The sequence below is a fragment of the Malaclemys terrapin genome, chromosome 8, assembly GCF_027887155.1.
Source record: "Malaclemys terrapin pileata isolate rMalTer1 chromosome 8, rMalTer1.hap1, whole genome shotgun sequence".
In the NCBI taxonomy this organism is placed as follows: Eukaryota; Metazoa; Chordata; order Testudines; family Emydidae; genus Malaclemys; species Malaclemys terrapin.
Window position 1 is genome coordinate 12,355,904 of NC_071512.1, and position 143,897 is coordinate 12,499,800.

The 143,897-nt window shown below is 42.1% G+C and overlaps 3 protein-coding genes across 5 annotated transcripts; 2 read left to right on the forward strand and 1 right to left on the reverse strand.

Moving 5' to 3' along the window:
• Positions 1-1,884: 1,884 nt before the first annotated feature.
• UBE2B (ubiquitin conjugating enzyme E2 B) lies at positions 1,885-12,519 on the reverse strand. Its single transcript, XM_054038665.1, has 6 exons — positions 12,333-12,519; positions 8,097-8,177; positions 7,231-7,256; positions 5,604-5,693; positions 3,627-3,715; positions 1,885-2,455 (listed from the first exon to the last, which is right to left on the reverse strand). Exons 1-6 carry the CDS (start codon positions 12,374-12,376, stop codon positions 2,327-2,329), a joined length of 459 nt encoding a protein of 152 aa, XP_053894640.1. The 5' UTR covers positions 12,377-12,519; the 3' UTR covers positions 1,885-2,326.
• A 4,976-nt stretch (positions 12,520-17,495) lies between these two features.
• On the forward strand, positions 17,496-101,569 carry LOC128841529 (serine/threonine-protein phosphatase 2A catalytic subunit alpha isoform). Of its 3 annotated transcripts, XM_054036594.1 has the most exons (19): positions 17,508-17,631; positions 18,367-18,510; positions 19,348-19,533; positions 21,847-22,041; positions 23,090-23,268; positions 24,259-24,371; positions 26,708-26,847; positions 30,889-30,977; positions 36,053-36,206; positions 39,230-39,576; positions 40,534-40,627; positions 41,581-41,743; positions 42,695-42,792; positions 95,487-95,696; positions 96,599-96,772; positions 96,992-97,081; positions 97,794-97,955; positions 99,163-99,281; positions 100,827-101,569. In XM_054036594.1, the coding sequence occupies exons 3-19, from the start codon at positions 19,369-19,371 to the stop codon at positions 100,897-100,899; spliced, it is 2,565 nt and encodes an 854-aa protein (XP_053892569.1). In that variant the 5' UTR covers positions 17,508-17,631; positions 18,367-18,510; positions 19,348-19,368; the 3' UTR covers positions 100,900-101,569. The 3 variants fall into 3 exon arrangements, with proteins under 3 accessions (XP_053892567.1, XP_053892569.1, XP_053892568.1); XM_054036592.1 differs by lacking the exons at positions 95,487-95,696; positions 96,599-96,772; positions 96,992-97,081; ... (1 more) ...; positions 99,163-99,281; positions 100,827-101,569 and adding exons at positions 45,421-45,515; positions 55,548-56,029 and having other exon boundaries at positions 17,496-17,631; positions 39,242-39,576; XM_054036593.1 differs by lacking the exons at positions 17,508-17,631; positions 18,367-18,510; positions 19,348-19,533; ... (8 more) ...; positions 41,581-41,743; positions 42,695-42,792 and adding an exon at positions 78,955-79,280.
• Positions 101,570-123,368: 21,799 nt separating this feature from the next.
• Positions 123,369-143,545, forward strand: SKP1 (S-phase kinase associated protein 1). The gene is made up of 6 exons (XM_054036778.1): positions 123,369-123,477; positions 127,791-127,887; positions 139,108-139,181; positions 140,494-140,637; positions 141,341-141,481; positions 143,266-143,545. Exons 2-6 carry the CDS (start codon positions 127,791-127,793, stop codon positions 143,299-143,301), a joined length of 492 nt encoding a protein of 163 aa, XP_053892753.1. The 5' UTR covers positions 123,369-123,477; the 3' UTR covers positions 143,302-143,545.
• Positions 143,546-143,897: the final 352 nt, after the last annotated feature.

The window sequence follows — 143,897 nt, forward strand, 5'->3', positions numbered from 1 at the left end:
GTTTTGAAATCTAATATCAATACATGCAAAAGTCAGTAAATAGTCCATGATGAATTATAATACAACTGTTTACTGCATCAGTGTATAAATAAAGGCAGAGCTTGCTTTTACCTGCCAGCATTTCATAGTCTTTTAGTTTCTAACTGAAGCCAAATTAAACTTCTGTTTTTTTCAAGAGGCTTATTGAGCAATACACTGGCATATATTTACATTGCTCCTTTTTTATTACTTATTCGTACAACATCTTACAAATGAGCCCTTAAAATGCAGTTTGGCAAAGTGATTAATATCAGCACCTTTGTTGCGTCGGTATCCCGTGTGTTTTCAATGTATGCCAAAGGCTTGTCTACATGGGAAAAAAGGCCATAGCAGCTGGTGCACACTAGCTATTCTGCACTAACTGCCCCAGTAGACACTCTTACTGCACACTAAAAAGGTCTTTGTGCACCGTAGCTTACTGCACTTTGGAAGTTGATTAAGCTAAATTACCCGCAGGCATTCAATGCACAATAAGTGTCCACACGGGTAGCTGGTAGGCAATAGCTAGTATGTTTTAAATTCACACCCTAGATTACTTCGCACTTACTTCCCTGTGTAGACAAGTCCTTAGTTTAATGATAAAAATAAGTTTGTGCTGGCTTGTACATCCTCAGCAAAATTGTTAACTAAGATAGAAATGCAGTTACTGTCATGCCTTATACTTGTACAAACCCCATAGAGATTGCACGGTTGTACACAGGTAATGGAAGATGAAATCTGAAGTCTAAGAGATGGTACGTGTATCGCTGGGGACAAAATAGGGCCTGTAAAATCTTTATTACAGATGATGTGATATTACAGGGACCCAACCTAACTTTCCGATTGCAGGGAGAAGTTATTAAAGTGGCAGTTATAAAACCCCACCTCACTTTAATTGTAAAGTGAACAAATTTGATCTCAAGTCTCAGAAACAGCCATGGAACTAGACAATATCACTTTTACAATCACATTTAAATGTAGTTCTCGGAAATCATTCTGTCTTGCAGGAGTTTGTTTTCTAGGTGGAATGGGTAAGAGACCCAACTGTTTGGCTACAATTAGAAAATAAACATCAACAATACATCTCAGTAACAGTATGTGATACATGATAGATTTAGGTAATGCTTTGCAATTAGATAAAATTCAGATTTCAGAGTAGCAGCCGGGTTAGTCTGTATCCGCAAAAACAGGAGTACTTGTGGCAACTTAGAGACTAACAAATTTAGAAAATCCCATACTCCCAATTTAAGGAAGAGTAAATATAATAATAAAAATAATATCCTATTATGTATCAACTTGCACAGTAAGACACAAAACCTCTTAATTTAGGAATTACGCAATTTTGGATGATCAGAGATCAAGTTATAGTAAACCTATTTCATATGTGTTAAAATGAGATGTGAAAGACCTGTTAAGTCATTAATACTTTCCCTGCATGTGACAAGCTATTAAGCATCTTATACATGTAAGAAACAGTGATACTAATAAAGCTTGTATTAGTGAGAAAAAGGATGGCCTATGGGCCAAAACACAGGACAGAGTCAGATGATATAGGTTCTATTTGCAGCTGTGCCACTGACTTGCAGTGTGACTTTAGACAAGTCACTTATCTGTGCCTCAGTTTCCCCATTTGTAAAATGGGGCAGATACTTCCCTACCACATATGAGCAAGAAGACTTTCAGGACCAAATTAAGCTCCAGTGTAGGTAGACATGTCTCCACTGAAGACTATTAATGAGTTACACATCACAGCAAGGTTTTCCTCATATTTGTAAAGTGCATAATATTAGCATTTATCAAGAGAAAAAAGATTCAACACTAAAACTAAGCCCTTTGAAAGAGATACAAAAGAAAGTAACAAAAGAATGTCTTGCACTGAGGTTATGTATTTAACAGTTTTACATGTAATATTTATATATAAAAACTTTAAGTGCTTTTCTCCAATTTAAAAATCTAAAGAATTCAAAAATAAGGCATTCAATATTTGAAAAAGTACAGATTTACAAAATGTGTATATTCTTTCATGAAAACTCCACATCAACATTATACACTTGGAAAAAAAATACAAACAGGATATATTACAAATTTATGTAGCAATAACTTAGTTCATACCATGCAATAAAAAGTACATTAATCAAGATACACAAGCTTTTAAAGTTTCTAAACTGAAGGGCTTAATTTTTTTGCAAACATGTTTGTATGCAAATCCTTAGAACTTGTGGCACTTAAAATTTCTGGTAGCCTTTCTACTGAGTGTTAAATTGTACACAATGATTATGAGGAGGAAGATTAACAAAGTAGTCATCTATTATGAATCGTTCCAGCTTTGCTCAACAATAGCTGAAACTCTTTTCTCATATTCACGTTTGTTTTCCTGATAAAGTTGTGCTGCCTGACTGTTTGCAGGACTGTTTGGATTAGGTTCATCAAGCAGAGACTGTGAGAGGACGGGGAAAGAAAAAAAAAAAGAGATACTTGGACCATTATGTTCTAGATAGTAATTTCATTTAAAAAAACCCACACACCATGGGAAACAACAAGATGTTGATTTTACAACTAGCTCAAGCCCTGTACTCCTGGGGTAATTCTGTGCCACAATGCAGAATTTCATGTCTCCCCCCGCCCCCCCGACAGAATTAGGGCTGCAGAGTTGCTGACTGCCACTAGGGGCCGCTGGACTCTGCAGAGCCATGCTCACAGTAAGTTTAACACCCAGCCTCCTCATTCTCCATGGGATGGAAGAGAGCCTGGGAGACCCACGTCTGGCGAAGAGTGAGGAAGAGCAGGGCTGCACCACACCATATACCCAGCCGGAACAGTAAAGAAGCTGAGGCGAGTAAAGGCTCTGGGGGGTGAGGATGTCTAGGTCAGGGGGTGCCACACCACTGGGGGGAGGAGGGTGTGGCTATCTCCGGGAGCCCCACACAGCGCCCTCCAAGACCCCCCAACTGGAACTAGGTTGTCATAGGGTTTCTTTAACTGTCTATTCCTGAGGAATCTCTTTTGTTGTTGTGTGTATTGTTGACACACTTAACAGGTATTTTGAAATAAATTACCAAAATAATTGAAAATGGAGTGATTACATTGTGTTATTTTGACAAATAAAATATGCAGATTTTTGCAGAATTTTTAAATATTGTGTGCATAATTTTTCATTTTTTGGTGCAGAATTCCCCCAGAAGTAGCCCTAACATAGGAAATAGTTCCATCCTAAATTAATGCAGCCCAAGTAGCTGGATTCCAGTAATACTGGCTCTTTAACGATTTGATAAGCATAACAAAACATAGGCTTCAAAATAAAAGAGTTAACATTTCTCAGACACCCTGGCCTTAAATACACAAACATTACCGTCACATCTGGAATAATAATGATCAGAAAAATGAATCCAAATAAATGTCCTCCTATAAGCATTCCCTGACGGGATTATTTTTATTGCTTAGAAATAAAGTGAATATATAGATCATCAACTAACTAGTCTTTAAAATCAGCTTAAAAGCTCTTGATTACTTTTCAGTACATTTCATTGGTGTTGATGCTGTTTATTTCACTGTGTCATCAGTTTTGTGAAAGAGGGTAATCATCATATACTTAGCTTGCTAAAAATTACCTGAATTGAAGTTAAAATAGATGAAACATCATACGTTGGACTCCAGCGATTCTGAAGGATGTCTAAACATATGCTACCATCCGCATAAACTGTAAACAGACCATAGAAATTATTTAAAACTCTGGCCATTTTTAATTTGTTGAGATTAAACACTGCGTGAATGGATGCACTATTTATATTGGAATGTGACTATTCAGTTTCTCTGAACATTTTAGGAAGATGATAAAGGGAAATAAAGTGTACTTCTGAGGAGAACATTTTTGTAAGAATCTGACACCAGTTTTATACCTTGTATTTAGGGGAAAATACTGAAAGCAAACAAAATAGGTAACATAAGAGAAGAGGAAGGATGGTCCAGGACTTAGGGCTCTAGCCTGGAATGTGCGAGCTCTGGCTTCAATTCCCTCCTCCATTTGTATGATCTTGGGCAAGTCACTTAGTCTCTCTGTGACTCAGTTTCCTATCTGTACACCAGAGATAACAGTATTTCCCTACCTCATAGAGGTGTTGTGAAGATAATTATGTTAAAAGATTGTGAGGAACTCAGATACTATGATAATAAGGGCCATATGAAGTACCTAAAAAGGAGATACTGGAATTCTTTATGTTTCACAGTGGGGAGAAAGAAATGAGTAGGCAGATTTGAATTTGGGTAGGGTATGCCTACATTTCTCATGGCCCATGTGACGGAAGAATCATCCCAGTGCTACATATGCCACAGTGCTGAATCAAACTGATATGATGCCAGTGATCTTCACTCAGTGTTTGCCCAACAGGAGCACTAGTATTCTAGAATAGCAGAGGTATAATTACACTCCTTTGCTGCTTCTTAGAGAAGGGGAAAAAATACAGCTTATCTACCCCTCACACCAAGTGTCTTGTGAAGTGTCTCTGGAGCATGACTAGAGAAGCACTAAGGACCCATCCTGCTCCCAGTGAAGTTAAGATTCCTGCTAACTTGAATTGGTGCAGGATCGTGACACATATGCATACATAAAGCAAGTAATCCTGATGAAAAAGGGGAACAGAGAAAAAAAAAAAAAAGAGCAAAGGACAAATGCACACAATGCTCCGGCGATCAATGTACCGGGGGTCGATTTAGCGGGTCTAGTGAAGACTTGGTAAATCGACGGCAGAGCGCTCTCCGGTCAACCCCAGTACTCCACAAGGAACAAGAAGAGTAAGGTAAGTCGATGGGAGAGTGTATCCTGTCAACCCAGCACAGTGTAGACACCGCAGTAAGTTGACCTAAGCTACATTGACTCCAGCTAAGTTATTCATGTAGACAACCTCAGGTAGCTAGTGACAGGTACCAGGGTCTGAATTCAGTCCCTTGCTGCTTAGGGCAGCAATATTTCAGAAGTAGTTCATTCAGTTTTTAAGAAGTAATTATATCATCATTCTAGCAGGCTGAAGGAGCAGCTTTGATAAGCTTTAAAATAAGAAGAAAAAAAAAAAAAAAAAAAAAACACCAAGGTCTCCTCTGCCAAACAGAAGATTGTCACTATTCAAGACAGGTAGTTGCAGTGGAACAAGGAAGTAAAAAGGATTATACAAAAGACCTTCCTAAAAAAGAAGGAGCAGAAGAAAAACAAAATAAGAGGGGAAAAAAATTAAGTGTTTGATTTTAGTGAGAGCAGGAGACAAGAGACCCAGCAATAAAGCATCTTGCTAAAATGGAAAGTTCTCAGAAACCTACACTGGTTATAAGAGAGTAGGATATTAATAGTCTTCCAAGATATTTCATTTCCTCACTGGCTAATATTTGCATTAGCTAACAAGACTACACAATGATTACAGAATGCAGAAGTAGCTTCTTCTAACTAAAACTTTCCTGGCATCAGGATTTTTACTGAACATGAGATATACTGTATATCTACTTTGAAAAAAAAATGTTAAACATTGCTGAGCTTCAGGCTGTGATATCACACTATCCTATTCTATATTTGTTTTGGCAAAATAAGTATGAATACTCACCATTCGGATGAAACATTTTTGATAAAAACCTAACAGTTGGAGGCTTATTTGGATATTCTTCTGAAAATTCTATTATTAGTTTAAAAGTACCTGTCCAAGAAAGCAAACACAAAAACATTATGTAACTATAATTGTATCAAAACATCTTTGTGAACACTTGACAACATGGTATTTATATTTCAAAAGCCAATAAAGCTGATACATATTGCTATGAACAAAAATAGCATCAGCATCTTTGTAAAATTTAGAGGAGCCTACTCAATACACAGAAAAGCAACTATTTAAATAGCCTACAACTTTAGTTATCTAAAAATTGTAACTGACACTTAGTTCAGACCACTGGAGGATTTTCTAGTTTATTACCAGATTCCGGGGAGGTGACACTGCATTTGGATAACAGGAAGTTTTGGACAACTGTATGTGACCAATAGTTTAAAAAAAAAAAAAAAAAAAAAGGAGAGAGCGCGCGCACTAATCTGCCATTTTGTTCAGCCAAAGTTTCCAAATGGTTCCTGTTTTGACAGTTTTGGGGATTCAGTGAATCAGAAGGTAAGTTTTCCTGCCTGGAAACACTTCTAAAGAAGAATTTTTTTTAAAGGAGAACTACTGAATTTCTGTTGACACCATTAATCAACAATGTAAAAATAATGACTATCACCACCCACTAGCTATTTTAGTGTCTCTTCAGTAGGCCTGACCTTCCAGTGCTTAGTCATTGAAATCTATGGGAGTTTGACCTAAAAATGGACTATGGCTGAGCCTAGTACATGAAAAGATGGATTTTTATAAGAAATGGCTTCAACCTTTAAAACTTGAGACTGATTTACTGAAAAATATTTATTAAGGACCAGTGAATATGTATGCCACTTACCACTAATTTCAACCAATTTCCATCCACTTTCACCTAACCTCTCTCTCCCTTCCCCCCTCTACACACCCACCCACCCACCAAGCTATTTTCTGACTTGCAAGGAAACTAGAAAGCCCCCTTCTTAATGACCATTCCTTGCAGAACTGAAACCACCCCCCCTTTCTGCATATACAGTAGATATTACTCTTATACAGTTCTTTCGTGTTTGTTTACAATTGATCTTTTTCATTAAAACAATTTTATACAGAGATCACGTCAAGATTATTTCCTCTTGCTCTTAATGAAATCTGATTCACCTTTGTGTTGTACCCTGTGCTAAAGACAAAGCCATACGTAACCAGAGACTGTGAAAATCTTTGTGATTAGGCATAAGACATATGAAACAGTCTGATGGTATTTTCCTTCAGATGTCCTACTGAACATTCCACTCTCCCTGTATATAAACACTTCTAGATATGGCCACTGCTTCACAGGTTTACAGTTACTCATCAACCACTGCAGAGACAAGACAATGCACTGGTACGAGTTTTGGTCAAAATACAGTAGTCTCTGTTAGACAGCAAGCCCTTACCAGCTCACATTGTTTGTTGGCTTGATTTTCCTAGTTCAAAATTAAGTTCTGTGTGTATTGTGGCTTAAAAAAAAAAAAACCCAACATACAACATTTTATATATACGAAATATAAAAATCCTTCTTAAAAGCAATGCTGGGACCATTTACAAAAGAAGAAGGGAATAAAAAAAATTAGCTACCTACCATCCTCAAAAGGGGTACCTTCTGGCCTAGAAATAAAAAATATAAATATAAATATGCTATCTATTTTTACACAGGCACCCACACCTCCCCCATCCCCTTCAAATTAGAAATAGGGGTGGGGTGGGGGGGAGTAAATAATTAAGATGTAACTCCTTGATATTTCCCAGGATACGCAAAGTACTCTCCTATTAAACTGGTAACTTTGTAAGAAATCCAATTTCTGGATTAAAAACTATTGATCCAGGACAATAACTGTATTTCATAAAATGGGGATGACCAGAATCAATGGGCAGATTCAGATTCCACTAAAACTGCAATAAGGTCACTAGCAAAGTACTAAGATTTATGATAAAAGACTGAATTGGTTCCCAATCCGTGAGATACCTAATGTAACTAGACAAGTTCTGCCCACAGAATTGTATTGTAAACCAATCTGGTCACTGCTAACACATCTAAATTTGTCTGCAAAGGGCATGGAATTCTTATGTGCTTCTCAGGGGGAACTCTGCCTTTTCTTGTTTTCCTACCCAATCTTCAACATAACAATCTCCTTGCTTTCACTATGAATTGATACAAAATTTAAAAAAAAGACAAGAAAATGGACATTATAAGGCTACAGCAGGACAAAAATGTAGCTGCTTTCCTTGTGTGCTCTACTATGCCTCAGTATTCAAGGCTATAGACCAAAGAAACCTATTTCCTCCTCAAAACATACTTACTAATTTTTGCCAGTTTGTCTCAAACTCAGCATTTTGACTTAGTACATGCACATAGTCTCAAGCATTTTCACAGAATCAGCCATTATCTACCTTATATTTAACCATTTAGCATTATCTTCTCTACAGTGAGCAAAAGTCTTCTCTTACCCAAATATAACTGCATTCCATTGCATAATGTTATTCTCAGATGGTGCACCACTGACACCCACAGGAGGGTCTTCTTGCAATCTAACAATTAAAAAAATAGAATATGAAAAGATATACATGTTAAATATATTACACACACACACACACACAAGCAAAACAGGATAATAGACAGAAACGTGTAAGCATATCCAGAGTTTGTACCCATTTCTCCTTCAGGACTAGAGAATTCAGGCTGTGGTTTGGAACACAGACTACATACTTCAGTGTTATATGCACATTAAATATTCCAGACACAGAAGCCCACCAAGGGATGCAGATCAGGATTTTCTCTTCAAATATTTTGTCAATATATAAAGACAGATCAGCACTAAATAAATAAGTGCAGCATATGTTTCCTCATGCATGGAACACAGCATCAAATACAAGAGCAGTTATGAAACATCTTGTACATCTGGTTTAAAACACCACATAGCAAAATGATGAAATGAGCATTCAGAACAACACCCGCTGGCTACAGCAGTGAAGAGAAAATGATGTATAACCACAAATTGACACATCTAAACTGTAACTATTGAGGAACCCAACCAATTATATTTGTGTGATGCACACATTGGAAACTAGTAGAAGGGAACACAGATCAGGTTTTTCTTATGTTTTTAATACTATATGGACCAAATTTAGCCAGGCCACACAGACCTATTTTGGCTAGTAACCTGTTCTCTCAGCATGCTCAGTTCAAACAAGTTAAATGTCAACAGCATGAGCTACCTACCACTTTGGCCAGGAAGAGAAGATAGCTTTGGCATTTAAATCAGGACAAAGTTTCACACACTGCACTGTGGGAAGGTCTTTAACTACAGAGAATTTGTGGTGTGGCCTGAACTGGAAGCTTAACTTGTTTGAACAGAGTCCAGAGATATTTAAGAGCTAGGAACAATATGGTATTTATAGCATTCACATTCCTTTTCTACAAGCAAAACTAAAAGCTGTAATTAAATTAATATTTCTCTGTAATTTTATTCAAAGGGAAGAAAAAAATCAGTATTTAGGTGTGTAATGTGTCAAATCCCTTTCTCATCACCACCTTGCTGGTCACTGTACAAAGTTTACATTCAAACAGTAATCAGAGTTCATAGCCGCACAGATAAGCTGCATGGTCCTGGCTGCTATGTCACTCTAAAAGAAACAGGAAACAAAAACAAACAATATTCCCCACTCACTTATGACAAGACTCTGACATTTTAAAGATATGTGATCTCAGTTTGCAGGCATAAGATGGATAGATTACATGCCTGATACATTAAAACATGGAATGGAATGTATTTATTTAGATGTACTTTCCCCTCACATGTAAAATCTCTACTTCACCTCCAATTTTAACAAAATAAAATAAAATAAAAATCACTGCTTCCAACAGCTATTCCTTTTCACGGGTATCATAATTACTTTCATTTTTACCCTCTACGAGACCCTCCACAAGCAAAAAGATTTAATATCCTATTTTCGTTTAACGGGAACTAAAAAATGTTATGCTCAAATAATGCAATATCCAGATGCAATGGGTGAGTTAAGTAGCGTCTAAAGCTCAATTCAGAGGTTCCCAGCTTTGTAGGTTCAAATCAGGCTTTTAATATTGTATTACAAGGCTATGTGAAGCTACAAATGCATATCATACACATATGACCGTGGTTTACGGATGTAATACTGTGGTACCTGCAAATACAACTATAGCTAAAAAGGAATACTATTAAAGTTGACTCATTTCCAATAATTTATCAGCCACGTTAATTCATATCATGTTGAAACAAAGCATACAATTTAAAGCCCATAACAATTAGCTTATAAAAGGCTTTTCTACGTGCATAATAGATGTTGTACATAACACATGTAATTAAATGATAAACTGGAACAGTTGTTCCAGAGTGTCTGTAGTTCAGCACTTACCATTTTTAAACAGAATATAATTACCGTACTTTTTTCACTAATGTATAGAAAAAGGTCCTTGTTTACAAACATTTTTAAACAATGTGTGACAAACTATCAACCAGAATAGCATATACATGAATCCAGAAGTGTTTAGTAGTTCTGTGTGCCCATCTTGAGACAAGCCAAGGTGCCAACAAGCTGATGCTTTTATTCACTTCAGCTGGAGTTGTCGATCTTCAGCAGTGGGAGGATGGGGGCAAGGAAGGTGGAAGACCAAACAAAGTACCTCAAGACAGGTACCCAAAAAATGAGGCAAACTCTGAAAATGTTAGCTTTATTGACTAAGCATTTCACTTCTAGGCTCACAAAAAAGTTACAAAAAACAACTAGAGAATGTTGATGTGTGATCTCCAGAGGTGGGTTTTTTTGTTTGTTTGTTTTTAAAAGATCTTAAGTCTTTGAATAATGAGAGTACATTTGAAACCTGCATAAATATTTACAGGCTCAATATTTCCTCCTCTGTCAAGTTCCAGCCTGAAGCAAAGTTTGACATCATGCAGCCAGTTCCCTTAAATTAGAGGGTTATTGCATCATGGAATCTCTGATATAATCAGAATGTACTGCTTTAAATGTTATAACTAAGTGTTTGGTCTATGAACAGTGGCTTTTAGGAATAATACAGGTTTCCTAACACCACCACAGGCATTACACCTCTACCCCGATATAATACGAATTCGGATATAACACAGTAAAGCAGCGCTCCGGGGGGACAGAGCTGCGCACTCTGGCAGATCAAAGCAAGTTCGATATAACGCGGTTTCACCTATAACGCGGTAAGATTTTTTGGCTCCCGAGGACAGCGTTATATTGGGGTAGAGGTGTATAACGAAAGGCTCTTTGGACATTTCTCATGCAAGCTGTTGACAGAGAAAGGAGAGTGGCCACTGTTTTAAAGACATAAGCAGCAACTTTTATCCATAGATGCCTCCAGATGTCAGCATACAATAAGAAGTAGAGAACTTTGGAGGAAGTAACCCTAAACAAAAACAAAAGCAGCCTCCTTTCTACAGAGGCAGAGATTCAACTAATCCCTTTAGTAGGGCAGGATATTTTAACTTTCTTATCAAGGGGTGTGTGTGTGTGTAGGAACAGCATTTACCATATAGACCCAAACTTGCTCAGCATCCCTGCCCCAAAGAGTACAGGGAGAAAAGACTGCTGGTCCGGTAGTCCTGACCCCAGTAACAGAGCTTTGACAAACCAGCGTTTTGCCCTCTTACCAGCATTAAGAGAGCTTTTTGCATTCCTTGAGAGCAGACAATCCAGAAAGTGAAAAGATTGTTTCTGTATTATTAAGTCTCCCTTTCAAAGAACAGTCCAGCATGGGGGAAGGGGAAAAGGGACAAAGATAAATAAAGCAGATTAAATCCTAAACATGGAGAAGCCCTATACTGGTGCACATACTTGATACATTGGAGAATTTAGGGATTCAGTGTAGTCCAGTGAATAGGGCTCTAGACTGTGGGAATCAGCAGACTGGATTCTATTCCTAGCTCTGTTACTGACTTTGGGCAAGTCACTTCACCTCTCCGGGCCTCAGTTTCCCCAAGTACCACACAGACAGCAATAGCTACCTGTCCTTTGAGCTTAGTGGCTGGAGAGGGCTGTATAAGAGCCAAGTGTCACTCCTGGTCTCCAGACCATGGCAGGCCGATCCGGAGGCGGATACCCGAGACACCTGAGGGGTCGGTCTGCCTGCCCCCTGCTTTACACCTGGGCAACGCCCGCACAGCTCGCCAGGCCCCGAGGCCTTGTGGATTTGTGTTGGCAGCTCCTGTGCGCCAGCCCCGGGGCCGCTCCCTAGGCCTGACTCACCCAGCTCACAGCGCCGACCCCAGCCCGGCAGCGGGGTGGAACAGGACAGGGGAACCCCCTGCGCTGCCCCCCCGCCCCCAAGCCAGGGAGCGCCCACAGCTGCTCCCGCCCCGCAGCAACAAGGGGCTAGCTGCCGGGTACCCCCCGAGCCCCACAGGTACACGGCCCTGTGGTGGGGGTGCCAGGGGGCTCCTACCCCTCTCCCCTCTGCAACGCAGCCCCCGGAGCTCGGAGCAGCGCCCGGGGCGAGCCAGGACCCCGCGGAGAGGCTCCTGCCTGGGCCAGGGGGGGCCTGCAACACGCAGGGCATGGCGGGACGCCAGGGAGCCCCACGGGGGGGCATGAGGGGAGCCCCTGTGCTCCCGCGGAAGGGCACGACCCCGGCACGCACCCCCCCGGGGAGGGCTGGGGAGCCGGCCAAGGCGAGACGCTCACCTCTTGAAGTCCCTCATGAGCCTCCGCCTGGCCGGAGTGGACATGATCCTCTCTGGGAAAAGAGTCCCTGTCCCCAGGAGCCTCAGCACCGCTCACAGCGCGGCGGTCTCCCTCCCCAGCCTGCAGCGGTGACGGCGGCACAAACAACCCTGCAATGGCGTCTCCCTCCGCCTGGGGGAGGGAAAGTCACAGGCCCTCTCTGCGACCGTACCACTACTTCTGGTGGGGAGAGTGTGTGCGCGTGTCCGCCCTCCGAACGTACCACTGCGCCGGCCGCGGGGGGAGGCAAGCCGCCGACGTTCTAACCTCAGGACCGGCCGCGGCCCGGAGTAGGGACGTGCGACGTCAGCGGATCTCTTCGCGAGCCCAGCCCGGCTGCCAGGCGACGGCCCTGGAGGCAGGAGAACGCTCTGGAGGCACAACTCGGTTCCCTGCGCTTTAGAAACGTATGAATCATGCACACAAACACGGGTGCTGGTGGGACTAGAGGTGCTGCCGCCCTGCTGGCTTGAAGTGGTTTCCAGGGTTTCCTGTTCGGTTCAATGGCTCTCAGAGCCCCCCCATTATACAAATTGTGCCAGCAGGACTGCACACAGAGAAATAGGCCCCTGCCCTAGGTACATCCTCAGCGGCCTTGGCAAATTCCTGCCTAGGTGGGCAGATGGGCCTGCCAGCTGCACAGCTCCATAGGGTGAGCAGAGGGCAAAGTGGGCTGCAGCTCCCTCCCCCTGCCTTTTCTGCTTTGGAAGTGGATTGAGTTCAACCAAAGACACTACACTTGGACCACAGCTCAAAGTTTTTATTCCAAAATAAGAACATCCACCCATGTGGAGCTATTTGGGAGTAGCTATTCTGCTTTAAATTCACACTCCATCTTATCCCAAAAGGCCTTTCGTTTAGGGTGACCAGATGTCCTGATTTTATTGGGACAGTCCCGATTTTTGGGTCTTTTTCTTATATAGGCTCCTGTTACCCCCATCCCCTGTCCCGATTTTTCACACTTGCTGTCTGGTCACCCTACTTTCGTTTCATGTGTAAACCAGCCCCCATAGGGGCTATCAGGCACAGGGCATAGTTAATGCTGCTTCCAGCACAGTCCTCAAGAAGCAGATGCTACTGAAGCCATGCCTACACTACAGTGACTATACTGGTATAGCAACATCGCCCCAGCATAACCCAGTAGTGAAGACACAGCCTACGCTGACAGAAGAGGTTTGTCCATCTGTGTAGAGGTTTTTCCATTTGTGTAAGAACACCACCTCCCTGAGTCGGATTGCCAACCCTCCAGGATTGGCCTGGAGTCTCCAGGAATTAAAGATTAATATTTAAGTAAAGATTATGGCATGTGATTAAATCTCCAACCAAAATTGGCAACCCTATCCTTGGACCCCACAGAAACCCGTTCACAATGAAATGGGCACTCTATGGCAATTAAAGTGTGGAGCAGAGAAGCAGCTACACTGAATCATAGTCTATATTTAAAATTTAGGTTGACGTAGCCACATCGCTCAGGGGTGTGAAAAATCCACACTCCTGTATGATGTAACCTAACCCTTAGTGTGGACGTTGACCTAACAACTGTCACTTGTTTCCTTACCTGCTTGCTTTTGCTTCCTGCTACCTATATACTTGAAGAGGAGCATCAGGCCCTTAATTATAATCCCTAATGCAGTATTTTAAAAACACCTGTGTTAGCTAATAATGGTGTTTTCTTATTACTAGATGAAGCAGATTCTAAACTAAAGCTGCTTTGTGTGCTTTATTCGGGGATCCCATTGTGCTAGGTGCCATGCAAACATATACAAAGAGATGGTCCCTGCCCCCAAAGAGTTTATAATGTAAGCCCCCCATCCTGTAAACACTTATTCACATGCTTAATTTTAATAATGTTTATATTTCCATTGTCACAAGACAATGGAACTGCTCACCTGCAAGTTAGGAATGTGCATACATGTAAGCAGGGTCAGGGCTTAATATAAAGAAACAAAAATCTTATAAAATCTTCCATTGTAATGGAAGACAGAAAGGATCTATTAAGTTAGCTAGTGCTAGTTCATACTTGTTAATGCAGAATTGTTTCCTACATCCAGGGCCAGCTCCAGGCACCAGCTTACCAAGCAGGTGCTTGGGGTGGCCATTTCGGAGAGGGGCGGCATGTCCAGCTGTTCGGCGGCAATTTGGCAGACGGTCTCTCACTCCTACTCGGAGCGAAGGACCTCCTGCCGAATTGTCGCCGCAGATCGCGATTGCGGCTTTTTTTTTTTGGCTGCTTGGGGCGGCCGAAACCCTGGAGCCAGCCCTGCCTACATCAATAGGAAATAATTCCCTCTGCCCATGTGCCAAGTGATCTCTCTTTCCTCTTTCAAAATTGCTCCCCTGACTTCCTTCACTTTTATTCTATTGCTGGTCATCTCTAATTCTCTTGCGTACCTGGCCTTCAAATTGTTTATATTGTGCAAATTAAATTATTAATTCTTCAGGGGAAGAACATTATCCAACTTTGCGTTTGTAAAAGCCATATGCATGTTTGGCCCTATATAGGTAATAGATAATAAAATAAATAACAACAACAATAATAAAAATAATAATAATGTTAGTTTAACAAAATTAATTGACTTCACTGTTGTTAATATACTGCGTACCCTTGCTACTGAGAACTCTGTGGTGGCAGTGGGGATACAATTCAGATCTCCTGTGCCAAAAGCATAGTTCCCTACTCCTTGAAGGAGACCTTCACTACATTAGCGATTGGCAGAGTACAGCCTATGACACATAGCTGAGCAGTTATGATTCCTTCCAGTAGAGGGCAGTGGTATCCATCCACACTGGCTAGTTCATTACAATATTGCATAGTGTTTTGTCCAAAATCAGATATAGTGTGACCATATCATATGGATTAATCTTAACTAATTAAGGGGATATTTTATTTTATCCTGAGATTAAAGATACATTTTAATTAATTTATTTTCTTAGAAAAATAAAAACAAAGATTTGTGCATTTTCTCTTTCAGGCAGTTATATGTAACACTATTATTTAGGTGGATTATGTGGAGGTTTTTTTTAATCAAATTAAATTCATTCTGGGTTGTATTTTAAGTTAAATCACAACTGCAATAGTCAAAGTATGCAGTTAATATGCATGTGATTTTTGGGTTTCTCTTATAATTCCCTTGCCATGAAGATTTACCGAATCTTGGTAACCGAATCTTCAGTAAATAACCAATTTTTGGTATTTACCGAAAACCTCACTGCAGGAGTCAGTCATTTTAGACATGTCTGCTGATATTGTTATCCTGCAGTACATTGTTAAATAGACTTTAACTTGTTATTGCAGTTACATCCTATTGTATTTCACTAAGGACATTTTAGTTAAAATATTACGTTCACTTTATCATGTACTATAACTCATCATGCAACACTGCATTACAATGATTCATTATAAAATATTTTCAAACTAGATTTTTTGTCTTACTTGGTCTCATATATTTAAAACATTATTGGGTTTTTTTCATTCGGGAATGTGCAGAATAACACTGTAGTGGCTAACACAATTGTCTGGTTTTAAGTCAGTTATTGATTCTTAATTATTTTTCCCTGAAAAGGGATAACATTTGATTATGGCAGAAATTTAATCAAAAGTGGCATATTTTCAGACAGTGACATTATTTTTGTTAAAATCTTGAACAGCTCAGATTATAAACAATACATGTTTATAACATCCTCAAACTGAAAATCCTTTTACATGCAGAAATAAAGGATTTCTGCCCTTTAATAAGCCTTAAGAATGTTAAGAAATGGCAATGAAACTGAACTGTTTACTTTTATATTTGTTATGGTATTTCAAACCCTTAAAAACTTCATTAAAAAAATTCAGGCTACTGGAGCCCTGTTCCTGCAATGTCCTTGTGGAGCTTATAGCAGGATCAGAGCCTCCGTGACAAGACCTATAATATAATCTACACACCCCAAGCACCTAAAATCAAGGAATTGAAAAATCAAAGGCATCTGTCATAAACTTTTTTTTTTCTTTTACAGTAGCATATATAGGCCCCAGCTGAGTTTGAGGCCCCATTCTGTTAGGTTTTCAATAAACACATAGTGAGGGACAGTCCCTGCTCCAAAAGTTTACGATATAAGGGACCAGAATGTGATCCATTCTGTGCTCTTCTGAAGGGGAATAACTGGATAGAAGGATCATGATTAGCAGCTTCTGCAAAGCCACTACTAGTAATGAATTTCAGAGTTGTAACCATGTTAGACTGTCTCACCAAAACCAACGAAGATGTGGATGTGTGGAGCACCAAGGAATGTATGTTGTACCAGCTGTAAGGCTGGATACCGCCCCAGAACCAGAGGGAGACAGGGAGCCAGATTGTGACCGACACACCGTTTTCCAGACGGCTTCTGAGGCAGCAAAACAAAGCAACGATTGAGCCCTAAATGGAGCAGGTAAAGGCTGAGAAAAGAAATATAACACGCTGCCTCCCAATATATTAATATAACCATAGCCCCGTTATTTTTACCAAGCCCAAAGAAGTAGGTATTTTATCACAACCTTAACTCTAACCTCTGGATTTTAAAAATGCATTTTTGTTATCTTGTTTTCTGTCTGTAATCATAAATATATTAAGAGAGCTGGTTCAGTAGGACAGGTTACTTCATATATGTATGGACACTATAGGAGTTCATAAGGTGCTCAGAACTGCTGTTTGTTTGTTGCATATGTAGATTAGCGGGAACAGTGCCTGGCATGACCTGTCCGCGGCAAACTCGCACATGACTGCCCCAGGCTGAGCCCGACTGATGTGCGAACAAATATAACGTTGACGTCACACGCGTCCTTTTGCCAAGGCTGGGGGAGAACAGGGCGCCCGTGTCTATCCCGTGCGTGGGCAGGGATGCTGACACGCATGACTGTGCTCCTGCCCACGCTCTGTGTTGCTTGTCAGTGACGTGACAGGCAGCTGCGTCGCTGTCGCTCCCGCCCCCACCCCCCCATCATTCCGCCAATCACCGGCAGCCACCCACCCCTCTCTCCCCCCCCATTGAATCCCACCCCCACCTCTGCTCCAGTCAGAGCCCCGTCCCCATTACCACCCCCAACAGCCCCGCCTTCTCCCCCTCTGCCGCCCAGGACCCCGCGCCTTGCCGTCACTTCCGGCTGGAACGCTGTGAGGTCACGGAAGCACCGCGGCCCGTGGGCGGATGCTGCGGGCGCTGTTGCTGTAGCTGGTGGTTGCTATGGTAACAGGGCCCGTGGGGGAGAGCCGTGCCCAGCATGGAAAGCGGGCTCGAGCAGGTCAGGTTAGCCCAGGGAGGCTGGGGCTTGGAGCTGCCCGGGCCAGGGGGAGAGCCGAGGGGCTGGCAGGGGAAGCGGCTGCGGCAGGGAGGCAGGGATGGCGGCTGGGGGAAGGGGCTGGTAGCTAGGCTGGGGGTTGAACTGGCTGAGTAGCTAGGGCTGGGGGAAGACTGTGCTGGGCAGGGGCTGGTGGCTGGGCCGGGCAGCAGGCGATGTTGCCGTGGCTGGGGAGCGGGGAGCTGGCGGGAGGCTGGGGGATTGTTGATTTCGAGCATGAGGAGCAAGGGCTCAAGTGAGGCGTTTTTCCAATGTCTCTCTGGGATTGCGAGGGCAGCTGTCATCCAGTCAGGGCCCTCCTCAGGTGTGTAATAAACCTGGCAAGGCGTGGAATGTAACTGTTCTCTCCCCATCTATAGCCCTAGTAGTAATTGGGAAGAAGTAATTGGGGCGGGGGGAGTTGGACTCTTCCTGAGGAATCATGTGCCCCCGTGTGGGGGAAGTACAGATACTGCACTAAGAAACTCCATATAAATTCCTAGACAGTTAGATCAGGGTTTCAGGGAGGATTTGGTTCTCTTTTTCAGGCATTGTGGGTGTGGGCAGTTCCTGGGAAGAGTTTCAGGTGAGAGACCCATGTGAAAGATTCTGGGCAAAGGGTAGCTAAGGTCTGTCTGGATTCTCAAGAAGCACCTGCCACCCATAAAATGACGGAGGTTATTTTTGAAACATTTCCAGATCACAGAGTTTGAGAGAGTGAATCACAGTGTTATTCTGGTTTGCTTTCACCACACCCCAATAAATGTAGTGATTTTGATCTCACTGACTAGTCAGTGAAGGAGTTGTGATTTTCTCATTCTTATGCCCCTTCCTCATTTGTAGGTAAGAGCAAATTTTGTGTATTCATGTAATCAGTGGTATAAACTATGCAGAGGTCAAATTATTCTTGTCTTGGTTAAACCCTTTATTTCTTGTAATATTTTGAACAACTATCTTATGCACCTATACTCTATGAAAAGAGGATGAACTTTTTAATAACTAAATCTGGTGAATAAATTTATCATGAAGTATGGCTAAATTAAAAACTTGTGGAGATATTCAGGAATTCCAAACGGAGATTATAAGGGAGGCCCTGGTCTCTGATCAAAGGAGTTTCCAGTGGGCTGATTTTGATCAACACTCTTTGGACTATGATGTTTATTTCACTGTTGGAGTGAACTTTCTAAAATATGTTAAATTTGACTTTATTTAGGTTGTTCAAAGGTCCTCTTGTTCATTTTTTGGCTTACTTTTAAATTTTTTAGACTTGTATAATGATATGAATATTATCGCACTAACTTTGCCTCTTATATTGTTCATGATTTCATTGTTCGTTCCTTTCCTTTTAATGAGCGTTAAATACAAGAAGTGTTTTAAATGTACTGTTATTTAAGAAGTTTCTAGATATTGTCTATAACACCAGTCCTGCAGTTGACCACTTGATTGAACTGGGAATGCACATTTGAGAAAGGGCCTGATCCTGCCGTCCAATCAGACTATTATTGTTGTTACTGGGATAAATTTCACACATAGAACCAAATATTTAAAATGTACAATGGAGTTATTGCTGTCTGTAGGAGTAATTCACCTTGCTAATGTTGTCTGCAAATTATAGTTTAAGAAAACTAAAAAATAGTGTATGCCTCAAACTAATTTTTAACATTTTCTCTTTCTATGAAGAAATAAAAATCAGACTGGAAGATGGAGATGTACGAGACCCTTGGCAAAGTGGGAGAGGGGAGTTATGGAACAGTAGTGAAGTGCAAACACAAGGAAACAGGACAGATAGTAGCCATTAAGATATTCTATGAGAAACCAGAAAAATCTGTCAACAAAATTGCTATGAGAGAAATAAAGTTTCTAAAGGTTTGCTTCTTTTGCTTTAATCATTTTGTAAATCAAAAGGAAAAGTGCTTAGAAATAAAATTTGCATCATTATTGGCGTATACCTGGACTATTAAACACATAAAATATACCAAGAAAAAGCGTGTTATTTGACTTGTTTTATTGCCCAGCCTTTTAAAAAATAAAGTGAATATAAAAAGTAAAGTGAAGATAAAACTTGTGACTATGATTTTAAAAGAAACTTGATAAGTTAAACACTCCATATTTATGAACATATTAACCTTGTCTCGCTAATATTTAAAACAGTAGAGAGCACGGATACGAATTTTGATGGGCTTTTAATTTGCCACAATTTTGCAGACCGTTAATCCACTGTGTAGTCTTATGGACTTCTGCACTGGCACAAAAGTCTGCTGGTGTCAGCTTTTGATGCAGTTGACATGGATAAATTTGTAATTTCTTTACCCCTTGTCCCCAAAAATTGTGTTTCAGTCTATTGCGATACATGGCAGCTTTGCTGAAGGTTCTCAACTGTAAGAGAAATATTAAACACATTAACTTCTTTCTACCAATCTACATACATATTTGACTTATAAAATTAAAACATTCCCCATTTTTAATATTGGGTTGGGAGTCACAGAGTCCCATGCTTGAGTCTGTCACCGATTTACCATTTGACTTCAGATAACTCATGTGCATTCTCTTTGGGACTAGATCCTCAGCTGCATCAGGAAACTGGGTAGGAAGAGCAAAAGTGGCTGCAAAGCCAGTTTTTGTGACTTTCCACTCTAAACTCCAGGTCTGCAGCTCTGAGTGGTGCCTAGATCCAGCAGCCCCGGGGAGGCCACTCTGGGAGCTGCACATCACCAGAATACAGCAGTACCCAGACACCACTTTCCCCAGGCCCTTTCTCCAGTACATTTCCTATAGCCTACACCATCACCACAGGGGTGTGATGTAGTCGTCATCCCAGTTCTGTGCCACCTAGAAACAGAGGAGGAATCTCTGGCTATTCCTTCCCAGAGATTCCCCAGCATCATTTTGTGGCAGTGAAGGGGTTTCCTACTCCCCTACCTCCCCCGAATGCAGTGGATTCAGGGGAGGTAAAAGCAGTGCATGTGGAGGATCCTGCAAGAAAGTTAATGCAGACATAATGTATTATGTTTTCTTGTTAAACACATTAGAGATGGTTTGGGACAGATTCCTGTTTGACCTGGCTTGCCCTCTTCTCTCTCAGCCAACCTAGTGTTTGCAAATTCAAAGCCTAAGATTTAAATTCATTTTTTACAGTTGAGTGACTGCGTCATAAAGTCTGACTCAGCACCAACCCCACTCATTGCCCTCACAGGACATTTATTTTTTAATTTGATCCTTATCAATTTTTAATTAAGACTTGGCAAAAGTACAAAAAAACAGATTCTGTGCCAAGGGCCTGATCCTCCAACTTGTATAGAAGTCAAGGGGAATAAAGGCTCTAGCTCTAAATCTAGACTAATTTCCATGTGCCTTAGTAGTATTAATCTGAATGGATGCCTCTATAACTGAGAATGTAACCCAAAATTATTCAAAATGGTTATAATTAAAAAGCTGAGACACATCATCTTTGTCGTCCATTAATAAACAACTTAATAAAACTTTAAAAATACTAAAACTAGAATATAAATAAAAATAAAATATGGAGCTTAATGGGAAATGGTGCACATTTTTAACAATACCAGTTTGACATGAGGCTTTGCATCTTTAATTGATCAATGCAAATAAAGTGCATGACAGCAGTTTTTGGTTCACTGTTAGTGAGCTCTGACAAAGGGGGGGGGGGGGAGTTCTAGCTTTTATACCACAGAAGAAGTTGATTTTCTGGGGACTTGAAAGTCTGTACAGCATGCATTTTTTTTAACTTTAATTAGGTCCAGTGGTTTTAGCAACTCACTAGAGTATATTAGCAAAAACAACGAGGAGTCCTTGTGGCACCTTAGAGACTAACAGATTTATTTGGGCAGAAGCTTTTGTGAGTTAAAACCCACTTCATCAGATGCATGGAGTGAAAAATACAGTAAACAGTATAAATATTACAGCACATGAAAAGATGGGAGTTGCCTTACCAAGTGGGGGGTCAGATTCAGCTTCATTTTGGCAAAATAGCTGAATAGCCTTGGTTTAAATGTTGGGGGAAGGCTGGAGTAGAGGGAATAAGAATTTCTGAATATTTACAAAATGAAGTGAATCTTTCATGTCTACCCTTGCAAGTGTGTCTTGGTCAAGGAGAAAAACTATCCTAATAGAAATAAATACTGAAAAGCTACAGTAGAATGTTTTATTTTCTCTCGCCAACAGCAATTTCGTCATGAGAACCTGGTCAACCTGATCGAAGTATTTAGACAGAAAAAAAAAATTCATTTGGTGTTTGAATTTATTGATCATACAGTTTTAGATGAGCTACAACATTACTGTCACGGCCTGGATAATAAAAGACTTAGAAGATACCTCTTCCAGATCCTTCGAGCAATTGAGTATCTCCACAGCAACAATGTAAGTACTTTATAGAAGCTACAAAATAAGGCTAAAACAAAGTGGTGTTATGTTTTCTGATTACATTTTTTTGATTTTACATAGTGTTTCATTTCCCAGAGTTTGAAAATGTTAATTCCATATTAAAATATTATAGTTTCATAATAATAGCCTAAATGCCTCCAACTGAATTTTGATTTTTAGAACTGAAACACTTGTGCAGTAAAAGATGAAATACATTAAAGGGTTAGCCATTAAAGGGTTAGGTACTGTTATTCTCAGGGGTGAGCTGTGTCCACACTGTTTTGATCCAGATCTAAACTTTGGTTCTGAGATGTTTGGAGCATGGGTTATGGTTCTTGTCCATTTCTGATTATTATAGCTTTCTTATTAACCTACTGCACCATTGTATCCCCCAGTTTCAGATTTTCAGGGCCGTTTGCTTACAGCCAGGAGCGGCGCCAGGGCTTTTGCAGCCCTAGGCGGCAGCACTCCTCCTCTAAGCATTCGGCGGGGGGGGGGTCCTTCCGCTCCACATCTTTGGGGCACTTCAGCAGCGGGTCCCGGAGTGAGTGAAGGACCCGCCGCCGAATTTCTGCCGAAGACCCGGAGCGGAAGGACCCCCCACCGCTGAATTTCTGCCGAGGGCGGCAAAATGCTGCCCCCCAAATCCTGCCGTCCTAGGCGACCGCCTAGGGTCGCCTAGTGGAAGCGCCAGCCCTGCTTACAGCACATAGCTCTTCACCCCAGCTCTCTTTGTCTTTTTGCAGTTTCTTCCCTTGTCTCCAGGGTGCCTATTTTTTCTGTTTCTTTATTTTGAGGGGTGCACTGTTACTTCTCTTTTTCTCTCCGCCCCATACACAGTAGGCTGTTGCCGTGCGTAGCAGTAGCAGACTATGGTCATCCCCTCTGCAGACAATTTTGAGAATTTAGGACACTGTATTGCTTATTGTGATCCTAAAGTGGCAAAATGTATATGTTTGCTTCAGTCCATGCTCTTTGAGAGTAATCTTTTTTGCAGAATCCCTTTTATTATTAAGGTAGATTTGACTTTCTTTCTTTTGTCCAGGTCATACATCGTGATATCAAACCTGAGAATATCTTAGTATCACAGACGGGAATTACTAAACTATGTGATTTTGGTTTTGCTCGGACATTAGCTGCCCCTGGTGATGTTTATACAGATTATGTGGCCACACGATGGTACAGGGCTCCAGAACTGGTATTAAAAGACACCACATATGGGAAGTATGTATTTTTATTTACATATCTTATTATTAAATTGGCATGGAGCAGCATTGTTAGAACTTACACTTTTTAGAGCAATATAATACTGTTGACAAAAAGCCAGAAATTAATTTGCTTGTAGGTGAAACAATTTTCATATAAAAATCATGTTAAACCAATCAAAGGATTTAAAATCACTTTGACAAATCAAATCTCTAGTACCTGGACATAGTAGGGGAACGTTTGATGCGCTCTGTCACATATTTTAAAGAGGAGAGTAAAATAATAACAAAATTCATTCCCAATACCCAACAAAATATCCACATATGTGGGGTCACATACATGCATTTAAGGCTTGATCTTGAGCCGATTGAAGTCAGTGACAACGCTTTTACAGACTTCAGTGGTACACGGTGTACCATTAAATAGAATACTCTAATTTTATAGACCATGGAGATTCTCAATATTTTTATATAGTTCCTAGACAGATGGTAATCCTTTAAGTGTTACAGCATCAAAAACATCATAATCTTTAATCAGATTAGGGCTATTGTCTGAGTCTCAAAAAGAAGATTAAGAGAAATGTCATGAAACAAGAAACAAAAATATCTGGCAATTTCATATGAGAATGCTAATTAAAGTTCTGCTGTTAAGTATGACTTTTGGAGAATAATGTGCCAAATTCACTCATAATACATGTTAATGCTACTACACAAGTTTAAGGACTGTCTTAGTTGTTTTGTAGCTATATTAATTATAAATCTTAATATACAGTTCCACAATCTAAAATATCTTCACAATTAATTACAAAATAATACTGCAGCATTTAACTGTGAAATTATTTTAAAGTGTGATTAATTATGTTTTATCCTTTTATATTGTCAAATATTCTGTTATTTTAGAGGTATTTAATTTTTAAAAATGTTCTTTTAAAATATCAGCTCTCTTTAAATATGTTTTATCTTAGCATCAGCATTATTGTTGAGCACTTTGTTCATTTCCTGATCTTAGACCTGTGGACATCTGGGCTTTAGGTTGCATGATCATTGAGATGGCCACTGGAAATCCTTATCTACCCAGCAGCTCTGACCTAGACCTGCTCCATAAAATTGTGACAAAAGTAGGTGAGTATTGCTGATGTGTAATGCAGACAGTATTTAAGAAAAACATTGACATGTTTTAACAATTGGATTGCTGTGCTATAGAATCATAGAATGTGAAGTGGAAGAGACCTTGAGAAGTCATCAACTCCAGCCCCCTGCACTGAGACAGGAACAAGTAAACCGCCTAGACCATCCCTGACAGGTGTTTTTACAGCCTGTTCTTAAAAACCTCCAATGATGGGAATTCCACAACCTCCCTTGGAATCCTATTCCGGAGCTTAACTACCCTTATAATTAGAAAGTTTTCCCTAATATCTAACCCAAATCTCCCTTGCTGCAGATTAAGCACATTACTTGGCTTACTTTCAGTGGACATGGATTACAATTGATCCCTGGCTTCTTTATAAGATCCTTTAACATATTTGAAGACTGTTTTCAGTTCCCTCCTCTGTATTCTTTTCTCAAGTTTAAACATGCCCACTTTTTTAAAACCCATCCTCACAAGTCAGGTTTTCTAAATCTTTTATATTTTTCTTTTTGCTCTCCTCTGGACTCTCTCCAATTTGTCCAGATCTTTCTTAAAGTGTGGCACCCAGAAATGGACACTGCACTCCAGTTGAGGCCTCAGCAGTGCCAAGTAGAGCAGGACAGTTACCTCCCAGGTGTCTTACATACAACACTTCTGCTAATACACCACAGAATTATATTAGTCTTTTTAGCAACTGCATCACATTGGTGATTCATATTGAAACTGTGATCCACTGTAACTCCCAGATCCTTTTCGGCAGTACTACTACCACTAGACAGTTATTCCCTATTTTGTAGTTGTGTATTTGATTTTTCCTTCTTAAGTGAAATACTTTGCATTTATCTTTATTGAATTTCATCTTGTTGAATTCAGACCAATTCTCTAATTTTTCAAAGTTGTTTTGAATTCTAACCCTGTCCTCCAAAGGGCTTGCAACCCCTCCCAACTTGGTGTCATCTACACATTTTATAAGCATACTCTCCTCTACATTATCCAAATCATTAATGAAAATACTGAATAGTACTGGACCAGGACTGGCCCCTGCAGGACCCCACTAGATACACCCACCCAGTTGGAAAGCAAACAGGGCCGGTGCAAGGAAGTTTCGCGCCCTAGGCAAAACTTCCACCTTGCCCCCCCCAGCCCTGCGGCAGCTCCCCGCCCCCCCCTCGCCCTGCGGCACCCCTCCCCACGGTAACTCCCCCCCTCCGGGGAGCCATGCAGCAGCTCCCCACCCCACCTCACCTCTGCTCCGACTCCTCCCCGAGCACACTGCCCCTGCTCTAATTCTCCTCCCCTCCCAGGCTTGTGGAGCCAAACAGCTGATTGGTGCCGCAAGCCTGGGAGGCAGGAGAAGTGGAGCAGCGACGGCGCGCTCGGGGAGGGGTCGTAGCAGAGGTGAGCTGGGGTGGGGAGCCCGGCGGCAGCTCCCCCCCCCCGCCCTGAGGCACCTCCGCGGCAGCTCTCCACCCCGCCCCCGCCCGTGGAGCCGTGCAGCAGCTCCCCACCCCAGCTCACCTCTGGTCCGCCGCCTCCTCCCCGAGCACGCCGTCCCCGCTCTAATTCTCCTCCCAGGCTTGCGGTGCCAAACAGCTGATTGGCGCCGCAAGCCTGGGAGGCGGGAGAAGTGGAGCGGCGGCCGCGCGCTCGGGGAGGAACGCTGTAAAAAAAAATTGGGGGCACCGCTTTTTGGCGCCCCCAAATCTTGGCGCCCTAGGCAACCGCCTAGTTCGCCTTAATGGTAGCACCGGCCCTGAAAGCAAACCATTCATAACTACTCTTTGAATACAGTCTTTTTTTTCTTTTGCACTGAGCTTCAGACTTGTAGCAACATCAGTCCTGTTTATTTTATTCTCCTAACAATATGAAACTGTAGGAAGGAGAATTCTAATTGTAAAGATGAGTAAAGATCATTTCATAGTCAATATCCTTATTCATGCTGCTGTAGTAGTTTGTTCTGATGACATGAACTGCAAAGATGGGGGTAAAGCCTCATCATCTGCAGGGCTATACATGTATAAACTACTTCATGCATCAAACTGCAAATATAATCTATAGTGCAGAACAAGTCTTTACTGCAGGGATCTGCTTTTTATGTAGCTTTCCTCTTTGGGAGGGGAAGTATAGAGGGAAATTTAGCAATCTAACATTGTTGAATATTTTTCAGCTTTACTTTGAAGCCTAAAGGCATTTTTGCTGAGAGATTTTTAATTAAGCTTAGCCATCCTCATGAATAGTAGAATAAGAGTATTGTGTATATATACTTAATTATATGTATTTGATTTATTGGCTGCTCACAGTGAATTTTGAAAACTATATTTTCTTTCAGGGAATTTGACACCTCATCTTCAGAGTATTTTTATAAGGAGTCCAGTTTTTTCAGGGGTGGTCCTTCCGGAAGTCCAGCACCCTAAAAATGCAAGGAAAAAGTATCCCAAGCTCTGTGCATTACTGGCAGATATTGTTCATGTATGTTAGAAGAGGTCTGAGTATCATGCTTGCTGATGATTATTATTTGTAGCCGTGCCTAATATATAATATCATGTTGTGACCAGGGTCCCAGTGGGGGCCAGCTGAGGTTACCCAATTAGGGTGAACTGGAAAGAATGGAGCAGACAAACCCCAAAAATGGTGGATAATTCAATACTTAGATTTACCAAGCCAACACTAAACAGCTTCTGTTATACCTTACTGATTACTCAGAAGTCCAAGCAACACAGTTCCCTTGAAGTAACCCTGCCTCAGGCCTCCATCCAGGTACCCAAGTCAAATATGATGAAGATTTCTGAAAATCTTATTTTATCATATAAAAGAAAAGGTTCTACCAATCCCAAAGGATCGGACACATTACCTCTGAGATTATTGAATATTCCAGATCTCACCCAAATACATGCTTATAGCCAATTCTTATTAACTAAACTAAAATTTATTAAAAAAGAAAAGAGAAAGAGTATGGTTAAAAGATCAGTATACATACAGACATGAGTTCAGTTCTTGAGGTTCAGATACATAGCAGAGATGATGAGCTTTGTAGTTGCAAAGATTTCTTTCAGAAATAGTTCATAGGTTATAGTCCCATGTTTATATTTCAGGGTGGTCCAATCAGAACTGAGATTGGATCTCAGTCCTTATGGCTTAGGCATCCCCTGCATGAAACCTCAAGCAGATCTGAGATAAACAGGATGAGGACTGAACGGTCTTTTATATAGTTTTCTAGCCTCCAGTGGACCATACAGTCCTGGGTAAACAATAGGCTTTTGATGTAACCTTCTGCTTTCTAAACATCACCAGTAATTCGTTACACACATTAACTAAGAACAATTTATTCATTAGGTAGTCTATCATAAACTTCAAAGAGACATATAGACAATGACATTACTTCACTCAAGATTCATTTAAATCAGGGGTCTCAAACTCAGTTTACTTTAGGGCCAGTGCCAGTCCTCAAAACCTATCAGCGGGCCAATAATGTAACTGAAGATGGTGTTCAGAAAAGAAAACATTTATATTGCATTTTTTATTTTGAATTTCTTAGAAATAATAAAACTGTCATATGACTTTATACAATTCTTCGCCTGCCAGAGAGTTTTTAGTGCTTGCCAGACACCTGGCAACGCTTCAGTTCTGTCAGTTTGTTGATGTTTGGCCTCAGTGACTGAGCAGTTGAAACCTTCAGGATTGCAGCAAGGTGTGCATCAGATAGTTGTGTTCAGTATTTTGACTTGTTTTTATAGTCATTGTGGAAAAAAGTGACGCTGCTGCCATGGCTGATTCTGCCTGGCAACAAATGATGCTGCCTCCATGGCTGACTCTGCCCGGTGACTAGTGAGGGTATCTATGTCCCTCTCCCCCAGCCAATGGGAGCTACGGGGGGCGGTGCCTGCAGCAGACATTACCAGCAGCGTGGCTGTATGCGTCTCTCATCCAGGGCTGCAGTGGGGAGGTTCTCGAGCTGCAGATGGCCTGTGGGCCAGGACTTTGAGACCCCTGATCTAAATGTTAATATTCCCTTTTGATCTCTGAATTAGTAGCTATAGGGACAGACAGGAACTGTCTGTTTACTTGGGTAGCATCTAAGATACACACAATTAGTATCACTTCTAACAATATAGGTTTGCATTTCAAGTTTTAGCCTACTTAGCCATAGACTGGCCCTAATTACTATTTCTAACATGTCTTTAAAGGTCAGCGTTGGGTTAGTTAGTCTGCAAGCTGTTTAACCCTTTCTGGCCATGAGTTATATTTTGTATAAGATTTGTTGCAATTATATAACAGTGGTAGCAATAATGATTTGCATGGTTATATTTTAATTAGACAACATCACACATGTACAAGCCAAAATTCCTCTAGCAAACCCTTAATGACCCAATCCATCCACGTTGGTCTGTTTAGAGCTGGCATTGAAAGTCAATGGGACTTATGCTCCTAAGTCACTTAGGTGATTTTTAAAAATTCTACCCAATGCTATACATATATGTACTGTTTAATTACTATATTCACTACTGTACAATTACAGAGAGTAATAGTGGAAAAAATGAATGCAATTTTTTGGAATACAGCAGTTCTTTCTTTGGCATTGGAAAATACTGCTTGTTTCAAGAAAATGAAGAATCTCATTCATTCAGTGAAAGGACCATAAGCCAAGTTTTCTTTAAGTGGATGAATTATAGCACTCACAAAATGAATGATTACACAGACTAAAGAGGGTATAGTGTTGCAGGATTATTCCATTCTTCTCTGCCTAGTACTGTTGCATTGTACACATACCTCACAATTTCAGTAGGAAATCTATTGTGAGAAGAAATTGCCAATAGTACTAATTATGGTGGTTTTGTGATACTGATATATTTTCAGAAGGGAATAGGTTGTGACCACCAAGCTCATTTCATTTGTGATCAAAGGCAGCATTGAACACAAGCCTCAGGGGAGGAAGTATAGTTTATATATTGCATCACTTCGACTGAACAAAGTTCTTTTTTTTTTTAAAGTTTAATCTACAAAACTTGAGAGAGCAAACAGGTGAATTTTTAGTGGATTTCTTTCAGCTCTCTGTGTGTCTTTACAGAGTCAGTATATAAGAATATTATTGAACAGACCCATCTCAGAACTACTCATCCTGATCATCTAGTTAGTTGGGGATGCAGGATATTCTCCATTAGTTAGGACCCATTTTCTAAGTTGATCACTCCAGAAAATGGAGTTACAGATGTGAGACATAGAAAGGCTGTGGTAATAGAAATATTGACAGAAGGATCTCTGACAACGATGTGAACTGTTTGGTGACTTCTCTACTGGGTGCAAAGGTGTTAAATCTCCCAAGACATCTAGAGACAACATGGAGTAAGTGGTGAGGATTGTGGTCATGGTAGAGACATTTAGATTACTGGGGAAAGATCTAGATTGGTAGCTTTTTCTGAAATGCTTCCCACTCCATGCTTGGGCAGCAAGACAGAAGAAGCTTCAGATTCTCAGTGCATAGATGAAAATAAGGTGTAAAGGAGAGGGATTTACATTTACTGGGCACCTAGGACCTCTGAGGAAGGAGGAACATATATAGAAATGATGGGCTTCACCATAATCAAAGTGCAGGCAAAGGAAGCTACCACACTTTTGGTATATTATTTAAATGAGGACCTGGGAGAAAATTAGCAGGTGCTGAGGAGAACTCTGATTGGACAAAGACATCTGGAAGACATGGATGTCAGTAATACAAAGATAACTCTGCATCCCGTAAAGGATAGGACATAAATTATAGATAGAGTAGAGGAAGGTCATGTTGAGACTAGTTAAGTAAGTTCCAGAATAGCAACAAGGTGTGAGAATAAGGAGTTAAATGAACATAGGCACACAATCAAAAATAAAAATGGAGGGGTCAGATGTTTGGCCACTTAGTGTTCTTTGATAGTGCAAAGTGGGAAAGCTGCCCTGAAGAGAAAGCAGAGGAGCCCTCCGGAGGGAGAGAATCCCTGGTTGACGTAAAGTTGCCAGAACCTGCTCTATGTAGGGGGCAGGAGGAATAGGCTGTGGAAATCTTTAGACATTAATGCAGTCCATAGGGGACCATTCCAGCCAGTATAATTTAGAGTAACCCGTGGGCTGTTGGCTAGCCTGAGGATCAGGAGGGCATAATGATGGCTTAGAGCCATCTTCCAACCAACCGACACTGAGCAAAGTTTGGCTACAGCTAGAGATCTGTTCCTAAAAATATCTTTACCAACATAAAAAGCTTTACAGTGAAAATAAATAAACTAGATAGTATAGCAGTAGAAGAGGACCTAGACATAATAGGCATTACTGAAAAATGGTGTAATGACAAAATAATCAATGAAATAATGTTATACAGGGCTTTCAACTGTACAGGAATTACAGATTAGAGCGTAGAGGCAGTGAGTAGTGTTATACCTGAAAGATGCTTTAGACTCTAAAGAGATATAATACACAACATTGCTTACATTATGCGGTATGTGATTTAAAAAGTCCTTCTAAAATAACCTCTCTAATATTTTGCAGGCTTGTTTACAAATGGATCCCACTGATAGGATCTCATCTACAGATCTGCTGCAGCATGACTATTTTACTAGAGATGGATTTATTGAAAAGTAAGTATTTTGTTGGCCAATAAAACATAAAAAGCCCTAGTTTCAGCTTATTATAATTTATATGATTTTGTAAGAGTTACGGTAAATAGGGAAGTACATGGTATACAAATATACAAGGGTAATAATTTAGAACAAGTGTATTTTTGTGAAGCTATAGGAACATTCAATGACTGACTGTTTTATTCCTAGGATCTAAAAGAATTCAACATCCTTGTAGGTAACAGATCATGATGAAAGTTGTGCTTCATTAAGTATTTGTGCCAACTCTGCCCAGTTGGTGGGTCTAGGGTAGTTGAGGACATAATTACAGCTGTTCTACCTGCCAACAGTAAACCAGAGATGGGAATAAGAATATGGCAGTGTCCCCAAAATTGAACATGAGGTTTTTAGGAAAACTGTTCTTTAAGATAAACTGAGAAATCTTAGCTATTATGTCCTCCCAAAAGGCTTTAATACAGGGGTGATTTCACAAATTCCAATCATGTCCCTACCACACTGGGCTGGATCCTCAGATGTTGTAAGTCATCATGATTGTGTTGACTTTAATGGTGCTATGATGACTTACACCAGCTGGAGGATCCAGCCCTTTGTCTGTCATAAAGGTATCTCTGCTAATTTTGTATAGGTCACAGAAAGTGAATTTTAACCCCTGTCTGACATATAATTGAATAGTCCTGAGCCTTTATATAACATAAAACAAGGGACATTTTACTTCTTTGTAATTTTTATTTGCTTATTTGTACAGCTGGTATATTTTATAAAAGTAAAAATAGCAAATTAAATGGAAGAAATCCTGTCATGCAAAGCACTGATATAATTACAGAAAATTAGAAAATACTGTCAAGAACAGAAATAGTAATGTATGAAGCTACACATCTAACTAGAAAAACTATAATTATACGCAGGGGTGGTAGTGCTGTCTATTATTAAGGTTGCCCAACACTTCTCATTATAAGACCTGGTTTTCAGTTGCTTATGACGTTGCCAAACTTTAACTGCTTGGGCTGCAATTTTACATGCCGGGTGTCTACCACTGGCTGAATTTTTCTCAAAAATTTCAGCAAAAATGGTTCAGTTGTTTCTGAGACTAAAGCAAGGGAAAATATGTTGTTTTGCCTGTGTCAAAAAAATCCTGGCAACTTTTTTCTTTGAGCAGCACTGACACACCCAGCCTTCGAGAGCAGGGACTTGAAATTTGTCTCAGGAATATGCTTTTTGCTATTGCAGTGAAAATCTATCCAAGTGTGAGCAAGTTATAAGCCTTTGCAAAATGGCAGTTTGTGCGTGCTTGAGACGTCTTTGATTTTAGTAGTTAAAATCTCCAAAAATTCCATCCTCACTGAGCATACTTCATCCACTCAGAGCTCCTAGTGCTGACCAGACTCTGCAGACTCAGAGCCACAGAGTCCCTGAGCATGTTCCCTCCTGCCCAAAGCTCAGCGGCAAAACTGGGCTTTCCCTGTAATGGCTCCCATCTGCTCAGGCACTGATACTGAGAGCAGGTAGCCTGTCTCTTCCCTGCCTTCAGTGACCACTGGTCTCCTTACTGGCACCCAAGCAGCATGGAGGAAGAAGCCATCTGAGTCAAATGCAGTGGGGACAGACAGAAGCTGGACCGTGGGGTGGGAAAAGAGTTAAAAGGGGCAAGGAGTCTGGTGAGACTGGGACTGGAGGAGGAGGGAGAGAAACTGGGACTGGCTGGTCAAGCAAACTGGGACTGGTAATTGTGGGGAAGGGATGCTGGGACTGGGAGAGAGGAAAGGCTGGAGCTGGAGAGGAGAGTCTGGGACTGGAACCTGGAATGGGGAGGGGGAGTGGAAGGCTGGGCAAGGAGATTAGGACTGGATGTGCAGATGGGGAGAACTAGGAGTGGCAAGGGGAGTTTGGAACTCAGAAAGCAATCCCAGAAGGGGAGAGTAGGACTAGGATGAGAAACCCATGGGAAAAATAGTGTGTGATCATGTTATTAAAGACTGTATCGTAAAAAAGGGGTCCGAATTAAGGTTGCCTTAATTCTGGCATTTCCTAACCTTTTAGAGCTTGACTTTGCAATCTTAAAAATGTTCATATGAATTTTTGTGTGTGTAATAAATATATGTGTAACACAATTGACTTAATATTGCTGTTGAAATCTTAAATTTTGCATTTCCTTATATTTATTGAATTTAATTGTGCTAAAATTACTTAAATAGGTGTTGCATTTAATTTTCTAGGTTTTTTTTTTAAACAAACAGGAGTGAAAAAAGCGATTGGCTATGCTTAACCGTGTTAGCATTTAAATGGTCATAATTAGATATCTTATAATTTGTTAGGAGTAGAAACAAAATCATTATACGCTTGGAAGGGGAAATTACCATCTTTCTGTTGAGACTCTTACTTTTAGCCCTAGCTAATTGCAAGATATTAGAGCTTAAAACTGTGACACTTTCATCTACAGAAAAGCTATTTTAGGCCACATTTAGATTTTTTGGGCTCTCTTTTGCCCTTGTATGTTGAACTCATGGTAACTAAGGCATCTGAATTCACAGGTGGATGAATACCAAAAATATTTCCAGTAGCATTTTAAAAACTCTCTAAAGCATTTTGGAAAATACATTTTCTCTGATTCATACAGAGGACATGATGGTGTGGGTAGAATAAAGGTTTTATCAACATTCTTTTGGGATAGCCTGTATAATTCACTCTTAGTTTCATCACTCATCAGTAATGCAGCCATTCCTAAAACTTTACGTTATCCACACTCCTTTATATTACGCCACCCTCGCCTGTTTTAGATAGTTAGCCAGTTATACCTATGTGACCTGGCCTGATGCCCACTGAAGTTGATCGGATTTCGTCCATTGTCTTCAGTAAGGCAACGTCTACACTATAGGCCTGAGCTTTTGGGCACACACATAGGTTTCTGAGGTTATGAGCTAGGGGTGCAATTCCAAGTTTGCATACACATTCTCTCACTAGCTCTCATTGAGCTAATGTGCTAAAAATAGTAGCATAACCATGGTAGCATGGGCAGTGGCAAGAGTTGGCCTGGGCTAGCCCCCCCCGAACATGTACCCACGGGTTCTGGGTGGGTTTGTACTCGAGGTGGCTAGCCCATGCTGCTGCTTGCCACTGTCCATGTTACTGCAGCTACACTTCTATATTTAGCATGCTAGCTCAAGGAGAGCTAGTGCGAGTATGTGTAGACAAGCAGGGGATCACACCCCTAGCTCCAAGTGTAGATGTAGCTTCAGTGTTGAGTTAGCCGTATAGAGAACAATAGAAAATGCACAAAGAGGTTCAAAGCTTAAAGGTCACCATTTCTATGAGGGGAAGGGCATAATGGGTGTGCCACTTTACAACCTCAGAACCCAGGGGTTTGCCCAAAATCTCTAATTGCACACACAAGTGCCCATTAATTTGTGGTATTACCTGTTTTGCCTGCATATACATGTTTGTTTTTTTTTCATTGCAAAAATGTACAGATTTTTCCCGATACACACCCCCTCAGTGAAGCAGGCAGAATGTATACACCTAACACACTACGGCAGCACAATTGTGCCGTTGCAGCTGCACTGCTGTAGCGCTTCACTGAGTATGTCTACACTTAAGACGCAACAGCTGTCTACACTGGGGGTTAGGTCACCTTAACTATGTCACTCAGGGGCATATTTTTCACACCCCCTTGAGTGACGTAGTGAAGCCTACTTAATTTTTTAGCGTAGACAAGGCCAGAGTAGACACTACCTATGCTAAAGGGAGGGCTTCTCTCATCACTGTACCTTATCCACCTCCCCGAGAAGCAGTAGCTAGATCAACGGAAGAATTCTTCCATCAGCCTAGTACTGTCTACACCAGGGGTCCCCAACGCGGTGCCCGTGGGCGCCATGGCACCCGCCGGGGCATCCATGTGCGCTCGCCTACTGGCTACCGGACAAGCAGCCGCCGAAATGCCACCAAGAAGTGGCAACATCAAGAAGCGCTACCGCCGAAATGCCGCCGAATTTCAGCGGCATTTCAGCGGCAATGCCTCTCGATGATACCTCTTGACGTTGCCGCTTCACGAATTTCGGCGGCGATGCCTCTTGACATTGCCGCTTCACGGCGGCATTTTGGCGGCTGCTTGTCTGGCAGCCACGGTCCTCGGTAGCTAGTCGTCCGGCGCCCGCCCCACGGAAAAGGTTGGGGACCACTGGTCTACTCTATGGGTTAGGTTGGTATAGCTATGTCTCTCAGGGGTGTGGATTTTTCACACCCTTGAGGGATGTACCTATATAGATGTAAGTTTCTAGTGTAGACCAGCCCTAAATGTTTAGTTCTTAAGAGCAGTTGTGTACAATAATTTAAATGTTTTAGTTTCTCTGTGTTGTAGTTTTGAGGAGGACTAGTGTCAGCCACCTTTCTCAAAACTGATTTATAGTGGCCAGAAAAAAAACAAAACAAAACATGAAATGGAATAAATGGTTTGGAATAACACTATACTTTTCAGTTTGGAAGTACAGTATAACTAACTGCTAATTGGTACAGTGGATGTAAATTAGACCTGATGCAAAACAATAGTGTGTGAATTAGATCAGTGTGAAATTTCCGTTTGCAGAATTAATTATGTTGGTGTCAAGTATTTAGCAAAAAAGAACTAAAGCATCTATTAAAAATGTTGCAAAGCTGGCTAGACATATGTTGAATCAGTCAGACCCCAAAGGGATTTTGTTAATGTGTGATGCCAAGAAGTTTTCTTGAACTTTAGAACAACAATAAATAGATTGGTATATAATTTGTCAACACTAAAATTGAACTCTCTAAACGTGAATAAATGTTGCCTTTTGAAAAAGACTTTATAAGGAACATAATGTATTTATTAGCAAATATTTTTTTTAAACTTTTGACTAAAGAGCCAAAATCAAACTTGTTAAAGATATGTCCTTTATTGAAATGCTTTATAGTTTTGCCAGATAGAGTTGCGTCATGCATAGATCTGCTCATGAGCTATTTGGCAAGTAAATTTGCTAATTAATGGGTTAGGCTAAGTATTGGCCATAAAATGTTAAGAGAAAAACTGTATGTATGAAAATAAAAAGAACATTTCACTTTATCAGATTCTTACCAGAACTGAAGGCTAAATTATTACAAGAAGCAAAGTTAAATTCTCTTTCAAAACTCAGAGAGAATAATAAAGAGATGGAACTAATAAAAGATGAAAAGAGAACTATTCATATTAATGCCTCTCAGAATGGTCCAGTGGTTGGGAAGGTGAGAATTATTTTTCTTAAAATATTTATTGCTGCATTAAATTGTCATCTTAAACTGTATACCTACAATATAGAGGTACAGTAGAACCTCAGAGTTACAAACACCTCGGGAATGGAGGCTGTTCGTAACTCTGAAATGTTTGTCTGAACAAAATGTTATAGTTGTTCTTTCAACCACTGAACGTTGACTTAATACAGCTTTGAAACTTTACTATGTAGAAGAAAAATGCTGCTTTCCCTCCTTTGTTTAGTAGTTTACATTTAACACAGTACTGCACTGTATTTGCTGCCTTTTTTTTTTTTTTTTTTGTCCTTGCTGCTGCCTGATTGTGTACTTCTGGTTCTAAATGAGGTATGTGGTTGACTGGTCAGTTCGTAACTCTGGTGTTCGTAACTCTGAGGTTCTATGTAATAGATATGGCTGTCTCTCTGAAGTCAGTGTAGTCACAGTAGGAATGAATTTGGTCCGTTACAATTTGAGAGACAAATATTATCAAAATGAAACAAAATTGTTAATCCATTATCTTATAATTTTATATATTCATTGGGACCCTGATTCAGCAGTCAGTCCTGATTCAGCAAAGCACTTTAGGGATAGACTTAAGCACATGCTTAAATACTTCGCTGAACTGGAGTCTAGATGTCTGTAGTTAGAGTAAATCTGATTAAAAGATGATGAAAGAAGCAAGGGTCTTATGTGACTTCATTTAGATACCTTTCTAATCTACCTGCTAGCTACCTGTATATATAACACTTTCTATTGCCATTTCTATCTTACAGATGTTTTGGGACAACAGTACCAAGGATTCTTCCAGTTGTAAAGTGGTCCTCAAACTAGGGAGCAAGGAACCTTTCTTGGTGATTTGCAAATTATTATTCACGTTGTGGTAGCACCAAAAATGTGCTAGGCACTTTCCAAAGACAGATGAAAACACATACCCTGCCTTCAAAGGAAAGTTTGAGACCACTTTATTAGTTGAGGAATCCATAATATTAGTGTTGTTCAGAAACATCAATAAGATACAACTAGCAACACTGGTACTGGAACAATTTGAGAACCAAGCAGTGAGGGGCTGAGAGAAGAGATGATCCATGAGAGGCTATTTTTGTTATGAAGTGGTCCCCATGATGAAAAGGTAGCAGAATCACAGTATTCCAGAAACAATTAGTACTATATTAAAGGAACATAATCAATCTAAAATCCAGTCAATTTCAAAACACGAATTAAAAGTACTTTTAAGTACTAAGTCTAAATTCACTGGCAAATTTTGTGGTTTTGTAATCACACTTCCCTATTTGTAAAAATGTTTTTTCTATTCTCTGTTGCTGTGTGAATGACCGACACAAACTAAATAAGAGATTGACTGGTTATAAAAAGTGGAATTGACTGTTTACCAAGTACTGTCAAATGATAAAAATAAACAAAAAATAGATTATTATTTTTCTCTAATTGCTTTTAGCTACAGTAAGTAATCTTGGGTGTTACTTGAAGTGTGATTTTTATGTTGACTGCATGTCCCTTTAAAGCTGGCTATAGCCTTTTCTTCCCCAGTTACATTTTGCAGGTATGGATAGGTCCTTTAATTCTGGACTCCATTTAGAGTATTAGAAAAATATATTAAAATCAGCAGTCTAAATGTAGTTCACATTTTGTTTTTCTCAGGCCACATCCTACTTCCTTGATGAAGGCATGTATTAAGGTTATTCTGCTGATGACATTCTGACCAGAAGCTAGTTGGCTACTATGTTAGGATACAGCAGCAGGTAAGTGATATTTTCCCCTCTCCTTCCCTTCTCTAGGTCTAGCGAGGGTAGACAGAGAGCAAGACCACAGTGCTAGGGCTTAGTTTGTGGGTGGGAAGCCAAGAATAGAAGTGACTCCTCAGCGGAAAAGAAGCCTCTGACAGGACAGATGGGTGCTTCTGCTTACACACACACACTCACTCTCTCTCTTTCTCCTGAGTAGCTCCTGCTCTGTTCTTTCCTCTGTTGGCAGCAAGCTTCCCTCACTAGCTGATCTACCACCTGCAGGAAAGAAATGTAGGGAATAGGAGATTAGCTGGTGAGTGGAGCAGGCTACTGCTGGTCCGGGGAAGGGAGGCTTAGGAAGGAGCTGGCTTCTGGCAGTAGACCCAGAACATTTCAGGGATAAAGGCTCTCCCACACCACTATGTATAGAAGTGGTTGTTTGGCCTGTCAGCAGCTTCCTTTTCTACATATGCTTGGTTCATTTGTCCCACCACCCTCCAATTAACCCTAGGACTGTAGTCCTCCTATAAGACATAGAGCAAGAGTCAAACCAAGGGAAATACGAGGTAAAACATAGTCCTAGTAGCTTGCTAGACCTTCATTTAAGAGATGGGGGAAATGTCACTTACCTGTTGTTGCAATGTCCCAGTATAGTTATTGGTACCCTATCTGCTCTGGCAAGTCACCATCAACAGAGTAACCTCAGCCCCTGAGCAGACAGGGCTGGGAAAAAGAAAATAAGATCTCACATTAAACTACTGACCTGAAACTTATTTGTTGTTGTTATTAATTTTAAGCTGTAGCTAGAGTTTTATTCTGACATGTGGCTGCCAGGTTAAATAGTCCTTTCATTAACACTTTCGTTTTTAAAAGTTTTCAGGTTATCAAATGGCAAAGGAGTTTGCCTGAAACAAACTTGGTGTTAGAAATGCAGTTTATGTTTTCCTCTACTGGGACAGCAATATAATAGTTTATTATTGTTTATTTTAAAATGATCTTGCCACCTTGGTACATTTGACGTCATCATTTCATGCCTGAATTTGAAAAACTGAATTTACAAGTTCTAAAAATTGATCTTTGATGGTCTGAAAAGAGCATTAGGACTTCCAAAGCATAAACAATGGTAGGGTCCAGTCCTGCGGGGCAATAAGCACTCTCCACTCTTACTGAACTCAATGGGAATTGAAAGACACTCAACACCTCGCCTGACCAGGACCTAGCAGACTAAATTAGGTGACATTTTATGTTTCACAGTGTATGTATATTTTGATGTAGTATCTGTTCCAGGATATTGAAAAGGACAGAAAATCAAAGGACTTAAAAGTAAAAGGTACAAAAGTGAAAGGAGGGAAACCAGAGATTCCAGAAATAAAGAAGATTGAACAAGAAGATGCAGTTAATCAGTGGGCTCCTTCCTCACAGAATCCTCCCAGTTTTCCTCAAGAGAGTAAACCTACAATCACTGATACAACCACCGCTGTAGCAGCTAGCAACGATCCCAGCGGTGTGAAGGAAGATCCTCCACTAATAGCAGTTGGTACAACAATGCCACCCATCAATCCAAATTGTGGGAACCTTACTGCTGCAAATTTCAATTCACCCTTCCCACACTCCAATACAAGGTTAGAGCCTATTGCTTATGTAATGAGGTAGTGTTCGAATAGACAGTTACTCTTTATTTAATTAAAGTATCTTTTGAAATGAATTACCACATTTATGTATCTAGTGATGGTTCGGTTACATGAACGATTCTTTCATTTGGTTAATATGCTGTATGACTAGGGCTAGCTAAAGGCCAGCTGTGGCTGTGACATTTCACAGTGCAGCCCACGTGGCTGCTTCATCTTAAGTACAGAGATGGAGCCCACAGAGATTATTTGTCCTGTCATGGATTGAGACAGATCAGGTCTGTTGGGTCAAAGATAGGACAAACCGAGATCAGTCATTTCTACAATCCACACTTCTATTAAAATAAGAACAAATGCTCTTTCAGAAGAAGAGGGTTCCTGTAATCTGCTTTTTTTTTTCCAAATAAGATGTAGTCTTTCAGCTTTTGACAAGTTGGAAAAGTGGTCCTCTGGCTGGAGGGTGAGCACTGTAAAAGTGGCTGCAGCGTGGTGGTGGGCATCTGTGAATATTATGGGAGATGGAGATAGATGCATGGTCAGAGGAAAGGTCTCAAGGCAGGAACTCCTGCATATGAATCCTTGCCCTGACAGTGACTCCCTCTATGACTTTAGATCAGTGACCTTAGCTTTTCTTTTGTCTGTTTCCCTTCTGTACATTGGGGATAATATTTCCTATCACTCTTATAAGAGTGTTGTAAAAATTAATTAGTTAATGTAGTTAAAATAATTAGAACATGAAATGTAGTGTTTAAATGCTAAATATTACTATTAAATGGCGGCCTCCAAAGCTGTGTTGAGATATGTCTGTTCTCAGATGCCAGACACCACCCTCACCAACAAAGCTAGTTTAGAATACATTTGTGAATGTGCATGTTTGTTTACATAATAAGAGCATATCGCACTTAACTGATAATTAATGTTGCATATTATAGTTGTATTTCTTTGTCATAGGCTACCTGAAAAAGCAAAGAAAAGGAGAAGCCCTTGGCAGTCAGTGGGACAAATAGGTCCAAACAACAGACAGGATGATGGGACTCTGGCTCAAGTATGTTTCCAAAACTGGTAGTTTAAAATTAAACCCTTTCTTCTCTCTTCCATAATATTCTGTATTTCGTGCTACTGTCTTATCTGTTTATACTTTTCCTGTTGACACATAATAAGACTTTCATGTTGTGAAACTCTTATTTAAGGACAGGCCTAGTGGTTTCTGGAGACTCCCAGCTGGTGGTGATGGGCAGGGGTTGAGGGTGGAGGAGCAGCTCCAGAAACTAGAGTAAAAGAAATTCAGACTCTGCATGAAATGTTGGACCTATCAATGGGTGTTTCACCATTGACTTCAGTGGATCCAGGATTTTGCCCTATATTCCTGAGACAGTTTTACACTTTCATGTACATCTCTCTCACTAGTGTTGGGTTTTCTCCATGATAATCCTTGACCAATTACCATAATCATATCTTCATCCTGAGAACCCCACTTTTTGACATTAACAAATACACTCGTTTCCCTGCAGAGCTCACTTCCTATCTTTTATTGTGAAAACCCTGGTGGGGCCAAAGAATAACACACATTTTTCTTTTGGTATGTCTCAGGTCAGCTGACCATTCCCACTTGAAAGGAGGTATGACAAAGTAATTGTATGCTTCTGTTCTTCATTTTTAAATTGGTAAGGTGGCAAACAATACACAGTGATGTAAGTGCCTATGTCCCTGAATACCGCCACCTGCAGGGGAGCCAGAGCTACATTATGATAGACCTTTTTGAAAGATAAAAATTCTAAATGTTCTCCTATCCCATAATGGTGATTCATAACTAGTAGTGATACATAGTTAGCTTCCTCTAGCATGTGAAGACCTTGGCTTTTGGAACACTATTGAAGTTTGAACTTTAAATATATTTTACTTTGTTTAGTTGGTGGCAACCTCTTGAAACATGCCAAGAAAGATATAGCCATACTCATATCACATACAGTTTTAAATATATTGTGATTTTCTGTTTAGACTCAGACAGAAAAAGTCACACTGTATGAACGAGCTGCTCAGATTGATCAAATGGCCAATATGAACCGAAAGAAACGCAGTATTTCAAAATCTGAGAAGAAAGACATCCATTTCCCAGAACTGCCAGTAACAGCACAACAAAAGGAGCTGAAAGGAATAGAAGGTATGAAATTGTAATTGGCTTTTGCTGTTTGCAAATCTACATCAAGTGCCAGTTGAAGAGAAGGGTTAATCTAATTAAGACTTAAAAACCAGTATGTGATTTTTGGTGAAAGGTGCTGAGAAAAAAAAATGCATCAAATTGGACAAAATCACTGTTGTGCACACATCCGAGTCTTTGGACTGGACAAGAGTCCTCATTTGCAAATTGAAGTTAGCACCATCTTTTAAAGAGGTCATTTATTTTTAACATATTAAGCAAACCTTAAAAATATAGTTTGGAATTTTTTGTCAGCTTGTTTTATTTTATTTGTATTTCCACGTATGTGAACTGCCAGACAAATGAGCTTCAATCAGGATTTCTAGGGAAATAAAAATATCTTCCATTGTTGTATGCAGTTATGTTGTAGCTGTGCTGGTCCCAGGTTATTAGAGAGACAAGCTCGGTGAGGTAATATCTTTTATTAGACCAGCTTCTGTTGGTGACAGAGACATGCTTTCGAGCTTACACAGAGCTCTTCTTTAGGACAGAAGAGCTCTGTGGAAGCTCAAAAGCTTGTCTTTCTCACCAACAGAAGCTGGTCCAAGAAAAGATATTACCTTACCTACCTTGTCTCTCTATAGAAAACAATGACATCTAGAGACTAGTTCAAGTAACAGCAGCTGTGCAGCCAAATGGACACCCTTAGTAGCGTATCAGTAACTTGGTTCTTATCATTAAAATGATCACAGTCTGAATTTAAATGGGAACTGTATCGCATATTCAGTCCTTCAGCATACAATAAGTGGTTGTCTTCTTCTGTAATCTCCATACTCAATTTTCAGTACGACCCTGGTTTTCTTGTTCAACACTATTTCAAAAGTAATCAATTAAACACAGAAGATGAAACTGAAGGACCATGTAGAAATGAAAAAATACAATATGCGGAAATAATAAGGTGTCTGTTTGTAAAAGTTAAACAGGTAAAAGTGCTGAAGAGGGAGTCAAAGAAATTGGAAGTATCTAAAATACCATCTTTACTAAATGTGGATCAGAATCAAGAAAAACAAGAGGTAAATTAATACTGTATGTTTGTTTAGTAGAGAAATCGTGTGGGTTGGTCTATTGACTCACTATGTGAACATGAGGGGAAATTACTCAGTCTTGTGTCTGAGTAAACCTAGCTGGAAATTAGATAAAAACTTAAAATCAAGAGCTCATTAAAAACTAGATATTGTATCTAATATAAGTTTCCCTTGTTCAGTAACTTACAAATAAGTATGTTGCATAATTAAATTTGTAAATAATAGATAGCAGTTATTAGCCATATTTCTAACACAGTAACCAAAAATATAACTCTATAACTGCTTCAGAATGTAATACATCATTAAGAATTGGAACTTTACTTAAGCTGAAGATAAATGACTACAACTGGCAAACAATTGATCTACTGTCAGAATCCAGGACTGCGGAGAATATGTTGAACTTAATACACAATAAACCAGTTCAGATCTGGTGTAACCAGGTGCCAATTTATTGACTTTACTGAGCTGGTCTTGATTTTGCTCACTATATCCCCAGATACTCCTGCAGAAACTCCTTGCTTTCCATTTTCTGACAATGCAATCAAAATAGGTTAAGAGTTAAATGCTACTGTTTGGAAGGCTCAGAAGCAGATCTGCCAATTTTCTGAGGATCTCTGCGCTCAAGCAGGGCATCAAAAATCAATCCAGATCTTTTCCTGCTTGTAAAGGGAAGAGGTTTCCAAATTTGCATTGCAACCAAACACATAGTAATTATTCACCCCAAAGCTAGACAAATCTGGGGGTGGATATAAGGATCAGAGTATGATGTTCTAGTTGCCAAACACAGAACAAGTTCCTTCGCTATTTCCCAGCCTAAATTTACACACAATTGTAATACTTAACATATCTGTAGCAGTTTATAATTTTGAAACATTGTACAAATATTAACTAATTAAACTTCAGAATATCTCTGTAAAGCAGCAAAGTAAGTATTATTTTCTCCGTTTTCTAGAAGGGGAAATTGAGACCCAGGGAAGTTAAGCACAGGTAGCTGTCCCAAAGAATCACTTTGAATCAGTGTTAGAGCTGGGATTAGAGTCAGGAGTTCCTGGCTCCCAGTTTCATTCTGTTCCACCAGGTCATGCTGCATCTCAATATCATAATTAGGCACTATATGAAGTCCATTTATGTGTGTGCAAGAAGACCAGGATTTCAATAGATAATGCATTGTTCCGTGATGGATCATTTTTAGCATAAACAACATTTAATAGAAGGGCAAGATCTTACACACTGTCACCAATAAAAAGAATAAAGGTCATGCATCTCCGGGGTGCTGGAACAATTTGTACAGTGGGGGTGCTGAGAGCCACTGAACCAAACTGTAAATCCTGTATATGATGGAAACCACTTCAAGCCGGGGGGTGCAGCACCCTTAGTTCCAGCATCTATGTGCATCTCTTGTGCTAGATACTCCATTAATTTATGTGTACTGTCACCAGCAGGTTAGGCTTTAAAAGTAGAAGGGGAAAGCACAAGGGTTGCAACATTTGTGGGCATGTCAGTGAATCAGATAGCATACCAAACTCTTCCTTTTTGGCTTTATCATGCTAGATCACATGTTTATTAAACTATATAAAATATTGTTTTACAGTAAGAAAGACTGAAAAAATAGATCTGCAATTCATTGTAAAGTGTATGATTATAAAGTCTGTAACTTAAATGTATTGCATACTTTGCAGTATAACCTTAAACTCTTTGTACCTCAGTTCCCTCATACCTAATCTTCATAAAGCACTTTGAACTCTGTTGAGGAAAAGTTCTGTATAAATGTCAGGTATTATTAAATAGGCCCTATCCTGAGGTTCTTACTCCATTTTTACTGAGGTCAGCTCCCATTAAAGCCGGTTACTACTTACCCGAGTAAGAACTGACTGAAAATTGAGTAAGGACCTAAGGATTTTTCCAATTATTATTTGATCATATTTTCCATAATTTTCAGATTTCATATATTTACATAGTGAGAACTGAACTGTGTCAGAAAGGAAAATCCATCCAGCTTCAATGATATAAAAAGCTTCATTGGTATCCTAGTTTCTGTGGATGTACACTGTGAAGAATTGTTGCACAACTGAGTCCTAACATCTTTGTGCACAAATATTACAAGCGTCAAGGAAAGAGTAAAGCTGAACACAACTATATGTTTTTATATCATAGAGTGTTATGGGACAATGTTATGTATTTGGAAAAATGTGACATTGAATTAAATGTTTGAGGATGACAGCTGAATGCTTCATAGGTAGTGCCTGCCCATGACACCAGTAGTTGATGCCAATTGTCTAATCTGGCTGGACAGATGAAAAACAAAAGACACCACTGTCTTGTCAGGGGCTTTAATCTTCATCATCAGATAGGATCCGATGGAGGAAATGAGAAATAAGAGAGTACACTGCTTAATTTCATCAAGCTTGGGTCTCCAGTAGCTATTCACACTAGTGAAGAGGAGTTTGGGGAATGGTTAAAGGCATCATTTTCCATTGATTCACAAATCTGAATGCTTTTAGCAATTAGTGCTGCGATGCAAAAACTGTTAGCGGAGAAACAATGTTAATATAAAACTAAATAGATGTAAGAACGAATAGCCAGTCAACTGATGTTCCTTATCAATTTATTTTTTAGAATACCGGAAATACACAAAGTGAAAATAAAACCAATCTGCGAGATGTAGAATAAGCAGTGTAGAAGCATGAAGCTTGAGAGACTGAAGAATCACAGTACAGTAAAATCTGTGCTTTTCTATTAACCTTTAATAAATGAAGATATTTGGAGAATTCTGCAGAAAATTTTATAGACTTCATGTAATATATGGTTATTCTCCAGGAAATTACTTTAGAATGCATTGGTCCTAAAATTGCTTATATAAATGAAGCTTACATTAAACTTTTATGAAATCTGAAACACACAAAACTTATTTTTGAAGGCTAAGTACCAACATTAGGCTCCTTCCAGTACTTATGTATAAAAATCTGTACACCTATCACTACTGGATGTCCAGCTGATCTAAGACTGGCTAAAGGTCATTAATTAGCCTGGCATTTCTATAAGAGTCTGTTACTCTTTTCTCTGATAGATGATGATTTAAGACTTCTGTAATAGTGTACCAGATAACAATGGATCATTCCATGTGTTCAGACGCTTTAGGGTTAGGGTAATGTGGGCCAAATTTTCTGGCTGTTTAATTTTAGCAACTATTTTTTCCAAACAATTTATTGTGACTGCATATGTGGTCGTGTATCCATTTTGCACATGCAGATTGGTCATTTTAATGGCCAGCTACCCCATTTATAGATTGTTTATGTATGCACTGTAGTATGTACAAAAGTGGGTACACAAAATTAGATGTCAGGGTTAAAAACCTGGCCCCTTGTGTTTTCTGGTTTATTATTTTGATCATTATTATTTGCATCTTTTGCTCATTAGGGTTCTACTTACTATTTTTGTTGTAGTTTCTGAAAATAAAATAAACTAAATCCAGACCATTGGGGCCGGTGGGAAGCCACGGCCAGCACATCCCTCGCCTGCGCCGCTTCCCGCCGCCCCCATTGGCCCTGGATGGCGAACCGCGGCCAGTGGGAGCCACGATCGGCTGAGCCTGCCACGTCAGCAGGTAAATAAACTGGCCCGGCCCGCCAGGGTGCTTACCCTGGCAAGCCGCATGCCAAAGGTTGCTGACCCCTGATCTAGACCATTCCTGACAGGTGTTTGTCCAACCTGCTCTTAAAAATCCCCAATGATGGAGATTCCATCACCTCTCTAGGCAATTTATTTCAGTGCTTAACCACTCTGACAGTTAGGAAGTTTTTCCTAACATCCAACCTAAACCTCCCTTGCTTCAGTTTAAGCCCATTGCTTGCGTTCTATCCTCAGAGGTTAAGAAAACCAATTTTTCTTACTCCTCCTTGTAACAACCTTTTACATACTTGAAAACTGTTATAATTTCCCTACCTCCCCCAGTCTTCTCTTCTCCAGACTAAACAAACCCAGTTTTTTCAATATTCCCTCATAGGTCATGTTTTCTAGACCTTTAATAATTTTTGTTGCTCTTCTCTGGGACTTTCTCCAATTTGTCCACATCTTTCCTGAAATGTGGCACCCAGAACTGGACACAATACTCCAGTTGAGTCCTAATCAGCGTGGAGTAGAGTGGAAGAATTACTTCTTGTGTCTTACTTTCAACACTCCTGCTAATACATTCCAGAATGATGTTCGCTATTTTTGCAGTGGTGTTACTCTATTGACTCATATTTAGCTTGTGATCCACTATGACTCCAGATCTCTTTCCGCAGTACTCCTTCCCAAGCAGTCATTCCCCATTTTGTATGTATGCAACTGATTGTTCCTTCCTAAGTGGAGTGCTTTGCATTTGTGGTTATTGAATTTCATCCTGTTTACTTCTGACCATTTCTCCAGTTTGTCCAGATCATTTTGAATTTTAATCCTATCCTCGAAAGCATTTGCAACCCCTCCCAGCTTGGTATCGTCCGCAAACTTTATAAGTGTACTCTGTATTCCATTATCTAAATCATTGATGAAGATACTGAACAGAACCAGATCCGGAACTGATCCCTGTGGGACCCCACTCGTTATGCCCTTCCAGCATGGCTGTGAACCAGTAATAACTACTCTCTGGGAACGATTTTCCAGTCAGTTATGCACCCATCTTATAGTAGCTCCATCTAGATTTATTTTCCTAGGTTGTTTATGAGAAGGTCATGCGAGACTATCAAAAGCCTTACTAAAGTCAAGATATACCACATCTACCACTTCCCCCTTATCCACAAGGCTTGTTACCCTGTCAAAGAAAGCTATCAGGTTGGTTTGACATGATTTGTTCTTGACAAATCCATGCTAACTGTTATTTATCACCTTATTAGCTTCTAGGTGTTTGCAAATTGATTGCTTAATTATTTGCTCCATTATCTTTCCTGGTACAGAAGTTAAGCTGACTGGTCTGTAATTCCCTGGGATGTCCTTATTTCCCTTTTTTATAGATGGGCACTATATTTGTCCTTTTCCAGTCTTCTGGAATGTCTCCCGTCTTCCATGACTTTTCAAAGATAATTGCTAATGGCTCAGATATCTCCTCAGTCAGCTCCTTGAGTATTCTAGGATGCATTTCATCAGGCCCTGGTGAATTGAAGACCTCTAACTTGTCTAAGTAATTTTTGACTTGTTCTTTCCCTACTTTAGACTCTGACCCTACCTCATTTTCACTGGCATTCACTATTTTAGACATCCAATCGCCACCAACCTTCTTGGTGAAAACCAAAACAAAGAAGTCATTGAGCACCTCTGCTATTTCCACATTTTCTGTTATTGTCTTTCCTCCCTCATTGACTAATGGGCTTACTCTGTCCTTGGTCTTCCTCTTGCTTCTAATGTATTTGTAGAATGTTTTCTTGTTTCCCTTTATGTCTCTAGCTAGTTAATCTTGTTTTGTGCCTTGGCTTTTCTAATTTTGTCCCTACATATTTGTGTTATTTGTTTATATTCATCCTTTGTAAGTTTCTGTAGAGATGCATAGCTCCCGAATCGCCAGTCCACAGGCGCGGCAAACTGCTCCCATGGCTACGAGGCAGGAGTGACCTTCAATCCAGCGTTTGTGTTTGGGAAACTTATTTGGCTGATTTGATTGTACTCTCGCAGCTGGTGTTCACGCGCTCAAGAGATGGGTTCGTTATCTTATGTGCATGTATACTGCCTGGCTCTTCTATGCGCAAGAATGTAACCACTAAGAAGAGTTGTAAACAAAGTAAGGAGAGAAATAAAAACCCCAGGAAAAGTTTTCCTGGGAGGCTTTTTGCAAGAGGCTTGTAAAGCTCTCTAGCTACCACAGACCTGGCGTTCTGTTTCCTTTCCTGCGTCGTCACCACAGCTGGTGACCCCGACGTGATACCCCTCTACTCACCGGCTGGATACGCCGAGCGCGCCCGCGGCTGTTTGCCGCCCCTTATTCGTGAGTATGGGGGGGAAACTTTCCAGTGCCCAGAAGGAGCACGCAAGAGAGTTACAAGAGATTATACGACAGCGATCATGTGTCGCTGTCCCGGTCGCTCATATTGAGGACCTCCTAAGGGAAATAGATCGCCAGTGCCCATGGTATCCAGACTGCGGGTCATTGCAGCTTTTTGATTGGATACAGATTGGGATCACCTTGTATAGTAAACCCCGTGCCCCAGTTCAGTGCCTGCTGCTCTGGCAGCGTTGTAAGGAGGCACTGGAGGGGATCGGCCCCAACAGCCCCAAGCCGGTCCCCCTTTTGCCCCCAGGTGATGGGCCACCCCCCTCCTGCCCACAGCTGACCCTCCCTGCGCCGCCGCCCGTGGTGGCGCCCCCCTGCCTACCGGTCGGGCAGGGGGGCGCTGTCGCCGCGGCGGTGCGGCAAGCGCGTGAGGCCGGTCTCTTGACCGATGAGGAATCCAAGTGTGGGTTCGAGGCGTTTCCCGTCTCTTGGCGGGATAATGGAAATGGGGGGCAGATAGTGGACTGGGAGGCTCTCCCCTACTCAGTTCTGCGCGAGCTCCGCAAGGCAGTTCGTGAGACCGGGGTGCGGTCCACTTTCACCCTGGGGATCTTGGAAGGTGTGTCAAACGGTTACTTCTTGCTCCCCCAAGATTGGAAAGACATGTGTCGCATGGTGCTGTCTCCCGCGCAATACGTTGTGTGGGATAGCGAGTACCAGCGAGAGGCGCTTGCAGCAGCAGCGCAAGGTGGGGGGGCTTATCTTGCTGAGCAGTTATATGGCACAGGGCAGTTTTCGAGCATCCCCGAGCAGGCGGCGGGCACGCCCCGGGTAGCTTTTCCCATCATTGGCCAGTGTGTCCGTCGCGCGTTCCGCAGGGTCCCCGCTGCAGGCGAGTCCTCTAAGTCCTTTGCGGTTACTCGGCAGGGTGCCACCGAACCATTCCACCAGTTTATTGACCGCCTCCAAGAGGCAGTCCAGAGGCAGATTGATAACCCGCAAGCCCAGACTGAACTAATGATAAAATTGGCTTACGAAAATGCCAATGCAGACTGCCGCCGTGCCATGCAGGCAGTGGTCGGGCGCCCCGGGTATACCCTGGCAGAATTGCTGCAGGCGTGTGCTGACGTAGGCACTCAGACCCATCAGATGGCCCTGCTGGCAGCTGCCCTGCACAAGGGGCAGAAGCCTCAGGGGAACTGCTTTAACTGCCAGAAGCCCGGACATTTTTGGCGGGAGTGTCGGGCCCCTGCGGGGGGCATGTGTAAAAACAAACCCAAGCCCCGGACAGACCAGAGGCCCCGCACGCTGTGTCCGAAATGCAAAAAGGGCTACCATTGGGCTGCGCAGTGTCGCTTGGCCGGGGGTGACAGCCGGGTCTTGGCTGCTAACCGAGACAACCCCCCGGGAAACTAGTAGGCGGGCCTGCGACCAGCCCGAGACCCAAGGCCGCGCCCCTCTCCGTGCACGACGCCCCCGCCGCCACAAGGGGCAGTGCGGGGATTGACCTTGTTAATCAGGAAAATATGGATATCACTCTCCCCGGGGAGGTCCTCCTCATGCCGTCCCAGATTCAGGGCCCGCTGCCGGAGGGCATGGTGGGCCTTGTCCTACCCCGCTCGTCCGCCAGCAAGCAGGGCCTGTTTGTGGTGCCTGGGGTGGTGGATTCGGACTATGGTGGAATTATCCATGTTCAACTGTGGAGTCATCTCCCGAAACGGCTGTTTCAGGGAGATGCCTGGGCGCAACTCATACTTGTGCCCTACTCCCTTCCGGCAGGGGGAAGAAACGTTCCCCGAACCGGAGGCTTCGGGTCCACCGACCAGCGCACTATTCACCCACAAGTGGCAGCAGTTGTTAAAGACATTGGAGCACCCCAACCCAAACGCATTTACTGCCTCAACGATCAGCCGTTCGAGGGTGTTATCGACTCTGGGGCAGACATTACCGTCATTGCCGCTGCGCAGTGGCCCGCCCATTGGCCCACAGAGCAGGCTCCGGCAGTTTGGGGTGTGGGCGGGGCACAGGACTCACAACGAAGTGCCCGATGGTTGGAGGTTAGGGCGCCCCAAGGCATCCGCCGCGCCCGTATCCGGCCTATCATTCTCCCCGTCCACCTCAACCTGTGGGGCCGTGATTTATTGACACAGTTCACTGCCACCATCCATATCAATGATTAGGCATACGGCCCTCCCCCTCCGTTGGCTCACTGACGAACCCGTATGGGTTGCGCAGTGGCCGCTTCCTTTAGAAAAGCTGGAGGCCCTCCAGCACTTGGTTAATGACCAGCTGAAGGCAGGACGTTTGGAGGAGTCCACTAGCCCCTTTAATACCCCCGTGTTTGTGATTAAAAAGAAATCTGGCAAGTGGCGCCTCCTGCAGGACCTTCGCGCCATTAACAAAATTATACAGCCTATGGGTCCCCTGCAGTGTGGTACCCCTAATCCCAACCTTATTCCCTGTGATTACCGGTTATTTGTAATAGATTTAAAGGATTGTTTTTTTACCATCCCCTTGCACCCTGAGGACCGGGTGCACTTTGCCTTCACTGTTCCGGTTTTGAATCACTCCCAGCCCACTCCACGCTATCAGTGGAATGTGCTCCCTCAAGGCATGTTGAATAGCCCCACCTTGTGTCAGCATTTTGTTGCGCAGGCCCTACGGCCCTTCCGCGCAGCACACCCAGATGCCTTAATTTACCACTACATGGATGACATCCTGGTGGCTCACCCCGTCCTCCCTGATGACTGGCTGGACGAACTGCGCCACCAGCTTGCGGCGTGTGGCCTGGTTGTGGCACCGGACAAGATCCAGCGTCAGCCACCCTTTTTGTATCTTGGTCACCGCATGCTCCAGTCATATGCCCGTCCAGTTTGTCCCGAGTTGGTATTGCCCAACCCTCTTACGTTTGTACAGCTTCAACAGTTATTGGGGTCCCTTAATTGGATTCGTCCTTTTTGCCCTCTGACTACCTCCATGCTGTCCCCTCTTTTTTCTGGCCTTCGGCAGGGCCGTCTCCCCGGAGATATCATTCCCGTTTCCCAGGAACAGCGCCAAGCGGTCACCCTCATTAACCAGACCCTGGCCCAGGTGTGGGTCGACCGCCGAGAAAGGGAACAGCCCCTTTTTGCCATTTTGCTTCCCACACTCTCACAACCGACAGCTGTCCTCGCCCAGGAGGGGGCGGCAGCGCGTCTTCGTTTAATTGAATGGATTTATTTGACCCACTCCCCTCCGCATACTATTCAGACACTCCCTCAACAGGCCGCAGAGCTGATTTTTAAAGTGCGAGAACGGTCCCGTACCCTCTTGGGTTGGGACCCCGTTGCCATTATTGTCCCCATCCCGGCTAAAGACTGGGAACGCACTGTCTCTTGCAGTGCCACCCTCCAATTGTCTCTTGCTGACTATGTTGGGGAAGTTAAATATCACATTCCCCCTGACCCCCGTCTTTCATTCCTACAACAACATTGCCTTCACCTCCGGCCGTCCTTGTCAACCGTCCCCATTAAGGATGCACTTACCCTTTTTACGGACGGCGGCCCAACACGAGGTGCGGTCAGCTGGCAGGTGCAAGGCACTTGGCAAGTCCGCTTTACCCTGCCTCAGCGCTCCCCACAGCGCGCAGAGTTGGCTGCTGTCATCCTGGCCTGCCGATGCTTCCAGGATGACCCTTTTAATTTGATTACTGACAGTCTTTATGTTACTAATGTTCTTAAGTCTCTTCCAGGTTCCTATGTGTCGCCCTCCTGTGATGACAATTTGTTGGCCCTTTTTCTTACCCTGCAACAGCTCCTTTCCTCCCGCTCTAGCCCACTGTTTGTGGCACACATTCGCAGTCACACCACACTACCGGGCCTATTAACAGAAGGCAACACGGTGGCCGACCAGGCGGTCAAATCGGTGGCCTCAATTTTTTCCTCCCCAATCGAAAGCCACGCCTTTTTTCATCAATCCGCCAAGGCCCTTGCCAAGCAGTTCACTCTCCCATTGTATCAGGCGCAGGCCATTGTTCGCCAGTGTGACCTTTGCGCTTCTCTCTCCAATAGCCCGGAGGTAGGGGTTAACCCTCGTGGAACCTCGGCCAACCAGCTCTGGCAAATGGATGTTACACATTTCCCTCCCTTTGCCCCCTGGCAGTATCTTCACGTGTGTGTAGATACCTTTTCCCATTATGTGTGGGTCACCCCCCAGAAGGGTGAGGCCTCTCGTCATGTTATTAATCACATGATTCGCGCTATGGCAATCATGGGTCACCCATCCCATCTTAAGACCGACAACGGCCCCGCCTACTGTAGCTCGGCCTTTGCCTCCTTCTGTACCACGTGGGACATTGTCCACACGTTTGGTATCCCGTATAACCCCACAGGCCAGGCCATTGTGGAACGAGCCAATTGTGCGCTCAAACAAGCCCTGGTCCGCCAAAAACAGAAAGGGGGGATTCCCGTAGGCCTTCCTCCCCGCCAGGAATGGCTGGCTGCAGTGCTTTTTACCCTGAATCATTTGAATTTGACTGACAACTACTCTGCAGCAGAATGTCATTTTCGCAGCTACCAGGCCTTGCCCCGCCCCTTTGTTAAATATCGCAAGGCCCCAGACCCTCAGTGGCATGGCCCAGTGCCCCTTATAACGTGGGGACGAGGGCATGCTGCCGTTTCTCTTCCTACAGGTCCGTTGTGGGTCCCGGCGCGTAACGTCCGCCCGTGGCACGGCGATGGCCTGGCACCAGGGACTATCGAACCCCATTCCACAGTTCAACCTACATCTGCAAGATCCCGAGCGTCCTCGCCAGCGCCCCCCGCGGGGGCCCCCGCAGCGCATAACCTGGGGACAGGTTAAAGCCCTTTCATTGCAGGCCGAGCAGCTGCGAGTGCAGCAGCAGCTAGAACCTACCGCAGAAAATTACCTTGTGACATTGTTAGCTTGCCTTAATGCTAATTCACTCCTTATTTTGTGTGTATTGGGGAGTTTCCTGTTGGCCCCTAGCTGCCAAGGCGAACCCCAGATGGAGCAGCGGCTGCAGTTTAACACCTGGGTCCACCTGGCAGAAGTATTAAATCAATCTGATTTCTGCCTGGCCGTTGCCCCGGAAATGCAAGGTCTGTTAAGTACCTGCCTTGTTCCTGTCTGTAAACCACCCAGCAACATCTGGGGTGTGAGACAGTGAAAGAAATGTGCTGTTTTAAGCTTGCTGATAATAGTTTTGTATGCAATAGCAAATTGATATGCTGAAATGCTATGCTTAAGTTATCCGCCAAGACGTTTTTCTTCCTTGGTAGGATTATATTTAGTTATAGCCACCCTTAGAGTGGATGAAGACCCTTTTATAGTATGGGGTCCTAGTTTTGATGTTTGACGTTTTACTTTGCTGCTTTGTTTAATGTATACCCAATCTAGTGGCATTGTGTATGCTACCCTGCGAGAGTGTTTTGTTTAAACACCGCATTTATAAAATAAAACAGGGGGAGATGTAGAGATGCATAGCTCCCGAATCGCCAGTCCACAGGCGCGGCAAACTGCTCCCATGGCTACGAGGCAGGAGTGACCTTCAATCCAGCGTTTGTGTTTGGGAAACTTATTTGGCTGATTTGATTGTACCCTCGCAGCTGGTGTTCACGCGCTCAAGAGATGGGTTCGTTATCTTATGTGCATGTATACTGCCTGGCTCTTCTATGCGCAAGAATGTAACCACTAAGAAGAGTTGTAAACAAAGTAAGGAGAGAAATAAAAACCCCAGGAAAAGTTTTCCTGGGAGGCTTTTTGCAAGAGGCTTGTAAAGCTCTCTAGCTACCACAGACCTGGCGTTCTGTTTCCTTTCCTGCGTCGTCACCACAAGTTTCCACTTTTTGTAGGACTCTTTTTTGAGTTTTAGATCATTGAAAATCTCCTGGTTAAGCAAAGGTGGTCTCTTGCCATACTTCTTATCTTTCCTACGCAGTTTCTTCCTATCTTTTCCTATGATAGTTTGCTCTTGTGCCCTTAATAATGTCTCTGAAAAACTGCCAACTGTCTTCAATTGTTTTTCCCCTTAGACTTGCTTCCCATGGGATTTTACCTACCAACTCCCTGAGTTTGTTAAAGGCTGCCTTCTTGAAATCCATTGTCTTTATTGTGCTAGTTACCATTCCTTAGAATCATGAACTCTACCATTTCATGATCACTTTCACCCAAGTTGCCTTCCACTTTCAAATTCTCAACCAGTTCTTCCCAACATGAATTGGCCTTTGTGGTATTTAAAACAACAAAAATATATCAGGCTTCTGATATTATAGTAATGTTTTAATTGTGTTTCTCTAAGCTGCATGTATGAATTAATTTAACACCTCTATGTATTAATGACCCATTAGAGGGATCAGTATGCTTCTGTAAGAGGAACCTGCATAGCACTGCAAGTTTAACAAACAATAGCATGCATCTGTGCAAGGGAACAAATGCATACTGGAAGAACAGAGAAAGATAACAGATCATTAATAGATATGTTGTATTCCTTATTGCTATCTCCTAAGTTACTAATCCTGCCTTGATTGAATATAGGCTATATTCAACAATGTAAGCAGTTACACATCATGTGTAAGTGTGTGTAAGAGGTGAAGTAGTGTAAATTTGAGTGATGTGGCATTCAGTGGGTATGCAAAATGAATGTAAATTATATGCAGAGGGGATGGAAGGATAGGTGGCATGTCAAGAATTAGGAAGCACATACCAGCTCTTCCTGTCCTAATTTTTCATTTTAATTATTACCTATTTTAATTTCTCTATTAACTGTATTTATTTTATTTTCCAGAAGGTCACTGGAGCAGCTGGAAAAGTTGTTAAATCGTCACTGACTGGATGACTCAGGATTTCCTTGGCTTTGTCTTTTCTCCCAAACTATTAGATCACAATAAACAGGAGGAGGTGAAGCTTCCTCATGCTAATACATACAAAGCTGTAGCATCAAAGTTTGACGTTTCTAAGTACTGTAACAACCGATTTAGCTAACTGCAGCATTGGTTTGTAGTGTATCCTCCACACTGCAAGGAGGGAGAAGAAGTACCTTATTATGAGGACCCTCGTTTTCCTTCTTGTCTTTATCCTTAGGAGACAAGGAAGAAAAATACTTGGTAATAAAATATGTAAAACTTTATAGTGAAAAGAAACCAAACAGGGAGAATTAAACATAACTTAAGGCTAGGTATTTGGGGCTAAGGAAAATCTAAAGAAAAGAGTGGAAAATTTAAGAAAGACCCAACGTATAAGCTTTATTAAAAGTATCTATTTCACTTTATGTCTATTTAACATGGTGGCTGTTTAAATCTAGCAATTAAAATATAGTATGGAAATACGACTAACATTTTTAAAAAGCAGATTTTATGGTAGCAAAGCAATCAAACAGAATCAAAATTAGGTTACTTGAGAACGGTTTAATTGCTTTTTATTTAATGTCTGAGGCATGCAAGATTAAACAGATATATAAATATACCAGGGTCCATACAACTTCGCTTTGCCATTTGCTGTAAGCCAGCTATGCAGCATTGACACTCTTTGACACTCTAGCTCTTCTTAAGTGTTGACAGGTTTAAATGGAAAGTATTTGACTGACAGGCACTAATTAGAATAAAAAACAGATGTTTTTGTGGGTTGTCTCAGCTATGAATGTGAATAAGCTGTACAGTCCCCTACACAACGCAGATTTGTTGTAGGCAAATGTGTAATGAGATCACTAGGGTGTAGCCAGCAGTTTGGAATTTCTGTTCTACGTGTGCTGGATGATCCTTTGTCGCCTCCTCACCAGCACTGAACCAATACTTTCCCAGAGTAGACCCACTGTTATACACAATGCTCACATAGTGGGAATATCTGAATTTAGAGATGAGAGACTATGCTGAGATTTGGAAGGGGTGGGTCTTATTACTTAGATGATAGATCTCTCAAATATCAGCATTTTCAAACCTCTCCCGCTGCAGCTCTATGGAACCATTTCTTATCTTAAATGTGTTTTGGGGGATGGGTGTACATGGTGTATAGTAGGCCCATTGTCACCCAGTCTGGAAAAGGCCTTCTTGGAGTTGGAGGTCAGATTTGGGAGGAAGAAGTGCGTTTACCACCCACCCAACCCCAATATAGAAGATGGGCGAGCATCCACCTAGTGTACTCTGAAGATCCTCAGAGGAAAAGGACTGCAGCTATGAGGCTCAAAGACATGGTGCTAGGGGGAGGCTGCAAGAACAAACAGTTAAAAAATTTTCAGTTACCATGGCCTATTGCATAGAGCACTGGATTGGGACTCAAGATATATAGGTTCTAATCCCAGTTGTGTCAAGGGCCTGCTGGCTAATCTTGGACAAGTCACTTGGCTGTGCCATGCTTCAGTTTCCCCATCTGTAAAATGGAGATAATGATACTGACATCCTTTGTAAATTGCCATGAGACTCTCTGATGAAAAGGGCTTATAAGAGCTAGGTATTATTAATTGAAAACAGTTTCCCCAAAGAGGGCCAATATTTGGACTCTTCTGAAAGTGCGTTTGCCCATCTTTGTTAGATACAGAATTTGACAGAGTGGTAAAAAAAAGTCCTGATGAGGAACTTAAACAACTTGCCAGTCTTTGCCTTAAGAAATTCTTCCCCCAGGAAAAATAGCATAGGACTACCTCCACCCTGTAGAGTTAACCAGTGTAACAACAATGCTATCAAATATGATGGATATAGGCAGGAACTTCCCTCAAGGCAAAAATGTACAACCAAGAATAGAACTGTGTATGTGAGTAATATGAAAGCAACCATTGTATTCAAAAGTATTTGTTACATTTATTGTTGCAGCTATGGGCATGTTTCTGCTCACAGGTTTACAGATCATGATTTGTCTTTGGAAGACTAACAAAAAGTTAGGGTTCTGATCCTAAAAGGTGAGAGAGATTTATTCCTCTCAGTTCCATTCTCTGAGTTTTTCTGTAGAAAGAGTAAACAAATAGGGTGTTAGTTAATATCTCTAAATATATGTTATTGCATAGTGCAGAACTAAACCATGATTGCTTTATTACAGGTAAATTATTTCCAAAACCAGCTTTGAGCCCAAATGCACTAGACAAACATTATTCTAACAGTAGCAATATCTTTCCTTTCAAATTGTTGTTTTCTTATCTTATTGCAAAACTTGTATTTTTCAATGTTGAGTGATCGTCTGCAGTTCCTGTCACAAGGGAAGAGTGAGTTGTAAAAATAGAGTAGCAACTCTTAACAAAATAAATTATAGTTTCTTTGGCTTGTTGGCTCAAAAAAATATGTGATGGTTGACTCTATTCTTTGTTGTGTTGACACAGAGCTTGTGCAGATTACGATAAGAAAAAAATTACATCAGAGGTACAAACATCCACTCAAAATTCAGAACTGGGAGCTTCCCTTGAGTCACTGATATACAGCTGCTAATTATCTGATAGAATGCTTTTTATTGCAATTTAAAGAGCCGCTGATGCCACATGAGAAACTCTATTAGGTAACAATGTTTATATTCTTTTTAATTACTGTGAACATTTACATGAAAAGAGAACTTTTGCTTTTTAAGGAGAGGACGCAGAAGCTAGTAGTTAAGGACTGGAAGTCAGGAAGTTTGGATTTTTTATTTGTATTAGAGTAGCACCTAGCGGTCTCAGTCAGGATGGGGGCCTCATTGTGCTATATGCGGTACAAACTTATAGTAAGAGCTTTGTCCTGGAGAGCTTACTGACTAAATAAAGATTGACAAAGGATGGAAGGGGAAACAGAGAGGTGAGGTGATTTGCCCTGCATCATACAGAAAATAAGTGGAAGAGCCAAGAACAGAACCTCATGGTCTCCTGACACCCAGTCCAGTGCCCTATCCACTAGACAACACAGCGTCTGTTCTCTGCCAGAGATGTACTGTGTGAACTCTGACAATTGTATAACCTCCTTGTGCTTCAGTTTCCTTTCACTATAGGAGTATGTGGAAATGTCTTTCATTAGTGTTTTTAAAGTGCTTGGAGATCCTTGGATAGATGATAAATAAGTCCATATTAAGACATGAGAAATAATTCTTCTGCTCTACTCCACACTGATAAGGCCTCAACTGGAGTTTTATGTCCAGTTCTGGGCATCACATTTCAGGAAAGAGGTGGACAAATTGGAGAAAGCACAGAGGAGAGCAACAAAAATGGTAAAAAATATAGAAAACATGACCTATGAGGAAAGATTGGAAAAAAATTGATTTGTTCAGGTCTTGAGAAGACTGAGGGGGGACATGATAATAGTTTTCAAGTTCATAAAAGTTTGTTACAAGGAGAAAAGCAAAAAATTGTTCTTGTTAACCTCTGAGGAGACAAGAAGCTTAAATTGCAGCAAGTGAGGTTTAGGTTGGACACTAGGAAAAACTTCCTGTCAGGAGAGTTAAGCACGGGAACAAATTGCCTAGGGAGGTTGCAGAATCTCTGTTATTGGAGGTTTTTAAGAACAGGTTAAACAAACACCTTGCAGGAATGGTCTAGTTATTACATTGTCCTGCCTTTGTTATGCTTATAAGAAGCACACGGGATCTTTTTCAGGGAAAAAGGCAATACGCCGCATTTATTGAGAATACAGCAGTTGGCATATGCTTTTCAGTCTCACACACACACATCATGCACACAGTTCTACCAGTTGATGTTTATAGGTACCAGTCCAGAGTCTGGATCAATCTAGTGGCCAGCCAGATTGGTCGCAGAGGGGAGCTGGGCTCTGTCGGTAGTGATCTGATGCTCCTGGAGTTGTGGCAAGATGAACCCAAAGTCCCAGGGCCAAGCACCCTGTTCTTATAGTCCTTTCCCTTCATTAAAGCCCATGGATTTTGCTGTGTCAGTTTATGACCGGTTACTCCTTAATTGGTGTTATCTTTTGATGTTAACATTCCAAAACACCTCCGAGAGGGTCATCCTGTCCTGATTTTGATTTAATCAATTGTCTTGTCTTTAGGGGTGCCAGCCTCCACCTCATCAATCTGCCCTTCCTCACTTATGGATGCGCGTTGATGGTTCTCTGATGTCGTTAAGTTTCTTCACTCCTCCTTCCTTGACCATCTGACTTTAACAATGGCCTTCACACCTTATCTTTTCCTGATGCATGCATTCCTCATTCACACAAACAGTCTTTTACAGAGACCTTCAAAGGTATACAGCAGTTTTTAGGTTGAGCAAGAAAGGCATTGTAAATTACACCTCACTAAATCTTGTAATCAAAACAGTTCACATTGTGGCCCAGGCCTTCAACATTCCTCTAATCTCCTTAACATAGACACAATACAAGATTCTGTCTCTTACTAAACCTTAAAACAAAGAAATGTATATTTAACTAGAGTGCCTAATTTATAACACATATAGGAAACCATAGTAGACATTATTACTTATCCTAAAACAAAAGGGTGACCATAATCAGTCATAAGGATTGTTCTGGTCTGTCCCTGCCTTAACATCAGTTCAGACATTGGCAGTCTGTCAGATGCGTTTCTACCAATGTCCCAGAGGATCAGTCCTTTCTGCTATTCAAAAAGGGTGGCTGGCAGGTTGCTCAAATCATACATTAATTCTTATAGTACAAATATAAAATCCTGCTCCTACATCTTGAGAGCAGGGGACTGGAATAGATGACCTCTCTAGGTTCCTTCCAGTCCTACACTGCTATGACTTTATTAATAGTATTTTTTTTATTATTACTCACATTAAATCATACAGGCAAACTCGGCGTTGTTGAAAATGCAAACAACTTTACCAATGGCAATATAGTTGCACCCACTTATGCCAGAGGTTGGTTTGTGTCATTATCCTCAGTGACTTCAAAGCCATTTCCACAGAACACAATAGTAATTTTACAGATTGAGTTAAAAGAAAATACAGTTTAAAGCTGTAGAGCAGGGGTCGGTAACCTTTCAGAAGTGGTGTGCCGAGTCTTCATTTATTCACTCTAATTTAAGGTTTCACGTGCCAGTCATACATTTTAACATTTTTAGAAGGTCTCTTTCTATAAGTCTATAATATACAGTATAACTAAACTATTGTTGTGGTGTAAAGTAAATAAGGTTTTTAAAATGTTTAAGAAGCTTCATTTTAAATTAAATTAAAATGCAGAGCTCCCCGGACCGGTGGCCAGGACCCGGGCAGCATGAGTGCCACTGAAAATCAGCTCGCGTGCTGCCTTTGGCACGCGTTCCATAGGTTGCCTACCCCTGCTAAATAGGGTGTGTGGCAGTCCCTTTAATTTTTCTCATCATTAATCATTGGACCAGATTAATTCGTTGTGTAACTTCCATTGCAATAAGAGTTATGGCAGGGACTAATTTAACCCATTGTGGGTCTTTTGTGTTCAATCTCATGCCATTTTTCATAAGGATTTCATCCTTGCCCCAACACCTGCATATTGGAGGAGTTTCCTTTGTGTGTAGAATACCTTACTGATCAATACTATACCAGTTGTAGGTGAGTTCCTTGGGAGATGAGCATTATACCAGTCACAGCTGTAGCTGGGTGAAATGTATTGTGAAACATTTGCTGAAACCTCACTCTAGCTCAAGAATTTTTCAATAGCATCTAGTGCCCCCAAAAAAACTTATCACAGAGGAATTCCTCATTTAATGAAAACATTACCTGACATCTAAGAGAACCTAGCACAGTTCCACTACTACTTGTGAAATTCATGGCTTTATTTTCAGAAACTTCCTCCTCTGTTAGCCATAGAACTTGAAAACCCCACCTCATTTGCATTTGAGATACACATAAGGCAGCTGCAATGAGCATTCAGGATTGGTAGCCATCCAACAGTAGCATCTAGAAACATGGAGAAGCCCTATTTGGATATTATTGGTGAACAACCTTCTCCCATACCATCTTCTTGGGGTGTTATGATGACATGATTTCAGCTATGGGCCAGTCTGGCTCTTGGAAGAGATTCCATCTTTCTCCTAAGTCCTTTTCTTTCTATCAAGGAGAACTCTGTGCTTCTGATTAAAGTTTGAACATTCTTAAATATGGCTGAGTCCTTTTAAAGTTATCTTCATTAGTAAACATTAAAAGAGATAGTTTGTTAATATCTGCCTGATTTGTTTTAATATGCAGTTAGGATACATTTCTTTGTTCTATATGATAACTGCAGGTATATAGTGGAAGTTGAATGCAGCTTAGGCTAGCATGAACATACAGGTGAAATATATTGGCATGAAGAAACACCATTCTTTATACTGAACTGGTCATATGATTGGTATTTGACACTGACATGGTATTTGGAGCCTGACTTGCTGAAATACAATGAACTCCTTTAACTGTGAAGCTCTTCATAAAGTAAACATCTCCCAAGGTCTAGTTTCTTTCCAGTACTGTTTCACTGCAGCAAAAGCTCCATTATACTGTTATACTCCATTATACTCATGTGGAAACATAGCATAGGTTAATTTAATGGACGCAATACTTAATTTAAAGTCTTCACCATCTGTTCCACCTTTAATTACAAATACTCAATTCACCATTGTGTCATAAAAACTAGACTAGAAGTGATTTAGATCCACAGATATGTTTTATATTCCAGACTGCAAGCATCTGCTATAGAAAGGGTTTTACCTGACTAGAAGCCATTGCTATGTAGTACCATCCCTACTCAAAAAAAAAATATTTCCTGGGAGTTTCAGTTGGTTAAATAGGTAATCACTCCCTCCCCTAGAAACAGGGCCAGCGCAACCTATTAGGCGACTTAGGCGGTCGCCTAGGACGCTAACATTTAGGGCACATTTCAGAGGTGGGACCTTCCGCCGCCTCTGTCGGGGGCGGCATTTTGGGGGCAGGACCTTCCGCCGCTTAGGGCGGCAAAAAAGCTGGCGGCGCTCCTGCCTAGAAATTGTGTTCTCTGGTGTTGTTGCTCTGTTTCTGCCTGAGAGGCAGCTGCTTTTTGGGGTGGGTAATGCAGTCCATAGAGGGCCTTAGGACCCTTTTGGACAAAAGGTGCCACAGAAATGTAATAAGCAAAGGCCAAAGACACATTTGGGCAGTATTTTCCAAACCAAACTACCCTCTTCAGAAGTAATAAATGACCCTATTTTTCTTAGACTTAATTAGCAGTATGATTTTTTTTTTATTTGACTTTCACAATCTTTCTTGTCTCTGATTCACCTTCTTGGACACATCTTTAATTATAAAAAAACTACCATGTTACTTTGTTTACGGCAGCAAATCAGCTAACATCAGTATTTTCCTTAAAAATGCAAGAAAATACATAGTGAGGAATCTTGAACAGAAAATTCAGGTTTGTCTGAACACAGTTTATCAGTCAACCAAACTGAAACTAATTTGGTTACTAAAATGTAGCCTCAGGCTTGATTAAAATAATTTTAAAAAATCTGTCTGGAGCGGGCTCCTGGCTCATCCTCTTTAACATCTGTCCATACCCTTCCTCTTCTTCCCAATGCCAACTATCTATCCCCTGGGCATCTTTCTGATCATTTATGGCATGTGATGGGTTCCAAGTGGTGTGAGGAGTGATAAGTAAACTGGTAAAGGTTGGGTGACATGGGAAGAGCATTTACATTTACAAGCAGAGGAATGGAAAACAAGTATTTCCACTTGGCCAAAATGTCATTGTCATCCTGTTGCCCTCTGTCAAAAACTGAAGTAGGGAGAGGGCTGTTTGTTCACCCAATCATTAGAGAAACACAGTTTTCTTTTTAAAGAAGCTTTGTATTTTTCAGGAATCATATCTCCGTCAACGATATCTGCCGCTTCTAGCTATCTTAGGTATTTACGTGGCCCTCCATGACTGTGGTATTTATTCTCATAACACAACTGAGAGGTAGGGAAGTGCTACTATACCCATTTTACAGATGGAATAGTGAGGCACAGAGAGTAAATGACTCACCCAAGTACACACAGGAAGCCAGTGGTGGAGCAAGGGATTTGAACTCAGAATTAATGGAAATCTCAGGCTAGTGTTTTGACAAAAGGGCCATCTTGAAACATTTCCTCTTTCAATACAATTGAAATTGCTTGGGTTATAGCATTTTTTCGTCATATACTGTAGTATATGTATCGGGGCAGACAGTGTTGCCCAAGAGATGGGGTACTGGATTAGAATAAAGAAGATGGATTGCATTCCTACTGCCACTGGTTTCCTATATTACTTTAGGCAAATAACTTCAGTTCTCTCTGCTTCCCTATCAGAAAAATTGGATAATAATACGTATCTATCTTTGAACAGACTTTCAGATGTAGAGGTGGAAAATGTTTTTTATTATTGTTATTAGGTATTTTATTACATTAATAACACTACTTTGAACTTACATAACTCCTTTCATCTGCATATCTCAAGCACTTTACAGGGTGGATAAGTAGTAGTATGCCATTTTACAAATGGGGAAATAGGCTTGGAAAGGGGAAGTGACACTCAAATTCAGACAGCGAGTGATTGTCTCCTACTCTGCACCAGTAAACAGATCATGCTGCCTCCCACTGCAATGTAATATGGCAGTTTCCGAAGAACAAGATTTATCTTTCCTGAACACTAGCGTATGTTAAATAGTCACATGAAACCAGCAGAACTTGTTTTGGAAAAAGCCACCCCTGCCTCAGGGTTACAGTAATGTACACACCTTTATTTTTTAAAAGCTTACACTTTGGGGGGGGGGGGGGGGGGGCTTGGTACATCTGTGTGAATTTGGGAGTCTCACCTGCTGGATCTCCATTATCCCAGTTTTGTCTGACCCTGCCTCTTTCTGGAGTTGCACACCCTGCAGTGTAAAAAACCAAAGTGAACCTACCTTAGCCCTTGTCTGCACTGGAAAGTTTTTTCAGCACAATCTAAGGTGTGAATATAAATCAATAAACCACTGTACATCACAGTGGCTTTTAACAGAGGGGACATGTTATTCAATATAAAGTCATGTGAACCATAAAAAGTTGCAGTTGGGCTTGTTTCAGCTAAGGCTCCAGAAGTTCAGCTGCTTATTCCAGAACAATCCACATCTCTTCTATCTGCAAATTTGGGCCAGAAAGCTCACAAAATAAGCATTCTTGTGAGATTTCTGCTATTTCCTGCCATTGCCAGATATATGACAATGCTCACTCTTGTGGTGCTTTCTGCTCCTCATTCAGTAAAACCTATATTCTAGTCTGCCACAGAATTCAGCACCAGCCTGTCATAAGTCCACAGGTCTTGCAGCAGAGTTTCAGTCCAGTTTACCACAGTGTATATCAGCCAAATGGTGTGTTAGTTTCTTTACAGACATACATGACAACAAGCCCCCTCTCCAAAAGACTTACAGTCTTAAGGCCATGATCCTGCACTTAGATTCACGGGAAGTCCAAGCAGATCCAGCTGCAGGAGCAAGATTTAATTAGACAAGAGGGACAGATGAAGAGGAGAAGAAAAAGAGATATATTTAAAGAAAAAAAAGTATTGTATGTCCTTAAATTTATTCTCTTTGTAAAAGGCTACATGCACCAATGACGCACCATACAAATGTTCACTATAGTCCCAACCCTGTGAAGATTTACACACATGCTTAACTTTACTCATGTGAGTAGTCCCACAGAAGGATTTCTCATAAGAATAAAGTTAAGCACCTACTCCTCACTTCTGCAAAGATTTATTGAACAATGTTACAATAGGATCCAAAATACTAACTACTACTTTTAGTACATTGTTACTGCTGTGCTGGTCTGAACTTTGAAATTCAGTACTAATAATGTACTTCAAATAATCAATATTTTTCTGGTTAAATGGTGGGAATATCACCGAGGAAGTACTGCCCTCTAGATGTTCATTCTGGCCCTTCAAAAGAAATCTATAAGAAATAAATAGGATGTGAAGTCTTAAGCAGATTTTATACAAAGCCTCAATTATTCTTACATTACAACAAATTGCACACTTTAATGCTGCAAGATTATCCCTTGACACTGCAGAATTAATGGAAGTTAGAAACCAACTTTTTCCTATTTAAATAATGTAAATAGTAACATGTCCACATTATTAAATCCCTTTAGGGATCATTTTTAAAATACATTTTTACATTTATAATGAGATTTTACACCAACAAGATATTTGTTGCAAATACTCTAAATCTGATAATTACCTTGAAAGTCTTGTTGAGTCATTCCTATTATAATTAAAGTGATCAATACATACATTATATTGTGGGATTGAAGTTACGAAGAACATCTGCTGCTGCTAAACTAAGGGCCATGTTATTGGAGCAAGAATAGTTTCTAACAATAGCTCTATGAATATACAGAGAAAACAATACCGCAGCAGAGCACTAGGGAGATTACTGTCTTTCAGATGGAAAATAAAATCAAAGTCCTGACCCACCACATAGTAAACTGCATGGTAGTCTGTTTGTTTACATCAGAAGGATAAAGGGTTGACTTGATACAGCTGGTATTTGAATCTGTTCAGTGGAGATTAGGTATTCTACCTATGCTTCATTACTAAGCTATCCTTTCCAGCCAGTTGTTATTAGGGACCACATGTCTTTAATCTGCTTCTCACACAACACAGCACCTGGAAGTGCCTTGGCTTTCTACAAAGAAGAGAACAAAGTTTTGAAATAAAGGCAAGTCTCTATTTCAAATGTAAAGAAAACATCTCTCTAGTGGTGGTACAGTGAGGGACTAAAGAGAAACTGTTTCTTAATGACACAGGTATTGGCAACCAAATAAACTCTTCAGAAACCTATATACATAGCACTGCTTCTGAAAAGACCTTCTTATAAGGATTCACCATCTAAACAACCAACCCCTTGCTGAGTCCACAACTCAAAATGCCCAGACAAATAGCTACTAACTAATCTCTCATTCCATGCTTTAGTAGCAAAACACCAGAATAGTTCCTTAGGTGAACAATGTTTCTTGTTCTGAGATCAAGCCTTCAGCGTATTGTAAAATCAAAAACACCTGCTTGTTACCAGCAACCTTGTGTTTGTTCCACTGTGAGGTAAATTGGGCAATGCAACCCCAATTCACTCATATTTCCCTGTATTTGGGGCCCCTGTATAGGCTATAACAAATTATTACAAACATATCACTCTTTTTGTTTACCTCTATTAATAATAATTTGACTAAAACCATACGACAAGGACAAAGTACTATACTTAGGAAGAAAAAAAAATCAAATGCACAATTACAAAATGGGGAATAACTAGCTATGCAGTATTACTGCTGAAAAGGATCTGGGGGTTATAGTGGATCACAAATTGAATATAAGTCACCAATGTGATGTAGTTGTATAAAAGTCTGATACTCCGGGGGGACATTAACAAGAGTATTATAGGAAAGATCTGAGAGGTAATTGGCCTGCTCTACTAAGCAGTGGAGAGGCCTCAAATGGTGTAGTTCTGGGAGCCACACTTCAAGAAAGATTGGATAAATTGGAGAGAGTCCAGAGGAGAACAAATGATAATAGGTTTAGAAAACCTGTGACTATGAGGAAAGATTTAAAAATTGGACATACTGAGTCTTGAGAATGGAAGATTGACCAGAGACCTGATAACAGTCTTCAAGAGGTTAAGAGGTGTTATAAAGAGAACAGGGATCAATTGTTCTCTACGTCCACTGAAAGTAAGACAAAAAGTAATAGGCTTAAAGATATTAGGAAAATCTTTCTAATTGTAAGCGTAGTTAAGCACTGGAATAGGCTTCCAAGAGAGGTTGTGGAATCCTCATTATTTGAGGATTTTAAGAACAGGTTAAATAAACACCTGTCAGGGATGGTCTAGGTTTACGGGGTCCTGCCTCAGCACAAGGGGCTGGACCAGATAATGTCTTGAGGTCCCTTCCAGCCTTATTTCTATTATTCTACGATTATACTACTTCTAGTTTTCAAATAAACCATAGAATTACCAGTACCAGCCAGGAGAAGTAACCATGGCATCATTTGTGGATAGATATAAACACAGGAACCCAATTAAGATTATACCCAAGACAGTATTTGTTATTATGCTAAAGAAAAATGGCAAAGCCATTTTTACAACAAAATAGCAACTCCTTAAATTCTCACTCCTGCAAACACTTTATACAAATGCTTAAGTTTAATCACACTCAGTGTGGATGGAGTGAATTGTGCCTACAGACCAGTAGATCTAACACTACTTGGTTGTCAAGACTGGGAATTTCTGCCACAGCTATTAGAGAGTGCTCTTGAATGTGCCTTTTCTGGACCAAACAAATACATTCTTCCTAGGCAATGCAGTCAGTTTTTAGTGAGACCATTTTATAAAGTAAAACAAGAATTACAACTCACAGAGCTAAAATTTCTATTCAATATCCCATTAATTCTCAAGGCCTGACAACAAGGCTTCTGTGTAATAGAAAAACACCTGTGTGCTGTTGGCAAACTGCTGCCTCCCCCCACTATGAAGCTAATTGGGCAATGAAGAGAGAGCTAAAATACTGCTGCAATGGACCCCCATATCTCCTTTTCACTCATAAAATCCCCTAATAAATTTAAACTAATTACAGGACTGAAAATTTGGCAGACAGCTCAGATTGCCTAGGGTAATGATAACTTTCTGAAACTCATTCCTCCTCCAGACAAAGCATCTGATATCCTTAGATAATTCCTGAATTTCAGCTGGTGAAAGCAACGCTTATCATTTGGAAGGACCATTTTCATTATCTTTTCAGTTTGCATTCTGAGAAGGAGAAACCATTCTGTTGAATCATCCCAGTCAGATACAGTACAAGCAAAGGCACCAGATTAATATTATGCAAGATCTGGCTACATGAGACACCACCTCCATATCCCATCAAGTAAGAGCAGCACCAGTTAAGATAATGGCCTTTTGAAGGGGTGTACCAGGCTTTCACAGCCCCCTGCTGGAGACCCTACTGCTCTCCTAGATCATCTCCACCCCTGGGAGCAAGCAGAAGGGAGGAAAAGAATAGCAAAGATTAGTTCTCTGAGCCTGCCTAGAGAGACCTTACTATAATAGACATTTTGGAAGCTAAAGAAAGCTGGTCCTCCAAGATGTAGAGGGCTAGCAGCAGCCAATCAGGGCCCTGCTGGCCCAGATAAAAGGAGCTGCGCTGGCCTAGGGAAGGAAGGGTGTGCTTCCCTAGCTCATAGACTTTAAGGTCAGAAGGGACCATTATGATCTTTTTAGTCTGACCTCCTGCACAACGCAGGCCACAGAATCTCACCCACCCACTCCTGTAACAAACCCCTGACCTATGTCTGAGCAATTGAAGTCCTCAACTTGTGGTTTAAAGACTTCAAGGTGCAGAGAATCCTCCAGCAAGTGACCTATGCCCCATGCTGCAGAGGAAGGTGAACCCCCCCCCCCCCCCCCAGGACCTCTGCCAATCTGCCCTGGAGAAAAATTCCTTCCTGACCCCAAATATGGCGATCAGCTAAACCAGGGGTCAGCAACCTTTCAGAAGTCTTGTGCCGAGTCTTCATTTATTCACTCTAATATAAGGTTTTGCGTGCCAGTAATACATGTTAACGTTTTTAGACGGTCTCTTTCTATAAATCTATAATATATAACTAAACTATTGTATGTAAAGTAAATAAGGTTTTTAAAATGTTTAAGAAGCTTCATTTAAAATTAAATTAAAATGCAGAGCCCCTTGGACTGGTGGCCAGGACCCAGGCAGTGTGAGTGCCACTGAAATTCAGCTCATGTGCCGCCTTTGGCACGCGTGCCATAGGTTGCCTACCCCTGAGCTAAACCCTGAGCATGTGGGCAAGACTCACCAGCCAGACACCCAGGGAAGAATTCTCTGTAGTAACTCAGATCCCACCCTATCTAGTGTCCCATCACAGGCCATTGGACATATTTACTGCTAATAGTCAAAGATCAATTAATTGCCAAAATTAGGCTATCCCATTATACCATCCAGGGCGGGCTCCAGGTAACAGCCTGGCAAGCAGGTGCTTGGGGCGGCCACTCCGGAGAGGAGCGGCACATCCAGCTATTCGGCGGCAATTCGGCGGACGGTCCCTCACTCCCACTCGGAGCGAAGGACCTTCCGCCGAATTGCCGCCGCAGATCGCGATCGCGGCTTTTTTTTTTTTTTTTGGCTGCTTGGGGCGGCCAAAACCCTGGAGCCGGCCCTGATACCATCCCTTCCATAAACTTATCAAGCTTAGTCTTGAAGCCAGATATGTCTTTTGCCTCCACTGCTCCCCTTGGCTAGAGGAGCTAGAGTTTGTTTTCTGGATGTATTTTATATAGCTAGGTTTTCAAGATCTAAGAACCTTAACCCTGAGATAAGGGTGAAGATAAAGACGCTAGGTGGGAAGAGACACAGGGAAGAAGTGGTGACAAACTGAATCAATCAGTATGTGGCTGCTGTTTATAGGGTCCCTGGGTTGAAACCTGGTGTAAGAGCTGGGCCCAGGTTCCCTGTGTGGGACCAAGTAAAGTGGCATAAACTCCCAGAAGAGTTAGAGCTTATTTGGGAGCCTGAACAAGGGGCTAAATTTAAAGGATCCAGAATCAGGGCTGAAGATCCTAGTAAGGGCAGAGAGGCTGTTTATATACTGGACTCTTTAATACCCCAGAAGGGGTTCATTTGGACTTTGTGAATGGGCTGGAGGGCTGTCACTGAAGACCTACTGAGGTTAGCTTGCAGAAGGCACTGGGGTGAGAGAAAGATTGCAATACCTCCCCCAGCCATAAGGAAGCACTCATGGTGATAGGGATTTGAGGACTTCCATAACTCAGAGAAAGGTTATGAGTCTATTAGAGGAGTGGGTGGATGAGGTTCTATAGCCTGTGATAAGGAAGAAGTCAGATTGATGGCCCGTTCTGGCCTTGAAGTCTGAGCCTCAGAAAAAAAAAGGGGTAGAGGAGGCAGGGCAAAATGGGGAGGAGCTTGGAGTGCTGGGAGAATGATGCTGGTAGCATAAATTCTTTGATGGGTAAGGGAGGTTACAGCAAACACTCAGCAGAGGAAAAAAAATATCCATAATTAGGGCTGTCAAGCGATTAAAAAATTAATTGTGATTAATCGTGCAATTAATTGCACTGTAAAACAATAATAGAATACCATTTAAATATTTTTGGATGTTTTCTACATTTTCAAATGTAGAATACATTTGATGTACATATATTTCAATTACAATACAGAATACAAAGTGTACAGTGCTCACTTTATATTTTTGAAGTATTTGCACTGTAAAAAAAACAAAAGAAATAGTATTTTTCAATTCACCTAATACAAGTACTACAGTCCAGTCTCTTTATCATGAAAGTTGAACTTCCAAATGTAGAATTATGTAAAAAGAAAACTTCATTCAAAAATAAAACAATGTAACATTTTAGAGCTTGCAAGTCCACTCAGTCCTACTTCTTGTTCAACCAATTGCTCAAACAAGTTTGTTTACATTTGTAGGAGATAATGCTGCCGGCTTCTTGTTTACAATGTCACCTGAAAGTGAGAACAGGCATTCGCATGGCACTGTTGTAGCTGGCATCACTGTTGTGCCAGATGAGCTAAAGATTCATATGCCCCTTCATGCTTCAACCACCATTCCAGGGGACATGCATTCATGCCGATGGGTTCTGCTCGATAGCAATCCAAAGCAGTGCGGACCGACACATGTTCATTTTCATCATCTGAGTCAGATGCCGCCAGCAGAAGGTTGATTTTCTTTTTTGGTGGTTCGGGTTCTGTAGTTTACGCATCGGAGTGTTGGTCTTTTAAGACTTCTGAAAGCATGCTCCACACCTCGTCCCTCTCAGATTTTGGAAGGCACTTCAGATTCTTAAACCTTGGGTCAAGTGCTATAGCTATCTTTACAAATCTCATGTTGGTACCTTCTTCGCATTTTTGAAATCTCCAGTGAAAGTGTTCTTAAAATGAACAACATGTGCTGGGTCATCATCCGAGACTGCTATAACATGAAATATATGGCAGAATGCAGGTAAAACAGAGCAGGGGACATGCAATTCTCCCCCCGCCCCCAAAAGAGTTCAGTCACAAATTTAATTAACGCATTATTATTTTAACATGCGTCATCAGCATGGAAGCATGTCCTCTGGAATGGTGGCTGAAGCATGAGCGGGCATATGAATGTTTAGCATATCTGGCATGTAAATACCTTGCAATACCGGCTACAAAAGTGCCATGCAAATGCCTGTTCTCACTTTCTGGTGACATTGTAAATAAGAAGAGGGTAGCATTATCTCCTGTAAATGTAAACAAACTTGTTTGTCTTAGCGATTGGCTGAACAAGAAGTAGGACTGAGTGGACGTGTAGGCTCTGAAGTTTTACATTGTTTTGCTTTTGAGTGCAGTTATATCACAAAAAAAATCTACATTTGTAATTTGCACTTTCACGACAGAGACTGCACTACAGTACTTGTATGAGGTGAACTGAAAAATATTATTTCTTTTATTTATCATTTTTACAGTGCAAATATTTGATTTCAATTACAACACAATGCAATACATATGAAAATGTAGAAAAACATCCAAAATATTTAATATATTTCAATTGGTATTCTATTAACAGTGCGATTAAAACTGCAATTATTTTTTTTTAGGTAATCGCATTAGTTAACTGCGATTCATTGACAGCCCTATCCATAATTCAAGTAGGAGAAGGCAGGTCTGATGTCATTCTGGGCATCTAGAGAATTGGGAAGGTGGTTGCTGCTGGGTTTGGGATGACCTAGGTTCCTGAGTTGACTCCCTTCTCTCTTCCCCTCCCAATGCTTTTCATTCTCTGACAGCCACATGGAATGGGGAAGGATGTCCCAGCTGCTTCAGATCTGAGAGGGTGCGGGGACAAGGGAAACCTAGCTGGGTTTCAGCTCTTGCCTTGCTCCTGGCTGCTACTGGTGGGGGAGTTCCCTAGTTCCTGGGGATTGGCTTCACTCCACAGGAATGTTCTTCCTCCTTGTGATTGAGAATTATGGTTTATTTTTGTCTGATTTATTATTACACTAATTTAAGTTATGCCTGACAGTCTCTGCTCTGATGATGCCTGGGTGGAGTGGCAGGTGTGGTTGCAGGTCAAGATTAAGGTGCACTAACAGCAGCACCTGATGGCATAATGCCAGACTTGAGTCAGTCCTGTTAGCCCACTTGCATAAGCATTAAACTTGCTTCCAAACTTTCCTCAAGCCAAAAAGGTGTATTCACTGTAGATGCTGTATAAAGTGAACTGTGATACATCAATAATTTCAGGGTGCTGCAGCATGTTCTTCTACTCCACCCTTATAATAGGGATTTTGGTTAGAACATTCTGTTATGTAAGATGTAAACTACATTCAGAACCATAATAATTATCTTAACTGCATCACTATCTATTTATAACAGCCAAGATGTGAGGCACAGAAATTCAGTAAAGTATTGTCTAGAGAACAAAATGTAACAAGGTGGATCTGTTCATTAAATTGAAATCTGATTACGTATTTGTTTAAAAAGGAGATTCCTTATTAGTATTAATAATGGATAAATAATAACCTAATGCATTTATCAGTCACATTGAAACAAAATTAAAATTCTGATCTAAGAATAGCTTTTCTGTGCAGTGCCTGTTACATTCACAGGCCCTTTCTCATTTTATCCGGTTTCTTTGTACTTGAGCATGAATATGGAGTCTCAAATGGAATTTTTTCTCCCTCCTGAACACTTTGCCCTACATATAGGAAAAGGTCAGAATTTATTTGAACTCTGAACTGTTTACAAATGTGGAGTTGCCTCCTAGTCAAGTCAACAGGAATTGCAAGTGCTCAGCATTTCTCAGAATTAGGTCCCTGAGCTGAAGATGAACTGGATAAAAGGCACTGGTTAGCATTTGCGTTAGGAGTTATATTAGGGTGACCAGATAGTAAGTGTAAAAAATTGGGACAGGGGATGGAGGGTAATAGGTGCCTATATAAGAAAAAGCCCCCAAAATTGGGACTGTCCCTATAAAATCAGGACATCTGGTCACCCTAAGTTATATTTTGGATGTGAACGTAAATATAAGTGAATCTGCCCTGGGGCAAAATTCTCTGTCTTCCCCTTCCCTAGTTGTAATATCACCAAACCAAAACCAATATTAGCCACAGCTCTGGATTATCAATCACACTGGCTTGGTGACCCTGTGGTTAAACTTTTCATTACCATTTGAATAACATGGGTGTGATTCCCATAATCTGTACTCTTGCTTCCTGAGCGGCAAGGTGCTGAGTGCACTGTGGAGGCAGTATGCATGTGTCCTGAAGGGGCTTTTCCCAGCAGTGATCTCTCTGGCCAATCTAGGAATAGCTCTGATAGACTCTCATCCTCCATCTGGGCAAAGAGGGCTGGTCATTATTACAGGGGCTTTGTGAGATGAAGTGTTAATTGGAGACGGGGACTCTGAAAACCCCTTGTTATAATCAGCAAAAAATGCCTACTCTGCTTATGTCAGCACAGTTCAGCATTCTCAAGCTGGGGAACTGCTATTCCTTACTTGGGTTCAAGAAAGGGAAAAGGAGTTACAGCTCACAAATAGAAGTAAAATCATGTATTCACTTGGCTAAATTGTGTCTTACTCCTCTCTGTTGCCCTTGGAGCTGGGCTATAGACGCATAGCTGCAGAAGAATGGTGCTTTGGGTCTGTGAAGAGCAGATCCAGGTAGAAGGCCTGTGGGACTACGGGGGAAGGGCAGTGCTTTGCATTCTTTATATTTGCTGATGAAAGGTGCAGCATATGCTCGTCCTGGGCTTATAAGAAGGTAGGGGGAGGGAATCCTGGTCTCTTTGCCAACTTAGCTGGCTCCTTAGGACTATGAAGCATGCCTGAGTGCATTAGCCAGCTGCCCTCTACGTGGGTAGGAATCACTGATGTCTGTGTTTTGCCACAGCCCTGTTCACTGGGATAAGAAAAGAAGATACTTTCTGCTCCTGCACAGGTCTAGCTAGAATTTAGACCTTACATTTTGTTTGAGGTTGACTTTAAAGGAAGTGAAGACTGCAGTCACTTAGCTACAATATTAGATACATTTAAATCCTACATAATTTGGATTTCTGAAGTTGGCTGTTTCAGTCAGAAACAGTTGTCATTCCTTTATGTGTGGGTAGGAAGAGCAGAGAAGAGATTCCATCCAGAGCACAAGAAAGATTAGGTGGGATTTATGTCTATACAATGCATGTCGGAGGTGCCAAGTGTATGTTCCTTGCAATAAAAACCTGTCACATATTACTTCCATGACAACTGCCTGTTTATGATCTGTTCCATGTTCCAAGAGTTTAAAAGAAGCTTCTGGAAATGATCATCAGGCAACAGGAACGCATTTCTGAATTAGTGGTGTGAAGTATGTTGATGTGAGCATGGCAGCAAACCTAAAGTGCTGTGGGACTGATTCAGCAGAACACTTAAGCATGATGTGCTTAAGTTTTTTGCTGAACTGGAGCCTCTAAACCCACCACTGTTGCTGACTCTCTCTGTGGCCTGCGGCAAGACACTTACAGAGGAGGAAACTGAGATAGAGAGGGTAACATAGGGAAGTAAGCATTATTACCCCATCTCAGAGTTGCTGCAAGATTAATGAGAGAATGTTTGTAAAGTGTTTTGAAGATTCAGAGTGTTAAGTAGATGCTATGATTATTATATTCAGACCCAGCTAAGTGTTCTGCAAATAATTAGGGGAACACGTTGAACACATGGCAGTTTTTCTTGTGATGAAATATAAAATATGGGGGGGTGAGGGAGTGCAACACTGAATAACAAAAGTGTGTGATTTGAGAGATTTCTTGTTGAAGGGACTAACTTCATTTGGAAGAAAATGTGGGTGCTATGTGCTTTTGAAACTCAGATCCATAGTTTCTTAGGTTGGGGACACAAAATTTGAAGTTGAAAATGTTGGGCTATGCTTTTGCCTAAGGGGTGGGATATATTTATACTTACTTTGTCCTGGGTTGTGTGTGTATGTGTGTGTGTGAGGGAGTTATATAGATTTTGTTCTATTTGATTTTATGTTTGGATGTGCACAAATACAAAGAAATTGTTGCATTTTTTAAAAATAAAGGAATAGGGCCACCCTCTCCTTGCTTTCTGGCCAGAATAACCAAAAAGCTCTTATTTAAAGTGTCCTAAACATACTGATATTTTCAGAGTAACATTTTTTTATAAAGTGTTTAGGTTCCTCACAAAAGGGTTTATACAGGAATGTAACATTAGCCAGACCAGATCTTGCCTCCTGCAGTAATCCATGCCTGATGCTTCAGAGTAAGGCAAACATCCCCTTTAATGCTCCCCGTTTGCTGCATGCAATCTTCTTTACAGTTTGATACTCTGTCATACTTTGCAGGCCCTTATTTCTGCTTACTGTTGGCTGGAAGGATTGGGTGGTAGCAGATTCATCACTTTTATCAACAGCTGTGGTTCTGAGGCCTAAAATCATTTTTACTATAACTCTATGGACTAAATGGATAGAGATATACCAGGGAAGAATTTGGCCTTGAATTCATAATGGGGGAGCCACACTGACATTGTCTCTTTTGGTATGCTCATCAGTGAGGATTTGCTGCTCTATTTTTTTTTGTTCTCTTCTCAGTCTAATACTTTTTTCCAAAGATGCTTATACCCTCATTATGGGGTGAATCAGATAGCTCATAAAGTTTGCAGTGCCCTGCTGGTGACCACAATGGCAACTTTTGTAACATTAATATGATGCATTTTTACAATACCACTGATGGAAACACTCTCTCCCAACTCTAATATTAGAGCCCTGGAGTGTCATGTGTTAATTAAGTTGAAAGATGGGTACTGTCACCCATTAGTGGAGCAGGTAATTTACACTTATAAATGCTACATTTATTTTATTTTTCCATGATAGACTTTGTTCCAGTATGAAGCAAACAACAAACCCCTCCCATGACCTGTTTAATAGAAAACGTGAATTTTCTTCCTAGGCAATATTAATGGGGGAAAAAACCCCAAACTCTCACAATTAATATCACCGTCCAAATAAGGCTGTTTATAACAATGGCAGTGGTGACTTGAGTGTGAGTAAAGCTATGTCCAGCAATCAGTTGGCTCACCTTGACTCAAATACTACAAACTAGGTGGGCCTAATTCAGTGTTGTCCTGAAACTTGTGAAGTCATTTAAATCAGTCTAAACTGAGTGTAAAATACAGTTATCACTGTAGGCTGCACAAATGTTAGCCTTTCTGTGGACATGTCATGCATCCTCAGCTAGAGAGTTATAGTAGTCCAATTCAGTGGCTCTTAAGCTTTCCAGGCTACTGTACTCCTTTCAGGAGTCTAATTTGTCTTGCGTACCCCCAAGTTACACCTCACTTCAAAACTACTTGCTTACAAAATCAGGTGTAAAAGTGTCACAGTACATTACTGAAAAACTGCTTATTTTCTTTTTTTTTTACCACAGAATTATAAAATAAATCAATTAGAATAAAAATATTGTACTTTTCAGTGTATAGTATATAGAGCCATATAAACAAGTAATTGTCTGTATGAAATTTTAGTTTGTATTGCCTTCGCTAGTGCTTTCTATGTAGCCTGTTGTAAAACTAGGCAGATATTTAGATGAGTTGATGTACCCCCTGGAAGACCTCTGCATACCCCCAGAGGTACACGTACCCCTGGTTGAGAACCACTGGTCTACTTCAGAGATGATGAAAGTTAAAGAACCACTCACATTGACTACATTCTCACCTAAGAGTAAGGGGCACAATTTTGTTGCCAAATTAAAATGCGGAAAACATCTTCATAACACTACTGTATATAATAGTACTAATGATTGAAGATGACTCAAAGGCTTCTCAGAATCTTTATTTCTATGGTCTTATTCCCCCTGATCATGGGTGAGGCTAAACTATTGGCAATTTCTTCTAAGTGGTTCCTACTAAGCCTAATCTTGGTTTACAGTTGGGCCACCAGCTCCTCGTCCATCTGCAGATAGTGAGACACCGTGCTGATGATGGAAGTTGCATCAGTGGAGATATACAGTTGGAATAATATTCTCATTAAGGGCACATGAATCTGTGTAATCTTACCTTGCAGTATTATAGACGTGGTAGGAGAAGGGATAGAGTATTGAGCCAGGTGGGTCTCTGTAAGAGTGACTTTGCTAACAAGTATCAGAGGGGTAGCCGTGTTAGTCTGAATCTGTAAAAAGCAACAGAGGGTCCTGTGGCACCTTAAAGACTAACAGAAGTATCGGGAGCACAAGCATTCGTGGGTAAGAACCTTGCATCTGAAGAAGTGAGGTTCTTACCCACGAAAGCTTATGCTCCCGATACTTCTGTTAGTCTTTAAGGTGTCACAGGACCCTCTGTTGCTTTTTGCTAACAAGGACCATGTGCCCATCACCGCTCTCTGTGACTTCTCTACTAGAAATGAGTGGATCCAGCAAAGGGCAGACCCATTCACTCCTGCAGGATCTCATACATGTCATTAACACTGAATGATCAACAGCATGAAATGCCTCAGCAAGGTTGAAGAGGATGGGCGCAGAGATGGGCTTTGTCTCCTAGGCCAGGAGCAGGTCACCTTAGTTCTAGCTTTCCTAGACAGAGCAATACTTTTCGCTACGTCTCACTGGGCATACTGACCTTTCCTTGTAAGCCGAAAGCTTCATACCACTTACAACTCATCAGCTACTTTACCTTTCTGTTGGGTCCTGGTGACTAATATCAGCTGCATTCTGATGCTACAGGTCACTCAGCACCACTAGGTGAGGAGCAGACACCAACACCTCTCCATGGAGAGCCGGCTCCGTGGAGTGGGTGTGGAGGGAGCACCCTGCCGGGGGAGTTGCCTAGAGGGAGGGGCAGCACCCTGACAGGAAGGGGGAGGGGGGCCTAACGCTGCTCTAGTCTAGAATCCAGACTCCGCGGTCGACTCCGACTACAACACCCCCCCAGCTGTACTGCGCATGCTCTGATCGTCTCCAGTCGCTCAGTCCTGGCACCTTCACCCGTCGCTTCGTTGTTAGTGCTACGCATGCGTCGCTGTCCAGCCGGTCTCCTCTTCCTTTTGCTCCAGCACTGCACATGCGTCTTTCCATTCGTCCGTCAATCACTGTGATCATTACGCATGCGCTAATCCTGACATCGCCACGGCGTTGAAGTAAGCATGCGCTGATAGTTCGGGCTTCCGCCCCTTGCTACGAACATTACGCATGCGCTGCCTCTCTTCGGCCGGCCCCGCCCTCTCATTGTCGGTATCACGCATGCGCCGCCTTCTCCTCCGCTTCTGTGCATGCGCCGTGTTACCCCTCCCCCTCCGAGGGGGAAGCAGAGGGGGTGACGTCAGGGCGCGGCGGCCATTACACGGAGGGGAGCGAAGAACGAGTGAACCGCTGCTAGGAGCCGGAATCTAGCCGGGGGAGCTGCTAGCGTCTACCGCCGCCACCGCGCCTCCCGTGTGTCCTGTGAGGCCGCGGCCGCTGCTTGGAGCGGATCGTAGGGGTGGTGTGGCAGAGCCGAGCGGCAGCGGCAGGAGCCGGTGAGGAGAGCGAGCGGGCGGTATGGAGGAGAAGGTCTTCACCAAGGAGCTCGACCAGTGGGTGGAGCAGCTCAACGAGTGCAAGCAGCTGTCCGAGGGGCAGGTGAAGAGCCTCTGCGAGAAGGTAAGCGGAGCTGGGGGCCTGGGAGGCAGGGACGAGCGCGCCTCTGCGGTGAGGCGAGACCTGGGGAGGGGAGTCTGGGCTGGGGGCGCGAAGCGGAGGGGTGGGCAACTGCCGCGCCTCTGACAGGGGGAGGAGAAGAAGGGGGCTGGGGAAGCGCTGGTGGGAGGGGAGCGGGGTTGGCCTCTCCGAGGGGCAGCGGAGCAGGGCCGAGTCGGGGAAGCGGCGATGGCCGGGGGGCTGTGGATGAATCTCCTGGGGCGGGGCCGATTGTTTTTTCTAGCGCCTGCAGCTCTGTCACCCCGCGGGGATAGCGGGTCCTAGAGCTGCGCGGCGGGGGTATCCTCCTCCCGGGCAGTTCGCCGCCCCCTGTCGCTCCGCTCCGAGACCGGCTCCTTCGGCTGCTTCTCGCTGCCTCCTAAAATGGCGCCTCTCGCAGGGATTCTGCGGGGCGAAGAGACCCTTGTGCACATCAGCCATCCTCGGCGCTCGGGCTATTTCGCTCGCGGTGTCCTCGCCTAGTTCCTCTTACTGGCTCCGTGCTCGCCGTACAAAGGCAAATCCGTAAAGCAACATTTGCACGGCGTCCAAACGCGCATCCTCGTCTCTCCAATGTCCCAGCCCCACTTGCCATTTAAAAAAAAGTGTTTGAAATATCTTTGGTATTGTTCAGTTGTATGAGCAGGAGAGGGGGGTGTTGTGGCCACAAATTTGTATCTTCTGTGTTATGATGCTGCTAATCTCCAACCTATTCTGTAATTGTTGCCATCTTGGAGCACCTGGGAACAAGATGCCAGTCCCCTTGGGACAGTGAATACATGTTTGTTTTTCTAGTAATAGTCCACCAAAATAGCAGGAATTACAATGGAAATGGAATTTTTTATTTTAAGGTGGGAATGTAGATGTTCCCATCCCCTCTTCTCCCCCCCCCCCCCCAAAAAAAAAGTAATTTGGATTTGGGATTTTCTGACTTTCATTGCATTCATTTTTTTTAATTTCAGGATGTGTTTGGAATGGCCTTTAAAATGTAGTTGGGAATTAGATTAATTTGAGGTATCGGTTTCTCTTTGTAGGAGTTTTTAAATTTTGTCTGAAGTAAACTTATTTAAGAAGTAACAAACTTACTTCATGTTATGCAACTATGTGGAGTTGTTATGGGTGTTGAGGATTGGACTTGTAATCTATTTTGTGGGTCATTCCTATGCTTACGGAGTTCATCGGTTTAGAGAAGCCCTGGAAAATTTATCTAGAGAACAATCATTTGATACTCCTAGTTTAAAAAAAAAAAAAAAACTCCAGTGGTTGGACAAGTACATTTTCATGACAATTTTGTAAAGCTGTTGCAGAAGATGTATAATCGCTTACCTTTTTATTTCCCTTTCAAAGTGTGGTTTAATGCCAGAAGGTGAAAAATTTATGCTAGAGCAGATTTTGTTTTTCTTAAACTAGTCTATTTGCAGTGCAGTGGCTTTCTGACATGTGACCAAGGTCTTATACGTGTGTGAATAGGTAACTCATTTTAGGTAAATGGAAATCTGCACCATGGTAAGATCACTTGGAGCAATGAATGATGTGGTATGCTCATTCCTGGGTTTTAGAAACTGTTTTTGTGTAGGTCACAATAGTCTCCTTTAATACCAACCTGTCGTTCACAAATGGCATTCTAATTTTGAATACTGATCAAGTTATGTTGACTTATAACTGAAAAGTTTTTATGGCTTAGTATAAGGGTGTACATATAATTCTAGTGTGGGGGAAATATTTGTGGAGTGTTTTGAGGGAATTCAGGTTGCAGAGTTTGAGACATCGCTGATATACGCCCACTGTAAATATTCTTTATCCCTAATATTGAAGAGCCTGATTTGGCATTGTCTGTCATCACTACAGTGTGTTGTTTGAATCTGCTTCTTTCCAGAGGGTTCTTTGTAATCTTGATAGTCACTGAAAAGTACTTTAATAGACAAGTGCACATTAATGTACTGAGTCCAAACTTTACAACTGTGAAGTATTCCAACACTTCAATTTTGTTCAAATTATGGTGCGCGTTTAATTCTCTAAATTGTAATGTTTCAAATAGGTAATAAGACATAAGTGCAAAAATTGTTTGTCATATGCTTGAACACAATATACTCATCTTTTTCTTAAATTACTCTTCCAAATGATATATAAAGTGGTATCCTAGTAAGCATGGTGATGCCTGTACATATGCCTTAATACTTGTTAAAATAATGCTTTACAAATACACAAGACTAGTTCCCTGCCACAATGAGCTTGCAATTAAATTAAACACAATGACAATTTACTACGGTTGGTGGGCATGCAGGGAATCTGAACACTGTTAGGAAGAATGGTTGGGAAAGGAGACTTAAAGAAAGCAGCTTGGTTGAGGCAAGGAGAGAAAACAAAGAATGGGAAGGGAATTGACTCAGTATTGCAGTTCCGGAGTTTAGACATCTTGCTACCAAATGGAATCCACATCCCCAAGTTAAATGCCCAGGCTTCCCTGTATGATGCATGGGGAGACCTAGGTGCCTAGAAATGGAATCCATAGAAACCAGCAAATTGAACATAGAAAATGCCATGGGGGTGTGTATGGCATGAGTCCCACTCCTCAAATGGAGTTAAGTGCCTAACTCCATTTGGGGTTCACAGCCATGAACACACTCCTCCCCCAAAAAAACACAGATTGAGGAGGAGATGGTAGTGCCCCCTTATAACCTTTAGCCCGGTGGTTAGCGCACTCACAATGTGGTAGACATGGGGTCAGATCTCCTCCCCATCTGATGTGGAGCAGAGATTTGAACCTGTCTCCCACCTCTCAGCAGAATGCTCTAGCCACTGGGCTAAGTGGCATTCTAGGGTTGGTATTTCAGTATCTCCTGTTGAAGCTGTTCCACTATATATAAATTAAATAGTAATTGGAATATGTGAAAATGACTATAGCCCAGTAGGTAGGCCATTCTCCTGTTGCGTGGGAGATGTGGGTTCAAATCCATGCTGCAAATCCAGAGGAATGAATTGAATCCAGATCTGCATCCTGGCAGATTGCTATAACCACTTATTTAAAGGTTATATGGGGTGGACACCATTATATTCCTGTGGGGTTCTGTATGGGGCCTGATCCAGTAGATGTGCTTTAAGGCTGATTCTAATAATGCCTACTGGATTGGGCCCTTCAGGGAAGGTGGTGGTGGGGGAACATCTCCTTTTAAGATCCTGCTGGGGCTTAGGCATGAGAGAGGCATCTGGAGTCAGGACTGAGGCAGTATTTCCATGATTGCTGGCAGATTTTTAGGTGCCGCTGGGACTTCATAAAAAGAAACTTGTGTACCTACGGCATTAGGTGGCAGCTGCTGAATGGACACTTTGAGGATCTGAATTTTGGACTTAGGTGGCTAAAGTGGCAGTTAGATGCATTACTTCCTTTGTGGATCTTTCCCGCAATGCTTATGTATAATGGTGATGAGCACTGCAGAAGTACCTCTTATACACCTGGTAGGAAAGATGACCTAAACTGAACCATTTTTGATAGAGAGAAGGGAAGTTGAAACTCCCATAAGGTGAGAGAACCAGTTTTAGCAGTAAGGATAGATTGAAGCAACGAGACCTTTTCAGCCACAGTGTAGAAGGAAATAAACATAAAGTGGTTCTGAGATTGTGAAGATGGGGGAATTGTCAGTGGGCAAGATGAGAGGTTGTAGAAGGAAAGAAGTTTGGCAAAAGAATGGTAGTCAGATTTCAAGGGTGAGATAACAGAAGTGAGAGTAGATAGGTAACAGGAGTGGCCAGAGAAGGGGATGTAGTTGAGCCTCTGGCATGGATCTGCTTCAACTTGTAAAAATATATCTACCCCCACTGAAACTGACAGTCCCTTGCACATCTACGAAATTAGCTTAACACACAAACTTTAACTAAATTGTCTTAAAGTCGCACCTTTTGTTGTTTAGGTGCAGCTCTGTGTGATTGCTTAATTTGGAATAAATATTTTGATCTAGCAGGAGTAATTTTTTGTACAGACTTAAGGCGTGTCTTCATAGTGAGGCAAAGTTTGGTTTAAGATCAGGTGGCATAAGGAATACATAATCTGCAATATCCTAGTACATGTTGATTTAGTCCCATTGGAAACAGTACTGTGTTAACATGCTCTGAGTCTTTTAGAGTGCATCAGCAGGGCCTACATGAGTCAGATAGTGCTAGGTGGAGGGAAGAATTCTATCTACATGGGGGCCCTTTGGTTGGCTTAACTATGTTGCTCAGTGGTGTGGATTTTCCCTATGTCTGAGTGACTTAGCTGGGTCTACCCAGCTTTTTAGTGTAGACCAGGCCTTACCGACTCAAAAGTTAGTTTCAGTGAGAGATTGGAGTGGAAATGAAGCTTCCTGGTGGTTCCAAGACATGAATAGAAGGCTGGAGAGGGAGGGAATAATTGAAAATTGAATGGGATTAAGGAAGGGTTTATTAACAAAATAGGATGCCTGAAAGTGGGAGTTGAATTAAATAGTTTAATTGTGTTCCTTTAAAGGGGAATGGCAGTATTGAGTATATATATTGTGTTTTACAGACTTATTTTAGTGCTGTGATAAGAAAAATCAGTTTATAATGGATTCTTGTATATTTTGTTCATAACTTTTATCTGATAAGGATTGTCATACCCTGAACTCTGCCATTTAAGAAGCTTGGGTTGTATGCATTGTAAATTGGAGCTAGTGGAATAGTAATACGCCTAAGGGTTCGGTTCTGTTTCCTCCTTCAGCTCTCCTGGTTAAGAATACACATCTGTTTGCATTATTCCATGCTGTAATATGACTCTAATCTAGTCGCTTCATTAATATACCACCTCGTTGTATTGTGCCTGGTCACATAGCTAATGGTGACTATGCTATAACTTGGCAAAATGTCCACTGGATGTATGAAAGAAATAATTCCTTGAAGTACTAGGTTTCTAAATTTTTATTTTTTCAAATTAAAAATAAAACTTCAGTCAGGAATGGTGATTAGATTTTTCAACAGTTGATATTTATTCTAAGATGAATGGCTTCTTAGTGTATAACTGACACGTCTTACAGGTGTTTTGCTTAAGTATTCCATTTATTAAAAATATAATAAAACTTGCGCATAGCTTGTTGCTATTTGGATGGCCATGATGCTAATGTTAATTTTGATAACATTGCGTTGTGTGAAGATTCCTTAATGAGTGTTTATAAATCAAGGGCAGTATAAATCCCCCATGATCAGGTTTAGACCAGCTCTTATGCGAGTATGAAAAGAAGGGGAAAGCAAGGCATAAATTAAGTTCTGGAACATGGGCTGCTTTTCATACTCCTTGGTGTCCACAGTGCGTTACTGGGAGAAGGGGCAATGGTCTAGTTGCCCCCTGGCCTGTCTGCAGACGAAGTATGCTGAAAAGAGATGTAGCAGGGGTGTGTTGTGTAGTTTCAAGGTAAGATGCAACCTTACAGATGCATTAAGGGCTGAATTATAATATCATAGTTTTTAGAAACTCCAGTCAGTGTCTTGTTTATACGACAACTAGCACAAAATAGATGTTGATACAGTCCCTGCTCCGGAGATCGTACAATCTATAATTTGGCCACTCTTTAGACTTGAACGTTTCCCCCCCCCTTAAAAAACATCACTGTGTAGGAAAATCTTTGCTTAAAGGGTAGCTGCAACTGCTTTGTTCTACTTCTGTATATCTGTTTCTAGCAAAATTAACTAGTAATGAATGGATGCAGTTAAACCAGTACTGAACGTGGATTAACTGCAGGTGTGGCAAGAGCAAACCGCATTCAGCACTCTTCCAGAAACTTTGGTCCAAACCTGCTCATACCATAATTTTGGAAACTGTGGGACACTCTGTCCTTGGCTACGCTTCTATTTAACCTATGTTCAGCACTTGTCCGCAATAGGTAACTTTCCTAGTGTAAACAGGTTTATAAAGCCATACAAACTCAATTGACATAATTTTGTAATTAATGGAATAATTTACTTGTTATTACAAACTTTTTCATTGAGTCAACTCTTCATAGCAATCTAAATTTGAAACCTAATTTGTACTTCTAATTTAGTTTCCGAGACTATTTACAATTGAGAACAAACTTAACAAGCAGGTAATTTAGGCCCATTGTAGACCTCTGAACTTGACTGTTCACTCAGCTTTAATTGAAGTGGTGGTGGTGTAGGTTGAAAGCATGATCTGTAGCAACAAAGCTTGCTTATGGATCCTGAGGGCTAATTCAATTCGATACAAAATGTGTGGCCTGGCATTCATGTATCTTATCTTCATGCAAAACTGCATAGTTCATAACATTGTCTGAGAGCTCTGTAAAAATGAGCTTGCTTTTGTTTGAACTTGTTGCAAACAGCTGGAAAGCTGCACTAAAGGGGCAGCCGGGGAGTCTTTGGTGTAATGCAGGGATGGGAAAACTTTTTGGCCCAAGGGCCACATCTGGGTATGGAAATTGTATGGCGGGCCATGGATGCTCATGAAATTGGGCGTTGGGATGCAGGAGGGGGTGAGGGCTCCGACTGGGGGTGCTGGCTCTGGGGTGGGGTTGGGGATGAGGGTTGTGGGTACAGGAGAGTGCTCTGGGCTGGGATTGAGGGGTTCAGAGGGTGGGAGGGGAATCAGGGCTGGGGCAGGGGGTTGGGTGGGGGGGGAGATCAGGGCTGGGGCAGGATCTGGGCATTGCTTACCTAAAGCAGCCTCCAGAAGCAGCAGCATATTCCCCCTCTAGCTCCTATATGGAGGTGCGACTAGGCAGCTCTGCGTGCTGCCCTGTCTGCAGGCACCTGCCCTGCAGCTCCCATTGGCCGAGAACCTGTTGGCGGGCGCGGCGCTTGGGGAGGGGGCAGCATGTGGAGTCCCTGGCTGCTCCTATTCATAGGAGCTGGAGGGGGGGACATGCTGCTGCTTCCGGGAGCCACGGCACCCACGGAGTGGGGCAAACCCATGACCTGGGCTAATTAAAACGTCTGAAGGACCGGATGTGGCCCCCGGACCGTAGTTTGCCCAACCGTAGTGTAGCGAGGCTCAGAGTTAGTGTAAGTGACATAGCCAGCTTCACATTCTTGCCCTTCTTGTGGGGTACACTACAAGAGCATACCTTGAGCTCTGGAAGCTTGGGGGAGTCTGTTTAGCCATTCCAAGAGAAATGGAAAAGGTGATTGAGCACCATCTTTGCCTCTGCACCCTTGAGCTTAGTGCAGCTGAGGACTGAGTCATTGATGTGGAGGGCATATTGTCACAGCTTGGACTTTTAAAGAATTGTTGATGCTTTGTGGAAAGCTTTTGATAACTTTCTAACTAAAAATTTCCTGCTCTGCTCTGCACTGGTGAGGTCTCAGATGGACTACAGTAACTCCCCATGTAATGTCCTCTCCTTAACGTTGTTTCGCTGTTACGTCTCTGCTCCATTACAGAACTTGCTTCTTTAAAGTTGTGCAATGCTTCCCTATAACGTCGTTTGGCCGCCTGCCTTGTCCCCGGCTGCCAGCCCCCTATCAGCTCCCCTATGCCTCCGCACCCCCCCAAGCACCTCCTGCCTGTCAGTGGACTCTGGAACAGTGCCTTCCCCCTAATCCCCCCACCTTCTGCCCATGGCAATCAGCAGTCTTGTGGTGTTCAAGAGGCTGGAGGGATGGGGAAGGATGTGCGCTGATCCGTGGGGTCTGCCGGTGGGTGGGAGGTGCTGGGGAAGAGGGGTAAGGGAGCTGATAGGGGGGCTGCCAGCATGTTTAATACATGTATTAAATTGCTTGTTTAATGCCTTTTGTCTGGCAAAAAAATTTTCCCCTGGAACTTAACCCCTCCCTATTTACATTAATTCTTATGGGGAAATTGGATTCGCTTAACATCGTTTTGCTTAGTCACATTTTTCGGGAACATAACTACAACGTTAAGTGAGGAGTTACTGTACTGTATCAGAGAATCCAGTTCTGGGTGCTCTACTTTAAGAAAGATCTGGACAAACTGAGAGTCCAGAGGGGAGCGTGCAAGGGAAAAAAAAAAAGTTTAAGAAACCTGATGTGTGAGGATAGGTTTAAAAAAAGTGGGCATGTTTAGTCTTGAGAAAAGAAGCCTATGGGGGAACCTGATCAGTTTTCAAATATTGTAAGGGCTGTTATAAAGAGGACGGTGATCATGTTTTCCATGTCTGTTGAAGGTAGGACAAATAATCTGCAGCAAAGGAGATTGAGGGTAAATGCTAGGAAAAGCTTTCTAACTATAAGGGTAGTTAAGATCTGGAATAGTATTCCAAGGTAGATTATGGAATTCCCCTCATTGGGAGTTTTAAGAACTGGTTGGACAAACATCTGTTAAAGGTGGTCTTGGTTTACTTGGACCTGCCTCAGTGCAGGGACTGGATTTGATGACTTCTTGAGATCCCTTCCAGCTCTGTATTTTTATGATAGTTTTCATTAAAAAGTGTTCAATCTTTTCACTCTTTAAAGTAATCCTAGTTTTTATGAAAAGTGCTGGTTGCTAATGTAATGCTGAAATCCTGTATCCACAGAACAGGTATGTGACAGCCAGCGGCAGTGTTGGCTTACCCACAATGTCCTTGCCATGTACTTCATTGGGTTTCAGTCCTGCCTGTTAAATGCTTGAACTACCAATTCCAGTGGCCATGTTACCAACATCCATGTTCTGCTGAGAACTAACTTTAGTGCTCATCTACATACGACAGTTGCACTGGTTTAACTAAAGGTGTGACTTTTAACTAGTTAAATTGTGTGGAAATGCTTATTCTGATTTTACTTAAAGTGAATTAGGAATTGGTTTAAGATAAACCATCTTAAACTGAAAAAAGCATCCATGCAGAGGTTTGCAGTGATTTAACTAAATGTTTAAAAACTGACTTAAGTTGAAGCAATACAACTCTTGCATGTAGACAAGACTTGAATAGTTGGTTTCATGTACTACCAATCTGTTTTTGAATGTCATCTAAGGATGAAGGTTTGTTTACTTAATTACCTGAGCCATCCATTTCATCGTGACTCTTGTGTTAAAATTTCATAAACTTGAGTTCAAGGAATGACCTTTGCTTCAGAGCTATTCATGACATTTCTGCACAGGTCAGCTGTTGGTGTTAAGTGAAATGTGATTCTTCTCCCCCCTTCCCACCCCAAGTCTTTAATTTAGTCTAGTACCTAAAATGAATCATTTTAGCAGAATAATAATGTGTTTTTTCCAGTTTGGGGGTGGGGTGGAGACAGAAATACATTAAAACTGTAGGTATTTGCAACCTTGACAAACCTATTGCTTTGAGTTAAAAATCAAGGATGGAGAGTCCTCTGGCAGAATTAAGCTTAAAAGCACTGTAGAACCTTTTTTTTTCTTCAGAGGGAGAAACTCTTCCAAAACATGAGTGAAAAATAAATTGCTTACCTATGTTGTATTAGAGTATATTAGCTTGATTTTTATTTTCTAGTTAACTTCCTTATGAGTGAGTTGTTTGTTGATCTTGCTGCTATCAGTGCAATCAAATTGGTTTAGTTGCTCCCTCTGTCACTCAGGCAAGTAGCAATCTGTGGATAGCGAAGTGTTTGTATCCTTCAAGATTGAACATTGCTACCCACTTCAGGCAGCTCTATATTTTGTTACCGTGCCTTCAGTTGGAATGGTCAGCCCCTGGTAAAGCTTTTGAACTCCAGTAGTGGTACAGTTTACCCATTTCTAAAGTTAACCTACTATCCATATGCTTTTTGCAGCTTTTGTTTTTGTTTTCACCCTAACACACACAACCTACAGTTTTAACGGCTGTCTTGATCCTCTTCAGCACCTTTCTCCACGTCCCCAGCAATCATTAAAAGAAAGGGCAGCAAGTATACTGTATGGCTGTACTATGTGTCCATAGCACATGTATTGAAGGGCCAGGCTTGCATTGTTTCGTTGAACCCTAAATATTCACCATAGCTGGAACCGAGAACATCTGGAAGTGCAGGAAGCTCACAAAATGAAGGACCGTGTATTTTCAGCTCAAAGTAATAGCCTGGCCAAACAAGGTTTATTGCTATTCCTTCCTCGGGATGAAAGTCTACTTCCCACTAAAAGCTGAAGTATGAACTAAAAGGCAAAAGTAAATTAAGCTGAGTCAGATACCCCCAGGGGAGAGCCTTATCTCTTGATCTGACTCCTGCACCTACCCACAACTTTCTTATCAGCAGTTTCTAAGGTTCAACATAGGTCAAAATTGGCTTGTTAGGCTGAATGGCAGAAAAGGCTAACATCTGCATTCTAAGGCTTGGTCTACACTACCCCCCTAATTCGAACTAAGGTACGCAACTTCAGCTACGTGAATAACGTAGCTGAAGTCGAAGTACCTTAGTTCGAACTTACCTTGGTCCACACGCGGCAGGCAGGCTCCCCCGTCGACTCCGCGGTACTCCTCTCGCCGAGCTGGAGTACCGCAGTCGACGGCAAGCACTTCCGGGTTCGACTTATCGCGTCCAGACTAGACGCGATAAGTCGAACCCAGAACTTCGATTTCCAGCCGTCGAACTAGCTGGTAAGTGTAGCCAAGGCCTCAGAATGTTCGTAGAATTGCAATTCTTTTAACTGACTCGGGTATTTATTATGTAGTCAAAAGATCCTCACAGCTTTTAAAATCGCCCTGATCCAAATTTCCTCTTCTCCTCGCCCCTTCCCTCCCTCCATCCCCATGCTGAAATATACAAATAGGGAATCTTTGCACACAAATAAAAGAAATAATGTCCATCAGTGAATGGCCTTGCATGGAATTGTGGTCTTGTACCAGGACCTGAACCTGTGAGCCAAGGCCAGTCTTCATCCCATTCAGTTGATCAATCTGGCTTTAGTCATATCCTGTGTAGCAGATCTAGGGGAGGAAGTTGGGGGAATGGGTGGTGTCTTCAGACTGGTCAGAGCATCCTCTTTCCTGGTGACTGAAAACAGCACACTATAGAAGAGGTATTACTGCTGAAACCAGTGTCCATCTTGCAAGACATGCCAGATTAATATCCTGGGGCATCCACGGGAGCAAAAGCAGCTCAAAGATTTGGTCTTCTAAAGGAGAAAAAAGATACATATGCTAAACTGCTACACGTGGGACAGGCCTACAGAGGAAATATCTTATTAATACGTGGTGTATGCAACTTGGGATTTGTGCTCGCATAAATAGCTCTGAGTTCTATGCAAAGATTGGTTATGCATGTTGACTTGAAATCAGGTCTGTTGGGGATCTAAGAGGCTGATCTATTCAGAATAAGATGTTGGATGTTAAGTTTTTTATGTAAAATGATCTGCATACAAACTCCTAGTTGGTGTTTCTGTTACCTGTGGGTTCTTCCTGGTGCACGCTACGCTGTATTGATTTTTTTTTAGGTTTTCTACATCTACAAAATTTCAGTAGTTCCTGCATTATTCTGTTTCATATTTGTGTTGTGCATTTAGTCCTTAAGTTTCTCAGAGCAGGGATCCTATTTTGCCTGCAACATTTGAGCTACACGCACCAAATTATATTATTATAAATGATCAAATGCATTGGCTAGGGACTTCTGACTGGAAAACCATGAAATGACCTGAAGGAAATACAGGAATGATTGTGCCTGACTGGAGCACTCTGGCAGTGCAAAAAGGCTGGAAAACAGCTGAATCTAGGGGAATTCTCAGATATAGAGAAGCTCTGCTGGAGTTAGGCTGATATACACCTATATCAAACTCACATAGCCCCAGCATAGAGAGGTGATAAATAGGGCAAAGCTGGAATGCAGTGTGCCCCAGCTGATGTATTTCAGAGGCGCTCCTGGGTGTTTTGGACTTTGGCAGGGCTATATCTGCTGAAGATCTACCCTGAGAATCAGGGGAGCTGTAAGAAATGAATGCTAATATGTATACATATACATGATACTTCCACACCCAGCTCTGTTGCATCAAGCAGAAATTCTGTGCACCAAAGAATCTGGGCCACAACCTATGACTCTTGCTAAGTGAAACTATCTGCTTTTTAATAGCAGTGGCAGGTGCAGTTGACCAATCTTCTATACTTAAAACCAAATTGACGATTGGTAATAAATGGTTACTGAAGGTTAGTGGACCAATAATTTGCTCTATGCCTTAAAAAGATGACCTCCAACAAAATATTTGAACTGTGTATTTAAAATGATTATTTTTGCAGAAATGTGCTCGGTAGTCAAAAGCAAATCTACAGAATAGTACTTTAGATTTGTCTTCTTCCTAGGTACTGAGATCTCATTACAAACTGCATAGGGTGGGATGAGCAATAATCCAATAATGTATTCTTTAAAAAAATACCATTTTAAGTTTTCCTCTGATAATACTTGTACTACAGCATGTTGCAAACCAAATTCCTATTTTTAACTAAATCAATATTGAGTCTTTTCCATTTGTAGTCTGAGGGCTTATTCTGTCATTGTCAAATTGCTTTTGAGAAAACTGGCTGGGTAAGCAGACAACTCAGATGCCAATTGTAAATGAACTTTAGTCACAGTATGACTAATCTGAAATGTATCTGATAAGTGCTTCTTATGTCTTGAGCTTTTGGATTGCCCTGCTGAGTAAAATGGGTGGAGTTCTCCATTAACAGCCTACATTACATCACGTTTTGCTGACTTCTCCTGCCTCTTCTCTTTAAAGTGGAACTACAAATATTTTCTGTAGCAGTGTACTTCTGACCAAGACTATTGCTTCAGCATAGGTTTTTCATAATACCTGTGTTCATCTTGAAATCTTTAATTCTTTTCATATTCTTGAAATCTGTACCTCTATATTGTGGCTTTAAGACTGGAAAACAGCTGTTGTTAAAGGCTGGGTACACGCTCTTAAGATTCAACAAATGAGTCTTTTAAAAGCTGACTAAGGATGTTTAATATTTTGAAAGTGACTTTTATCTCCTAAAGATAGGGACAACAAAAAGGTGTGTGCAATTTTGATGTGAAGTGGTGTTAACCTTGGATGAAAAATTCTTAGGAGGATCTTCTTTGTAGCACTTGTGCTATTTTTGCATAGAACTGCTTACACATTCTATTACAGCTGAAATTATTTGTAAGGACATTTACTGGCAAATTTGTACACCTTAACACATTTTTGTTCTTACAATGTTAACTTTAAACGCTAGTCAGGAAAAGAGATGTTTAACATAATGGTGAAGATAATGGTTTTTGAGAGTGAAATTAGCAAGGCTTGATGGAAGTATGCTCTCTTTTTAATGAAGAAATCAGGTTAGTAGAGAAACGCCATAGGGAGTTTATGAACTAATAACATTCTCAGTACTCAAATTAACAATTGTGACAACTTCCTTGAGTTTGATCCTACATGTTTTGTGCATGATTATGCAGAATCAGTTACTTTTGGAAAAGACAAATGAGCCACTTCTGAATGAAATTGTTTTGTCGTCATGTTAAACATTTCATATTAAGGAACAGAGTTAAATAGTATCCAAAGCAATGTTTGGCAACTAGCATCTTTGAAACAAGTTCTTCTTCACACAGTGCACAATCAGCTTGTGGAACTCCTTGCCTGAGGAGGTTGTGAAGGCTAGGACTATAACAGGGTTTAAAAGAGAACTAGATAAATTCATGGAGGTTAAGTCCATTAATGGCTATTAGCCAGGATGGGTACGGAATGGTGTCCCTAGCCTCTGTTTGTCAGAGGGTGGAGATGGATGTCAGGAAAGAGATCACTTGATCATTACCTGTTAGGTTCGCTCCCTCTGGGGCACCGGCATTGGCTACTGTCGGTAGACAGGATACTGGGCTGGACGGACCTTTGGTCTGACCCAGTACGGCCGTTCTTATGTTGTTAATAAAATCTGTGCTCTGGGTTAAAATAACAAATCAGAATTCTGTCCTAAAGTTACCATACCAGTATGTAGCCACCACCAGCCTTGTGCGACTTCAGTCTTGGACACAGCATGAGTAGATCCAGGTTTCTCTTATGCCAACTGGATTAATTTAATGATATTTATTTATATTCTAAGGACAAAGAGAATTCTGTCCCTCAGATTAATTTTGTGTATTCCGGGGCACCTATCACCTTTTGGCATTTTTTTAACTTCTTTCCAGGTTTAGGTGAGGTCTGGTGAGTTACATCTTACTTTAATATTTAGTTAAAGTTTAATTCTCTCTGGCACTGCTTTGTTTAAAATTCTGTTACCATGGCTGCTAGACTGGATAATATCCAGAAACATTGAGATGACATTTCAGCCATCCAGCTGATTGTTTTATAGATAATGTGGAAACTTGGATATACAGAAGCATGTTTCATATCAATGTTTCTGAATATAAACAGTATATTAAATGAAGGTTGTTGACTTGAGTTAATGTCTCTGGTTCCCTAAACTTTAAATATAATGCTCTTTAAATGGACACAAATTAGTTCTACCTACAATGCTTTCAGAAGACTTGTGCTGTATAAAATAAACTGGTGCATGGGCCAAGATTGTCAGATTTGTTAGGTCTTTTTAGGGCGTCAAACTGACCCTAAAGTGGAGGTGAGCTGTTAGTCTGTTTCAACTCTGTTCACGGACTAGTTAAAGTATAAACCAACATAATCATTACATTTATATTTTAAGTAGTCCGTGAACAGAGTTGAAACGGAGCTTGTGTACAGATAGTCTGTCTAGCAGTGACATACTTTTGTAAGCCTATTTATTTTTGATGTTTCAGAACTGTAAAGCAAGATATAGTTTGGTCATTGTAGCTCTACGTTTCTGATTAGTTGTAGTGATGCATCTAGAAAATTGACTTCTCATATTAAATAAGTATATTGGAGCTACAGAAGTTAAGCTGAAATATCAAGAGAAGTACCTTGTTAAATGTGCTCCTATTTATATTGCACATATCCCCTTGGCTTGGGAAGTAAAAAGTTTTTTGGCATGTATCCTATGCCCAAAATGGGGACAAACTATGACAGCTAGCAGCAAGATCATCTGATTAAAATAATGTAATGAATTGAATGCTTTAAAATGATTTTCTATGCTACATTTTATTACTTTTCATATGAACTGATGTCTTGTATGTTGGGCATACAAATGGCAGCCCTAATACCTGTGATACTGACAGGACATTCTGTTCCTCCTAGTTTCCGTGCGGTAAAATTTTTTTTTTGATGGAGAGAAGGAATCATTCCTTTATTTCGCTGTGGGGTATTGCTTGGCATCCTTTCCCCTAACAGATCGGAGTAATGCATTTCTCTTTAAGTAGTCTCCACTATGGAAAGAGTTGTTATATACACCCCCACCCCCCAACCAGGAAGGAAAAACAGATATTTATTTATTTATTTTAGGTCTGTAGCCAAGAATCTTTGTCTTATGCAGCACATTAGATCTAAATTATAAAGCAGAGAACCTAGAACTATAATTAGGCAGATGAAGACTAATTTGTTTTATTTCCACTGAGTAATTGAATATGGAGGTTTTGGAGGGGGGAGCTGAAATTTTTCAAACACCAAGGTGTATTATTTAGACACTACACGAAATTTAGAAATACTGTATCGAGAGAGTAGGATATTGTTTTCTATGATACTCAAAAGTTTGGGGGTCGCTTTCGTTTTTGGTATTGTCGAAGAGATGCATTTCCTCTTCCCCTTTGCACTTTTTTGGGGGGCTGAGGGAAACAAAAAGGGTAGAGATTACTTTAAAGTTAGAGAGGGTTATGAATTTCTTATCTGCTAAGCCCAGCAACCATTAACATCAAGTAGCTGCCCCAGTATCTCCCACAATATCCAACAATGATTGATTAAGCTTGATGTTTCTGTTAAATGGTGAGCAATAAAGCAACTGACGCTCTAAAATATTCATACTGTAATTATCAGCACTAACCCATTGAGATAAATAGTTTGCGTTTCTCTGAGCTGTTGTTTTAGGCTGTCCGTGGACATTGCTCCCCACCACATAAAAGGTCTTCAGTGGCACACTTGTTTGCATGATGTCAGCCTTTATATTTCACAGTAGCCAATTGAAAACTTCTCCTTTGAAGGAAAAACAAAAAAACAAAAACCAATATTAAGCAGAATGACATACTTTCAGTTCAGTTATTTTAAAACTACTTTAAAAATAGTAAAGCAAGAATATGCATGTAACAAAATATTTGGGGTAAGACAGATCAGCCTTGAAACGGCTGTGCAAAAGTACTTGAAGGGAGCATACAGTAAATGATCTGGAAATGTAGAGCAGAGCTTTAACATCATGGCTGTTTGTAAACAATTTCTTAAATATTCTATTCCAGGCTAAAGAAATTTTGACAAAAGAATCCAATGTACAAGAAGTGCGATGTCCAGTCACAGTCTGTGGAGATGTCCACGGGCAATTTCACGACCTCATGGAACTCTTCAGAATTGGAGGCAAATCACCAGACACAAATTACTTGTTTATGGGGGACTATGTTGACAGAGGATATTATTCAGTTGAAACAGTCACACTGCTTGTAGCTCTTAAGGTAACATTTTCCCCTCTCAAGTTTATTCTGTATTTATGACTATATTTAACTTACTAAAGCTGTTTTACAATATACTTTTTGTACCATCTACATCTAACACTCCTGTTAGATGTTACCTCTGTTTTATAGATGTAGAAACTGACACACTGACTAAATGACTTTCTTAAAATCAGTTTGTCACTGGCAGAGCTGGTACTCCTGACTCCCAGTTCTTTGCTCGTACTAGACTATTCTGCCTCAGCAAAAGTTGTGATTTCTAAGAATATTTTATTGAAAACCAGTGCTGTATTAATTAACTACAGTAACTTACAATTCATGTTTGAAAGGGTTGGTTTTATAAATATCAGTTTTCTCAAGTTTGTGGGTCTTGCACTACTGGGTAAAGGCTGGGGGTGAATTAAGAGGGTTGGAGAGACTATCCATAGGTAGAGACAGAAACGTGAGGTGTTTAGGCCTGACAAAAGGGAGAGCCTAAAGATACTTTAAAGTTTAATGAGTCAGGGTTAAACTAATTGGTTATAAATCTTCTGAAAATAGTATACTAAATGAAAGCTATGAGGAGAAAGCAACTGAGAGCAGATAAAAGCTTATGTGAAATCCATGAATAGTAGTGGCCACAGACCTTATTTCAGCTCAGTTTTGGCCCATAGTAGGGCTTTGGCAGTTCAAGGTCTTTTATTAATAGATCTTCTGCTTAAATGTTTTTACTTTTAGCTTTCTGCAGATTACATCAAAATAAATGGATCTGGTCTACATAACTCGCTTCTGTTGGGCATTTCATGAAAAATATAACCTAGCCCTGTTCTCCCTTGGTTCTGACTTTTCCTTCTGGGAAGATTTGTTTTGTTTTTTAAGGGAGGGGTGATACTTGATAGTCATCATAAATGCTCTGTGTTGTGTAGGTCCGTTACCGTGAACGCATCACAATTCTTCGGGGGAACCACGAAAGCAGACAGATAACACAAGTATATGGTTTCTACGATGAATGTTTAAGGAAATATGGAAATGCAAATGTTTGGAAGTACTTCACAGACCTTTTTGACTATCTTCCTCTAACTGCCTTGGTGGATGGCCAGGTATGTTGAAATTAGACACTTAAAAAAAAAAAAAAAAAAGCTGTTAAAAAAGAGTAGCTTTTAAGAGGTGTAGAATCAAGATTAAATCTCAGAGCTCTTTTCTTATTGCTTATTTCTCTGTTGTAATTTTGCTGCTGATTATACATTTTACTAGCGTGTGTCAATATAAAATACTTGCAAATCAATTGGATGATTCTAACAGATGTACAACTCTTCCAGATTTTTTGTCTACATGGTGGCCTCTCACCATCCATAGATACACTGGATCACATCAGAGCACTTGATCGCCTGCAAGAAGTTCCCCACGAGGTATTGATAGATCTATTATCAAAATGTGCTGTTTAGACACAAGTCTTTCCATTTCAGCATACTTTCTTTATATCCTTGTGTACTTATATAAACATAGTTCAAGAATGAAGTTCATGACAAACGGGTGTGTATTCATAGTGTGACAATGTCAGTCTCCCTGCAGACTGTCTGAAGGAAGGTAGTGGTACACATACATTATTCTTGCCCATGGTTTAGAGCTGTTGTCTCCAAAGTTTTTTGATCGCGCGCCCCCCATCACTGTATTAAAAAAAAAAAAAAAAAAAAAAAAAAAAAAAAAAATTGAGCATGCACCCCCTGCCGCGCCGGCTCTACCATTTTTGCTGAAGCGTGCAAAAAAAAAAAGCCACTCAGACTCCCGCCCAAGCTGTCGAAGGGGCGGGGAACACACGCTTCTCCTGTCGCGCACCCCACTTTGGAGACCACTGGTTTAGAGAATAAATTGGAGAAGGTGATCCTACTAGATCACAAGCCCTTTTAATCTGAAGTCTCCAGTCTCTTCTTAGAGCAATTCCGTTCCTCACTAAGATTCTTTACTTACTGTAATCGGTTACCAGGGTTTCCCAAGTGTCAACTGTGCTGTTAGTATATTTAAATGAACACTTGAGTCTGATAGATATACACACAGATATATATATAATCTCCCCCATATGTCATACGACTGAAAACTCATGACTTTAAAAATGTGTTGCAGGGTCCAATGTGTGATTTGCTATGGTCAGATCCAGATGATCGCGGTGGTTGGGGCATTTCTCCTCGTGGTGCTGGCTATACGTTTGGGCAAGATATTTCAGAAACTTTTAATCATGCCAATGGCCTTACGTTGGTTTCAAGAGCGCATCAGCTGGTAATGGAGGTAAGTATTGTGCAGTTCTGTTTTAAATACCCACAATTTGAGCAGTTGATACTTAAATGCCATTATCCTAGTGCTTCTGTTTCAGAATGGGCTTCTGTGGCAATACGTCGTCCTTTTCCGATAGGAGAAAGTAAAGACACCCAGAAGCTTCATCCTGAAACTGGAAGAGCATTAAACTTCTGTGTAATAGTTAATGTATCTAAAGTCAAATGCATTGCAACTACTAAAATCTAATTTTTTTTAGGCTTTGTGTAGGCTTCATACCTTAACTACACATGCAAAAGCAAAAAGACTTTTATATCCAGTGGTTCCGGTAAAACTTCTTTAGATCAAGGTTCTGATCTTGGCGACACCAATGTAAATCCAGTGCAATTATTTACTTCAGTGGAGTTACTCTAATACTGGTGTAATTGAGATAAAATTTTACTGATAAAATCCATTGACGTTATAATGAGCAGTGCAAATAGGCCATTACGCTCTGGTATGCCATACAAGCAAGCTATTTATAGCCTATACAACATACCAGAAAGACACAGCAGCAACCCCGCCAGGGCTGGGAAGGACAGCGGGGAAAGGAGCAGACCGCCGGCAGCTCCTCCGGCGGCTGTACTGCCGGCCCCCAGCCTCACTCCCCCCTTAGCCCTGTTTCAGGCACAGCAGGAGGTGGAGATAGCCGCCTCCTCCCCCCGTTGCCCCAGGAAACAGGGGATGGATGTGGGATAGGGAGAGTGTGGGGGCCCCGGGCTAGGGGTGTTGCAGTGAGGAGTCACATGGTGAGGTCACATGTCCCCTTTAGCTCCTCCCCCGTTAGCTTCCCTTCACCCACCGGTAAGACATGGATTTTACTTGAACCACTAGTTATAATCACACTTAATATTAACTTTGTCTGATCTTAACCAGGGAAACTCTTGTGTTCTTCTCAAATCACGAATCTCTGGTTATGGTATGAAGAACAGATTTCTTCCCCCCTTCTGAGAATTATCAGTGAAGATACAATATCCAATGTGGGCAACCTCTCCTTCTGATTCCTCACTGCTTAGTTTTTAATGTTCTTAGATGTACTACCTAGAAGGGTTCGATGAACCATAATCTGTGAACCACTGAGACTGTCTGGTTCTTACAGCTACATACAGAGAGAAAAGGGAATGGATGTTTGAAGGACACCTTAATAAAGACTTATTTGATTTTTGTATTTTTCCCTCTTTAGGGGTACAACTGGTGCCATGATCGGAATGTAGTAACAATTTTCAGTGCTCCAAACTATTGTTACCGCTGTGGCAACCAAGCTGCAATTATGGAACTTGATGATACTCTAAAATACTCCTTGTAAGTATTTATAGATCAGATTCTCATTAATCAATGTAGTTAAGAAAATAGATCACTTTATATTGCTGTGGGGGAGAGGAGTATGGTAACTGTTAAGACTAATATCAAATGCCAAATAAATCTAAAAAGGGACTAGTGAGTAGTGGCTGTCCAGGCATCAAGTAGAGTTAATTCTTAACTGCAATTCTGAAATTCTTTAAAGATGAAATTAAATTTCAGTAGCTCTACAGAGCTATGCAAACAGAAATGATTTAGTTGGGAATTGGTCCTGCTTTGAGCAGGGGGTTGGACTAGATGACCTCTTGAGGTCCCTTCCAACCCTGATATTCTATGATTCTATTAAAGCTTTTATATGAATGTTAAGTATTAAGACTAGATAATTTGAAGGTGGAAGGAGAAGGGATTGTTAAACACAGATTCCAGAAATTACATTTCAGACATGACTGAATTAAACACTTCATATAGCAGCAGCTCTCTCCCCCCCCCCTTATATTTATTTTTATTTATATATATTTTCATTTAAAACGTGACTTGATATCTTATTTACTATTTTCAACTATTTTTTGTTTGGTTTTGGAATATTAGCCATTGAAACTCAGCTCAGATCTCTTCTCTGATAGTTCTAAAGTCAGAAAACATGTTTCTTCCAATGTTTGCCCCATGTCAGAGGTTACTAGAATTCTTCATACGTTTGATTTCTGTAGGTTGGGGGTTATACATTGAAAGCATTTAGTTACAATAGTGGTTTTCATCCCGGGGTCTGCGGACTATATATAAGGGGTCTGCAAAAGGTGACTCTGAAAATAAAGCTTCAGATCCAAGAAAAGGCATTCCGTTTTTCTGATCAAAAGTATGTGCATACCCCACTTACAGGCCAAAATCTGGAAGTATTCTTGTTACCAGGGAAGCCTACAGTTTAGCACCCTTCCTCATGCTGCATCAAATGCCGTGCTGAGCATGCACAACATTTATAATTCAATTCTGTTCAGTCTAAGACTTTTATGGTAGGGATCCGTGAACCATAGATTGAATTTCCAACCTCCATTCAAAATTTATTAGGAGTCCCCAAAATGAAAAAAAAAGGTTGAAAAGCACTGAGTTACAAGAATGCTTGGAATATGAAAGACAAGTGAGAACCTGGAAATGTGGCATACTTTTAAATCGCCGCCTCTCTGCAGCATTGGTATTTGGGTACCTTGTAGACTTCCTAAATGCACCCTGGTTTGTGGGTATTGTAGAGAATATATTTTAGTGACAGCCTTGATATTTTTCACCAGTCTTCAGTTCATATTGACTGTAGAAAAAACCCATTAAGCTGTGGCTCCAACTATGGGTTTAATATTGAAGAAAATTGCACTTAAATACCATGCAAAAACCATTTCAGAAGACCTTCGTAGCTTGAATAAGTAATTCTTTAAAAAGGAAACACCACCAGTCCCAGAATTCTTATGGGGAAGACAGCTAATCAGGGGCACGCATATGGTAATTATGAATTCAAGTCAACAAAATCTGTAGCAATTTGAATAAAAACGTGTTTTCTTTCAGCTTGCAGTTTGATCCAGCACCACGCAGAGGTGAACCACATGTTACTCGTCGCACCCCAGACTACTTCCTGTAAAGATTTTACACTTGTACAGTATTGCCATGAACCATATGTTGACCTAAAGGAAACGGGAAGAGCAACAGTAACTCCAAAGTGTCAGAAAATATTTAACATTCAAACTCGTTTTCACATGGACCAAAAGATGTGCCATAATAAAATACAAAGCCTCTTGTCAACAACCGTGACCACTTTAGAATGAACCAGTTCATTGCATGCTGAAGCAACATTGTCGGTCAAGAAACCAGTTTCTGGCATAGCACTATTTGTAGTTACTTTTGCTTTCTCTGAGAGACTGCAAATATTAAGATGTAGACATTAACACCTCGTGAATACATTTAACTTTCCATTTAGCTATAGCTTTATTCAGCATGACTGTAGATAAGGATAGCAGCAAACAATCATTGAAGCTTAATGAACATTTTTAAAATAAGTACCAAGCCCGCCTCCTATTTGTGTTCTGAATCTGTTCTGATTTGTTTTTTCAGGGAATACTGTTTAATTTAATTGTATTGATTTTTGTCTCACTCATTTTCTTCTTCCCCATTCTGCCTCCTTCATTGTCCCTTGTAATTGTTCAAGCATAGTGAGTTATTTTGAACAGAACTGTTTTTTTTTTTCCTGTAAAATGATGTTACTGCGGGAGAGTACTGCAGTGTTTTTTCATAATAAACTTGTGAACTAAGTATTTCAGGTCAACTCTGTGCGGGTTTTCATAAAAAGTTGATTAGTATGATGGGTTTTAAGTAGCATCAGGGGTAGAAACATGTTCTGCAGTGCTCTTTAATCCATAAATAGAAGGGGGTGTATTGAGCTGGGCTTTAGTTCAATGTCAGGTTTTTGGTTTTTTTGCTTTGCAGTTTAATACGAATTTTTACAAGTAGCTTGTACTCTGAATTGCTTTTGCGCTCCTTCCTTTCCCATGTTTGTAAAGACTGGTCTGTGGAGTGAACTTGCTACTCAATTTTAATTGACATCATTCCCTGCTGTCCCACCAGTCCTTCCTTATTATATAAATAGGCATGTTGAATTTTCTGTTTCAAGGAGGTGCAAGGCAGCCTCTGCAGAAGCATGTGAACAGAGCAGGTAACTTAGTGACATTCTCTCTGCAGATACACAAAAGCAGCTCTCCCTTAAAGTCAATGGGTGCTGCATAAATAGATCTGAGCACAGAATCTGAACTAAAATATTTTTGCTTTTCTCCCTTTGCATAGTCATCCAGCCTTTCTCTAGTTGCTCTGCATAATCTGTCCTGTTTTTAATTACTTGGAAGACCAAGGAGAATGTAATGTGTGTGTTTCAAGATTCCATTAACATGTTAAAATTGTTCTTCATAATGGGATGGTTTAATTGAAAATTGGTGAGCTACATGACATCATTAACCATTGAAAAAAGTTTAAAAGATTCCAAAGAAAGAAGCGGTTGCCTATTTAAAAATGTAATCTTGCTATTAAGTTACCTTCCTCCAAGGTTGACAAATATGAGTAATTGGTCAGTTGTGTTACTCAGCACCAGGAAAAACTGACAATTCCCATAAACAAAATTTGGATTAATTTTGAAGTTGAGTTGTCACTTGCTCTGGCAGAGTAAGTAACGTGAGAAATGAGCTGCATACCACATTTACGGTGGTAGGAATTACCTCATGTTTCAGTTACATAAAGAGTTAATCAAACTTTGACTATTCCAGTTTCTCCTTTCATGGAATCTTAAAAGTTTGGTTTTTGCAGCTCACATTACGAGTTATTGCATGAGAACCAGAAAGAATCTGAATAGTCTATTACCGTGCTTAAAGTGTTCTAATGAGTTAAAACTTTCAGTTTTAATAACTTAAGACACTAGGAGCACAAAAGTCTTAGCCCTGGTCTACACCCAAAATGTAGGTCAATCTAGCTACACCACTCAAAAGTGTGAAAAATTCACATCCCTGAGATGTAGTTAAGCCAACATAAGCCTGGTATAGAGATCGGTAGGTTGACAGAAGAATTCTTCCCTCAACCTAGCTACAGCCTGTCAACGGGGTGGATTTACTACAGCAATGGAAAACCTCTTCTAAATGTTTTCACTACAGTGGTACAGGTGCAGTGCTTACCTGTTGTGATTAGTGTAGACATTACAGGGACTTTTCAACCGAATAAGGGGCTGTCTAAAGCACTATCCCCACATTGCCTTTTTTTTTTCTACGTTGCTAATTGTGTAGTACTAGCAGCATACTTGTTGCTTTAGACGGGTGTGAAGAGAAGATCTCTAGAGCTTCACATACTGTTAAAACTTAGTGAAACCTTTTTATGGGTAGAGTTAGAACCTCACTGAGACTGGTAGTGTGAACTCAGCCTTCAATTAACATAATTGTCAAATACATTAATCATAGGCCCCTGCCTAGGACAAAAGGGTTATGTGAAACTGTCCAGGAGTTTGGAGTGAGTGGGCAGTGGGCTTCTGCTGCATATATAGTGTTTGTGTGTGAATGTGAAAACAAGAACACACAGGACCAAAAAGAACAGAACTAGAGGCAAGAAAGCCTGTAAGCAGTGTGACCCTGGGAAAAGCTAGAGAGCTTTTGGGTCTGTTGGCTAAAAAGGCTTGGGTCTCAAACTTCCTTTGGCAGAAGGAACTAAGAACATTTGGAGGAGTAGCATTTTGTGTGATCCTTCGTATATAAACAAGATTGCATCAAAGAAAATACTAGACTCCATCAACCTCTACTCTCAACTAGAACATCCCCGATGCCCAAATTTTTGGTTAGCCACTTAATCAAAAGGGGACAACACTGAGAGAGAAGTGGGTTCGAGTTTCCAAGGAGCGAGATTGAGTATAGGATTCCTCTTGAACTAAGATGAAACAAATAATTAGAAATGCTTGTAAATATCAAAAACATTCAGCCAAGGTTTAAAACAGGAGCTTGAGACTTTGCAAAAGGAATTAAGATTACCTAAAAGAAGCTGAAGGTTTCCCAGAAAGGACTCTGATGACTTGCAGGCTGTGATGAGATCCCTGTTGGAGCAGCAATTACAAAGTGATTTGGAAATCCAGCAACACCAACCAGGCTGGAATAGTAAAACAGGTGGAAGTGACCAACAATCTGATTTCCATAGACCAAAAGACTTTCCACAAAATAGTAGAGACCAAGCAACCTTTTGCCAACTTAAAACTTGCTAATAGATGAGCTGCAGCAAGGACTTAAGAAGCTGAAAATTCAACTCCAGAAGGAGACCAAGGCATCACAGATCATAGTGGAAGGCAACCGCTTGGATTTGAGCCAGCCAGAGGACTTGGGTAAGAGCAGACATTTACAACAGTTTTTATACCCTCTTTGTAGTTGAGAGAGATTGGGCTGTCCCATCCCAAATGATGCAAAAGACCACTAACTTTGAGAAGAAAAACTCCTTGGGAGGCTTATTTGGCTCAATTCAACATTAGAGATCAAATGTGGTGGGGAGCTGAGAGATCCTCTAGCCCTGGGGCTGTGGTCCCTTCCTTTTTGCTATAACTAAGCCTGGGGTATACTGAACAAATGGCTTAGATCCTCAGAGGTTTGTTATAGCGAGGGTGTACTGTGTTTAATTTGTCATGCACATTCAAACTTGAACAGGCTCATCCGATCTCGCGATACTTGCGTTGCTAGGAGACAAGCGGTTGTTTACACACAGTACAGTACTTCCACGAGGTTAAGCATATGGCAAATCCTAAGACTCAAACTGCAAAAATAAATAAAATCAGTGCTTAGATTGTACAGAGCAGCATCCCAAGCAATTGCATGCTGATGGAGGAAAGTTGCAACGTCACATTAGACCACACACAAGTCAAATATTGATACTCTTAAATTCTGATCAGCATCATAATGCCAAACACAAAGCAGAAACAGATCTGACATCAAAAGCAAAACATCAGACAACTGTCATATCTGCTTAATGGCAGTACCGAGAGTCGTGATGCTCAAAATGTGGCATATATTGAATTGGTTGAGGCATTCTCAAGTGCAACTATATCAGTGGAGAAACGGTATAGCGCAGTCTTAAGGGAGTACATTCAGAAACAAATTCCAAACACGGGTGCTCTTCCTTCTGCTAATACTTATCCAAGATGTTTGAAGTACACAGGAGCTGAAAGAGCATATGAAAAAAGATGATTCTGTGTTTGACGAGTCAACAGCTGACAAAGATAATTATGTACTGCATATCATTGCTGTACCCCAAATTAATGGCTCAGAAAAGCTACGATCATTTCTTTTGGACAGTCCTGTTCTTAACCTGGTAAGTTATTCAACTTTGTCACCAAACTGCCTAACCAATTTTGATACAGACTTTAAGGTGTCTGGGATAGTAACAGACAATGCAACATACTGTACTCGAGCATATACTCAGGTTCAACAGGGCCTGCTTCCTAATATGGTGCATGTAATGTGCAATGCATACATTGTAAGTCTGGCTAACAATCAGTGGCGTGTTCATTTTTTCTAAAATGATAGTCATTGCTGCAATGAAGAAAACGTTTAAACACTGCCCAGCTCTCAAACCGCGTTTCAGGATTTTCTTTGCAGGGGGAAAAAAGCTTAATCCTGACCAAATGCCTGTGTCCAGAACCAGTAGTGACACGATGGAATTCTGGTTTGAAGCAGTTCTTTACCACGCTGAACGTGTGTCTACTGTGAGTTCATTGAAAGTGAAATGGAGATTTCACCCTGCATTCAAGTAATGGACACACTGATCTTGCTTTTAAATGACATGACCTTGCCACTTGACATAGTCATTGCTCAGAATGCCAAATCATCGATGAAAACTATTAAATCTTTTGAGATGTTCTGTTTCTATCCATCAACCGCACAACTCTGTCATGGATTTGACACACTGGGCAGACTCAATGCAAAGGAAAAGTACAGTGAAGATGCAGAGCAGAATGCGTTTTTTAAAAGGAGTGTTCAAGAAAATGGCAGCCAAACTGAGAGTACTACTGCAACACCAAGGAGAGTGTTGCCAGACCAGCTTGAAAAGCACCAAGGTTCACGCAGCCTGGACAGTTATTTATGAAAGCAGTTTGGGTATTTGATGTGAAACAAGTGCATATATTATCAAAGCAGACACTCCCTCTGGAGACAATCCCTATGTTTGGCCATGAAGGTAAAGCATATCTTGCCCCAAATACATTTTTTGCAAGTGAATGTAAATTACATTATTTTGGAGAGTTTTGGGATTCATATGCCCCCCCCAAAAAAACCTCACTGTGGTTGCTTTACATATACCATGAGAACACTTTAACTACAGCACACATTCCATCAGTGATTGACGAGAAGTGCTGCATGCAAGTATAAACTCACTGTGAGGTAAAGCAGTGGAAATGTTGATGTCCGTTCAGAACTTCTGTTAATGTTAACTTGCTTCCAGATCTTTCAGCCATCCCCCATGAAGGATATTTAAAATATACATGTGACTGGGTGGACTAGGTCCAGAGGCACCCTGCTGGAGGCCTCTGGGTCCTACCACACCTGGATCAGAGAAGGAACAGTAGAGCTAAATACTCCAAGCAGCTTAGAGAGACTGCGAAGGAAGCAGCCAATCAGGAAGGGAGGCTGCAAGGGGCTAGCCAATCAGAGGGTTGTAGGCTAGTATAAAAAGAGCTGCAGTTCAGACCAGTCAGTTCCTTGCTGGAGCCAGAGGAGTAAACATGGTGCTCCTGTCTGGCCAAAAGGAACTGCAGCACCGTGGACAGCTCAGTGCTGGCAGGGATGGGGGGGAAGCAAGGAAGAGCTGCTGTCTGGCTGCTGGGCCTGAACATAAAAGGGCCCTGAGATAAGGGTGAAGCTTTACTGAAGGCTGGGGCCACAGGGAGGTAGCCCATGGAACTGAAAGCAGTTTCATTAAAGGGACACAATGGTGTATGGCTGCTATTCTTAGGGTCCCTGGGCTGGGACCCGGAGTAGTGGGTGGGCCTGAGTCTCCCCTTCCCTCCCACCCATAGGCCACTGGGCAAAGTGGCTTATAATTGGACAGTGATAAATCACCAGCAGGGGACTTGAACTATTTAGTGGCCCAGCTGGAGAACTGGGGCCAGAATGGCCCAGAAAGGTTGAAACCATTGCCTCCAAGAGGAAGTCCTGGGAATATGGCCCAATACCAGGGCTGGGGCTGTTTAAAGACTGCACACACACCCAACCAGAAGGGGTGTGCGAGAGGTAGGTGCTATGCCATTACATTTGGTACCAGTAGGGTTTCTTTCAGCCCGACCCCCGATCAACAAGGGGCACAACTATTGAGGATTTACCTGTTGGCAGCAGGAGCAGCAGCAGCCATGCACCCTCCTGATGCAGTTGACGGAGAACCTACAGAAACAGGAAATCCAGTTTGTGGCGCAGCAACAGTGGCAGGAGATCCACTCCAACCTGCAGGAGTGGATACACAAGCAGTTGGGTCACACCACACCTAGGAACCCAGTTTGTGATGGAACTGGTTATTGGTTTGGCTCCGGGCCTGGCAAAGCTCAGACTGGATGATGACCCAAAGGCCTTCCTCCAGACCTTTGAGCAGGTGGCAAAGGCAGCAGGATGGGAAGAATTGACTGGGTGGCCCACATAGCTCCGTTCCTGATGGGCATGGTGCAGGCGGCTTGCCAAGTGGTAAGTGGTGAGCAGCGAATTCTTACCCAGTGGTGAAGGCAGCCATTTTGGATCAGCTGGGGTTGACTTCAGAGGCATACAGGCACAAGTTCTGGACAGAATTGTTCCCACAAGGGGTGTAGTAGTAGACCAGAAGTTGAGACCTTGCAATGCACTGGCTTTGTCCAGAGACCAGCTTGGTGGAAAAGCTCCTAGAGCAATTCCTAAAGGCCCTACCAGGAGGGGCACAGAGTTGGGTAAGGCATTTTCAGCCGGCCTCCATGGGGGAAGCAGTCAAGTTAGCTGAGGCCTAATTTGAGGCCGAAGGAGAGGAAAGGCCCAAGCTGTTTGGTAAACTGAGAGGGGAACCTGAGTTTATCCCATGGCAGAAGTTGGGCTGAAGGTACAGGACTGGAGAGCTTGACTCCATGTTGGCGGGGTCAAGGACCTGCTGTGGCCCATCATTTTGGGAAGAGACTGGGTGGGTTACTTAACCTTTATGTGGGAAAGACCAGGACTGTGACCTAGGACCAAGAGAGTCTGGGCCCAGCTGGGAAGGAAAGCAGGGGCTGGGAGCCAGGGTAGGGAGACACTGGAAAAGAGCCCAGAGGTGAGACCAGAATGGCCCAGACATAAGGTACCCGCTGAGGAAATGCTAACAAGAGTTGGACAAGGCCAGCATCTCCCGAGGGAAAGTCATTAGCCAGCTGGTCCGCGTAGAGCAGGAGTTGGCTCAGGTGCTAGTGGAAACCAAGGGGCAGAGGCAACAATGCTTGGCTTTGCAGGAAGCATTGGCCCAGGGAGAAAACTCTGAACTACAGCAGGGACCCAGACAGAGCCTTGGGCACAGCAGGATACCATAGAGACCCTGACAGATTTCAGAGTTCAGCAGAGTACTGTAGGAACTCTAGCTAACATACCCAGTGTGCTAACTAGCACAGAGGCCCAAATAATCGCTCCAGCAGGGGGAAGTGAAAGCGAAGAGCTAGGGTATAGAACAGGACCCTAGGATAGGGAAGGGAGTAGCACAGGCAGGCTTTGTGAGCTCCCTCCTAAGAGGAGGACCTAGCGAAATGATTGAAGGCAGCAGAAAAGTAATGGGAGGATCTCAAGTTCACTGAGGATGAAAAACAAACAGCGCTTGCTCCACATGGTATATGATTAGGAGATGCAGCTAGAGGCTCAGTGTACAGACACCCTGAAATCCAGAGAAGAGAATGAGTCAAAAGACCATAGACATGCTCTTCAGGAAGAAAGATCTGGGAGAGTAGACCCTGAGCGACCAGGGCAAAGACCAGATAGAGGCTCTCCAGACAGAGTTCTGGGGGAGAGAGACCTGCTTGAAAGGAAAGACAAGCTCTCAAGGCAGAGGCCCAAGAAAAGGACCCTAGTAGATCGGGGTACAGAGACTATTACTAGTAGCTCTCTACACAGAGAAGTCTGGGAAGAAGATCCTGCCAAAGTGGAGCAAAAGATGGGGTTATGAGAGATTACTCTCTATAGAACTACCACCCCAATCCTATCGGGGAGAGGCGGGGTGAAATGACAGGATGGGCAAGGCCCAGAGGCCCCTTGCTGGAGGCCTCAGGGTCCTGCCACACCCATCCCAGGAAAGGAGCAGTGTAGAGGCTGCAAGGGGCTAGCCAATCAGAGGGTTGCAGGCTAGCTTAAAAGGAGCTGCAGTGTTCCACCAAAGAAAGGCTGGATGGAGTTCTTAATTAGACAGTTAACATGGTAGTGATGTGAAGCAGTCCTTCCATCTCTGCACAGATCGCTCCTGCCACTCCTGGTCAGCACTGGAGGTAGAGTCCTGAACTCATGTCTTGTGTTACCACACTGCACTACTTGTAGGCTCCTTAAGTGCCTCTAAAAATTTCACCTGGAAGTTTAGTTGCCCAATTTCTATTGAAATGCAAAACGATTTGGGTGCCTAATCCCCCTAGTACCTTTTGAGACTCTTGCTCAACAGGGCTAGGTGTCCCTTCTACAGCAGGTACTTATAATAGCTATGTTCATAGTTTCCATGACACAACTCTTGGGCTGGAATCTGTTCTATGGGAGAATATAGAAAGAGAATCTTGATGGAATGTTTGAGCAAAGTCTTAGTGCATTTCTCCATTCTCCCATCATACAAAACACAGTGTGCCCTTTTTTAGATGTTTGGCAGTGGAAATGTCAAGTTTTAAATTTTGGAATGGGGTATTAATGTCCTCAAATGTTCTGTTTTAACAAAGATGTGAAAACAGTATACTGAACATATACAGCTAAATAATTTTGTTTGGTAGCCGCACAGTTAACACTGAAACTGGGGGTAAGCTCTCTGAGACTTCAGTTGCATTTTCTGACAAAATTACTTAGAAAATCTGCTTTTTCTGCATGATTAGTTTTGATAGTTTCCATTGGTAGATTTTAAAGCGGTTTACATAAAGGTGGATAAAGTGTCACTATTCCCATTTTATAGATAGGGAAACTGAGGCTCAAGGCCACATCTTAAATCAATGGCAGAAGGCTTGTCTACACTTAAAATGCTGTAGCTGTGCCACTGCAGTTGAACCACTGTAGGGTTTTAATTGTAGAAACTATCTGTGCCAATGGGAGAGGTTCTCCTGTGCAGAGAGCTCGCATAAGGTCTGTGCACCACTTATGTCTCATATTTTCAGCCTCAAGTGGTGCATCACTTTGTGCTGACCCTTTGCACAAGAGTGAATTTAATCTAATGACAATTCTCTACAGTTTGCCACTGAAGACCTAGATGCAAAGGGCACATTCTGTCTCTTAGCCTATAGCTCCAGCTATGCTACTAAGAAATGTGATGGGTAAATAGGTAAAGGCACATCAACTTCTTGCACTCAGTTCACTTATGAAAACTTTCCGAAGAGCAAGTGGGTGGAGGGAGAACATGGGAATGGGCAAGTCTTTTTTTTTTTTTTAGCATACTAGGAACCCTGAATGACTCTTAGTCCATCTCTTCCTTCCTATCCCATGGATAATTAGAAGCCAGCTTTTCTAACCCTGAGTCCCTGATCTGAGTTCTCTTTTTAGATCTTCGAGAAGGCAGTAGGTTGCAAAGCAAGTTTCTGAACCCAGTCAAACTTCTTTTCTGGAACCTGTCTACTACTGCTTCTAAATATGTTGCGTTTCATTCTTCAGAAGCCTTCACTTGTGTTGTCACTGAAGTAAACAAGCAGTTGCTAGGATGGCATGTGATTCTTTATTTAAACTGAAATGTATGAAATGTAACCGCTTTTCACCATTTTGTGCAGATCTCTTCTTGAGTCCTTTCCTAAATTCCCTCTAATGCTCTAAGTATGTATTGTATTTGCTCTCTCCGATTCTATTCAGTGAGCATTAGGTACAACACCCAACTGTGGAGTCTCTTAATAAAATTATCTCCATTGCACTGCAGTCTTCTATCCTTATAGGTCAAACAGTCCTTTAGGACTACAGGGATTCCTATAGACACAGGGGCATAGTGAAGTGAAGGGTATGTGCTCAAATGCCAGCTGAGCGTAACTTGGTTGTTGGGAAGATGGCAGAGATCAGTTCTCAATGTCCACTGAAGGTAGGATAAGAAGAAATGGGCTTAATCTGCAGTAAGGGAGATTTTAGATTAGCTATTAGGAAAATCTCTCACTACAAGGATAATTAAGCACTGGAATAACCTTCCCAGGGAGGTTGTGGAATCCCCATTATTGGAAATTTCTAAGAACAAGTTAGAAAAACACCTGTCAAAGGCAGTCTAGATTCACTTTGTCCTGCTTCTGCAGGGGGGATGGACTAGATGATTGCTCAAGGTCCTTTTCAGTCCTACATTCAGGGCTGTAACTAGGGCAGGGTGAGCAGGGCAGCTGCCCAGGGTGCAAAGCGGGTACGGGTGGAAAAATGAAGTGGTGCAGGATCAGACCCAGTGGTATCAGCTGGAGCTAAGGGTGCTCAGTCCCGTTCCGCCCCCCCGCCGAGTTGGGCCCAGCAGCTGTAGCCCAAGGTGCTTAGTGCCATTCCCCTCCCCACAGGCCCAGGGACCCTGGCCAGAGCAAGTTTGCCCCACGGCGCGAGGATTGCATCAGCAAGTGAGCAGGTCCCTGAGTGCCGCCAGCTCAGGGAGAGGCCCACGGGGAGGTATTGACTGATAGCCTGGCATTGCATCCTAGACCTGTGCCAGCCACTCTGCCACCATGACAGGGAGCACGACACTGCCCCCACCTCCAGTGGGTCCCCTGATGCAGGTATCCCCTCCAGAACCCCCTGAATACCATTTCCAGTGCCCCTCAAATACCCCCTTCCAGTACACACAAATGCACACCCTCCAGCACTTCCCAACTGAAACCCCCCTCCAGCTCCCTCTCCTGCTGGCAGTGTCCTCTATTTGGGAACTTGAAATATAGTCACTCTGTTCTCATGGCCTTGGTTTCCAGAGCTGGCGGGAACGAATCTGCCCTGCCAGCAGCAGCCGCCTGCCCCCAGTTCTTGGGCTGGGCACCAGGCTTGCCTGGCCGAGCTCAGAGCTTGGGCTGGGCAACCGCAAGCCCTGCAACCATGAGGCTGGGGCAGGGCAGCCAAGGGGAGCAAGGGGCCCCACAGTTTGAAATCCTCTGTACTAAATGGAAGGCAGAAATCTAGGGTGGACCACACTCTGCATGTCTCCCCAAATGTTGCCTCTAGGAGGCGCAAATATGCTTGCTTGCTTGCCCCAGGCACTAAAATGATTTTGTGATGTTCTAATACAGCAGAGGTTTGGGTAGGCAGGACAACTGCTATGTTGTAGAAAAAAGTGTGTGTGTATGTGCGCCCGCTGTGGGGGAGCAGTATATGTTGAATGGTTCCCCTTGAGAACTGCAGTACTGACTTAACTATCTCTGAAACTTCCTTTTACAGCAATGTGGAATACTTCTGGCCACAGGCCTGTTATTTGGGTCTACCTAATTCTGAGTCTGGCACCATCTGCTGGATAAACTAAATAACACATTCATCCTCAACCATTTACTTACTGTAGTGCTGTTTATCTCTGACTTAAAGATAAACACACAAAAAGCACTGGGGTTGTGCCCATTTTCTCTGTGGGTAAAGATAGCTTGAAAGGGTTTAAAATCCCCACACACACACTTCCCAAGGAGAAGAGGCAAATGCGGCATTCATCACTCTTCCATCCCTCTAAACCTGAAAGCAGACGCTGTTGCAACCCAGAGGATCCTCAGAACTGCTCTAAATTGCAGTAGCTGGGTTTGGAGATTTGGGGATAAATCCGTATTACTCTCTGCACACAGTGGACATCTATCAGGGAGATATCGTTAGCAACTCCATGACTAAAGTTCTTTGTTTTTTCACTTAATTCCATATTTTAGGTATTTATGTGGCCCTCGTGCCTGCATTATCTGAACTCAAACAAATCTCTTGATTCTCAGTGGAATGCAAGTTTTGTCACCAGCCTGGCACCATTTTCTCTACTAGCTATATCAGGGGTAGGCAACCTATGGCACGCGAGTTGATTTTTGGTGGCACTCACACTGCCTGCATCCTGGCCACCAGTCCGGGGGGTTCTGCATTTTAATTGAAGCTTCTTAAACATTTTAAAAGACTTATTTACTTTATATACAACAATAGTTTAGTTATATATTATAGACTTATAGGAAGAGACCTTCTAAAAACGTTAAAATGTATTACTGGCACGCGAAACCTTAAATTAGAGCGAATAAATGAAGACTTGGCACACCACTTCTGATAGGTTGCTGACCCCTGAGCTATATGGTAACAATTCTGTAACCTATGCATGGATGTAAGTGTAGAGATCTCATGGTAATAATGCTGAGACTGAGATAGTGTGGTTATAAATACCAAGTGAGGGGGATGATAGGGTCGGGCAACACGCATTATAGATGCATTAAAGTTACAGATTTATTTATAATTTTCCTTTTTAAACAGTCATGTAAAATCATTTTGTATTTCCAAAGCATTACTCAATCTTTAATCCTCACAGAACTGTATGAGAGAGGTAAGTAGTATTATCCTTAATCTACAAACAGGGAAACTGAAAATAAAAGGGAAGTGACTTGCTCTTAGGCTTTGCATAAAGTTATTGGCAGACCTGAGGTTAGTGGTTTGGGGTTCTTAGCTTCCAATCCCATGCTCAGTCCTCTAGACTGAATTGCTTCTTATCATAATCTGATTTTTTTTTTCAGACTTGTTAATATTTATGCTTTGTATGTCTAGAATGCTTACATTTATACTGATGATGTTTGAACCTGCCATCCACCTAAGATGGTGAGACAAACTGCATCAGCTGTTTAACTGCTGGCCCACATCTCTATAAGAGGAACATGATGCTCTTCATCTTACTCACAAAGATGCTACTGTCAGACAGTGTTTTTGAAGGGAAGAAACTGTGGTAGTGTGGTTATTGTGGAGGAGCATTTTTATTTTCTCCTCAAAGCTTTTTAAAACTATAGAATAGTCTTTTTGCATAAAAATATAACAGGAAACACAGACTTCATGGTAGCTATACAATGGCTCAAAGGCATGTTTGAAACAATAAATAGTAACGTACATAGATCTATCAGCGCCGTAATAGTCTGACAAATAGTACAGCTGAATAATTCAGAGCACATATGATTTTCACAGCCACTGAGCCAGTGCCTGTTTGAAAGAGAGTGTCCTGTATCCTACATCTTTGACCACATCACTGTTCTTGGCACCCTCCTGTATCCCATCCCACTACAACCTCTAATCCTGCCTTCTGATGCTACTCATTCTCCCCATCCATTTTTCACAGTATCTCTGCTACTCCTCACAGTCCCTGTGTCCTTTGAGCCCCCGAACCATGGAGAGGCAGCCATTTTGTTGGTGGGTCGGGGCTTCAATGTTGTTGAAAACAGTGAGCTGTGGCAGCCAACTTTATTATAGGCAGCCTCACTGCCACGTGCAGATAGGCTGCACGGAAATGGTGGCCATCTTGTTGGTTTCAGCCCCATTGACAGTAACAGGAGATGGTGACCATTTTGAATAAGGCAAAATTTGTGTTGGCAGCCTTTTATCATGTTTTCATGAGAGAGGTTTAAAAAAAAAACACCCCAAACATGCTAGACATGAGAGAAAATTGTGAGAGTTGGCAACAGCAAGTATGAATTAATGATTCTGAGAGGGGTAAACGCCTCTGCTCCTTGTTGATCTGATGAAAGCATCAGCTGTAAAGCCCAGTGATGACATTTTGATAACATTAACTATTTCATGGCTGATTAGTTTAGTTGCTGGAAAGGGGGAATTTGATAAGGGGGAATCTGGAGCTTTTGTAGGGAAGGAAATGCAGAAGGAACAGTGGAAACTCACAAAGGCATAGAGATAGGAGGATGTGGGAGGAAGAGATACCAAGGGCAGAAATACACACCACCTCCCATTGGGCCCACATGTTGCTTCTCCCTGAGTGATGGATGCAACAACAGGACAAAGCACAAATAATAGATACTACATATTTAGTTACACCATAAAGGCTGTATTCTCCCCTTGATATCTATGCAAACCTTTCATTAATACCACTAGGTGAACTGCTGTACAGTGTGAGGGGGTGGGAGAGACTGTTCTGAATTTATATACATACACCCTGCCATGGACCATAAATAAGCATGGATGTAGGAACTGGTAGTATATTGTATAAAGAACAAACAACACAACATCTCAAGTCTGACCTCCTGGCTTAGAGGGAGAGCTTACAGTCTCTCTTCTGGCAGGTGGCCCCCCCACCACCACTTTTTGGTGTAAAAAAAGTGGATTAGGTAGGGTTACCATATTTAACAAATAAAAAAAGAGGATCCTCCACGGGGCCCTGGCCCCGCCCATTTCCCAGCCCCGCCCTAACTCCGCCCCCTTCTCCCTCCCACTCCCAGCCACGTGAAAAGGGCTGCCCGAGTGCTACCGGCTTCACGGTTTGCCGGGCAGCCCTCAGACCCTGCTTCCCCGGCCGGTGCTTCCCCAGCGCAGCTGGAGCCCAGGAGGGGAAGCACCCAGCCGGGGGTGCAGGGGCTGGAGGCTGCCCGGCAAACTGTGAAGCCGGTAGCGCTTGGGCTTCGGGCAGCCCCCATGCCTCCGGACCCTGCGCCCCCTGCCGGGCACTTCCCCTCCCGGGTTCCGGCGGCGCAGGGTCCAGAGGCATAGGGGCTGCCCAAAGCCCGTAGCACTCGGCTCTTAAACAGAGCCGGAGGCTCTGCTCCTCCCCTGACTCTTTGACTCTGTTTAAGAGCCGAGCTGCCCGAGCGCTACCGGCTTCGGGCAGCCCCCATGCCTCCGGACCCTGCGCCGCCAGAGCCCGGGAGGGGAAGTGCCCGGCTGGGGGCGCAGGGTCCGGAGGCATAGGGGCTGCCCGAAGCCCAAGCGCCGGAGCCTGGGAGGGGAAGCGCCCGGCCAGCGGCTGGGGTCCGGAGGCAAGGGGGCTGCCTGAAGCCCATAGCACTCGGGCAGCTCGGCTCTTAAACAGAGCCGAAGAGTCGGGGAGGAGCAGAGCAGCCACGGGAGGAGAAGTGCCCGGCCGGCATTTTCCCGGACATGTTCGGCTTTTTGGCAATTCCCCCCGGACGGGAGTTTGATTGCTGAAAAGCTGGACACGTCTGGGAAAAACCGGACGTATGGTAACCCTAGTTAGGTTTACTATTCCTTCAGAGATGTAACAAAGCAATATGAAAAACAGACCAGCTGTTACAGTTGTCTGATCCTCTGAACTATGTTCTTTTAATATAACATGAGTTACAATGGAGAAAGAGGAGATGGACGCAGGTTGATTTTTTTTTTTAAGCACACTATACTTGTTCCTATGACAAAGTTCCTCAAATTTAGCCCCTCCTTACAAAAATGTAGGCAAAATTAGGATATCTCAGAAAGGAAAACTACTTTGTACAATCCAGATCTGGATTCAGGCAATTCAAACTGTCCACATGCTATTGCCCTGCCGTCCACTTGGAGCAGTGATTAGTGAGCATTGCGCTGTCACCTTTCTCAGACACGTACAGGCAGTAGCATGCCCTCACACCCCAGAAGTGGCAGCAGGGATCCCCTCTCCTCTTGTAGAGGCAAGGGTGTTGTGATATTATTGACATAAACTGTGACCGTACAGATCATTGTTGCAACCAGGGTCCTATGGTTGCACCAGTTCTTATATAGAGGAGGCCAAGTGGGGTGTCTATGGAAAGGTTGTAGTTTGCTGGTTATGATTATGCTGTCTGTATATGTGTATCATTTTTGTATTTGAAGTTATGAATATTGGCTTTGTATTTGTTTGATTCTAAGTAGCCTCAGTGAAGCATTAGGTCAGCTTCTTGAGAAATGACTGTTCTCAGGAAGTGCCCAATCAAGAAATGCTTAACTGACAGTGGACTTTGGGAGACACCAATCCACATCTGAGCTTTCCTGGGAACGTTCAAACTAACATGTAAACAATGGCATTGGCCTGCAAAAAGGTGAATAATTCATAGACATGTGACTTGCCCAGGTGGCTACAGACTCCGTCTTGTTGCTGTGATCTCACACAGGAGAACAAAGGGGTTTCTGCCCACAAGACAGAGAATATAAAAGGCCCTGGAAACCCCTCCATTTTATCTTCAGCTGGCTCAGAAGATCGCCTCTCCACCCCCAAAGAGATGCCTGAAAGAAACTGGAACAAAGGACAGCAACTGTGAGGGTTTGAGTGATTGCTGGACCCATACTAGGAAGGAGTCTAGACTTTGAAAGAAGCTTATTGGAACATCTCTCAGGGTGAGATTTACCTGCATTTAGTTTCCTACTGTATTGGGTTTAGACCTGCATGTTTTTGTTTTATTTTGCTTGGTAATTTACTTTGTTCTGTCTGTTATTACTTGGAATCACTTAAATCCTATTTATTATACTTAATAAAATCACTTTTGTTTATTAATTAACCCAGAGTAAGCCATTAATTCCTGGGGGAGCAAACAGCTGTGCATATCTCTCTATCAGTGTTATAGAGGGCGGACAATTTGAGTTTACCCTGTATAAGCTTTATACAGAGTACAACAGATTTATTTGAGGTTTGGACCCCATTGGGAACTGGGTATCTGGATGCTAGAGATAGGAGCACTTCTTAAGCTGTTTTCAGTTAAGTCTGCAGCTTGTGGAGGATGTGGTTCAGACCTGGGTCTGTGTTTGTAGCAGGCTAGCGTGTGTGGCTCAAGATAGGGTACTGAAGTTCCAAGCTGCCAGGGAAAATGGGCTCAGAGGTAGTCTCAGTACATCAGCTGGCAGTCCCAAGCGGGTTTCTGTGACCCAACCCGTCACAGGTGTATCGAGGTAGCCCTCAGTACTTACTCCCAGCAGCTGGGGTGGATGGGTCTTGGTTTTTGCACTCTTCTTCTCCAACACATACGCCTAGTCTTTACTAGGAAAAAAAGTGTTTATAGAATGTATGTTAAAACCCTAGTTTAGACAGAGCAATTTGTATTTTCATACGTGTTCGCTGCTCAGGGTCAACCCTAAGAGGGAACCTAAGTTTACTTCATCCAGCTAATGTGTTAGAACTATTTGTCTTGTTTATGTGTGTGTGGGGGGATTAACGCTACACTATGGTTTTAACATGTTAAGAGGTGTTAAACACACAGCTTTTTTCCCCTAGTATAGACATGGCTATAGAATCTTCTGCTGAGATGGTGTTGGTGGGGCAGTGAGTCTGGGAATTAATACCTCAGTGAGATCCATGGAGCAATTCTCATATCTCAGAGCTATTGTTTCAGGCTCTCTGAAGACATCAATGCATTGGTCCCACATCACGGTTTCAAACTTTTTTTTGTAACCAGGAAAACAAGAAACTTAGATTAGAACATCAGCTTTCATTTAAAAAAAAAAAAAGTAATCACATGACTTCACAATGTGGGCTCTAGGCCTGGGCCTATGTTGTGTATGCTTCAATAATCTGACCATGGAAACACTTTTCCCTGGTGGAAGTGGCTGGTTGCAGACAGCTTCAGAAAATTTTGTGCTAATTCTTTTTTGAAGACTGGTAAATATACAATGAAAGATTCATCCCCTTGGTATAACATTTGGACAGACATTTCACTTATTTACAGTATTTCATGACATCCTCCCACCTCTACTTGCTTACTGGGGAGTAGTTCAACAACAAAATACAAACAAATAACAGCAGGACAAAGTTAAGTATATGTGGTTTCTTTTCCCATCCACTGACTCCACAGGCATCTTTATCGTTAATATTTTCTCCCATCTGTCCTGTTAGATGTGTTTATGCTATTGTCTGAGTCCCCAGGAAGTCTGTGTTCTCTCTATGGTGACACCATCCTGCTAGACGGGACTGGTTCTGCTAGTTCTGGGAAAACAAGGCTCTTAAAGGCAATTAGTGACTTTTACGTCTTGGAGTGTGACAGGATTTTCTCAGCTTCGGTCTACTATATTTGTATTTGGGCTAAGCAAAGCAGATGAACAATTCTAATAATACAAAGACAAGATAAAGTGCACAGGACAGGTATAATAATTAACAATAATTATGTAACACCCGGAGGCCACAATCAGGATCAGGAATTCATTGTACTGAATGCTATATCAACAGCAAATAAAAGCTAGTTTAAAGAGCTTACTTTGAAGGGACTAGTGGTCCAACATAGGGACAATACCAACAGGGAGTTGAAGAACACAGTGGAGGTGGTTGGGGAGGAAGAAAAGGGTGACAGTAATAGGACCACCAGGTTACATATATTAACTGCAGTTTAAAGGCTTTTCTTTCTTTCTTTCTTTAAAATGGACAGGCACTATTGATGAATTAGGCCCATATCCTCAAAGGTATTTAGGTGCCTATCTGCCTCTTTTCAAATGGTGACATTTTCAAAACTGTTGCCTAGCCCTGCAGGCACCTATGTTTCTGCTGGTTGGTGTTTGCAGAGTCGCCTACTGTGCTGATGCCACCCCACAGCTAATGAGCCACTTGGAGGCCTAACTCAAGCCAAAGCCCTCGAGACCGTGAAGCAGGATTCTCATACTAAGTGAGGGAATGCCTATCTTGCCAGTGGGGCCTGATTCTGACTTCATGCCTGTCAGACCCCAGCAGAAGGGCTGGATGCAGGCCACTACTAGGTTTAGAGGCAGTACAGTGTGACACTCTGTACCTCAGAGTAGCACCCTGGAACCCCCATATTCACCACTGTCCTATAATTATGTTTTGTAAAAAGTATGCCTAGTGAGGTATCATTTTGTGAGTTCCCTGTTCCCGGCCAATTTATGGGAGCTGTGGGGGGCGATGCCTGCAGGCGAGGGCAGTTCATGGAGCCCTCTGCCCCTCTCCCGCCACCACGGAGCCGCAGGGACGTGGTGCCGGCCACTTCTGGGAGTGGCGTGGGGCCAGGGCAGAAAGGGATCCTGCCTTAGCCCTGCTGCGCCACAGGGCTGGCAATCCCACGGGCCGGATCCAAAGCCCTGATGGGCCAGATCCGGCCCGCGAGCCGTAGTTTGCCCACCCCGACGTAGACGATAGACTGCTTGACCAATAGGGGCGGACCCTCATGTCACAAGCATATATCTTTCCAGCAAGCTGGAAGAAACTATAAAAGAAGGGAAGTGACATCATCACTTGATCTCTCTTCCCCCCTCCCCAACTCAACACCTGGAAGAAACATCTGGCTGACAAAGGCTTTGAACTGGTCAGGGTGATACCAGGCTGGAAAAGAGTCCCGCATGTTTATTGAGGATTGTACCATCTGTCAGGATGAGACACTGCTTGATTCAAATCCCGTTTAGTTTGTAGAACTCAGATTGTGAATTTATTTTTGTTTCTTAAGTAACCAACTTTGATCTCTATGCTTGCTACTTATAATCACTTAAAATCTATCTTTCTGTAGTTAATACATCTGTTCTATATTTGACCTAAAACAGTATGTTTTGGTTGAAGTGCTTAGGAAATCTCAGCTCAGGTTACAAAGGCTAATGTGTGTCCTCTCCACATCAGGGGAAGACCGGACTTGGAAATTAATTTACACTGGTCAGGTTTCTGAACAGGGCAAGATGGTACAGTTCCAGGGAGCAAGGCTGGGGAGCTGAAGGAGTGGCGGGGGGTGGGGGGACTGGTTGGAGCCTCTCTATTGTTGTTTCATGAGTGGCTGGCAAAGCATCCATGTAACTCAGTTGTGTGTGTCCCTGCCTGTGGATGTCTGTGTAAGTGCAGTACCTGCCAGAGGTTTGTGGCTTAACAACAGCCTCACAGTGTGAGAAGGATGCCCTAGGTTGGTGGAACAGAGGGCTCAGTGGTCCCACAGTCCAGGTGGCACCCCAGGAGCCCTGTCACACATAGCATCTGCAAAAAAGCTGATGGTAAAGGGAAATATAGGGTGAGCATGAGAGCACCGGGTCAGCTGCTTACGCAACTTTCTGGCTTCTGAGGATCCCTTGCTTAGGTGCCTAACTTATTTCCTGCATTGTATATGGAGTCTGGGCACCTAGCTTAGGGTTGAGGGTTCCGCTAGGCAGCAGACTGCCTTAGGGGTTAGGCGTTGCAACGCGGAGCAGAGCAATGCCTAAGTACTTTGAGGTTCTGGGCCCAAGGGCCAATTATTGCTATGAGCTCCATGCTGGCAGACTCCCCTTCATAGGCATCAGTAGGACTCCACTCAGAGGCAGGGTTCTATCCACCTGCCTGGACTCAATGGAGACATGGGGTTTAAATGATTAATCATCATTAATGATGATTATGTGCCACATAAACTTGTGTGAAACTGCTATCCAGCTATATGGTTATAAATTTCCAGTTTAGATTGGCAAACCATTGTCTTAAGCAACAAATAAAAATTATCCTCAAGATCTCCAATCCTATTTTGTTTAGTTAAAGACCAAATTTTTGCTACTCTGCTGAGTGGTTGCATAAGGCAAGGTTTTATTGTTTACATCTGAAAGGGTGACTCAAGAAACTGAAGTAATACAGAATGAATCCATTATTTTAAGCTTCTCTTACCATTATTTTTCTTAGATCTCTTATTTTGAAATTTTACCTCACACTGAAGCTTTGAGAGGATGACAGGAGCCATACAAATAGGCCCTTAAACTGAATCAGGGTTACTCTGAATAGCATTTTATTCTAGTACTAATGTTGTGAACGGTGCCTGAGGGCTCTAGGCCATTTGTTTGCAAGAGATGGCACTGAGCCAACCTTTCTTCAGCAATCAAGTGCTGCAGTAGAGACATGGCATTTCCCTGAGTGGAGATGGGGTTTAATGTAACGATTGACAGCATTAACACATTAATGTAAGAGGATTTTAGCTGACATGCAGCTTTTAGATTAAATTGCTGCTTAGCAAATTTATCCGCAGCCCTCAATGTTAATTTTTTTAATAGCCTAGTTTCTGTCACGCTCCCTTCATCAGACAATGATTGTAACCCTAGCTCGCTTAGAGGAATTGACAACTGCGAGTTTCATTGTTTTACACTCCCAGTGCGTGCAGGTAAGTACAATACCTTGAAAGCAGAGGTATGAATCTTCACAGAGTTGACTCCGCCTTCTGAGTAAAATATAGAGTAAAATATATGTAGTTATGCAATCATAATCCTTTGAGTAACCCCGCCCTCCACAGGACAGAATCAGAACCTCTCAACAGTATAGGGCCAATGCCACACAGTTTAGTTAATGAAAATCATGCACCTGCAGAGGCACAAATGTGTGCATCAGAGAATCAAAATGAAGGACACAAAAATGATTCATACAGGAATCTTAAAATGTTGTAGGTTTCATTCTTTTGTAGTGAAAATAACTTTGCTATAACCTGTTTAATATTAATTTTCCTCTCTCAATAAAAATGAGGGGACACCAATTTGTGTAGAAGGTAGGAAACTTTAGGATTAAATCTCTGAAAATGAGGTGCACTTGACAGAGCTGGTGGAGATTTCCCTTTAGTGCAAGTGTTAGGGGTCTTTGTTTTTTGGAGCAGGAGGCTGAATTTTGTTCCGATGAAGGACAGAGTGGCTGAGGTGTTTAGCTCAGTAACATCCACCATGTCCAAACTGCCCTGAGATTTGTTATGATACTCCTCCAATGCAGTTTTCAAAATGTATTAGTATGATTTTGTATAGTGGTTGAAGCTCAAGGATCTGATCAGGATCATGCTACAAACTCATAGGAAGATGTGGCCCCTGCCTGACAGGGATTAATGAATCCTGTCCTGCAGGGCCGTAGCAACAAAGAACGTGGCCCCCTCCGAACATATTTCCGGGCGGGGCCCCTTACAATGCAGAAACTGGAATGCGGTATTTATTTTGCCACTTTTAGGGGTCCCCTTCCTTGCGGGGCCCCCTCCCCTCGGAGGGTATGGAGGGCGCTCGTTACGCCTCTGCTGCCATGGAAATATCATCCCTCCCATTTTGCTAAGGGGGAATGAGATAGACCAAAGCCATGAAGGGAGTTGGTGCCAGAACTGGGAACAGAACCCATGAGTGCCTAGTCCTGGAGGAGTCTGCACTACTCCCTCCTGGTGGGGGAGGAAGGCAGAGGGGGGATGAGAAGCTGCTGGCTAAAGGCTGGGCCCTGGGAACAGGGCAACACGGGGCCTAGCCCTGAAGGCTGTGCACAGCATTGACAAGGGGCATGCAACAAACACGTGCTGGGGTAAGCCCCCTCCATCCACTATGAGGCTGTTGCCGTTGCCATGTGAGGCAGCTTTTCTGACAGGGGCACCCTCTGCCTGAAAGACGCCATAGCTGTTACTTAACTCCCCCAATCCGTTTACATGCATGAAATCCCTTCCCCTTCGCTCCCCTGTATCTAAGGTGGAGGTGAGGAGGGCGTTTGTGTCCCGCGGGCGGGCTGCATTTTACATTTCCTCACGATCAGTCAGGCGATCTGCGCGGACACCTACAGTTGGTCTGTGAGGCAGCGGAAGGAGGGGGAGGAGGGTCCTTCGTCTTTCACCTCCCGGAGTCCCGCCCCGCCCCGCCCCGCGGTATAAAAGGCGTCGCCGCAGTCAGGCCCTAGCTGCAGCTGCTGCCGGGTCTCGGTCAGCGCGGAGGGACGTAGAGCCGGGCGCCGTCTCGCGGTGAGGGCTCAGTTCTTGTCCCCTAGCTGGGCTGCGCGTGCCCGCGGCGGGGCTGGCAGTCCCGGGAGCGGGGCGAGGGCTCTAGGCCAGGCCGGGGATGGAGGCCGCAGCGGCCGCCCGGGGGAAGCTAGGCCTGGCCGAGCGGGGAGGTGTCGGCAGGTGGTTGCTATGGGCTGCGGCCTGCTCCCTGGGGCGCCTCCTCTTCCTCCCAATGGCGCGGGGGCCAGGGGGCTTCCTACCACTTATGGCGGGAGGGCCGCGGGCTTCTCTGGGCGAAGGGCAGCCCGGCCTGGCCGTGGCCCCGGGCCTGGTGCTGCTCGGGTAGGAGGGTCTCTCTGAGTCCTTGAACCGCAAACAACCCCCGGGCTGCTCTGCTGTGTTGTGCGTTGCCTGGGCTCCACGGCGCGTTTCTCTAGTGTGTGTGTGTGTGTGTGTGTGTGTGTGTGTGTTTGTCAGACCTTGCGACTAGAACCGTTAAACAAGTGTCTGAAACGTGGCCCTTATTAATGGATGTTGTGTGTGAGCCTGAGAAATACAGGGGAAGAGCCCGGGGTACGTGCTTTAACACAGCGCACAGAGTTGGCTAAAGAGACCGTAAATGGTTGAGCTGAGCAGCTAGGGCCCGTAGAGCACAGTGCTGTAATTTAAGTACATCCCTTAAAAACAATAATAACAATAAAAGTTACCTGATTAAGTGTTGTCAAATACAGGCTCTGCACTGTTCTGCTTAGTCACTGTGCTGTACTGGTATCTGAGGCTAACTTGTTTTCCAAGTTCTACACTGCAGATGATATTTCTCTTCCAGGAGGTAGTCTCTTTTTTTACTAACGAAGTATAAACACTGGTCTCCATGATTGATAATGAGAATTAAACTACTTAAAATGTCCTTTTGATTAAGACTGCTAACAATAAAGCCCTATTTGTGTAAGGGATGTAATCAATGTGTATTTGAATTATGGACTAAAACTAATGTGTGAAACCGACTTTAATGTAAATAGTTTTGCATTGACTGAATTTGATCAGGCAAAATCTATGGATATATCCCATCATGTAGAATTATGTAATAATCCTTGACGCGTACAGCCTAGGGACATGTATGAAAATTAATTTTACACTTCTTGCATTTGTTGCACCTTAACATGACTAAATTTTGGCTTATGAGATCCAAATAGGTATAATGTCAAGATGCTGTGGTTAATTTTAAACTATTCATTGTGTGAAAATATTTTGTGCTGCTTAATGTCATGTAGTTAATCAGGTCATGCTAATAACTACTCGACCTATTGTGTCAATGCAGTTGTCATGCATGTAGATTGAATATACAAGAGAACTTGATACTGTCACTCTGATAACAAACATAAACTTGAAATTGCTCCTTTTAAAAAAAAACATTCACATGAAGGGAGAAGTGTAAATCCCAAATATGAAAATTTCAGTTTAAAGAAAGTCTTGTATTTTCTGATCACAATAAGCAGTAATTTCTATGACATCATGCAGTTAAAATACTTAAATGTATGAGACTCTCACTTCACTGAATATTTCAGAATAGTTAGACTGAAAATAGGGCATTTAAAAATAATGCCTACTCACTCTGCTTATGGAACAAGCAGTGCTATGATGTAAATCAAATTACACTTAGTAGAAATTTGCTGTATTGACACTAAACAAACGGGAAGCAATAACTTAATTTCTGCATTTTATTAGTTTCCTTGAAATTTTGGAAGTCCAAATAGTCAAAAATAGACTTCCTGTCTTGTCGCTGATTTCCCCCCCCCTCCTCCCCCCAAAAAAGTAAGAGATTGCAGGGTGACTGTTTTTAGATGTGAAGTCATATTTATATCTTGCAAATAAGAAGCTAGATTTGTACTTGAGCAATCTTAACTTCTCATTGTAGGACTGGTCTGCTTAATAATATTGAATAACTTTAATCAATATTCAGCACTCTTAAGAGAAACCATAGTTGTAACAAGCAACAGAGGGTCCTGTGGCACCTTTAAGACTAACAGAAGTATTGGAAGCATAAGCTTTCGTGGGGAAGAACCTCGCTTCTTCAGATAAGAAGTGAGGTTCTTACCCACGAAAGCTTATGCTCCCAATACTTCTGTTAGTCTTAAAGGTGCCACAGGACCCTCTGTTGCTTTTTACAGATTCAGACTAACACGGCTACCCCTCTGATACTTGACACTATAGTTGCTACATTGTAGCAATAATTCAGTATCATACTTCCATGAGAGATGCAGTGCTCATGAGTCGGAGTCCATCCAAAAATACCCATACCACTTAAGATATAATATTTTCATATGGGGTTAAAGGATTGGCTCTAACGCTGCCAAACATAAATTGAGATTGCACTTATCCTCTCAGATGAGGTTCTATATTCAGCTTGCGTGCTGCTTAATAACCTGCATTGACTGTGCTTCATTGGGCTGGGTTTTTTTGCAGTAGTCAGGATCAGCAGTATTGACATGCTATAGTCTGCTCTGTGGAGCAGTTAATGCAAGCTGGCTGAAAGGGATACAGCCAGTAAGCTGCTTTAATTGCAGTAGATCTTGGGTCTGTGGAATCTTAGGCCTTGGCTACACTGGCAATTCACAGCGCTGCACTTGATGCGCTCAGGGGTGTGAAAAAATACCCCCCCCCCCCCCCCGAGTGCAGCGCTGTAAAGCGCCAGTGTAATCAGCGCTGCAAGCTATTCCCCTCGGAGAGGTGGAGTACTTGCAGCGCTGCGACTACACTCGCGCTTCACAGCGCTGCCTCGGCAGCGCTGTGAATCTGCGAGTGTAGCCAAGGCCTTAGGCCCCCTAACCTCTTTGTACCTTTTGTCCCTAAAGCTTTTTCCAACAGGTTTTGAACTGGAATGTCTGGCTGCATCAAATGACGCATGACTTAGCTCTCTTATATCCACTAAAGGAGCTCTAAACTGTGAGACCCTTCTGCAAAGCAAAATAACAAATAGGTAATAAATGACCAAAAACGGTCTTGAGACATCGAAGGCACTAGGGCTAATGACTTCACACAGGCTCTTCTCCAAGTATAGCTGCCTTCAAAGACCTTTCCTGTTAAAGCAAATCACTTTCACAGCTAGCATAGAACCAATTAGTCTAGACTACTTCTTTAACACTGCAATAGAAACAAGCTTGCTTTCTTCTTCTGTTAGCTGTTAACTGAAGAAATTCACTAATACAGCTTGCATATTAGTTGTAATGAATTAAATCCGGTTTCTAAAATTTGAAGTAGCCTGACTTCAGAAGCACTTGAAGGACTTGTTGGTAGGTAGGTAGATTTTTTTTTTTTTTTTTTTTTTTTTTTTAAGGCAGTGAGGCACCATTATCATCTAGTCTGACCATCTGCATAGCCATAGAACCTCACCCATAACTCCTGCATCAAGCCTATAACTTGTATTTGAGCTGTAGCATAACTCTTAGGAAGATCAGTTTTGTGAGGCTTGATAATCGGACTCCTAATAAAACACCTCCAGGAAACTCAAACACACGTACTGCAACAAGAAGCAGTGATCTTACAATTTATTGTTGTTGTTCCTGAACTTGTTAAGACTGACTGACTTATGTTCTAAAATCCATTTTTTTTCTAGACCTAGTAATGTCTTGAACAGTAAGTGTGGGGGCAGGTGCAAAAAGCTTGCTCGGGATCTGTTCTGAAAGCTGTCCAATATCAGTAATATGTCAATCTTGTTTCATTTGAGGGAGACTTGTCCAAGAAACCAGAATTTTGAAAGTGCTGTGGGATCTAACTGCACCTGAATAGTCACCAGATGGCAGAAGGGGCTAGATGGCAGATTTGAAGGATGATATTAATCTTAATATTTTGACATTGGTATTTGGGAACACTTGGAAGTTTTGGTGCGTCACTTAAAACCATATTCAAGACCAGGGAGGGATGCTACTGCATCTGTAGTACTGCCAACATATGGCTGGCATTCATTCACATTGCATCATTGCCCTACAATTTAAATGTGTTGGCCTCTTGTTTAACATATTAGACACTTCATAATTGCTTAGATCCGTCTTAGATTACTCCTTTTCCACTCTCTCATCCTCAGATGCTTTAATCTAGAAGTAGTGAATTAAGACTTGCTTATTCAAACAGTAAACTTTGTAAAGATGTCTCTAATTGTATGGGGGACACTTCATTTGCCCTTCCATATACAATGGTGTGTCCCATCTTGATGGCATTTGTCTTGAAGAGGTAATGTGAATGGTAAAGATGGCTTTTATAACTTGAACAGCACTTTGTACACTAACTTCTCTGCAAAATATTGCATGAAAATAACTGGTGGTTTTCTCATGTTTTAGATGCCTTCAATTAAACTACAGAGTTCAGATGGAGAAATTTTTGAAGTTGACGTTGAAATTGCAAAGCAATCTGTAACTATCAAGACTATGTTGGAAGGTAAGAGTGCAGATTTGAGATAAAAGCTTATCGAAAACTAGTGTCCCAGGAAACATCACTCAAATCAGAATTTTTAAAAACTGAGGTGCATTACCACAACTCAACTTGCATGGTTCTTGGAAGCACTGTCCTAGGCACAGATATAGTAGTAAGAGAAGGGATTAGTACAACAACAAATAGCAAAGCAAAAACTTTTGCAAGTAACTCTTAAGTGTGGGTTCTTATGGGGTAGTTGTAAGATGTTTTGATGTGCAACCTACTTGGATATTTAGATTTCTAAAGTTCAGGTACTGATTGGTGGTGGTAGGCAAGTAACACAAATTGATTCTAGGCATGTGATCATGCTAAATAGTTGATCTCTACAAAACACTTCTATTATGGGTTGAATTTACTGGCTTTGTATGATGGCTACTAAGGTACAACAAAACTTAAACATCAGAGCTAAGAGATAAAACTGTTACATCTGTCACCGTTTTTTTTTTTTAAAGTATCACTGGCCCTATTGTCTGAATCTTTAACTGTTTGCTGCTGCTGCTTTTTAAAACTGAAATACCCAGTATGTCTCAAGATCTCATATACATTAACCTCCCACTGTTGGCAGCTTACAACAGAGGACTGACTGTCAGTGCAAGTCTACTAGATATCTTCCAGCTGATGTGAAAACTATCTTTTGTAAGACTTCCTATTGTAGAAGTTGTGGTGTCATCATAGCCTCTGCAAAATGCACCTCTGTATTTGACATGTCTGTGGTATGAGTGCTTCTCTTAAACCTTGTCTGCAACTCCTGGGGAATTTTGCATCACTGCGTTTGAGTAGAATTCATGTCCCCCTCAGATTTCTTTGCTTCCCCACAGAAAAATGACTTTCTGATGGGGGAAGCAAAGTGAAGCTGTAAGAGCAGTCATGTCCCTCCCCCCCAGCAGCTCGGGCACATTGTTTCAGGCACCTAGAGCAGCTGGCGGAGAGGTAATGCCGGAGAGGGGGATGCCAAGACTGGTGGCGCCTATCCTAGTCCCAGCTGGGCATGGGGGTGGGGAGTACTGGAATTCCTCTTCCCCTGCAAGGAATGGCAGGGCCGGGTCAGACCCACCACCAGAAACCTCCCCTGGCTGATGGAAGCGTTGCATCTCACCCAACCCAGCTTCTTGCTCCCATTGCTCCTTCAGCTGTGGGGGGAGGGTCAGTCACTATACAGGCAGCTGCTCCTCCCTGCATAGCCTCTTGTGACCTCCAACCACCTTCACCTGGACCCCCCTGCAGAGTCCCATTGCCCCAGCACCCCCAACAAGCTCCTGTGAATCCAGATCCACCCCTCAGCCCTCCACTGAGCTGACTACACCCAGACTGCCCCGCCCAAAGCCTTCTCACCTCACCTGGATCCCTCCACATTTGGATCCTGCCAGTCTGAGCCTGCTCTGATTTGGAGGGGCAAGGCCTCAGGGTGTTTTTGGATAGATCTGGCCCTCGCATTGTCAGGGTCAGGTGCAGCCTCACCGCCGTGCCCTATGCATGGGGGCTGCGGGGTGATTTCCCACCTCTGTGCAGCCAGTGGCCTGAGCTCTCTACTGCCATGCTGGAGCCTCCATTTATTTATTGACAAATTTGGAAGAATTTTAAAATACTGTGTGCAGAATTTTTATTTTATTTTTTTGGTACAGAATCCCTCAGGAATAGTCTACATTAGGCTTCTTTAGCACAAAATTACCAGTTGGTGGAAGCCCTGATACATACAAGGCTTCAGCACTGGAGTCCTTATCACTGTTGCTTTTAGCCTGTTTTGAGCAGAGTTATGACATGGTGTTAAGTGCCAGTGGCCCCAGGGTGTCTATCATGAACCTTCACTTGTGACACTGGTGGCAGTCTCCTTCCAAACTACAGTCCCTCTTGTAGATGTGCTGTAGTCTTCTCTCTCCCCTCCCCCCTCCTCCCAGTCTGCTGGTTCACTTGAACTACTATTTCAGAGAAAGGGCCTATACAGTACTCATTCATGTCTTATTTCTTATCTTTTCCTAAGATGTCAGAAAAGATGCTTGTTTCTAAATGCAGTTATTTCCTCAACTGTGACAAATTTGTCAATGTCAAATTCATATTGAATACAGTTGAAAATAAGAAATATAAACTGTTTTTATAGGCAGTGAGCTGTTTCCATGGTTGAGCTGTTTTGGTCAGGGATAGTCTGAAAGGCAAATTTGCATTCGTCATCCTCAGACTGACTGTTAGAAGTCCTCTTAAGATGCTAAATTGGACTTCTGCACAACTAATTTGTGGATAAGCCTTCAAAAAGCCTTTTACCAAAATAAGTACAACGGGGGGAACCATTTACTTGATCAAGTGGCACTTTTAAGACTAACAGAAGTATTGGGAGCATAAGCTTTCGTGGGTAAGAACCTCACTTCTTCAGATACATAGCCTCTTGTGACCTCCAACCACCCTGGGGCAGACACTGCTCAAGGCCCCTTAGATACATCTGAAGAAGTGAGGTTCTTACCCACGAAAGCTTATGCTCCCAATACCTCTGTTAGTCTTAAAGGTGCCACAGGACCCTCTGTTGCTTTTTACAGATTCAGACTAATACGGCTACCCCTCTGATAATTTACTTGATCAGTGATTACAATAGTGAGAGTCTGAATTAAATTTGTTTTAAATTTACTCTCTCAGGAGTGATGTCTATCTAAATACTTTTGTTCAAGTGCCTGGGTTTATGGAAAAGGGCCACCTCTTGAACATTGAGGATCAGACATTATTCTTGCAGTGTCGGTATGGCAATACACTAGAAACTGGGGGAGCCTCTCTGACCTTCTCTGTGCCACCAATGTTAGTGGGGGGGAGAGGATACATATCTAAAACTTGTAAAAGACTGCTTTTTCTAGTGTACCTCCTACAGAGTAAAGGTTAGATTATGCATACTATTTTTCTTGTTTCTGTTCAATTTTTCCATGTTGGTTTTATTTAGGCAACTTGTTTCTTAGCTAGCTAGCTTTCCTGTTTTTGTCCTTGAGGTTTGAAGTCTGTCTTGCCTTCTTGTGAGGCAGTTGGGGAGAAGACAGTAATACCTTTGAGCAGCTGCAGGGCTGGCCCACAACATTTTGGCACTTCAGGCGGGGAGCTCAAATGATGACCCCATGCACCCTTGCTTGGGCCAAAACTTTGAAAGGCCTCAATTCTGCCTTCTTCCTGTTCTCCTTTATTGGGGTAGGTAGCAGAACAGTACCATGAAAGAAGTAGAACTAACAAATTAAAATGCCTTGTTCAAAAATTTTAAATAATCCTTACATTTGCTGTTCAGGAATTTGAAAGTTAATTTTTCTTGTCTGCATAGTAAACACTGGTATTTTTATCTGTTTGAAGAATCAAAATGGTGCTTTCCGTGCCTCCTTGGTTGTAAAGATTTGAACTGCTTCCTGAAGGTCCACAGTCTGGGCCAGCTCATGCTCTATTGAGATGGTTGCAAGGCCGACCAGCCTCTCCTGTGTCATTGTGGCGTGTAAATATGTTTTTTATTAACTTCAGCTTGGAGAAGCTGTGTTCTCCACTGGCTTCTGTTACAGGAAGTATTAGAAGTATGCGCAGAGCAACAAACGCATTTGGAAAGAGGGTGGTCATCATCTTTGTGCACATGTATTCCAGAACAGCCTTTGGAGTTGATCCTGCTGAAATGTATCTTGAAAGGGCTTTCAGTTCGTCACCTAAATCACTCGCATCAATATCTTGCGTGTCATCATATGTCAACACTGTCTCTAGTGTGCTGCATTGCTGGTGTAGGTCTTCCGGTATAGTGAGGAGTTTTGGAATATGATACGACATCCCAAATATACTGCTGTGTTCCTTGAGCTGTGTGAAACGTTCAGCTGACTGCACTGCACAACCTAGCACCTGGTTAAAAAATTCAACTTTGAATTATTGTTGAATCTCTTTTATGGGATTATCCTGTGCCTTGTAATCAAAATGTCTTCTTCGGTGATTCTTGTATTCTTCAATGGGTGGGGAAAGTCGCTTAAGTGTGCTCTCTGCCAATTTCTGTGCACTCTTCAGAATTATTTGAAATCTCTCATCTGACCGGTAAGACTGTAGGTATGACTTTGCTTTGTCCAGTTGTTCCATTGCTCCAGATATATCAAGGTCAGCACCTTGGAGTCTCTTGCTTACAACATTTATTTCAAACAGTATGTCATGCCACAACACTAAGCCACACAGAAATTTGAAGCTATGCATGTTTCTGGTGATTCCATTTCCCTCTGCCACAGTTCTCCCACGAACAGTTCCTGTCATAGCATTAGCCTCCATAATGGCAACTATGGCATCATCTATCTTCCCAATTTGGTGTTTGATAGGCTTTATCACCTCCACTTGACTTTCCCATCGTGTGGTACTCAGTGGTTTGTGTCAGAGGATGTTCCCAGATGTTGCTTCAAAATTTACCATCAATGAGTTGATGCAGAGAAACATACATAGATGCTTTGAATTACATTAAAAAATTCAGCAGCCTCACTAGAAGCTGATGCTGATTCACTGACCACCAAGCTCACTGGATGAGAACTGCATGGGACAAAAAAGCTCAAGGGTTTAACTCTCGGATCCATGTCTGTACTCCTCTGTTCATGTTGGCACCATTATCGTAGCCCTGACCTCTCATGTCTGCTATCACAATTCCCATATCTTCCAGCTTTTTAAGAAGCACATTTGTCATACCAGCTCCTGTAGTATCATCAATGTCAATAAATTATAGAAAATGCTCTTTGACAGTCACCATTGTGGGGACATTTTCACTAGGTTCTGTTACCAAACGCACCATTGAAGTCATTTGTTCTGTATGGCTGATGTCAGGTGTGCAGTCTAGAATAACAGCAATCTTGCTGTGTACATTTTTGTTGGTGACTCTGCTTAGATGCTCCTGAAGTACAGCATCAAACTCGGCCATCAGCTCCACAATTTTAAGGAAGCTTCCATTGTTTGGCACATACAGCTGATCTGAAGTGCCATGCAGTGCTAGGTTTTGGGTAACAAGCATTCTGAAAAGGCTCATAGCCATTGTGAGAACATTTTCTCAGTAAAGAGACTCTGATGCAATCTTCTCTTGATGCTGATCATCTGTGGTGGCCTTTAACCTTAGTCTCGTCTCTCAAGCTCTTTCCACCTATGGAATGCTCTCTGGTGATTTGCTGCCTTCTCATGGCATGCCAGATTTTTCCAGTCCTTTGTTCCTGTAGAACCCAATGTGGCTGGAACATTAGACTGGAAGAGTTTGCTGCATACTGTTTTTGTTGCATTCTGGGTTTTTGAGTACATAAGCCATGGCCTCTCCACTTTTGTCACCATTGGGGATTTCATGCCAGTAATGTATTGGATGGAAACTTCTATTTTCATTGTCTTTGGGAACATGAAGTTTTTTCACTTGCTGTGGCCCATGCAGTACAAGGAAGTCCCTCAGGCTACTACTCAAGTGGGTCCACAGTCCTGTATCTTCTAGACTTCATGAACTAAACTCAGCAGCAGCTGTTTCTTGCGCCTTCACCACACTCTTCTCTGACTTACACTTTTTTCTTTGGGAATGTGCATGGTTACATCCATTTGAGATGGAGATATGGATGCTGCAGTAGCTGCCAGGACACCTGCACTCTGACTAAGTGGAAGATCAAGCCTCACCATTCACATCCTCACTGGGGCCGGAAGGCTCACCGTGAACATTTGTCTGTGCATCTCAGGAGAGCTCCTTCCTGTTTAGATAGAAAAGCTTCCTTTGCTTTCTTTTTCTGAATGCTGCCCCAGAGAGGCGTTTTCTTCTTTCACTCATGACTGCTCTTCTGTGCTAGCTGTAGTGGCTCTCAACACTCAGTTGAAGGGGACAAATAAGCAGGCTGGTAACGGCCTGAGTGATGGAAGATATCAGTGTCTTAAGGGCCTAACTGGCTCCTCCTCCTACAGCTGACTGCCTGTTCTCCTCAGGTGGGTTCAGGATAGGATGACCAGACACCAAGTGTGAAAAATTGGGACGGGGGTGGGGGGGTAATAAGCCTATATAAGAAAAAGACCCAAAAATCGGGACAGCCCCTATAAAATCAGGACATCTGGTCACCCTAGTTCAGGGAAGCAGCAGGAAACAGGAAGCTCCCTGAGTAGCTGGTGTTAATCAGTCCAGGCTCCTGGGGGTGCTAGAGAGATACATAAGAGGCAGCTCCTCCTCTCTCCCTGTAGCTGCTGCTGCTTTGTTGTTCGCACCTCTTCTCCTGCCTGTTGTCTCTTTTGCCCTCCTTCCTCCAGCACAGCACTCCACCATCTCTGTGCATCTAGAGCAGAGAGCATATATATGTGCCAGCAGCAGACACAATTTTCTACACTCTGGGTCCTAGTGGCGCCCGCCTCCTCCCCCCCCCCGTCTGGCACCTGAGGCGGCCATGGTAAGGGTGTATTTGATTTAAATCACTAGTCAGGAAGACTAGATTTAATCACGATTTCTACATAAAAGTGCGTTCTTGTTGGTCGGTATAACCTTAATGCATATTCTTCACAACTCAGATAGATGCAGGTTTCATTTTTAGAAGGTACACACTATCCTTTTTTTAAAGTGATTTATTCTGAAAACCTTTTTCAAATTAGTTTTTACAGCTATAACAGAAAATGAATGATTGTTTGGTTATTTCATTTACCAAAGATAAGTGAAGCAGATAATTCCCCTCCCAATGAATTCATAAATATCTCCAATTCAACAGGTTAATCATTAATATTTGGAGGATTTTCTTGCCATGCTGTAATAGGAGAACATCACTAGACATATGTTTAAATTGTTTTAGTTAACTAAAACAATGTTATGTGTTCTGGATTTTTTCTTCAACAGCAAACATAATATTTTAACAAAACGAACATGAATTTTGAATTTAAAACCAAGTTTTTTTTTAAAATCAGGTTTGTTGGTTTTAACTAAAACAGTTAAATGAAAATAAAAACCTGAGAAATTTAAAATATTGGCTTCTGCAGCTAACTCCGTCATCTTTACCTTCATTTTCCTGTTTGTTCATAATCTGGAAAAGAAAAACAAGCATTCCTGCTTTTTAGGTCCCAAATGATTTCTCAATTTGGAATGAATTCTTCCAAAGGAAGAAAATAGTCTTTCTACACCGGCAGACGAAGCTACTGCTGTTAAAAGTGAGATTATCACTTCAACAGTCTCTGAATCAAAGTGTTTAAGTGACTTCCACCAGTTCGCTGGTGTGACTGTCTTTAAAACATCATCATCAAACATATTTCTTGAATGGTTCTTATTCCCAAACTGGGTCTCTCTTACAGCCTGCTGCCATTACAGTATTTCCCTTCTAGTGAGAGAATGGTATGGTAGATCTCAAATCAATGAATGCTACACTCAGAAAGACCTCAAGACTTCTGGAATATACTGCTCAAACAGTTTCACTTTTGTTTCTACTGCCTGTCCCTCCCTTCTCACATTTATCTCCAGACTTCTTCTCCTTGTCCAGATCTATTCCGCCCCTAACAATCATTCATTGAACTTTTTGCAACTTTGCACTTTTAGAGAGAGGCAAGGGATTGACTCTGTGTACATAAATTTGCAGAGGGACAACAGGGTTGAGGTCGGTTTCTCACCTTTTTATTTATATTTATATATAAATAAACATTTTTGCTTTTAACAAGAATGTTGTTTCTGGAGACACAAATCCGCAGTTTGAGAACTGCAAAACTAAGCTGCTCTGATGGTATCTTCTAGACTGAGCACTGAATCCAATAGGGTAGATATAAAGATTAGGGTGACCAGATGTCCTGATTTTTTTTATAGGGACAGTCCTGATTTTTGGGCCTTTTTCTTATATAGGCTCCTATTACCTCCCCCCCCCCCATTTTTCACACTTGCTGTCTGGTCACCCTAAGAAAGATTAACCTAAATAATCTATACAGAAGCCCCTGGAACCCCATAAGATTGGGTCCCTAATCCATGAACTGTTGTAACTCATTTACAAAACTTTTCTTAAACATTACATGAATACTATAGAATTAGAATTTATAATCCCGATTCCATGATGAGAGAGCTTTAAGCTATAATGTATCCTAATTAAAACTCTTTAGATCAGATTTTGATAAAATGCTTTTGGGGGGGGGGGGGGGGATTTAAATAAAAAAATCAGTGTCTTTTTTTTTTTTTTATTTTTTTATTTTGATCCACCCTGCAGATGGCTGAGGCAGGCACTTAAAAGTGCCATCTAGATATTGCCTGTTAGGGGTATAAGGAAAGCTGGCATTCCCATGTGGAGTCGTAGGAACAGAACCAAAAGTTACAAATATATTGACGTTTAACAGCAGTTCTAGTCTAGGTTATACAGACTCTTAGGCAAAAGCCCTTTAAAATGCTTATGTCCCCTGAATATTCTAGTCTTGTGTAGTTCCAACACTTTTCAAGAAAGGAGGTTCATAAAAACACAAGCCACCTACCTTCATTTGCATGCAGCCTTAGCTTACTGTTTTAATATGTTAAACTATAGTAGATACTGCAAAGATGGACAGACCGGATGGCTTGGTCAGCTCCAAATACAGTGGATCTCGCCTTCATATGTTGGAGCACTGGATGAGATTTCAGAAAGTCTCAATACATGGAAAATTAAAGCGGAAACCTTTGTCTCTCATTTGTGAAAGCAGTTAAATTATTCAGGATAATACTTAGCTCTGATCTCCCACTGACACAAATTGCAAACAAACATCTGTGCAAGTCTACCAGATGGTCTGTATGTATAGCAAACCTATGCCTAATCCTTCTCAATAGGGATGCCTGTCTGTGCTCTTACACGCAAAATCCCAAACATTAGAAATGAATACGTTAGTGCCTTAACTTCTAGAAATGACTTTTAGAGATCTAGCTGAACAGACTGCATACCCTCAAGTAGAAATCGTTTTTAGCAATGAGAGAGACCAGATAAAATACTATGGACATTTAAAATTGTATTTTTTACTGTTTGCCATTTCCACCTTGTAACACCACCAAAAGCTGCTTAGTGTGATGCTGCTCTGTGTGACCAATAAACAATTTGGAAAACATGAGCAGGAAGTTATAAAAGTTCTCTGAGCAGGTGGCAGAGAATGCAGTTGCTTGGTAAGCCCATCCAAAGGGATCTTGCCACTTTTACAGTTCAGAAAATTGTTAAACTCTTCAATGTTATCAGTGGCTTTTGGTTTACATTGAAAATCAGAAGTAGCACACTAGACAAACCATGTATTGGGAACTCTGGAATTACATGGCACTGCCTCTTACTGCTTTAGAATCTCTTGTGCCAATAAAACACTCACTATTGCTCCCAGACATCTTGGCTGCAGATTCATATGCTGATAATGCAGAATTCTCTCCAGAGGGGGAACAGGAGGAGAAACTGGAGGGTTGAAAGGGGGATGGTGGGACAGATAGGGTTTTGACACAGAGGCCTGGTCCACACTAACCCCCCATTTCGAACTAAGGTACGCAAATTCAGCTACGTTATTAACGTAGCTGAATTCGAAGTACCTTAGTTCAAACGTACCGCGGGTCCAGACGCGGCAGGCAGGCTCCTCCCATCGATGCCACGTACTCCTTTCGTCGAACTGGAGTACCGGCGTCGACAGTGAGCACTTCCGGGATCAATTTATTGTGTCTAGACAAGACGCGATAAATCGATCCCAGAAGATCAATTGCTTACCTCCGGACCTGGAGGTAAGTGTAGACCTACCCCAAGAAATCAGGAGGCAGTCTTTCCTAGTTAGGGGGTGCTAGAGGCTTCAGCCAGGACATATCTGCTCTCTTCCTTGGAGTGTTTAAATTCTTCATTCCACAGTCCAACACTTTGACAACTAGCTTCTCTCGCTGCACCTATATATGTCACTGCATTCAATGAAGTATATTTGAAGTTTCCAATAAAATGATCATCTGTGAAATACACAATACCTGTTATAACTCATTACTGCAAGTAGACTTGGATAACAGTAGCATTTGTGTTTAAAATCTCCCAATAGTGGTAATTGTGGAGTGCTAGTGTAGGTAGGACATTGGCATGTTAGCCACTGTGTGTAGGCTTGCTTTGAGGAGGAGGTGGTGGTGCAGGTGCAACAGTGGTGTATTCTAACTAAGTTAATTTCTTAATGTATTTGGATGATGCAGCTCAGTTATTCATCAAATGCATAGATAATTTTATGCATCACTTTACATTGCTGCATACCCTTATACAGGGCACTCAAATTAAGATAACATACCACTTCTGATATCTTGCTTTGCAGTAAAATGGTATGGTGCATCATTTTAATCAGGGCAATTACTTTAATGTGGTATTTATCCTGTGTAGTTCAATCCAGGTATGGATTAAAATCTACATTGTGAATTGCAGTGTGCTTTCAATATTCTCTACATGATGCTGTTAGTCACTTAATTCTGAATTTGATGACTCAATAGAGCATAAATGTGTTTAACACATGTCTCAAGTGTATTCTGAATTTTTTCAAACAGTGGTTATTGGTTTTACCACATTCCCTAAAGAATTTTTCTTAATGTGGTCAAGTGATTTGTCATTGCCTCAAATAGTGGAAATTAACTGTTGTATACAGTGTTGTAGCTGTATCAGTCCCGGAATATTTGAGACACAAGGTGGGTGAGGTAATATCTTTACCCACCTTGTCTCTGGAAACTAATATGGCTTTTATGTTTCAATATACAGTGCCTTGTAAGCCAAATACCCAGAATCTCTATGGCTACAGTATTAACTGATCCTGCAGAGAGGACAAAGTATAGTTTGTAGTTCATGAAGATCTCATTTAATAGATTCAAAGGGAATTCTTTTTTGGAATGCTTATAGCAAATTTGGGACCTAAAAGCTGGTAGTGGCGAAAGTTTTCCTTCCAATTATCCAACACTGTTAATAGTGGGATTACAGTGAAATAGGGATGAAAAGAACATCTAATGGCAATTTAATAGCCTTGTGAATAAGGAAACATACATAAATAAAAATATTAGCTACTTGGGTATGATGAGCTTCTGTTACATAGCATGTAAAAGTGATGCAGCTGTGGTATTATGAAGCCTTGTCTAAGAATGCTTAACTTCCTACTTTAGCAGTAGAACCATAATCTGAATACAAATTGAGTGGATTAGCAACGTTCTGTATCAGAATTATATCTGTAGTTGTGGATTGATGAAGCCAACTGAATTTCTGAAAAATGAGTGAATGGCAAGTTACAGCATCTAAATTTTCTTTCCATTCTTAGATCTGGGAATGGATGATGAAGGAGATGATGACCCAGTTCCTCTTCCGAATGTTAATGCAGCTATATTAAAAAAGGTAAGATGCTACCAAGGTGCTGTTAGTAGCTTTGAACTACAAAAATGTGTAGACTAAGCCATCACTTAATGAGAACTGGAAATACTAGATTTAAACACAAACTTTCTTGTGTACCAGTTACATTTTTTAGAACATAAACAGTTTATCAGTCAAAAGCTGGATTTGTTGAACTGCAGTTTTAAATTTCTAGATGAGATTTTTCCTGTAAATCATACAGATAAAACAAATCTTTTCATATTAATGCTCAGAGTGAGGGGCCAGTAGCAGTGGTAATAGCTGTTGCCAGACCTACTATGCTGTGCACCAAACTCGCCATCCACTCCCTCATTGTTCTTGTCCTGAGGTTCTCCACAAGAAGTCTACAGCTGGTGTTATCTGAGGACTCACTTGAGCACACCAAATTGAAACAAAAGATGGGGAGGCTCACGTTCAGATCATTAAATGCACTGGCTGGAATCTGTTGTTACTAGGTGAAATGAAAGGAGGAACAAATTTGCAGGTCAGGTCTCTTTGAGGGACCCTGTCTGCATTGTGTTGGAAGAGTCTGAACCAATTTCAATGTTTGAAATGAATTGGGTTAGTTCTATAATAAGCCGCGTTTGACTAGTGAGGCTAGGACAGTGTGTTATAAACTCCTAGCCAGAGTGCAAAAGGAGGTTAGGGGTTGCCTGCTCTTATATTCCTTGTGCGGTGCTTAGGTAACACTTCACTAGTCAAAATTCAGATTAAATAAAAAATGTAATATTAGTAGATTAACTACTTGTTTTCTCCCTAATACAAATGCATAATCTTTCACACAGAGTAGCACTAATGCCTGACCATGCTGTCTGCCAATAGGTGGTAGTTTTCTTGTTAAGCAAACTAATCTGCATTTCTCAACTGTATGGAGAAGGTCATACTTAAACCCTTTTGTGTTAGAACTGTGCTCTTAATGTTAATGCTGTGTTTGATTAGACAGTGCACTAATGCAAATGTAAATCTCTTCAAATACCTTCTGGGAAATCGTGAGAACCAAAATGTCTGACTCTCATTACCCAGGCGCACTCAACAGGATTTTAAAAGGCTTTGAAATTCCAGGGTCTTGTATTTAAGACTGTTGGGTCTGTACGTGTCTTACTATCTGGCACAAATAGCACTGACACAGCACATTGTGTCCAAGATTTTGTGGCTTTTTTGCAGTTTTGGGAAAGTAACTGTTCCTGTAATCTGAAGTCAGTCTAAACAGAGCTGATGAAAATGCTTAAGGACAGTGTGGTGTGTTTTTTTTTTTTTTTTTTTTTTTAATATATTGATTCGAATGTCTTAATATCAGGTGATCCAATGGTGCACCCACCACAAGGATGATCCACCTCCCCCTGAGGACGATGAGAACAAGGAAAAACGAACAGATGACATCCCTGTGTGGGACCAAGAATTCCTGAAAGTAGACCAAGGAACACTTTTTGAACTTATCCTGGTGGGTGTTCATGTTCCATTAGATGCTCTCTTCAGATATTCTCTAGACTTCTGAACTTTATCTTGGCTGTGTACCTAGAAGTGGTGGAATTGGTCTGACTTTTCCCAGTTCATAGTAAAATCATTCAAGATAAGTGTTGTGGACATTCTTCAAATGCTTACCTAATACTAAGCAGCCCAATCTACACTTGCAGACCCAAGTACAAATTTGATGTTTAGCTTTGCACTCAAGTTCAGAATTGGGTCTTCTGAGTCAAGTTTGTCGCAGACACGGTAGCTTCCTTCATTTGGAATAGGATTGTGTATTAGATTCCGTTGAGCAGCCTGAACCCACTTCTAACTTCAGAATTCAGTCTTAGTGTTTTGAGGCCTAGTTCCCCTTGACCCTAATGCTATGTAAGTTGGTGTGCACTTAGTACAGGCAATGTCTGTGTTACTTGGATAGCCAACTGGCTGCCCCGAAGACCTCCGTGTTCATAGGCTTCTATAAGCCTTTTCTAATAGGAATGTCTCAAATTTTAAGTTTGCTTAGAACTATGTGAACCGTTCAACTAGGACTGCCCTGTCCAATATACTTAAATGCTTGCTGTAATGAGGTACTAAAGTAATACGTTTATCATAAAATGAAAGTAGCCTGTATTTGGTTTGAGGTTGTACATCCAGAGGCAGAACACTGACTTTAAATCTGGTGACTCTTTTTGCAGGCTGCAAATTACTTAGACATTAAAGGTTTGCTTGATGTCACATGCAAGACTGTTGCAAATATGATTAAGGGGAAAACTCCAGAAGAAATTCGCAAGACCTTCAATATCAAGAATGACTTCACTGAAGAGGAAGAAGCACAGGTACTCCATAGTCTGGGTTTCATTAAATTCTGGGTTGCTTATACATTGAAGTAGCCACACTAGTGTTATAGCTATGTGTTTCAACCCACAGACTTCCCAGGTAAAACTAGGATTTTTTGGTCCAAATGTTATAAAGTGTAAAGCAATTGTGCTAGAATTGGTGTCCCAATTAACTTGCCACTTAAGTTTATCCCTGTGTAGACATACCCTGTGGCTGGCCCAGATCAGCAGACTAGGCTTTTGGGGCTAGGGCTCCGGAGCTGACAAATCACTGAGTAGAGGGTTGAGCTCGGGCTGGAGCCCAAGCTCTAGGACCTTGGGAGGGTGGGGAGTCCCAGAGCTCAGGCTCCAGCCTGCGCATCTACATAGCAGTTTTTAGCCCCACAACCAGAGCCCTGCAAGCCCAAGTTAGCTGACCTAGGCCAGCTGCAGCTGTGCGGCAGGTTTCTTATCCCTGTGTAGACATATCGTTACAAGTTAATGTTCATGTTCACTTTTCACCAATGAATTAATATCGCCGTGTCAGACTTGCTCAACTTTTTTGACTGTCAGATTTACACTTAAAATGTAGATTGACCTATATCACTCGGGGGGGGGGGGGGAGGAATTTCCCATCCCCTGAGTAACATAGCTGGAGTAAGGTAGCTCTGCTGACCTAAACCCTGGTGTGCAGCAGCTAGGTTGAGGGAACACTTCCCTTAACCTAGCTGCTGCCACTCAGAGATGGAGTTAGAAGGGTTTTTTCTGTCACTGTACTATCGCTGTAGTATGTCTGCACTGGGGGGTTACAGTGGCACAGCTATGGTGCTGTAGCCTCCATACAGTAGACAAACCCTAAGTAAATCACTGAAGCTAAACCAGTAATAGGATATTCTGGGTTGCCATAAATAGTCCTTTGTTGCCCTTTCAAAAGCCTCAACAGTAAAGCTGAAGGTGTGTTGGGGCACCCACCTACGAAGATTCAAGCTGCTCAGAATTTCCCTAATAAGGCCTTTCAAAGAGTTAAATAAAACAAGCTGTGATTTATGGTCTACCTTAAAATGATCATTCAACAACCATTTTAAAGCAGAGTACTATAGAAGCTGCAAACATCATTGAACTGTGTGTGAAGAACTTGAGTGTGAAGTCAATGCACTTCAGCTCTTGCTAAATCATGTATAGCAGTGGTCACCAATCCGTGGAGCCTCTGCCAGTCGACTGCAATCTCTGGGTCGCTAAGGGGCTCAGGCGGCCGGCCTGCGTGCCGTGGCCCCACACCGCTCTCGGAAGCAGCTGGCTTCTGGCATGTCTCTGGCCCCTGGGGTGGGGGGAAGGCAGCTCTGTGTGCTGCCCCCACCCCCAGCACTGCCCCTGCAGCTCCCATTGTCCAGGAGCTGGCCGATGGGAGCTGCAGGGGCAGTGCTTGTGGACGCAGGCAGTGTACAGTGATCCGCTGCCCTCCTTCCCCACAGGTCCGAGATGTGTCAGCAGCCAGCTGCTGATGTATAGTAAGATGGCCAGTTAATTAGCCTGCATGTTAAACTATTCCTGAGTATATCTTAGGAAGTAGTTGCAAGATGCATATATTCTCTTCGGTAACGTCTCAATCTGCAATGGTAAATATTTTACAAAAATTAGTTTCAACCATCCAAGTAAAAATTCAGCATTTCTTCCAGTGTTGCCCTATTTTACAGGAAAGGAGCATAATCCAGGATGCCACTGCGACTGTTTTTGTCTAATTAGTTTTTAGAAGTTCATAGCATGTGTGTAGCACTGCATCTAATTAAAGCTTTATCTTGTTTAAGGTACGCAAAGAAAACCAGTGGTGTGAAGAGAAGTGAAGTTTTGTGCCTGACACTCTAACACTGTAAGGATCGTTCCAAATACTAGTTGCACTGCTCTGTTTATAATTGTTAATATTAGACAAATGCAGCAGCAAATGAAGTTGTATTAGCAGGATATTGTTCCCTTTGCATGTGTAGTGTTTTTTTGAGTACAGATTTAAATCCTATGGTTGAGTTTTTACCAGTGTAATCAGATGTCTTTTTACTTTACCCTGCAAAGAATAAAACTGAACTAAGCGTGGATTCTGTATGGAAATAGCACTTCAGGCCATCCTGTTCATTACTCTTAACTGTCCATGTCCAGTTACAATGTTCTCTTGAGATGTCAGAATTTAGATAAGCATTTAAACTCCACTGTAAATAAAACCACTTGCAAATGTTTTCTGAAATAGAATTAACAAAGCATATTTTTATTCAAAGAACAAAGGGTTTCTTGGGGAACCAGGCTGAGTGAAGAGTTGTTGAGTTTCCTCCAAACTTCATATTTACAAGGATAATTACCCTTGGAGTAAGTTAGTACTTGACACAGTTCTTAGTTGGCCACAGGCAAATACTTAGAAATTACAAAATCTCTTCAGTGGCTAGTACTTTCT

What these genes read in the sequence shown, in the direction of transcription:
- UBE2B (XM_054038665.1), bottom strand. Translation starts at nt 12,376, where the DNA reads ATGTCCACTCCGGCCAGGCGGAGGCTCATGAGGGACTTCAAGAG. An exon ending in CTCATGAGGGACTTCAAGAG is followed by an intron (nt 8,178 to 12,332) that starts GTGAGCGTCTCG and finishes TTTAATTGTTAG; the next exon opens with ATTGCAAGAAGACCCTCCTG. An exon ending in AGGTACCCCTTTTGAGGATG is followed by an intron (nt 5,694 to 7,230) that starts GTAGGTAGCTAA and finishes TTTCTTGGACAG; the next exon opens with GTACTTTTAAACTAATAATA.
- LOC128841529 (XM_054036594.1), top strand. Translation starts at nt 19,369, where the DNA reads ATGGAGATGTACGAGACCCTTGGCAAAGTGGGAGAGGGGAGTTATGGA. An exon ending in TTCCCACACTCCAATACAAG is followed by an intron (nt 39,577 to 40,533) that starts GTTAGAGCCTAT and finishes TCTTTGTCATAG; the next exon opens with GCTACCTGAAAAAGCAAAGA. An exon ending in GATACTCTAAAATACTCCTT is followed by an intron (nt 99,282 to 100,826) that starts GTAAGTATTTAT and finishes GTTTTCTTTCAG; the next exon opens with CTTGCAGTTTGATCCAGCAC.
- SKP1 (XM_054036778.1), top strand. Translation starts at nt 127,791, where the DNA reads ATGCCTTCAATTAAACTACAGAGTTCAGATGGAGAAATTTTTGAAGTT. An exon ending in TATCAAGACTATGTTGGAAG is followed by an intron (nt 127,888 to 139,107) that starts GTAAGAGTGCAG and finishes TTCCATTCTTAG; the next exon opens with ATCTGGGAATGGATGATGAA. An exon ending in ATGCAGCTATATTAAAAAAG is followed by an intron (nt 139,182 to 140,493) that starts GTAAGATGCTAC and finishes TCTTAATATCAG; the next exon opens with GTGATCCAATGGTGCACCCA.